The 144,179-nt window shown below is 44.1% G+C and overlaps 1 protein-coding gene across 1 annotated transcript; it reads left to right on the top strand.

Moving 5' to 3' along the window:
* The first annotated feature begins 54,307 nt into the window (after positions 1-54,307).
* LRRN2 (leucine rich repeat neuronal 2) lies at positions 54,308-137,583 on the top strand. Its single transcript, XM_077295054.1, has 2 exons — positions 54,308-54,524; positions 134,433-137,583. Exon 2 carries the CDS (start codon positions 134,592-134,594, stop codon positions 136,698-136,700), a length of 2,109 nt encoding a protein of 702 aa, XP_077151169.1. The 5' UTR covers positions 54,308-54,524; positions 134,433-134,591; the 3' UTR covers positions 136,701-137,583.
* The last annotated feature ends 6,596 nt before the right edge of the window (positions 137,584-144,179 follow it).

The following is a 144,179-nucleotide window of genomic DNA, read 5'->3' as shown; positions in this document are numbered from 1 at the left end:
GGTTTTCCCAGATCTTTATCTTCCTTTGGAATAACCACTATAATGGCCTCCCTCATAGAGGCTGGCAGGTACCCTTGACATTTAGCTTCCTCCAGAACCAACTTTAATCTAGGAATCAACACCTCTCCCAAACTTTTATAAATTTCAGCGGGCAACCCATCAGCCCCAGGCGCCTTCCCATTGGCCATGGATTTCAGTGCCCGACTCAGTTCCTCCTCAGTGATAGGGGCTTCCAAGCTCTCCCTATCCACTTCACTCAATGTCGGTAATTCCAGACTCTCCAAGAAAGTCTCTGCATCTCCGACCGACCCCTCGACCCGGGAGAAATATAAGTCCGCATAGAAGTCCGCAAAAACTTTTAAAATCTCAGATGTCTCAGTAACCCCGTTTCCATCAACAGATGCTATTGAATGGACAAATGAGGAACTTCTCTGAGCAGAGGCCACCAACGACAACATATGACCTACCGTCTCTCCCTCCTGATAATAAGTCACCTTTTGAAATTCCTGCTTCCTTTCAGCTTTACACAAAATAATTTTTTCCATTTGATTTTGCGCCATTTTCAATTTCTTCCCAGCCTCAGGAGTTCCTAGTACTACCATCTCATCTTCTGCAATCCTCAACTCATCAACCGCCACCCTCTCTGCCTCCCTCGTCTTCCGCTTACACCTACTAATATCTCTAAATAGTAACCCTCTCAGATACGCCTTCATTGCATCCCAAACAATAATAGCTCCTGTACTCCCTTCATTTAAAGCAAAGAATTCCGTTACCTCCTGTCCTATACATTCCAAATCAATACTATGTAACCAATTAGGATGAATCTTCCATTCTCTCCTGCTTACGGCCTGCGTCCTTAACAATTCAAGCTCTACCTCAACTGGACTGTGATCTGAAAGGGCCCTCGGCAGATATCGCACCTCCCCCACCATTGTATCTAACAGACGATTACCCAGCGCCATATCAATTCTGGACAACGTAGCGTGAGCTGGAGAATAACATGAATACCCTCTCTCTCCAACATGTCTAACTCTTCACAAGTCAATCATACCAATTTCACCGACATAGGTTCCAAATGGTGTCATGTGCCCCCCCGACCTATTTTGGGTGTTCTTATTTTTATCCCAAAAGTCATCACAAATATTATTCAAGTCTCCAATAATTAACAGTCCCCACCGTTCCACTCTTTCCAATACCTCTCTAATCTTCCTGCTTGAATAGGGAGGTGGAATATACATTGCCGCAACACACACCCTCACACCATATAATAAACATTGTATTACCACATATTGACCATCCGCATCCACACATACCTTCACCTCTTCATACTGCACTCCCACCGGTACTAAAATTGACACACCCCGCGAGTACATCGAAAAGGTAGAATGATATCCCTTCTGAATCCATCGTCTATTTAGTACGTCCACCCTCTCCCGTACCAAATGCGTCTCCAACAAGCATATCATAGAAGTCCGTTGGTCTCTTACATACTGTAAACTCGCAGCTCGCCTAGACGTATCCGCCAGACCTCTCACATTCCAGCTAAGTATCTTAAAGCGGCCCCCCATCATGTGACTCATCATTTAAATTTTGGTCATTACACTTGATCATGAGCTGTCTAACTTCCCTCCCCTCCCCTGCCCAAACCCCCCCTCCCCCCCTATCCCCCCCAATACAAAACATTCTAACTCTTTTCAAGAGCGGGGCGCCATCACCCATTGCGAACACTCTTGTTAACGATATCGTCTCAACCCGCCTCCAGCTACTGTTTATAACCAGATTCGGCGCCATTTTCCACAAAATAAAGGATTCCAACTTATATTAAAGTGTAGAAGCAAAGGAACTAAACAATCTTTAAAGTACGCCGCAAACCCTTCCTCCCCCTAACCCAGCAGCCCTTTTAACAATCCCAGGCCTTTTACTTATAAATGCCCATCTCCACCCAGAAACTTTCACATCCCTGTAGCAAATATACCGTCAATCACAGTGCACTTTCCTTTTGACAGTAATATATCTCCCAACCGGATTCCACCCCCACTTTCAATCTCCCTTTCCTTTAAGTCTCTTAGCATTGATATCAATCCACTGGGTAGCGTCCACCGGCGTCTGAAAAAAGTGAACCTTGTCAAACGCGACCACTCTCAGACGTGCTGGAAACATCATGGAGTATTGCACCCCCAGTTCCCTCAGCCGTCTTTTGATACCCGTGAACATCATTCGTTGTTTCTGGACCAGAGCGGAATAGTCAGGATAGATCGCAATTCGTTGACCTTCAACTGTCAAATCCGTCATATCTCTAGCCTTCCTCAGGATAATGTCTCTGTCTCTATAATTAAGAATCCTGGCAATCATGGTGCGAGGGTTCGCTCCAGGGACAGGTGGCTTCGGCGGGATCCTATGAGCTCTCTCCACTGCAAAAACTTTTGTCAACACTGCTTCACCAAAGGTCTCCAGCAGCCAGCTTTCAATATATTCAGTGGGATTCCTCCCCTCAGCTTTTTCAGGGATACCCACTATACGTATGTTATTTCTTCTGGACCTATTCTCCAGATCCTCGTTCTTTGCAGCCAGCTCTGCTATTGCTTGAGTAAACTTCTTCTCAGCTTTTTGCAGCTGCACTATATGATCTTCCGCAGTGCTCACTCTCTCCTCAACTTCCCCCACACGCTTGTCTATCTTCTGCAGGGCAGCGTTTATTTGAGCAGTGTCCCCCTTTACATCCTGTATCTGCTGGGTCAGGGACTGTTTGCAAGATGACACCAGCACAAACACAATGTAGTGAATTTATTCAATCAACTGTAATGCATTCTATAAGAAAGTTGTCAAATAAATTCAACAGTATAATAACTGTACCAATCATCTTATTGTACAACCTGTTATGTGGGAAATATACTGATATCAGGAAAAACTTCTGCTAATAAGAAACTAACAAAACCAAACTGTCTTGCAGCACCGCAGACCAAAGCAGACAAATTAATTTAATTGCTTCTGATCATTTCTCATTCACATTTAACAAAGCGCAGACAGAGCTAAAATGAGGAAGACTAGAGGTTCAATTACTGAGGATAAGTCATTCTTTACACATCAGTAATGAAGTCCTTTCATGCTCCCACCTTCAGTCCCTGGATTAAATTTGATGACTAAATATAGAGCAAGAAAGCTTGCTAGCCTCACAGCATTTAAGGGCTACACTGATAACTCTCATGTAAAAATATGTATTGTAGGAAAGCAGGTAGTAAAATCTTAGATGGAAAGTATGTGTCACCGAGGCGGCTGGCCTCGGTGATGTAGGTCCCGTAAAGAAAGCTCTAGTAACAGCAGGCTACTGAGGTTTTTTTTGTTTGACTGGATTTTGGGTGAGGGATTTAGCAGTGACCAAAGAGTCTGGGTGTAAATTGTCACTCCTATACCTATGATCACCAAGTCGGAAGCCAACGTTTAAGATATCAAGGTAGCAAAATCTTTGTCACCCTCCCAAAAAATAACAGAGTTGTAACACCAGAAAAGGGATATGTTCTTGGAAATACCAGGTCTCACTTGGGTCACTGAGCATGAGGTTCTCACCAAGCCTCATTTTTCAGTCAGTTTGAAGCCCTAAAGCAGGAGTGGGGAATCTTTTTTCTGAGCCATTTGGATATTCATACAATCCTTCAGGGGCCGTATAAATCACGCCCTAACTCCACCCACTAAGTACGTTGTGACACTGGCACTGGTGTTAAGACATACTCTTTCATTGCATGCGCCTCAGCATTCAGTAGTGAACACCGGGTGCAACAGTCCAGTTCTTTTTCTCCTTGGCACAGGTAAGACGCTTCTGGCATTGTCTATTGGTCATGAGTGACTTTACACAAGGAATGCGACACTTGTAGCTCATGTCATGGATACGTCTGTGTGTGTTGGTTCTTGAAGTAATGACTCCAGCAGCAGTCCACTCCTTGTGAATCTCCCCCAAATTTTTGAATGGCCTTTTCTTAACAATCCTTTCAAGCTGCATGTAATAATTATAGGGGATAACTCAGGAGACTCTTTGCGTGGAACAAGACAACTACAGGACACAGTTTTATAAGTGGTAAAGTCTATATTATCACACGGTGATTCAAACAGGTGCAGAGAGAAACTCAAGTCCACAACACTTGGAGTAAATATTAAATGCAGCTTAGCAGTCTATAGGAAACTTCAGAGGAAAATGCAATCACGCAGAAAGTCTATGAAGCACAATTATTGTTGAGGATACTTGACACGAATAAGTCCTTGCTTAGTCCAAAACACAGATAGATATGCTTATAAGGCAGTTCAAATAATATCTTAGCTCAACCAGGGAGGCCTGGGTAATAGTCTCAGGTTCTTGCAGAGCAGCAACAGCTTACATGTCCAGCAAATGCAGATGGAAGTAAACACGAGCAGCAGATGAAGGAGGATTACTGGAACTGGTGTATGCAGCAGGAACTCAACCCCACAGGTTCACAGGAGCAGGTATATAGCCAGGGAGTCACCAGAGGTCAGGAGCTGGATGCAAGGCAGAATACTCTAGCACAGACTAATGGCTGGGGTGGAGTTTTATAGCAGGAAGACACAGTGCACATGAGACCAAAGACGCCATCTTGGAAAAGGGCAGTAATGCACAAAAAGGTAATAAAAAATGTTCAGAGTCCTGACATTACTCCCTCCTTAGAAGTGGCCTCAGGACGATCCTGGACCTGGTTTCTCAGGGAATCTCTGATGAAAGCGAGAAATCTTCTGTTGGGCATTGATGTTTTCCACAGGTTCCCAAGAGTCTTCCTCATGGGGATATCTCTGCCATCTTATCACATATTGGAGCCGATTCCTGCGAATCCTGGAATCAACAATTTCCTCCACCACAAATTGTTCTTGCCCATCAATCACCACAGGCTGCGAAGGTGGCACAACACGTCCCTGGAAGGTATTAGGAGATACAGGCTTTAGTAAAGATACATGAAAAACTGGGTGTACCTTCATAGTCCTTGGCAGCTTCAGCCGACAGGCCACAGAGCTCACAATACCGTTGATCTTGAAAGGGCCAATGAATTTCTGTCCAAGTTTTTGTGAAGGAATGTTTAACTTCAGATTCTTAGTTGCTAACCACACAGAATCTCCTACCTTGAACATGGGTGCAGGTTTACGGAATCTATCAGCCGATCTCTTATAACGTTCTTGAGCTGTGGTCAGGGATTCCTTCAGAACCTCCAGATTTTGCCTCATCGCAGTCAGCCTTTCCTCCACTGCCGGAGCCGGAGAATTAATTGGAGACCTAGGTAAGATACACAGATGATAACCCAGATTGGCAAAGAAAGGTGTAAATTTAGTGGAGGCGCTCTGAGAATTGTTATATGAAAATTCGGCTAACGGCAGCAACTCCAACCAATCATCCTGGAGATGGCTGACATAGCATCTTAGATATTGTTCCAGCATCTGGTTGGTACGCTCAGTCTGACCATTTGTCTGGGGATGGTAAGCGGAAGAGAGACAGACATTAATATTGAGTGCAGAGCAAAATCCCTTCCAGAATCTTGAAGTGAACTGCACTCCACGGTCAGAGATGATCTCATCCAGAACCCCATGCAACCGAAAGACATTCTGTATAACCAAGTTCACTGTATCTTTAGCTGAGGGGAGGCCGGTGCACGGAACAAAATGAGCAGCTTTAGTCAGGCGATCAACTACCACCATGATTGTATTCATGCCCCCCGATGTAGGCAGCTCCACAATAAAGTCCATTGATATAGACCCCCAAGGGCGGGACGGAACAGGTAATGGTTGTAGAAGACCCGTAGGTGCCACATGAGGAGTCTTGTGACGAGCACATACCTCGCAAGAGAGAACAAAGTCCTTGGTATCCTTCAGGCAAGTTGGCCACCAGAAGAATCAGCTCAGGAACTCTTGTGTCTTCTGTACCCCCCTGTGACCAGCCAACTTGGAGTCATGTACCAACTTGAGGATCTGCAGACGGATGACCTCAGGGACGTAGATACGTCGATCTCTGAATCACATGCCACCCTTAAAGACAAGATTAATATCCACAGGTGGGTTGGCCAGAAATACATCACCATCATAGGCCTCCCTTCACTCCTTCCACAAGTCCTGATCATGGATAACTCCGATGAAATTGGCATCAGATAGAATGGTCTTGGACGGGGCTCCAGGTACGGAATCCGCAGCATGGATTCGGGATAAAGCATCAGCCTTCCCATTACAAGAACCTGGACCTTACGAGATTACAAAGTTAAATTGATTTAAAAATAAGTTCCAACGAGCCTGACGAGGAGAAAGACATCTAGCGTTTCTAAGGAACTCTAAATTGCGATGGTCAGTTAGCACTATGATCTGTTGTGCAGCTCCTTGCAGATGATGCTTCCATTCTTTGAAAGCCGCAATAATAGCCAGCAATTCCTTGTCTCCCACGTCGTAATTCTTCTCTGCTGAGGTTAGTCTACGGGAAAAGAAAGCACAAGGATGTAGAAGACCCTTCTCTCCAGTTCTTTGGGAGAGAATAGCCCCCAAAGCATTATCAGAAGCGTCCACCTCCACAATGAAAGAAAGTGTTGGATCTGGGTGTATCAACAGTGGTGCTGATGTGAAACAGATCTTAAGCTGATCAAAAGCTTCTTGAGCCTGTGATGAGCACTTAAAGGGCTTTTCCTTCTTTGTCAAGGAAGTAATGGGACGGACAATATCAGAAAAATTTCGAATGAAGCGTCTGTCGAAATTTCCAAAACCAATAAAACGTTGGACCTCCTTAACGTTCTTGGGTACCGGCCAGTCAAGGATAGCCTGAATCTTACCAGATTCCATGTTCAGCCCCTGGGGAGAGATGATATAACCTAAGAACTGTATCTCAGAACGATGGAACTCGCATTTCTCCGGCTTAATATACAGATGGTTCTCTTTCAGATATCTTAAAACAGTTTTGACATGTTCTTCATGTTCCTGTAGAGAGTCAGAAAAGATTAGTATATCGTCCAAATAGATCACTACAAACTGGTCCAACAAATCTCTGAAAATGTCATTAGCAAGGTGTTGAAACGTTGCAGGGGCGTTACAAAGCCCGAAGGGCATCACAAGAGATTCAAAGTGTCCATACCGGCATCTGAATGCTGTCTTCCACTCATCCCCTGGACGAATACGCACCAAATTATAAGCCCCACGAAGATCCAGTTTAGAGAACACCTTAGCATGGCAGACTCTTTGCAGTAATTCGGGAATCAGAGGCAAAGGGTAACGGTTTTGTACGGTTACCTTATTGGGTTCCCGATAGTCAACACAGGGTCTCAGGGTCCCATCCTTCTTCTTTACAAAAAAGATAGGTGCCCCTGCTGGTGAGGAAAAAGGACGTATGAAGCCTTTGGCCAGATTTTCATCAATATACTCCTTTAAGGCTTGAAGCTCAGGTGCCGCCAAAGGGTATATGTTACCAAAAGGAATAGCTGCCCCAGGAAGCAACTCAATGGGACAGTCATAATGCCTGTGTGGAGGAAGCTGATCTGCATTCTTCTTGTCACAGATGTCAGAGAACTCTTTATATGCTGGAGGTAAAGAAAATACCTGTACATGTGGTTCCGTAGCAGTGGACTCAGGGACAGCTTCTGTTAACGCTGAGTTGCTCCTTGTTGGAAATATAATCTCCTTGGTCTCCCAGTTGATAATTGGGTTCTGAGAACGCAACCAAGGAATGCCTAAAATCACAGGAAAATGAGAAGAAATTAGCAAGAAAGAAAGTTGCTCCTGATGATTAGGCTCCAACAAAATTTCAAGGGGTACGGTCTCCTGATCCACAGGCCCAGAGATTAAAGGTGACCCATCCACTGTTTCCATGGTAATTGGAGAGGCTCTTTGCTGAATTTCAATACCATGTTCCTTGGCAAATGCGATATCCATGAAATTGCCACCTGCACCAGAGTCAATCATAGCTGAACTGGAAATCCACTGTCCTGAACACGGGATCTTAATATGGAGAGAACAGTGAGAGTTATTTTCCTTAAGCTCCTTGGGGGGTGAAGTCATAGAAAGTGAATGGAATACAGCGTTTAAAGGCAGGCTACATTCAGAGATGTCAGATTCATCATCACAGTTGTCATACTCCCCTACTGCTGCTAGCACCTTGTTAGGCCGTCTAGGACACTTAGGAAAATTGATCAAGAAGTGATCAGACTGGCTGCAGTAGAAACATAGACTTTCACGAAGGCGATGCTCCCGGCGCTCATTGATCTCGCGCCTCTGAACGGAATCAATTTGCATGGGCACCTCCACCTCCCGAGATGTTTTACCTGAAGGCTCTTCGGAAGGAAGGGAAAAGTTAGAAATACGGTTATATGCAGCAAACTTCTCCTGCCTACGCTCAGTAAGGCGAATGTCAATGCGCACACAATGCTGTATAAATGTCTCTAACTCTTGTGGTGACTCAGAGTGAGCTAGTTCATCTTTTACAATACTAGACAGACCCCTTTTAAAAATAGGCAATTGTGCATAACTGTCCCAATTGGTATCTACCGCTAATCTCCTGAATTCAGTATCATACTCAATAACAGAACATTTTGCCTGGCGTAAAGACAATAAAGCAGATTCAGCGGTTGCACGGCGATTAGGATCATCAAACATTAATGCCATAGCGGCCAAGAAATCATCTAAGTTATTTAACCGTGGGTCACGAGACTCAATCATCGGATTCGCCCAGGCGAGCGCTCGTGCAGTCAGCAGCATTATTACACACAATACTTTGGATCTATCATTAGGAAAACGGTCAGCATGCACATCAAAATATAGCATACATTGATTTCACAAAGCCACGAAATTTGTCGCGATCACCATTAAATCTGAATGGGGGCAACTTAGGCGGGCTAGCTGGTGGCGGTTGCCCAGAGGGAAAAGTCGCTTGTGCAGCTATTTGCGTGCTTATGTCCTGAAAAGCCCGTCCACACTGGGACTCTATGCCAGCAAGTTTGTTTTCCTGGGCTGCCATGCGGGTGCTTAAGTCCTGCAAAGTCTGTCCAAACACTTGTTGATTGTGTTCAAAGCTTCCAAACTTCTTTTGCTGACCTTCCACATCTTTCTGCAGTGATCTAATTATGGAAAACACCTGCTCTAGTCTGCTTTCTGCAGTCATTGCTCCAGCAGTCTCCTTTTTTTTTAGGCTAGAGTATCCTGTAATAATTATAGGGGATAACTCAGGAGACTCTTTGCATGGAACAAGACAACTACAGGACACAGTTTTATAAGTGGTAAAGTCTATATTATCACACGGTGATTCAAACAGGTGCAGAGAGAAACTCAAGTCCACAACACTTGGAATAAATATTAAATGCAGCTTAGCAGTCTATAGGAAACTTCAGAGGAAAATGCAATCACGCAGAAAGTCTATGAAGCACAATTATTCTTGAGGATACTTGACACGAATAAGTCCTTGCTTAGTCCAAAACACAGATAGATATGCTTATAAGGCAGTTCAAATAATATCTTAGCTCAACCAGGGAGGCCTGGGTAATAGTCTCAGGTTCTTGCAGAGCAGCAACAGCTTACATGTCCAGCAAATGCAGATGGAAGTAAACACGAGCAGCAGATGAAGGAAGATTACTAGAACTGGTGTATGCAGCAGGAACTCAGAGCAGAGTAGCAGGATAACCCCACAGGTTCACAGGAGCAGATATATAGCCAGGGAGTCACCAGAGGTCAGGAGCTGGATGCAAGGCAGAATACTCTAGCACAGACTGAAGGCTGAGGTGGAGTTTTATAGCAGGAAGACACAGTGCACATGAGACCAAAGACGCCATCTTGGAAAAGGGCAGTAATGCACAAAAAGGTAATAAAAAATGTTCAGAGTCCTGACACTGCAGTTATCCCTGTTGCTTGTGCACCTTTTTCTACCACACTTTTTCCTTCCTCTCAACTTTCCATTAATATGCTTGGATACAACACTCTGTTAACAGCCAGCTTCTTTAGTAATGACCTTTTGTGGCTTACCCTCCTTGTGGAGTGTGTCAGTGACTGCCTTCTGGACATCTGTCAAGTCAACAATCTTCCTCATGATTGTGGAGTCTACTGAAACAAACTATGGGACCTTTTTAAACGCTAAGGGAGGCTTTGCGGGTGTTTTTTGTTAATTATTCTAATTTACTGAGCTAATGACTTTTGGGTTTTCATTGGCTGTAAGCCATAATCATCAGCATTAAGAGAAATAAACACTTGAAATAGATCACTCTGTTTGTAATGACTCTACTGTATATAATATACGAGTTTCACTTTTTGTATTGAAGAACTGAAATAAATAAATTTTCTGATGATATTCTAATTTAGTGAGAAGCACTTGTAGTATTCGATTTAAATGGATATATTGAAATTATTAACATAGGAAACTATGCTTGATCAAGTATATATTAAAATGTTGATGTATAAATATAGACATCAAATGGATGTAAAATATGGACACATTGGGTAACAATACGGATGAAAATCATCTGAGTTTTCTAGATGAAAATCGGATGATTTTTCATTCGCTTGTCTGACCACAGTCTAAAGTCTAGATTCCTGCATTAGGGGTTATTCAAATAATAAAAAGTAGTCCCATATCCATGAGATAGGAGATATCTTGCTGAGCATTGGGGGACCAACCTCTGACAATTCTAGAAATTACCGTAGTCTCTGCAGAGCTCTATCTTGAATAAAATGAACATGCACATGCTCAAACTCTGCTCCATTCATTGTCTATGGGACGCCAGAGAAAGCTGAGTACAGGGTATCTATGTATTGAATGATATCACTTAACATGTTTTGATATCTTGTATGTTTTGCTATGTTTTTTTAAGCTTGGTGTTTTTCATTTATGTGAACTGTAATGTTTCAGCTAGCTATTGTGTGAACCTCATTTATTGATCTTTGAATCCACTGTAAAACAACACTATATGGCAAAAATAAATGACCAACACAACTTTATAACCTTGTTAGTCATACGATGGGTGTTTATATACAGTAGGATCCACTTATACAGTGTTAACAACCTCTAGTCTTCTGAGTAAGCATACCACAAGATTGTTTATGTTGGACTAATGGGACTGGCTCACAATCACGTTGCATCTCATGCTAGAGGTGTTCTATGGGTTTGAAGTCAGCACTCTTCATGGGAGTTCCTTCATACCAGACTTGCACAGCCATGTTTTATGGACCTGTAATGTGTGCACTGGGGCACAAACAAAAGAATTTAATCACCATATCTATTACACATACTATACACAAAGTAAATAGAAAAAGGTTTCTCAATGAATGATCGTATCACATAACCTGAGATGTCAAGATGCACAACTCCTATAACCTCACAACTTGTGGTACTTGTGAAATATATGTTTAGTTCATATTTATACCCCTGTGAAAATCCTAACACTAGATGTCCCAGAGAGGGGTCATTTAACATTTCTACCTATGGAACCCAGAGAGCTCGAAATTTCTGGGACTTCTAGTGTTAAGAGCCTCATAAGGATGTGTTACACTTTAGACATCTCAGGTCATGTGACATTATCGTTCATTGAGAAACTTCTCGCCTTTTATTAGGCAGCTGTTTTTGGTACGTTTTGTAAATCCGGTGATCAACCCAACCTATTCGTAGCTCACTCCGTCAGAGAAATGATGCACACATCTTTCCGGTCCTCTACCATACTTTTAACAACTGGTGTCTAATACTTTTTGTCTTTTTTTACGTGTTTGGAATTTGGCTGGATTGACCATGTGATATCCTGGAATTGAAATGTACACTATATATTACTTGTATATATCACTTCCTAGTCATGTGCTTTCTCCAATTATGACCATTGCTCAGTGTTAATGATAACAGCCAAGGGATCCCACGTATATTCCCCCTCAGTTTCCAAGTCATCATCAACCAAGTCTGCCTCAAACCATCTGGACAATTACTCAATTGGCTGACGATTGATGGACGTGACTGCGGATGCTTTAGTTACTAGGCTGGTTATTGGAGATCTCACAGTGAACCTAGAGTATATACGTATCTGGTTCCAATGCATGGAGTATATACAGCTCTGGCAAAAATTAAGAGACCTCTGCAAAATTGTCAGCTTGTCTGATTTTTCTCTTTATAGGCATATTTTTGAGTAAAATGTAAATTGTACTTTTATTCTACAAACTTTTGACAACATGTCTCTGCCATAGATTCTCTCATATGGTCAGACCGCCGTAGATTCTCTCATATGGTCAGACTGCCGTAGATTCTCTCATATGGTTAGACTGCCGTAGATTCTCTCAAAACTGCCATAGATTCTCTCATATGGTCAGACTGCCGTAGATTCCCTCATATGGTCATCAGACTGCCGAAGATCCCTCATATGGTCATCAGACCACCGTAGATTCTCTCATATGGTCAGACTGCCGTAGATTCTCTCATATGGTCATCAGACCACCGTAGATTCTCTCATATGGTCAGACTGCCGTAGATTCTCTCATATGGTCAGACCGCCATAGATTCTCTCATATGGTCAGACCGCGATAGATTCTCCCATATGGTCAGACCGCCGTAGATTCTCTCATATGGTCAGACCGCGATAGATTCTCTCATATGGTCAGACCGAAGTAGATTCTCTCATATGGTCAGACCGGCGTAGATTCTCTCATATGGTCAGACCGCCGTAGATTCTATCATATGGTCAGACCGCTGTAGATTCTCTCATATGGTCAGACCGCGATAGATTCTCTCATATAGTCAGACCGCCGTAGATTCTCTCATATGGTCAGACCGCCGTAGATTCTCTCATATGGTCAGACCGAAGTAGATTCTCTCATATGGTCAGACCGGCGTAGATTCTCTCATATGGTCAGACCGCCGTAGATTCTCTCATATGGTCAGAACGCCGTAGATTCTCTCATATGGTCAGACCGCCGTAGATTCTCTCATATGGTCAGACCACCGTAGATTCTCTCATATGGTCAGACCACCGTAGATTCTCTTATATGGTCAGACCGCCGTAGACTCTCTCATATGGTCAGATCGCCGTAGATTCTCTCATATGGTCAGACCGCCGTAGATTCTCTTATATGGTCAGACCACCGTAGATTCTGTCATCCAAGAGAATCGGGTAGATTATGCAAATGACACTCAGATCAATCTGTGATCAGAGTTTGATCTGAATGTCAGCATAGTGTAGTCGTCCTAAACCAAAAACATTGAACTGTAGTATAAGTTGGTATGCATACAAAAAAGGAGCACTGACCATTAAACAGACAAAACCTAAGACAGAAACAAAATGAACGCATACCATGCTGTAATAAATAAGTAAAGCAATAGTGCATATAAATACTATTGGGCACTTAGTAAATACCGTTTTTGATTTTAAAAAAAGCAGAAAAGCCATCTGCAGTGCCCCAGGGTCCTGGTCATTGCAGTAATATTCTCCTCTAGGGAAGAGTGGTGTTACGTTTGGAGGCAAAGAAGGACAACTGCATCCAGGTATTACAAACATGCAACACATTTCACAGTCCAGGCCACCAGGGGTGCCTTGCTTCTATTTATAAGGTCTCTCCCCACACTTAGGTAAAACTGGTGACCTGTAGGGAAAGTCAGTTAGTTGCTGGCTGAGCTCCGCTCAGTTAGTTGGTCCCTGGCAGGGGTGGGATCCTGTCAGAGAGCAAAGGAGAAGGATACAGAGCTGTGCATGCCCTCAGAGCTGCAGTTCTTAGAAAGAGACATCGAAGGCAGAATTGTATTGCAGCGAGCGTGCAAAGAAGTCGTAGCAAAGGAGTGGATATCAGAAGGGGACCAGCCCTACACAGGCTGCCTCCTTCTGAGGCGCAGAATCCCGGTAGCCGGAACACCGAGGGAGTAACAACCTTTATGATTGCTCCAGAGACCGGCAGGACAGCTAATTTCACGTTACCTGTCCGCCCTACACCCAGGAGGCACGGTGACAACCTTAGAGGCTGGGGCATGATAGAGTCCCTATAAACCGCCTCAAGCCACCAGTCATACGGGTTTGTCCTATCCTATATGGGGGACAGAGAGAGAGACATAACATCTACAACAGTTGTGAGGACCTTATTAGACGCTTAGCAGTAAGGGACTACAACACTGCAGCGCAAAGGAAGGCTACTGATTTCCACCTGCACAAGGGGACTCTGGATTTGCCTCCAAACCGGCCGGACTCTGCCTGCCCTGTGATCTGGTGCCCTGGACTGTGAATGCTGAAGTCTTCAGTAAAGTTAAAGAGGCTGCAACCTTGTGTCCTCGTTCTTCTCTGCGCCTCTCACCATCCATCATCTACACACTGGGAAGCCCTGGGGATACACTTCACCTGTGGTAAGGTATACCATCTAGCTGCCATAACATCACCCCAGCGGACCCCTTAAAGCAGCGTCGGTCACCCTGACCGAATACCAAACGTGGTATCACGAACATTTCCCCTTTAAAGACCTTTCCCTTTTACACGGACGTCCCAGGGCCACGGACTGGGTCAGCCACCGTGACATTCCCCTGTGAACCAAAGGACCCGGTACCGAGTACCCCACGGTCCTATGGGGGCGATCCACATCCCATCAACGTCAAGGTGTACCCAAATTCGGGTTGATCCTTCCTAACCTCTAATATTAAAACCTTACCCTGTGTCATAGTGACATCCTGTGTGAATAAGAGCTGAGCGCGACCGGGTCCCGAACATGGACACACAGCAAATGGGAAGCTATATAAATGAAGAGAGGCCACACACTTAACTTCACTAAATGCAGGATGAGAAAATCAGAGCATACTGTTTGGAGAAGATGGAGAACAACATTTCTCCATTCTGTGAGTCCGTGGAAATCGGACTGCACTCGGATGGCATCCAAGTGCAGTCCGGTGTTTTCCACACACTCATGGACTTGAACGGGTGAGTGGCATCCAATTTCAAAGTGAAATTGCAGCTTGTAGCAATTTTATTCACTGAGATATTCTGATAGTGAAAAAAAATCACGCATCAGCACTGCCTCATGGAATAACATTGGTCTGAGTGAGCCCTTTAGGTAATAGAACAATGATCTTTTAGGCAAACCAAAAGAGCATCTCATCTGATGAACGAGTATTTTGCTCATTCATCAGGTGGTCATCAGCCTGTTTAGTCTGCATGATTATAGGGGATCAGATGTTCATAGGATCGCTCATTCACGATAATGGTGCAGTAGAAATATACCTTAAGAAAACCAATTTTATAATTTTTTATTGTGAACCACTTTTTTCACCTAACCTACTGCACTCAGAAAAGGATCCTGGTCTTCTCTCCCTTCACCCTTTGTGTTGTTTATTAGGTTTGTAAGGTTGTACTGTAAGGCAGTTGATTATGCTGACAATGAATCAACATACAGTATTGCGCTGCCTCTCAAAATATCTTACCAGCATTTTAATTTCCTCATTTATTTTCTAATTAAAGGCAATAAATTATTCATTATTTACCTGCCTGTATTGCGGGATCATGACAGAGCATCCTGGTGCATAACAAGCGAGCAATCATTGTAACACAGACTAGTGCTCTGAAAATAATAATGTAGCTGGTGTCCCTGTAGAAATAAATTGCCATTTCTATCTTACAAACATCTTCGATTGATGAACAATTATAAGCTGCTAAATATTAATTTTATGTTAGGTTTTATATATTAAATGTTATAGTTATTGTTGAATTCCCTTGTGTAATTTCTCATATGTTGCATTACAATTCTAACAGCCAGTGGCGTAACCAAAATCCGATGGGCCCCTGGTGCAAAATTAGGACCTGGGCCCCTATCTGCATGCTGGTGAGATGTATGGTCCCTTGTAGCGTTATGGATGCTATAAAGGCATAAGTGTTTTTGACCTCATATAATGATGTACCCCATTTTTGGCGCGTTCCTGTAAGAATGTCCCCCATCGTAGCAACTTCCTGTAATAATGTCAACCATTCTGGGCCCCTTCCTGGTATAATGTCCCCCATCACGAGCCCCTTCCTGGTATAATGATATCCATCCTGGACCACTTCCTGATATAATGTCCCTCATCCTGGGCGTCTTCCTGGTATAATGTCCCCATCGTGCCCCCTTGCAGGATAAAAGACCCCACTCTGGGTCCCTTCCTATAATAATGTCTCCAATCCTGGCGCCTTCCAGCAATCATGTCCCCCATCCTAGGTCTCTTCCTGGTATAGAATCAAAGAATCTTAGAATGTGACAGTTGGACATCGTGTCCATCCTTGCTGCTCAATGCAGGATTCACTAAACCATCTCAGACAGATGTCTGTCCAGACTCTGTTTGAAGACTTACATTTAAAGAGAACTCACCACCTCTCATAACAGCCTGTTCTACTCATTAATCACATTCATTGTCAAAAAATGTTTTCAAATATCTAATCTGTATCTTCTCCCTTTCAGTTTCTTTCCATTGCTTCTCCTGTTTCCATGCACAAATGAGAATAAGGATGATCCCTCTACACTGTGACATCCCGTCATATATTTGTAGACAGCTATTAATTCTCCTCTTAGCCTTCTTTTTTGTAAGCCAAATATTCCCAGATCCTATAACCCAGTGTTCCCCAACTCCGGTCCTCGAGAGCCACCAACAGGTCATGTTTTCAGGATTTCCTTAGTATTGCACAGGAGATTGAATGCTTGCCTGGCCAGGTGATGCAATTATCACCAGTGCAATACAAAGGAGATCCTGAAACCATGACCTTTTGGTGGCTCTCGAGGACCGGAGTTGGGGAACACTGCAATAACCGTTCCTTGTAGGACATACTTTGCAGTCCGCTCACTATCCTGGTAGCTCTTCTCTGAACTTGCTCCAGTTTCTCAATGTCTTTTTTAAAATGTGATGCCCAGAACTGGAAACAGTATTCCAGGTGAGGCCTGACCGAAGAGGAGTAGAGGATAATTACTTCACGCAATCTAGACTCTATGCTTCTCCTAACACATCTCAGAGTATAATGTCGCCCATCTCGAGTCCTATGCAGTAATAATGTTCTCCGTTCCATTTCAGCACATTTAAAAGAAAACAAAAAAAACAATTCTTCTTACCTTCCTCCACTCCCATGACACATAGTGTCCTTTTCTATAGCATTCAGTTGACTTTGACATTTCTGGCATGATGCATGACGTCACTGTAATGTGGCACCCGTAAAGGGCACGCCGACATTAGTTTTTGGACTCTGATTGGCCAGGGGCATGTATTACAGTGCTGAGTGCTGGCAGGTCTCTGTACCGCAATACATTTCAACCTAATGTGTGCCCTTGGACGCACATCCAGCTGAAGTAGGCGCTGGTATCGGCCTCCTGCATGGGCCCAGTCGCGGTCGCACCCCTACTAAGAACATTGCTTTTAAATAAAGATATGTTATAGCATGGTGTTTTATCTGTCTTTGTGGTGATAATGATGTGTCTTTCTTTAATAGTATATTTGCAACATTTCCTTTTGGATTTGCAGTCAGAAAATTCATGAAGTATTGGCAGCATACTAGATGAGATTTTAAATAATTCTATCCGTATACACATATGGACAGAACTGTTGGTGCGAAAAACCAACATCAGTCTATTACTTGAACAAATAATTTCAATTTCAATTTACTCAATACCAAATAATGAAAATCAGACATTGCTGTTGAATTGTGGATCAACAAAAGCATTTTTTTAAAAAAAGCAAACTAATGAAAATGGCCTGGAAAAAAATGATAACTTAATATTTTGTTGCACAACCTTTTGAGGTAATCACTGGAAACAAACAATTTCAGTAAAGGTACCGTTACACTAAACGACTTACCAACGATCACGACCAGCGATGCGATCGTTGGTAAGTCGTTGTGTGGTCGCTGGGGAGCTGTCACACAGACAGCTCTCTCCAGCGACCAACGATCAGGGGAACGACTTCGGCATCGTTGAAACTGTCTTCAACGATGCCGAAGTCCCCCTGCAGCACCCGGGTAACCAGGGTAAACATCGGGTTACTAAGCGCAGGGCCGCGCTTAGTAACCCGATATTTACCCTGGTTACCATTGTAAAAGTAAAAAAAAACACTACATACTCACCTTCTGATGTCTGTCGCGTCCCCCGGCGTCCGCTTCCCTGCACTGTGTAAGCGCCGGCCCTAAAGCAGAGCGGTGACGTCACCGCTGTGCTCTGCTTTACGGCCGGCCGGCGCTGACACATTCAGTGCAGGGAAGCCACCGGCGGGGGACGTGACAGACATCAGAAGGTGAGTATGTAGTGTTTTTTACTTTTACAATGGTAAACAGGGTAAATATCGGGTTACTAAGCGCGGCCCTGCGCTTAGTAACCCAATGTTTACCCTGGTTACAAGTGAACACATCGCTGGATCGGCGTCACACACACCGATCCAGCGATGACAGCGGGTGATCAGCGACGAAATAAAGTTCTGAACTTCTAGCTCCGACCAACGATATCACAGCGGGATCCAGATCGCTGCTGCGTGTCAAACACAACGAGATCGCTATCCAGGACGCTGCAACGTCACGGATCGTCGTCGTTCTCGCTGCAAAGTCGCTTAGTGTGAAGGTACCTTAACCCTCAATTACATTTTTGCACTTTTTTGTCCACAGGTATTTTGTCCTACTCCTCGTGAGGGAAAATTGCTCCCTCAGGTATGTAGGATACCTTCTCCAGACTGCATGTCTCAACTCCTTCCACAGATGCTCAATAGGATTTAGAACAGAGCTCAGAAAAGCCACTTCAGAATAGTTCAATGCTTTCCTCTTAGCCATTCTTGGATTTTTTGGCTGTGCATTTCGGGTTCATTATCCTGTTGGAGGACCCATGGCCTGCGACTCAGACTAAGCTTCTGACACTGGGCAGCAAACTTCCCTCCAGAATGCCTAGATAATCTTGATCCAAGGGGTAAAGGTGTAACATTTCTCCCTGTGGAGATGGGGAGAGTGACATGTCAAGCATTCCAAAGTGAGGAGACTTTTAAGCCACAATGCTCCTCTGGGAAAAATGCAAATTGTCTCTTCAGAGAGGAAGAGGACCAGAACTCTAGCGTCACCTATTGGAAGTAGAATTTAGATAATCTTGAGATTTCATTGTATCATGCACAGTTTCAAGACACTCTGTCACAAATTCAGTAAAGCAGCCTCAAAATGTAACCGAGCCTCCTCCATGTTTCATATTGGGTTCAATTTTATTTTCTTTGTATGCTTTATTTTTGCATCTGTGAACATAAAGCTGATGAGAGTTGCAAAAAACCTCCAGTTTCGTCTCATCTGTCCAAATTACATTTTCATTACATGGAGCTTTCTTGCTTTCAAAATACATTTTGCCAAATTTCAGTCTCGCTCTTTTATGATCTGCTTTCGACAGTGGTCTCCTCCTTGGTTGTCTTTCATGAAATCCAGTTTGGCCAAGACAGTGACGGATGGTGCAATCTGACACTGATGTAACTTGACCTTGGAGTTCACCTCTAATCTCTTTAGAAGTTGTTCTGGGCTCTTTGCTAACCATTTCTATTATCTGTCTCTTCAATTTGTCATTAATCTTTATTTTGCAGCCACATCCATGGAGGATGTCTACAATACCGCAGACCTTAAAATTCTGAATAATACTAACTGGAACATTCATCTTTTTGCAGATGGTCATATACATAGCGTTTACCTTTAACATGTTTGACTAAAATTTTCATGTTCATTGTGGTATACACCATGATACCAAACAGTAAAATTACTACTTTTCACTCTTTAAATAGACTGATTGATTACAAGTTTGTAGACACTTGTGATGATAACTACAGGACATCCCTTAGTTTAATATGTCCCTATAGTCAAATTATATTTAATGTTTTCTAAGGGTACCGTCATTTTCGTCCAGGCCATTTTCATGAGTTTGGGTTTTTTGTTCTTTCATCGAAGCTGCATACGAAACGCGCGTTGGGGTACTGGGCAGTGTGGTTTAGCTCAATGGCATATGGTGGGTATAGGTCATTTTGTTATATGCTCTCATTGGCTTGTCTGATTATATAATGGTAATATTTCTGGCCCTATCACTCTTTATGTTATGAGACTTGCTCTAATATTGGATATACAGTATATGGGTTATATTGTATTAGCTCCTTATGTACTGATCGCTATGACATATTTTCCTATGCCTTCACATTGCGGTTATATGGAATTTTAATATGCTAAATACTATTGTGTCCACAGTGCCCAATTTGTCCTTTTATGTGGGCTTTATGGAGTTTTTCAATGGGTTTTTGCTATAATGAACTGCTTATAATAAAGGTTAATATATTTTTGACAATTTTTGTACTTTAATTATTATTTTGCTTGTTAGTAGTTATTCAATCATGTAAGCGTTTCTATGTATGTCTTTGTGGAACCGATACTCACACAAAGATCTTTGTCAGATGGGCTGGGTATGCAATCCTCTCACCACCACGGACTCCAGTGTCCGGTCTCTTTGCGCTTTCTCTTGCGGTAGGCCCAATCGCAGTACCAGACCCCAGTCTCTCTCCTCATGACCTTTCTTTCCCTTCAGTGTCTCACACTCAACTCACTAACCCCGCCTCCAGACCAGAATTTATAGGGAAGCTACCCTGAAACAGGGTTTAGTGCTTCCCCTTCTGGACTGGAGTTAGGAGGGTGTTGAATGTTTGTATTACCTGCCAAGTGCATCCCTTCTTACCTCCAGGCATGACATCACCCCCTCCCCCCATGAGGTGGGCAATGTCATTGTGGCAACCGGACTCCTGGGGTGCCACATATGATTCCCATGTTGTCGGACAAGACACTCCCCATCTGAAATCTTTAGATTTCACGATAATCCAATCTTGACACCATGTTAATCAATCATATCCACCATCATTCTAGAAGCCCAAAAGACAAAAAAGAAACACACATACATGCAATAATAAGACTACAAACAATTGTAAAGTCCGAATATGTGGTTGGTGGCCTATAGTCTTCAACAATTGGATAGTCCAAGTTCAAGTTAGAAACCCAACTTCGGATTGGGGAAGCTACAACTTGGAAACACTTCCACCAACCCAACAATCCAAATGATGACTGTTCCAAATTCTAATACACCTGGTAGTATGTAGAGATATTCACCCCGCCGTAACCTGCATCCAGTAGTACTTTAAGTTCATATGTGATGCCTTCTCTGGAGATGTGAGTGAAACAAGCAACAACCTGCACTACAGATGTGACAGAAGACCAGCTCGAGTGGAGCCCAAAGTGATGAGACTTCAGCTTCAATCTTGGTACCACTGATGTGCAGCAAGAAGCAATGGCCGGCCTGATCTCCCTGTTGGACTTCAATTCCACCAGCTTATAGGCACTGCTGGCAAGAATCCTTGTATAAGAAACTTGGAGGTGACGGCCAAATATCACAAAGCCTAGATGCAGCTGTGAGACTTGTTTCTCAGTCAGCTGGGTTGAGGCCAGTAGAGATCTGATGCCTGTTATACAAACATAGTAGTAAAAATGGGGACAAAGGATCTAACTAGGAAGAAACTGCACAAACCCCACTTGGTTCCTGTACAGACTATAGTATCCAGTAACGCAGGTAAAACTAGAGAAGACAACTCGGACCTGGCTCCCTAAAGCTCGGAAGGGAAGGAGCGTCATTTGGAATGCAGACTTAGATGGATTGGTCTGCAGGCGTCACATTGCGTTTGCAGAGCCCCTAATGTACCTAAACAGTAGAAACCCCCCACAAGTGACCCCATATTGGAAACTAGACCCCCCAAGGAACTTATCTAGATGTGTTGTGAGAACTTTGAACCCCCAAGTGTTTCACTACAGTTTATAACGCAGAGCCGTGAAAATAAAAAATCCTTTTTTTTCCACAAAAATTATTTTTTAGCCCCCAGTTTTGTATTTTCCCTAGGGTAACAGGAGAAATTGGACCCAAAAAGTTGTTGTCCAATGTGTCCTGAGTACGCTGATACCCCATATGTTGGGGTAAACCCCTGTTTGGGCGCACTGGAGAGCTCGGAAGGGAAGGAGCACTGTTTTACTTTTTCAACGCAGAATTGGCTGGAATTGAGATCGGATGCCATGTCACGTTTGGAGAGCCCCTGATGTGCCTAAACAGTGAAAAACCCCAATTACAACTGAAACCCTAATCCAAACACATCCCTAACCCTAATCCCAAAGGTAACCCTAACCACACCCCTAACCCTGACACACCCCTAACTCTAATCCCAACCCTAATCCCAACCGTAAATGTAATCCAAACCCTAACCCTAACTTTAGCCCCAACCCTAACTGTAGCCTTAACCCTAGCCCTAACCCTAGCCCTAACCCTAACCTTAACCCTAGCCCTAACCCTAGCCCTAACCCTAGCCCTAACCCTAACCCTAGTCCTAACCCTATCCCTAACCCTAGCCCTAACCCTAGCTCTAACCCTAGCCCTAACCCTAACCCTAATGGGAAAATGGAAATAAATACATTTTTTTAATTTTTTAATTTTTCGCTAACTAAGGGGGTGATGAAGGGGGGTTTGATTTACTTTTATAGTGGGTTTTTTAGCTGATTTTTATGATTGGCAGCCGTTACACACTGAAAGATGCTTTTTATTGCAAAAAATATTTTTTGCGTTACCACATTTTAAGAGCTATAATTTTTCCATATTTTGGTCCACAGAGTCATGTGAGGTCTTGTTTTTTGCGGGACGAGTTGACGTTTTTATTTGTAACATTTTCGGGCACCTGACATTTTTTGATTGCTTTTTATTCCGATGTTTGTGAGGCAGAATGACCAAAAACCAGCTATTCATGAATTTCTTTTGGGGGAGGCGTTTATACCATTCTGCGTTTGGTAAAATGGATAAAGCAGTTTTATTCTTCGGGTCAGTACGATTACAGCGATACCTCATTTATATCATTTTTTTATGTTTTGGTGCTTTTATACGATAAAAACTATTTTATAGAAAAAATAATTATTTTTGCATCGTTTTATTCTGAGGACCATAACTTTTTTCTTTTTTCTTTGATGACGCTGTATGGTGGCTCGTTTTTTGCGGGACAAGATGACGTTTTCAGCGGTACCATGGTTATTTATATACGTCTTTTTGATCGCGTGTTATTCCACTTTTTATTTGGCGGTATGATAATAAAGCGTTGTTGTTTGCCTCGTTTTTTTTTTTGGTTTTTTTTTTACTATGTTCACTGAAGGGGTTAACTAGTGGGACAGTTTTATAGGTTGGGTCGCTACGGACGCGGCGATACTAAATATGTGTACTTTTATTTTTTTTTTTTTTTATTTAGATAATGAAATGTATTTATAGGAACAATATATATATTTTCACCTGGATACAAATGTTATGCTACCCTGATTCACAAATTTACCTATATCTCTATATGATAATAAACTGGGAAGTTTGGTTAATGAATAATGAGATTCTTTTTTTTCTGTATAGAGTGAGTCAAGTGAATTATGCCAAGTACTGCCCTTACAGTGGGGATGGGGGCCCAAATCTGCACAGGGGCCCACCGGGGAATTCCGCTGTTGCCCTGTGGGCCAGTCTGAGCCTGTATGCAACCCCCAACCTCTGAGAAACTAGCGCTCTTCTTGTCACCCCCTCTATCACTGATCATCTCCTTAAGGCCTCTTTCACACTAGCGTCGTATGACGCACGTCGCAATGCGTCGTTTTGGAGAAAAATAGCTTGCAGGATGCGTTTTTTCTCCATAGACTAACATTAGCGATGCATTGCGACGCATTGCCACACGTCACAACTGTCGTGCGACGGTTGCGTCGTGTTGCGTCAGACAGTCGGCACAAAAAAGTTGCATGTAACGTTTTTTGGTGCGTCGTGTCCAGCATTTCCGACCGCGCATACACGGCCGGAACTCCGCCCCCTCCTCCCCGGAGCTCACAATGGGGCAGCGGATGCGTTGAAAAACTGCATCCACTGCCCCCGTTGTGCGGCGCTTTCACAGTATGCGTCGGTACGTCGCCACGTCGCATTGCGACGTGCGTCGTATGACGCTAGTGTGAAAGTAGCCTAAAGGGAATCTGTCACCCCCAAAATCGAGGTTGAGTTAAGCCCACCGGCATCATGGGCTTATCTACAGCATTCTGTAATGCTGTAGATGAGCCCCCGATGTATCCTAAAAGATGAGAAAAAGAGGTTATATTATACTCACCTGGGCGATCCGGTGGGCGTTGAGGTCCGATCCGGGGCCTCCCATCTTCATAGGATGACGTCCTCCTCTGGTCTTCACGCTGCGGCTCCGGCGCAGGCATACTTTATCTGCCCTGTTGAGGGCAGAGCAAAGTACTGCAATGCGCTTGTGCTGGGAAAGGTCAGAGAGGCCCGACGCCTGCGCACTGCAGTACTTTGCTCTGCCCTCAACAGGGCAGACAAAGTACATCTGCGCCGGAGCCGCAGCGTGAAGACCAGAAGAAGACGTCATCTGATGAAGATGGGAGGCGCCAGACCGGGACCGCCCCTGGGTGAGTATAATCTAACCTCTATTTCTCATCTTTCAGGATACATCGGGGGCTTATCTACAGCATTCCAGAATGCTGTAGATAAGCCCCTGATGCTGGTGGGCTTAGCTCACCCACGATTTTGGGGGTGACAGGTTCCCTTTTACTGTGTCCTGATAAATCTATTAGCAGCCGCACAATGGACAACTAGTGACCTCGCTGCACATTCTCTGTTGATCACCGGCTCTGGAGTACTTATACTAATTAATCCAGGGAACTTTCCATGCATAATACCAGTTTAGTGTAGCACATCGGTTTGTAAGTAGTGGTAGCACGTCTGTTTGGGAGATCATGCCGTTCTTGTAAATCTCCATGATACCATCTTCATCTTCTGCTCTCTTTTCAGTTTCATGTGTAATATAAGCATTAAACTGATTTTAAAGAGCAAAAAATGCATTTACAACGGCGCCTGTAGAGGCATTTTGAGACCTCTTTTGGGAGCCCAATCTGGAAATCATGTAATCGCTAGATCCAATAAAAGCATCAGAATTTAATAAATAGCATCCATTGAAAGCTGTATAGATCGATGGCAAAAGAGAACACGGAAGTGATGTTTCTCTTCGAGTTCCTCAGCTTTATCTGACAGCTTGGGACTCAACTTGCTACTGCTAGATTGCAGTAGCTTTAAGCCTACATAATAATAAAAAGGTACTGGATTAAAGCCAATCGGCAACTGTCGTAAATTTAATGTGCTTGGTCATTATGAGGTTAAGATCAATGATCAAATGCTAGAAGCATTTAAAGAAGCACTCCAGCTGATTTAAGTTTTCCTTATATAGTGCAGCATAGGCTACTATTAAAAGTTAATTTAGAGATTTTTAAGTATTCCTTCCTTGTGTACAGTATATCTGTGCCATGAATGGGTTGTCTGCCATGTTGATTTCTTCTTGCCCCATTTATATGGTTTTTACTAATGAAGACTTCATTTCCTGTGTTGCCAGAATCTCATTTATATCAATGACATAATGTAATATATATAGCAGCATCTTCAAACGTATTAGAACAGGGCCATCTCTACTATTGTCTAGCATCCTCTCTTCTTTTTACAACAGTCTGTAAACATCTGGGATGTGAGAAGACTAGTTACTGGAATTTGGGGAAGGAATACTGTCCTATAAGGAGATGGGCATATTACCCAATGTTCCCCCCTTGAAGAAGTGTAAAGTACTGGGCCACAGGCCTTTCAAGGGAGGACGACATGACTGGGTTGAGGGGGCCTATAGGGAGCTGTTTATGGTGATATGGGCAGTGTGTTAAGGGTTAAGGGATTTGAATAATAATAGGGCCAGGATAGGGCTCTGAGGAGTAGGAGGGTTTTGGAGGTGGAGTTAAGGGGATTAATATAAAAGGGGTGGCCATGTTAGTTGGGCAACCATTTAAGGGGCCACCAGTACAGCTGAAACAAGCTACAAGCACTGTACCTTGTCGATGGAGGTCGAGACGATCCCTCAGCAATTGAGGGAAGCTGCGGATTCCAGGGGCGCAGGCTGGCTGCAGGCATCCATCCAGGGCCTATTGCAAGGAGGGCAGGCTGGGCACCCTCAGGCCCAACGTGAAGGACAACGGCCTCGGAAAACCAGGCCTCTGGAGCACCTCAGTCCTAAGGCTACCCCTCAGGTCCGGCGCCATGTAAGGAGCCCCTCAAGGGACCCTCCGGCAGGGGCCATGTGCCGAAGGCCGAGGGCGTGCTGTTCCAGAGCCAGGAGGAATCCAGCAACATGGCGGGACCTGCAGCAGGGGGAGGTGTCGGCCTCCCCCTCAACAAGTACTGCGCTGGCGGGCGAGGATTCTGGACTGGGTATGGCGAGAGCTCAGCCAGGAACGGGTCCGTTCGGCAGCAGCAGGAGGCTCAGACGTCGGTATGGGGCCTGCAGTGCAGGCGCCTTCATTGGGGACCCTCAAGGTTGCTCTGCCCACTCACCAGCAGAGGCATTGGAGCAGGGTCCAGGCTCAGGTGCACCAGGGGCTCCCCATGAACAGGCCTCTGCTCAGCGACATGCTGGAACACGATGGGGGCAGGCGGTACAGGCCGCAAGACACGGAGTGGCCGGTGAGTGGCGGCATGATGGCTCTGCCCACTCATCGGCTGCTGCCGAAATTCTAAATAATAGCGGGCAATGCTGTGCTGTAACAGTGACAGCAGAGGGGAGGGGGAGTAGAGAGAGACAGCTGCATAGGGATCTCCCAGGGATAGGGGTTGGGAATAATTTGGCATTATGGGGGGAGGGAGATGGGAGATATGATCACCAAGGGCAGTGGCCAGCTGGCCCAGTCATCACAGGCACACAGAGTGCGTCACGAACGAAGGAGCAGCACACTTAAAGATGACTCAGCGGACCATGGAGGCCTGTTATCCAGATCATTGGCAGCTGGGACATGGGCACATTATACCTGGGCATGGAGTATGTGGGAAGATTGGAAGGCAAAGTTGGGGGGGAATTGGGGGAGGAGAGCAGATTATTATTGTTACTTGGGCACTACTGGGAGGCAGGTGGTCGGTCCCAAAACCTAGTACCTTTTTGTCAGGTTTAGCTTTCGGTTTTAAATTCAGGGGGTTACAGGATTTGACAAAGTCATTTTTGGTTCATCAAGTGGTGAACGGTTGGAAAAAAGGTTGGAAGGTGTTGGGCGGGAGACGTCCAGGGCCTTATGAGGTGTTGATAATTTTGGGTGACCAATTAGGGGAAGTCTGTTCCTCACATGGGGAGGTAGTTCTTTTCAAGTTAGCTTTTTCATTAGCATTTTTTGGGGCTTTTCAATTAGGGGAATTGGTTAGTCCTTCTAGATCTTGGAAAGGGGGGCTTCTTAGACAGGATGTGGATATGTATGGGGACAGGTTAGTGATATTTATTCGGTCTTCTAAGAAGGATACGGAGGGGAAAGGTTGTAGGGTAGTACTTTTTGAGGTGAAAGGTTCACCTTTGTGCCCATTGAAGTGCATGAAGAATTTTTTAAAGGGTAGGGGACCTGGGAATGATCCGATGTTGGTACATGAAGACGGTTCATTTTTGTCACGTTTCCAATTTGTGACGATATTTAAGCGGTGCTTGGAAGAGGGGACATTTCAGCAAACCACTACAGCGGGCATTCATTCCATATTTGAGCAGCTACGGAGGCAGCCAGGAGGGGTTTAGAGGATGAAATGGTAAAGAGGATTGGTCGCTGGGAATCTGTGAGATTCTGTTCGTATGTATGCCCGTCTTTGGTATAAGTTTGTGAACTTGCGTACAATGGTTTGAATTTATTTGGTTATTGTGTTTTTGTTTTTCATTTCAGAGCCGAGACAGCTACTTGCATGGATTTTGGGTCATTCCTTTGTCTTTTGGGCGGCCCTGAGGGCGGTGATTCCTTCGGACAGGCGACAGCTGGGTGTGCCAAGGACTCTAGCAGTATTGAGGTGGATCGGAAAGCGGGGGATGGTGTGGAATAAATTGTTGCCTGAATTTCAGAGATTCGTTCGACTGGACCGGGTGCCAGACGTGTTAGTAATACACTTAGGTGGGAACGATTTGGGAAAATGGCCATGCAGGGATTTAATTAAGGACATCAAGCTTGACATGTTACGGTTATGATCCATGTTTCCCAGGCTGTTGGTAGTGTGGTCGGACATCATCCCTAGGAAGGTTTGGTATGGGGCCAGGTCAGTGCAGGGTATAAATAGAGCCAGGATCAAATTAAATAGAGTGGTATTCCGCTTTATGGTGAGGAATGTGGCAGTTGTGGTGCGCCATGTGGATCTGGAATCGGGCAAAGGGGATTTTTGGAGGAAGGATGGAATTTATTTGAATGTGATTGGGCTGGACATGTGGTGTTTAGCAGTTCAGGAGGGCATTGAGGAAAAACTTGAATGTGTGGAGGGACATAAATGTTTGAGGGGGTCAGAACATTTATGTTGGTGGCGTGGGGGGAGGTCCTCAAAGTTTGTGGTGCCAGTTAAATGGCGGTACAGAGGGGGGATCTCAAGAGGTCCTGGACTCCCTCATAGGTGGACTAAGTGGACGGGAACGTGATGGTCACAAGGAAAGGATAAAATGGAATCCGTGGTTATTAGTGGCGGATACTGGCAGGTCGAGTCTTTTGGCGTCTCTGAGCTGGTGTTTAGCGGCTAGAGGCAGGACTCGGCCTGGTGCCAAGGTTGGATATTGACCTGAGGCTGTCATAATTTGGGGTTCCGAGGACCGTCCCCCCTTTGTGAAAATTTTTAAAAATGTTATGTTAAATGTTGATAAAAGGCTGCTGTGACCAATTTATCCAAAAAATGAATGATGAGTCAATATTCATGGGATATGGAATTAGAGTTGGTGGGATGAATTGGTATGGAGGATTTTGAAAAGGGGTGAAGCTCACGGGAATCACGAATACCCAATTTACATTATATGTGTAATGATTGATGTGGATCCACGGGCTCGGCTTACCTTAGCAGGGTGTGACAAAGCTACTATCTGGTGTTAACTAATGCCTCTGGTGGTGAGGTTAGGCATGGCCGCAGTTAGTTGTCAGGTGCCACTTCTGGAAAGTCCCTGGAAATACGGCAGCTGACTGAAGAGGCATGGGTACGTGATACAGAGGGCAAAGATAAGACGTGGTCAGATGATCTAAGGTCAGGACAGGCAGCACAGGATCAGGAACAGAGAGAACAGGCTGGACGGGTAAACAGGCAAGTTCGTTAACGGGAGGCTGAATACAGTGAGTGGGGCGGCATGAGAGTACACGCTAGTTGCCTCAGTGACAATATGTTGTGTAATGTGAATTATGGTTTATGTTAATGATGTGAGTTGTTTCACTGTAGGGAAAGTAAGAATTAATTATTGGGACTAGCCCAGAGTGGTAGGGGTCAGGCTGAAGGGACAAGAGACAGTCCCTGTCAGGAGGTTAGAAAGGGAACAGACTGTGTAGAAAGAAGACCTAAGGTCTGATGTGAGCAGTGCCTCATGATGTTTGTGTTCCTAAAGAGAGAGTAGATGGTGTCATACCTTCAGTACTAAGTTTCATTGTTGAGTTTGTTTGCAGTACACAGGATCACTCTGGTGACTAGCTTTTTGTCCCTCTGCTTGCTCTGTAGTGGTGCATTGTGGGAAAAAGGAGCTCATTACCTCACAGACTGGTGTTCAGAAGGCACCCACCATTTTATTCCCCTTAGTGATAGCATCGCTGTTAAGAAGGATTACGTGTCACCAGATACATAAGCATACCTCCCAAATTTTGAAAAGGGGAAAGAGGGCCAAAGTTTGCGGCGCGCAACGCATGCAGCGGCAAATTTTAGGCCACGCCTCTGACCACACCCATTCATAACTAGTCACACCCATATCCACGTCCCAACCACACCCATTTAGCACTGCTGATCACACTGTTTCATAAAGAATAATTATAAACAAAAAAATATGGCCACACAGTGCTCCATACTGTATAATGGCCACACATGATGTTCAATACAGTATAATGGGCACACAGTGCTCCATACTGTAGAATGGCCCCACAATGCTCCATACTGTATAATGGCCCCACATGATGCTCCATACTGTATAATGGCCACACATGATGCTCCATACTGTATAATGGCCCCACATGACGCTCCATACTGTATAATGACCACACATGATGCTCCATACTGTATAATGGCCCCACATGACGCTCCATACTGTATATTGGCCGCACATGATGCTCCATACAGTATAATGGCCCCACATGATGCTCCATACAGTATAATTACCCCACATGATGCTCCATACTGTATATTGGCCGCACATGATGCTCCATTGTTATGATCCTTAGTGGTTGAGGATCACAAAATACTCCAGCTAAGTAACAAAACATAGGACAAGCTTTAGGGAGGTGGTAAACTGGACTGACCGCAAATCTGAACCTATCCAACACACTAGAGGTAGCCGGTGAACGTGACTAAAATCCTAGACGTCTCGAGCCAGCCTGAGGAACTAACTACCCCTAGAGAGAAAGAAAGACCTCACTTGCCTCCAGAGAAATAATCCCCAAAGATATAGAAGCCCCCAACAAATAATAACGGTGAGGTAAGAGGAAGGCACATACACAGGGGTGAAAGAAGATTCAGCAAATGAGGCCCACTAATACTAGATAGCAGAAAATAGAAAAGGGATCTGTGCGGTCAGTAAAAAACCCTTACAAAATATCCACACTGAGATTTCAAGAACCCCCGCACCAACTAACGGTGTGGGGGGAGAAACTCAGTCCCCTAGAGCAACCAGCAAGCGAGGAAATCACATTTTAGCAAGCTGGACAAGAAACATGATGAATGCTGATAATCAAAAAATAAACAAATAAAAATTTAGCTTGTCTTGGAGAGACTGGGAGCAAGGTAGTCACAAGGAATCTGAAGAGCACTGAATACATTGAGAGCAGGCAAGGAACTGAGTATCCAGGTGAGCTAAATAGGAAACCAACCAAGGATAATGAACCAGCTGATGCTGCCAACCTGCAGAAAGACAACACTACACAGTACCGCTTGTGACCACTAGAGGGAGCCCAAAAATAAAGTTCACAACAGTACCCCCCCCTTGAGGAGGGGTCACCGAACCCTCATCAAGACCCCCAGGGCGATCAGGATGAGCCGCGTGGAAGGCACGAACAAAATCGGCCGCATGAACATCAGAGGTGACAACCCAGGAATTATCCTCCTGACCATAGCCCTTCCACTTAACCAAATACTGAAGCCTCCGTCTAGAGATACGAGAATCCAAAATCTTCTCCACCACGTACTCCAATTCACCCTCGACCAGCACCGGAGCAGGAGGCTCAACAGAAGGAACCACAGGTACCACATACCTCCGCAACAAAGACCTATGGAACACATTATGAATGGCAAACGATGCTGGGAGATCCAAACGAAAAGACACCGGGTTAAGGATTTCCAAGATCTTATAAGGACCGATGAAGCGAGGCTTGAATTTAGGAGAAGAGACCTTCATAGGAACATACCGAGAAGACAGCCACACCAAATCCCCAACATGAAGTCGGGGACCCACACCGCGGCGGCGGGTGGCAAAGCGCTGAGCCTTCTCCTGTGACAACCTCAAATTGTCCACCACATGGTTCCAAATCTGCTGCAACCTATCCACCACAGAATCCACCCCAGGACAGTCAGAAGACTCAACCTGACCCGAGGAAAAACGAGGATGGAAACCAGAATTGCAGAAAAAAGGCGAAACCAAAGTAGCAGAACTAGCCCGATTATTAAGGGCAAACTCGGCCAATGGCAAAAAAGTCACCCAATCATCCTGATCAGCAGAAACAAAACATCTCAAATAAGTTTCCAACGTCTGATTAGTTCGCTCGGTTTGGCCATTAGTCTGAGGATGGAAGGCCGACGAAAAAGACAAATCAATGCCCATCTTAGCACAAAAAGTCCGCCAAAACCTGGACACAAACTGGGATCCTCTATCAGACACAATATTTTCAGGAATGCCGTGCAAGCGAACCACATTCTGAAAAAATAGAGGAACCAAATCGGAGGAAGAAGGCAACTTAGGCAAGGGCACCAAATGGACCATCTTGGAAAAACGATCACACACCACCCAGATGACAGACATTTTCTGAGATACTGGAAGATCCAAAATAAAATCCATGGAAATGTGCGTCCAAGGCCTTTTCGGAATAGGCAAAGGCAAAAGCAAACCGCTGGCACGAGAACAGCAAGGCTTTGCCCGAGCACAAATCCCACAAGACTGCACAAAGGAACGCACATCCCGCGACAAGGAAGGCCACCAGAAGGACCTAGCCACCAAATCTCTGGTACCAAAAATCCCAGGATGACCCGCCAACACCGAAGAATAAACCTCGGAAATAACTCTGCTGGTCCATCTATCCGGGACAAACAGTCTCTCTGGTGGACAATGGTCAGGTCTATCCGCCTGAAATTTCTGCAGCACTCGTCGCAAATCTGGGGAAATGGCAGACAAAATCACTCCCTCTCTGAGAATACCAGCCGGCTCAGAAACTCCCGGAGAGTCAGGCACAAAACTCCTAGAAAGTGCATCAGCTTTCACGTTCTTCGAACCAGGCAGGTATGAGACCACGAAGTTGAAACGGGAGAAAAACAACGACCAATGAGCCTGTCTAGGATTCAGGCGCTTGGCAGATTCAAGGTAAATCAGATTTTTTGTGATCAGTCAAGACCACCACACGATGTTTAGCTCCTTCGAGCCAATGTCGCCACTCCTCAAATGCCCACTTCATAGCCAACAACTCCCGATTACCAACATCATAATTCCGCTTGGCAGGCGAAAACTTTCTTGAAAAGAAAGCACATGGCTTCATCACAGAGCCATCAGAGCTTCTCTGCGACAAAACAGCCCCTGCTCCAATCTCAGAAGCATCAACCTCGACCTGGAAGGGGAGAGAGACATCTGGCTGACATAAGACTGGAGCTGAAGAAAACCGATGCTTCAGCTCCCGAAAGGCCTCCACGGCCGCAGGAGACCAATTAGTCACATCAGAACCCTTCTTGGTCAAATCCGTCAAAGGTTTAACCACGCTAGAAAAATTAGCGATGAAACGACGGTAAAAATTAGCAAAACCCACGAACTTCTGAAGACTCTTAACAGACGTGGGCTGAGTCCAGTCATGAATAGCCTGGACCTTGACTGGGTCCATCTCCACAGTAGAAGGAGAAAAAATAAAACCCAAAAAGGAGACCTTCTGTACTCCGAAGAGGCATTTTGAGCCCTTCACAAATAAAGCATTAGCACGCAGGACCTGAAACACCATCCTGACCTGCTTCACATGGGACTCCCAATCATCAGAAAAGACCAAAATGTCATCCAGATAAACAATCATAAATTTATCCAGATATTCTCGGAAGATGTCATGCATGAAGGACTGAAACACAGAAGGAGCATTAGAGAGTCCAAAAGGCATCACCAAGTACTCAAAATGGCCTTCAGGCGTATTAAATGCTGTTTTCCATTCATCTCCCTGCTTAATGCGCACAAGGTTATACGCACCACGGAGATCTATCTTGGTGAACCAACTGGCACCCTTAATCCGAGCAAACAAATCAGACAATAGTGGTAAAGGATACTGAAATTTGACTGTGATTTTATTCAGAAGACGATAATCTATACAAGGTCTCAAAGAACCGTCCTTCTTGGCCACAAAAAAAAATCCTGCACCAAGAGGGGAAGAGGATGGGCGAATATGTCCCTTCTCCAAAGACTCCTTTATATAACTCCGCATCGCGGCATGCTCTGGTATAGACAGATTAAAAAGTCATCCCTTAGGGAATTTACTACCAGGAATTAAATTTATAGCACAGTCACAATCCCTATGAGGGGGCAGGGCACTGGACCTGGGTTCATCAAATACATCCTGGTAGTCAGACAAAAACTCAGGGACCTCAGGAGTGGAAGAAGCAATAGACACCAACGGAGCATCGCCATGAATTCCCTGACAACCCCAACTTGACACAGACATAGCTTTCCAATCTAAAACTGGATTATGAGCCTGCAGCCATGGCAGACCCAAAACGACAACATCATGCAAATTATGCAGAACAAGAAAGCGAATCACCTCCTGATGTACGGGAGTCATGCACATGGTCATTTGCGTCCAATACTGAGGCTTATTCTCAGCCAATGGCGTAGCATCAATTCCCCTCAGAGGAATAGGAAATTCCAAAGGCTCCAGGACAAAACCACAGCGCCTGGCAAACAACAAATCCATCAGATTCAGGGCAGCACCCGAATCCACAAAAGCCATAACCGGGTAGGACGACAAAGAACAAATCAAAGTAACAGACAAAATAAATTTAGGCTGCATGGTACCAATGGTGACAGGTTTAGCGATTTTTTTTTTAAGCGTTTAGAGCATGCTGAGATAACATGAGTAGAATCACCACAGTAAAAGCACAACCCATTTTGACGTCTATGACTTTGTCGCTCAATTCTGGTCAGAGTTCGGTCACATTCCATAGACTCAGGTCTCTGTTCAGAAAATACCGCCAAAGGATGAGCAGATTTGCGCTCCCGCAAACGCCGATCAACCTGAATGGCTAAAGCCATAGAATCACTCAGACTTGTAGGGGTGGGAAACCCCACCATAACATTCTTAACGGCCTCAGAAAGACCTTCTCTGAAATTTGCAGCCAGGGCACACTCATTCCATTGAGTAAGCACCGACCATTTCCGAAATTTTTGACAATACACCTCTGCTTCATCCTGACCTTGAGAGATAGCCAGTAACGCTTTTTCTGCCTGATTCTCAAGATTAGGCTCCTCATAAAGCAGTCCAAGAGCCAGAAAAAATGCATCTACATTAAGCAATGCAGGATCTCCTGGCGCCAGAGAGAAAGCCCAATCTTGAGGGTCGCCACGCAACAAGGAGATAACAATTTTAACTTGCTGAGCGGAATCACCAGAGGAACGAGGTCTCAGAGATAGAAATAACTTACAATTATTCTTAAAATTTAGAAACCTAGATCTATCTCCAGAAAACAACTCAGGAATGGGTATCTTTGGTTCTGACATAGGGCTATGAATAACAAAATCCTGAATACTTTGCACCCGTGCAGTAAGATGATCCACACTAGAAGTCAGAGTCTGAACATTCATGTCTGCAGCTGAGCTCAAAACCACCCAGAGTTCAAGGGGATGAAAGAAGCTAAACAGACTGCAGCAAAGGAAAAGCGGGAGGAAAAAAAAAAAAATGTACTCAGGTCTTCTTTTTATCCCACTTCTGCGATGCATTAAACACTTTTTGGCCTGCTCATACTGTATAATGGCCCCACATGACGCTCCATACTGTATAATGACCACACATGATGCTCCATACTGTATAATGGCCCCACATGACGCTCCATACTGTATATTGGCCGCACATGATGCTCCATACAGTATAATGGCCCCACATGATGCTCCATACAGTATAATTACCCCACATGATGCTCCATACTGTATATTGGCCGCACATGATGCTCCATTGTTATGATCCTTAGTGGTTGAGGATCACAAAATACTCCAGCTAAGTAACAAAACATAGGACAAGCTTTAGGGAGGTGGTAAACTGGACTGACCGCAAATCTGAACCCATCCAACACACTAGAGGTAGCCGGTGAACGTGACTAAAATCCTAGACGTCTCGAGCCAGCCTGGGGAACTAACTACCCCTAGAGAGAAAGAAAGACCTCACTTGCCTCCAGAGAAATAATCCCCAAAGATATAGAAGCCCCCAACAAATAATAACGGTGAGGTAAGAGGAAGGCACATACACAGGGGTGAAAGCAGATTCAGCAAATGAGGCCCACTAATACTAGATAGCAGAAAATAGAAAAGGGATCTGTGCGGTCAGTAAAAAACCCTTACAAAATATCCACACTGAGATTTCAAGAACCCCCGCACCAACTAACGGTGTGGGGGGAGAAACTCAGTCCCCTAGAGCAACCAGCAAGCGAGGAAATCACATTTTAGCAAGCTGGACAAGAAACATGATGAATGCTGATAATCAAAAAATAAACAAACAAAAACTTAGCTTGTCTTGGAGAGACTGGGAGCAAGGTAGTCACAAGGAATCTGAAGAGCACTGAATACATTGAGAGCAGGCAAGGAACTGAGTATCCAGGTGAGCTAAATAGGAAACCAACCAAGGATAACGAACCAGCTGATGCTGCCAACCTGCAGAAAGACAACACTACACAGTACCGCTTGTGACCACTAGAGGGAGCCCAAAAATAGAGTTCACAACACTCCATACAGTATAATGACCCCACATAATGCTCCATACTGTATAATGACCCCACATGATGTTCCATACTGTGTAATGGCCCCACATGATGTTCCATACTGTATAATGACCACATATGATGCTCCATACTGTATAATGACTGCACATGATGCTCCATACTGTATAATGACCGCACATGATGCTCCATACTGTATATTGGCTGTACATGATGCTCCATACTGTATATTGGCCGCACATGATACTTCGTACCATATAATGGCCACACATAGCTACTCCTACACACGCGGCTGCGCTCCATTCACTTTGCACACACGGCTCCGCTCCGTACACACGCACTCCAAACACCTCGTACACACATGCAGCTCCGATCCGTACACCTCGTACACATTTAGCTCCTCTCCATACACCTCATACACACACGGCTCCGCTCCATACACCTCATACACACACTGCTCTGCTCCATACATCTCATACACATTCAGCTCCGCTCCATACACCTCGTACACATTCAGCTCCGCTCCATACACCTCATACACATTTAGCTCCGTTCCATACACCTCGTACACTTTTAGCTCCGCACCATCCACCTCATACACACACAGCTCCGCTCCATACACCCCATACACACACGGCTCCGCTCCGTACACCTCGTACACATTCAGCTCCGCTCCATACACCTCATACACACACAGCTCCACTCCATACACCTCGTACACACATGGCTCTGCTACATCCACACTGTAAACACCTCCTGACCTCACACAAGGCAGCTTACTTACCTCATCCAGCAGCACCATTGCAAGCTGGCAACCAGCACAGCCGAGTCCTGCAATCCACGGAGGTCCCAATCATGTGACCCCTGACTCCTCCTTTCCTGTGACCTCATCACAGGTCCTGTGCGCACAGAGCAGGCAGCCAATATGTGGTGTAAGGCTCTGCGGGTGCAGGGATGACCGGCTGATACGTGTCCCCTCTCTCTCCCTCTCTGAACTGTACCGCACACGCACACTGGAAGACTCAGGAACATACGGAGGGGGAAGGGGCATGGCCGAACACAAGGGGGTGTGTGACGGCTGCTTCTCCTGTTGTCTGCGGGAAGCGAGTGTCCCGTGCGGGACAGCGGGGAAAAGCATCAAAACCGGGACAGTCCCGCACAATGAGGGACGGTTGGGAGCTATGCATAAGATTCCCACTCCTGCATTAGTCAGTTGCACTTATGAAACTGGATAGCAGGCAGGTTTAACACGTGGTGTTCATAAACTATTCAGCCATTTGCCTCATGCATTTCTGTGTTACCTCTATAAATGTGCTGATACCTCATTATTTCATTGCTCTTAGTTTCACCAAATGTATTTACCACCGACTGCCTGTCAGACTACGCACGAACGTCAGGGTTAGTGAGAACAGAGCAGTAAAACAGTAGCTATCCAGTCTGTGGGATTCTGAACACCAACTATACAGAGACTTTTTACAGCTACAGCAATCTCTGCAGAGTCAAGTGGAGCAGCCCCCAGACGCAGGACGGCGGGGTACTCGGTACCGGGTCTGTCGGTTCTGAGGATGTCACGGTGGCCCGACCCGGTCCGTGGTCCTGCTAAGGGGCGCCCAATAAAAGGTGTAGGTGGTGGTGTAGGTCGCAGTAAATAACGAGGACACAGGGTTGCAGTCTCTTTACCTCTTTACTGAAGGCTTCGGCATCCGCAATCCAGAGCACTGTTAACAGGGCTGGCTGAGACCGGCCGGTCCGAAGGCACAACTGTTATGGTTCTCAATGGCAAGAGAACATAGCCCAGCAAACGGAAGTACTAGCTCTTGGAAGGATGGAAACTAAACTGACCATGAACTAAACCTGCCGCACAACTAACAGTAGCCGGGTAGCGTTGCCTACGTTTTTTATCCCTAGACGCCCAGCGCCGGCCGGAGGACTAACTAATCCTGGCAGAGGAAAATTTAGTCCTGGCTCACCTCTAGAGAAATTTCCCCGATAGGCAGACAGAGGCCCCCACATATATTGGCGGTGATTTTAGATGAAATGACAAACGTAGTATGAAAATAGGTTTAGCAAAATTGAGGTCCGCTTACTAGATAGCAAGAAGACAGAAAGGGCACTTTCATGGTCAGCTGAAAACCCTATCAAAATACCATCCTGAAATTACTTTAAGACTCTAGTATTAACTCATAACATCAGAGTGGCAATTTCAGATCACAAGAGCTTTCCAGACACAGAAACGAAACTACAGCTGTGAACTGGAACAAAATGCAAAAACAAACGAGGACTAAAGTCCAACTTAACTGGGAGTTGTCTAGCAGCAGGAACATGCACAGAAAGGCTTCTGATTACAATGTTGACCGGCATGGAAGTGACAGAGGAGCAAGGTTAAATAGCGACTCCCACATCCTGATGGAAACAGGTGAACAGAGGGGATGATGCACACCAGTTCAATTCCACCAGTGGCCACCGGGGGAGCCCAAAATCCAATTTCACAACACACATCCAGAGTTCCCTTTGCAGGTGGAAATCAGTGCCTACCTACTAGCGCCTGGGTGTTGTAGCACTTCCCTGCTGAGCACCACGGGATAGTCCTCACAACTGTCGTGTATGTTTCTGTTCTTTCTCTCCGTCCCCCAGATGATATGGATAGGACGCACCCATATGACGGGGTAGGCCTGGAGTTATTCTGGGACCCTAGAGATGCCTCTCTCCCACAATTGCCTCCGTTGTCTTCATTAGGTGATTAAGGTGAGGCAGCCAACCTAAAATTAACTGCCCTGCCGTTGGTTTGAAGTAATACTCAGGAAGATTATTTAGCGTGCACTCGGTCAAATTTAGACGAGGTGCTGGTGCAACGGACCGGGAGGTCCAAGAACACAAATCTAATATATAAAGCTGAATGTGTGTATGTGTGTATGTGTGTATGTGTGTGTGTATGTCCGGGATTGGCATCTGAACCGTCGCAGCTACAGCCACAAAATTTTGCACAGTCACACGTCTGGACCCTGAGAGCGTCACAGGCTATGTTGTGAGGTGAAATTTTAACCCCGCGCTTTCCAATTCACCAAACAATTTTGCCCCTATCTACATAATGGGGAAAAAATGAAAGGAAAAGTGTTGGAGGCAAATTAACAGCTGCCAGATATGAACAAGGGGGACTTAAAGAATAAGAGCGATGGCGCCAAAGAGTATATACTGTACAGTTGCTAAGGTGGGGCCCCGACATGGGATAATCACCACTCCACCACGGGGATATGAACACACACACAAAATGCGCCACACACTACCACGTGCTCGAACACATATACCACCCTCAGCGCACATTTCACCACACATACACCAACCTCGCCACATAAAAGTCGAAACACAAAAGTCGCCGCTCAAAACTCGCCACGCGCAAAACTCTCCACATGCAAAACTCGCCACACGTGCAAAACTCACCTCATGGAAAACTCGCCACACGCAAAACTTGCACACGCAGAAAAATTGCCACATGCACAAAAGTTGCAACACATGCAAAAGTTGCCTCACACAAAACTTGCACATACTCAAAAGGCACCACACATAAAACTCGCCACGCGCAAAACTCGCTATGCGCAAAACTTGCACACAACTTGCTACACTAACCTGTCACATGCAACTCGACACACAAAAAGTTGCTACATGCATGTCGCCACACAAAACTCATCTCACAAAAGTCGCTACATGCATGTCGCCACATGCAACTCAACACACACAACTTGACACACGAAACTCGCCCTAAAACACACACAAGTCTGGTATTATCCTTCAAAAATAAAAATCTGATTAATAAGCAGACAAACTACAAGAGCAACAAATGTACCATATAGGAATCTGGCAGCTGTCAGTCACATGACCAGTCTATTATGTGTATGTGTGAGCTAATATATACTGCTGATTTATCAGGCTGCCAATTTAGCTTACAAATACTGAGGTAAAAATACTGACCAAATAACGTGTGAACGAGGTCTAATACAGGAGGAGATGACATACAGATATATACTATATACAGGAGGAGATGACACACAGGTATATACTATTTACAGGGGAGATGACACACAGGTATATACTATATACAGGAGGAGATGACACACAGATATATACTATATACAGGAGAGATGACACACAGGTATATACTATATAGAGGAGGAGATGACATACAGGTACATACTACATACAGGAGGAGATGACATACAGGTATATACTATATACAGGAGGAGATGACACACAGGTATATACTATATACAGGAGCAGATTACCTACAGGTATATAGTATATACAGGAGGAGATGACATACAGGTATATGCTATGTATAGGAGGAGATGACATACAGGTATATACTATATACAGGAGGAGATGACACACAGATATACACTATATATAGGTGAGATGACACACAGGTATATACTATATACAGGAGGAGATTACATACAGGTATATACTATATATAGGAGATGACATACAGGTATATACTATATACAGGGGAGATGACACACAGCAGGTATATACTATATACAGGGGAGATGACATAGAGGTATATACTATATACAGGAGATGACATACAGGTGTATACTATATATAAGGGAGATGACAAACATGTATATACTGAGGTGAAAATGAGAGGTGTGAGGTGAAAATGAAAAGGTGTGAGTGCAAAATGAAAGGAGTGAGGGAAAATAGTGGAGTGATCGGAAAATGACAGATGTGAGGTCGAAATGACAAGTGTTAGGGGGGAATGAGAGGAGTGAGGGGGAAAATAAGAGGAGTGAGGGGGAAAATGAGAGGTGTGAGGGAGAAAATGAGAGATGTGAGGGGGAAAATGAAAGATGTGATGGGGAAAATGAGAGGCGTGATGGGAAAATAAGAGAAGTGAGGTGCTATAACTAACCACAGATATTTACTATGCCCAGGCAACGCCGGGCTCTTCAGCTAGTAGAATATAAAATTCACCGCACACTCTAGTGTTTTTTTCTGCCAAATTTATATATAACACGAATTACATAATCTGGGAGCATAACAGAATGAGCGAACTTATATACAGAATGCGATATAATAGAAGACGTTTCGGCTCCCCGGAGCCTTTATCACAATCGCTTATTTCTGTAGAACAAGAGGCGAGTAGAAGGGATAGAAATCCCAGTGCTCTAATAGAGTAACTAATAGTGTTGCCTAGCAAGTGGCCCGATATTCCAGGTCTGTGCCTCTTGTTGTGCAAAGCGGCGCTCCCGCGCCTTGCTGTGGTAGGATGTTGCCGATCTCGGGGCACGACCCCTACTGGTTCTATTGCCTTTGTGCTGTCATCTCGTTTCTCACTTCTCCACAATATACTTTGCTTCATGTCCTTTCTTAAGATGCCGCCGCAATGAAGTGCAGGCGCGGCTCCGTAACTATCTGTCCTTTCGCTAGGCCTCTGTCAGGATCCCACCCCTGACAGGGACCCCCCTGAATCTTCCCAAGCAACCTCTTCTCTCACAAGGTGTTACCTGGGCAAAACCCAGTCAGCTTCTCTCTAACTTCCTATCCAACCCCCAGTTTTACCAGAGTGTGAGGAGTGGCCTAATACATAGAACCCTTTGCTCCCCCTGGCAGCTGGAGTGTGAAGTGTAGTGTGTGACTGTGATACCTGGTCAGGTGAACTCCTTTAGTGCCATCAGACGTACCATCACTCCCCTTAGTGGCGGAGCGTCAGTACTGCAATGACCAGGACTCTGGGGCGCTGCACAAGCATTCCCTTAAAAGCACCATGTTCCAAAAATCTTCATATAAAACGAGATCTATAACTTCTATCTCCTCAAAAGCATCGTCTATTAGCAACACTGACACCATTGCCCGCGCAAAAGCTGAAGTCGCCAAAACACAAATAACCTTTGCTAAACAGGAAATGCAACTGTAGATAGAGAAAGCTGATGAAGAGAGAGGTTGCAAATTGAGAAGTTACGTCTCAATGCAGCACATCACTGTACATTAATAAGCTGCCCAATTCGAACTGCAATCCTGAGCCAGCACCTAAACAAGAACACAATATCTCTGGTGAGACAAACAGGATCCAACATGGAACGTGAATCCAAGGCAGTTATAAACGTGAAAGCAACATGCAAGACATCTCTGCTGATGACAACCCTGACACTTACCAGGTAACCAAAGCAGGACCTGGAGAATTTCTTTCCAAAATGTTACTAGAGACTTGGAGTTGCCACACAGAGAAGAAGTAAAATATCTAAGAGAATATTCACGGTATTAAGAAATGGGGTATATAAACTTTTGTTGAGGGTCATTTGGATGTTTTGGGTTGTCATTATGATTTAAAAAGAGAAAACACAGTAGTTTGACAATAAATGGCTTCACCCAACCACTAATCATGTGGTTGATTGATGATTGTAGAAAAAGTTTTGGTGTTAACATCCATATTCTCTGAAAAAAGGCCAAGAAAGCAAAAATTCTGACGGGGTATGTAAACTTTTGAGCACAACTGTATATAGTGAGTCAGCTTTTGATATTGAGACTGAGGCAGTGAGTACTTTTTGAATTACATGTTTAATAAGGAGCGCTCACTGAGTTACCATCTATAGACGACAGTGTCAGGTTTCTAAGATGTATTGCACTTAAGCACTTTAATGGGTGTTGGTGATGGCATGGTGAGATAATTCCTTTCAGGGTCAGGTAGGGTTTACCAACGTGGAGCTGGGGCACCACTACGTTTCCCATAGGGAGCCAACCTCTGCTGCTAGGAAGGGAAACAGAGGATTTACTTCTATTCACTTAGGTGTGATTTCCATCATAACTAATTATGATTTAACCCAAATCTATCTATATATATAATTGTCTAAGGGTTTTTCTGTCTGTCTGTCTGTCTGTCTGTCTGTCCTGGAAATCCCGCGTCTCTGATTGGTCGAGGCCGCCAGGCCTCGACCAATCAGCGACGGGTACAGCATGGCGACGATGTCATAAAGGTTGCCTCGACCAATCAGCGACGGGCACAGTCTGCCGCGAATTCGCCTCGACCAATCAGCGACGGGCACAGTATCGACGTAGATGTCATAATGGTTGCCATGGTGACGATGATGTCATAAAGGTTGCCTCTACCAATCAGTGACGGGCACAGTCTGCCGCGAATTCTGGAATCATCATTGTCCATATACTACGTGGACATGCATATTCTAGAATACCCGATGCGTTAGAATCGGGCCACAATCTAGTTTGATTATAATTACCAATCTCCTGACCGTGTTTTTTTTGCCTACTTACCTGGGGTTTGAATTGTTTGTCAGCCAGTGTGCTGTCTGGTACCACACATTGTCATCTGGACTGGGATGGAATGATGAAGCTTTGGTAGCTGCCTTCTGGGATGGACTATGCGGAAGGATCAAGGATGGGTTGGCTGGACAGGACATCCTGACCTCTTTAGACAAATTAATCTTCCTGGTAATCCGAATCGACCTCCGGTTTCAAGAGCAAAGCAAAGACGTGACTCGTGAGAGGATACTGGCACATCTAGTTCCGCCTTCCAAAAACCACTCTTTTCTCAGCCTGCTGAAACATCCATTATGGCCGAACCCATGTAGGTGGATCGTGTTAGACTGGCAGAGCGGCAGCTAGAGAGTGGTCGTGCCAAGGGAGCATGCTTCGGCTGCAGTAGCACTTTATTCGTGACTTTTCTAAAAGGTCGAAACTCCAAAACCTAGGGCTGGTGGGTGAAGCTTCCCTAGGTGAGAAAGGAGGTTCTTCACCACTGACTTTGAATGTTTCTGTGTCCTGTGGAGGAGTCCGCTTCTACGAAACAGCCTTCCTTGACTCTGGTTAGTCGGGAAATTTTTTATAGCAAGAGATGGTGAATCGGTATCATGTTCCCATCCAATGCCTGCAGAGCCCGCTGACAATGTCATCTGTTGAAGGGAAGGACCTCCCTGAAATTGTTCAAGTCATCACAAATACAGTGGAGCTACAGATTGGAGCACTTCATTCTTAGAAAATTATTTTTTTGTGCTTACTGACATTTTTCAACCCCTTATCTTAGGTCTTCCATTGCTGAGAGCTCAAGAACCTGTGCTAGATTGGAAGTTTGGTGAAGTACTTCAATGGGGAAAGGCATGTCACGAGAAGTGTCTGGTTCCTGTGCCTCCAGCTGGATCGCCAGTTTTGCCATCCTCTCCGGCAGGCGATAATTCCAATCGCCAGTTTCCTAAAGACCTACTGCCTGAAGAACGTATCCTGGATGTGACCAATGTGAAGATCGACCCTGCAGAGGTATCTTCTAGTTCCAGGTGGTCGTGGGATGACAACACCAAGGCACAGGTATCCTCTGAATCACTATTGTCCACTAACCAGGAGAAGGAGTCCCAGTCCATCTCCGTTTCTTCCAAGGGAACAGTTATTCCTGCTGGCTCAAGAGTGACTCTGTAAATTAAGGTTCCCATTTCCAAAGCCGCTCCATTGAAGTCCAATCAGTGAGAGACATTATGGTCAAGAAGAAGGTGGGAGATTTTACCTTTCTGAGATGAGAAGTTGTGGCTTCATCTAGAGTAACCTGAAGAGGAGAAGACATAAAGGGGGGTACTGTAACACTATGCCTGGTGCCCCTTCATGGTGTCCCATTCAGCCACCATGCAGGGACGCCAGTTTACTCAGCGCCCTGGCCTGCGACACAATCCCCAACATGCTCCTGTTACTGCCTCCTTCATCTTCTGTGTATGTGTAGCGCCTCCACCGCCGCAGGGCCGAGGGGTACCCGGTACCGGGCCTGCGAGTCTCTGCTCTGGGGTTGTCACGGTGGCTAGGCCCCGGTCCGCGGCCCTGCCGAGGGGCGCGCAGTGAATAATAGATGTGGATGGGTGGTGGTGGTGCTGTAGTAGTGCGGTGCAGTAAATAACGAGGACACCAGGTTGCAGTCTCTTTACCTCTTTACTGAAGGTCTCTGGGTCCGCAGTCCGGAGTCCAGATAGCCAGGCTGCGCAAGTCCGGCCGGTCCAATGGCACCTCCAGAGTTCTCTTCACAGGTGGAAATCTGTGCCTTCCTTCTAGCGCTATGTGTTGTGGTCCTTCCCTGCTGTGCTTACGAAAAGTCCCCACAACTGTTGTGTCCGTTTCTTAAGTTCCCTCACTCACAACTCAATTAGATGATGTTCTGCTAATTCTCCGTTCCTCCCTGATGTTACGGTTAGAACGGCACCCATTTGACGGGTAGGCTCGGAGCTCTTCCGGGACCCTAGAGTCGCCCCTCTCCACAAGTTGCCCCCCAAGACTGCATAGGTGATTTAGGTGAGACAGCCCGCCTTAGACTGACTGTCCTGCCGCTGTTTAGAGTATTGCTTGAAGCTGAATATTGTAATACTCCCTCGGCGTTCCGGCCGCCGGTTGTGCGCCTCAGTAGAATGTTGCCTCGATCTTACAGCACGACCCCTACTGGTATTCTCCTTGTTGCTTTGATCTCGTTTCTCACTCAGCACAATCTATCTCGCTTCTAATCCCTTCTTGGGCACCGCCGCTATACTGAGCAGGCACGGTCCCGTTGCGTTCTCTCTAGTTGCCAAGCCTCTGTCAGGATCCCACCCCTGACAGAGACCCTACCGAATCTTCTCCTGCAACACCCTCTGCCACAAGGTGTTGCCTGGTTCCAACCCAGTCAGCTTTCTCTCTAACTTCCTGCCTGACCCCCAGTTTTACCAGTTTGTGAGGAGTGGCCTAATGAATAGAACCCTTAGCTCCCCCTGGAGGCCCGGTGGTGAAATGTATTGGTGTCTGTGATACCTGATCAGATGAACTCCTTCAGTGCCATCAGACGTACCATAGCTCCCCTTAGTGGCGGAGCCACAGTACTGCAACGACCAGGACTCTGGGGCGCTGCATATGCCACACTGTGTCTTAGCGGCGTGCCAAGGTCGGGGGTGTGTGCACTCTCCTGTTCTTAAAGGGACAGTGCACACTTGGTAAATGCTCCCAGCAACCGCTGGGAGGCATTTAGTTTAATGTGCATACACCTGCAAGGTGTTTCCCAGCCTATTGCTGGAAGACATGTTATGTAAAAGGCACCCTCCCCTACTGGGAGGTGTCTGAACAACACCTATAGTTCTGTTACATGGTTTGGTGTGCAACTGTGTGTTGCCAGATCCCCCTTCCCTAGTTCATAGTTAGTCCTTGTTCCCTGTGACAACTTCAATGGTGTCCAAATCCCTAAACCGCGTCTGTGGTACCTGTACTCCGTGGCCGCATCAACGGTAACTTTTTGTCACCTTGGGGGCTGAAAACCCATGCTGGAACTGAGAACTTACTTCTGTGGCCGGCCATTCTGCACTGTGTGAATCTGACCCTGTGGCCGCCCTGTCTGCACAGGGAGAACCTTACCCAGTGGCTGTCCTGTCCGTACATTGTGAACTTGTCCCAAGTGGCCGTTCTATCCAAAATTGTCCCAAGAGGCCATCCTGTCTGAACTTGTCCTAAGTGACTGTCTTGTTTTTTCTGAGAATCTGAAGTAGCATCTCTGCCCTTTGAGGTCAGCAGCTACTGCCGAACTTTGGCCTGGAGTGGCACCTGGCAGCTACCTGCCGCACAAGTCTGACCTCACAACTAAAGGCTTAGTCACGCCCCCTCCAGAGAAAAGTCTGGTCTGTGGCACAGTAGGTCAACGAACCATGTGTGCCATCTAGAAGCGTAACAGATCTGCAGGGTGTTTGCTGGTAAAGCAGTCTTAGCCTCCTGATCGGGCCTTTGTCTTACAGCGACCCACTTCCTCAGTTTCACCAGCTCGGGATCAGACTGCTGCAGGTGTATCCACTCATCTCTAGAATGAACTAGAATCTTGGTGAGTTTGGACTCCTTCTCTATACTCTAGAGAGGTTATTACGGCCTCAGCAAACCACTTAAAGTCCATAATCTCGTCACCTTTAAGCTCTTTATCCACATCTTTCTTTGGGCCCACTTGGGTGACTCGAGACAGCACACCTACATGCATATTCTCAGACTTAGAATCGTAGTAGATCCTATACTGATATTTAGACAACATTGTGACCCACCTCTGTTCCAGTGCACCTAGCTTTGCTTTCTCCAGGTGAGCTGGAAGATTGTTATCCATCCACACATGTATTACTGACCCTGACAAATATTCAGCTAATTTTTCTGTCATAGCCCACACCAGTGCCAACAACTCCAGTTTAAACAAACTATACTTGTCCGGGTTCTTTTCAGTCTCTCTCCTAGCAACCAACTGGCATACGCGATCACTCTTTCTCTTCTTTCTTGCACCTGGGCCCAGTATCGTTCCCAACCCATACAGGCTTCCATCAGTGTACAACATGAAGGGCTTAGAAAAATCAGCATAGGCCAAGATGGGAGCATTCTTCAGCCCCATCTTTAATGCCTGGAAACCTTCCTCTTGCCTTGGACCCCACTGAATTGACAGACGCTTGGTTCCGCCTGCCATTCCTCATAACAACTCGTTAAGTGGTGCTGCAATCTTGGCAAAGTCTTTTGTGAATCTTGGGTAGTATCCGGATAGCCCCAGGAACACTCTTAGCTCTCTCAAATTGGTAGGAGTAGATCTCTTCTGCCCTGCAACTACCTTCTCGGTGGTTGGGTATAAACCCACGCTGAAAACAGTGTGTCCCAGATATTCAATTTCACACTTAAACAAGTGACACTTCCAGGGTTTGACTTGTAACCCATGTCTTTGAAGCCACTTCAATACTTGCTCCCCCCGTAAAAGGTGGTCTTCGAACGTAGAGGAATAGATGTTGATGTCATCAAGATATATCAACATTTCTTCAAAGTTCAGATTCCCCAAGCATCTTTCCATCAGAAGTTGGAATGTCCCCGGTACATTTGTCAGCCCAAAAGGCATCCAGTTAAATTAAAATAGGCCCATAGGGAGGACGAAGGTCATCTTTGAACGATCTTCCACGGCCACCGGGACTTACCAGTAGCTGCTGGCCAGGTAAAGAGAGGAGAAGTACTTGGCCTTTCCCAAAGCAGACAGGAATTTTTCAATCCTGGGTAGGGGATAGGAATCTCCAAAGTGCAGGCTTTTAGCCGTCGGTAGTCAACACAGAACCTCAACATACCATCTTTCTTCCGAAGTACCACAATAGGCGCAGCCCAGGGACTATGGCTTTCGCGGATCACTCCATTGCGCAGCATGTGCGACAACAGTTCTGTATAGCCTGGGTATACCCAAAGTTGTCTTCATGTCATGCAAACACTCCTCGGTATCACTGCAGCAGCTGTTCAACTTGTTTTGAGGAGAATTCTTTGAGATTAGCCTCCATTTGCTCCAAGATATGACGTCCGGGTAATGGTTCACTTTTGTCCTTTTGACCACTGAGTGACACTGCCAAGGTCCACAGGTCTCCTCCTGCAGGTGTTAGTTCTATAGCATCAGCTCTGGTGAAATTTTCTGGCATTATCCAAATCTGGGCTACTTCTTGTTGGGGCGCCAAATGCAAACTTGCTCTGCTTAAGTTTATACAACGCATGGGCACACGCCCCTGTCCAGAAATCGCTTCTTCCCCTCTATCTGTTCAATTTGGACATCCACACCTTCTAAAGATACATGAGCCAGTACTGATATATTAAGTACAGTCTGCCCCACTGGCAGCATCACAGTGGCTTCTGAGCGTACCAGAACTTTGGGAAGGCACTAGGAGGAAGCAGGTAACTTCTGGATTTGGCTGACTCGCACAAGCTGTTGGAACACCTTCCTGCTGGCTGGGTCATGAGTGGCATGGATCCAATTGTTTCTGTCTGGGCTGTTGGCCAAGAACTGCCCCACTTCTTTTAACACATTCATCCCCAGGGTTACAATGGACCCGCTTCCTCCAGACCCTTTCACCAGCATTATGCCTTTTTCCACCCAGATCTTTCCTGCACACCCATACAGAGATCCAAACTACTTCAGCCACTGGGATAGGCAGTTGGTTGGCCACCACTAGTCAGATAGTGTTCCTTTCTGGAGCGGGCAACTATGGGAAAGTGAATTTGAAAATATTCTTCAGGCATAGTGGTCACTTGGGACCCTGTGTCCATCAAGCAACGGATGCGCTGTTCACTGAATTCAGAGACAATATCTTCAGAGACTTCCCCTCTCCCCTCTGGGGTTCGGAACTCCATGGTATGGTCCTCCACTGTGGGGCACATTAGTTTAACGCATTCCCCCTTCTCCTCCTTTCTCGTTTTGGACAGTCTCTCGATATATATCCCCTTCCACTGAAGGTCCAGCATTCTGGCACGCATTCCATTGATTGACTGCGGACAAGATATGTTGGGACTGGTGGGAGATGGCTTTCCCACTCTGACCTTCTTACACTTTGGGCTGTGAGAACAGGCGGGAGGACATTAGTGGGGGTCTCCTTGATACTGAACAACTCACCTCGGATATCCCTTATTTCCTGACGCAGCTCCCGAGCCAACTCAGTGTAATGGGACAATGTAGAAAACGGTCAAACGAGCGCAAAGAAAACAAGGACAAGGTAGTAATTTCTTAAGCCCACAACGCATTTCGACGGTAAACCGTCTTCATCAGGTGGCAATTCCACCTGATGAAGACAGTTTACAGTCGAAACGCGTTGTGGGCTTAAGAAATTACTATCTTGTCCTTGTGTTCTTTGTGCTCCTTTGACCGTTTTCTACATTGTCTCAGATACTATCCTCCATTGGAGGTTTACGTCTGGAGCTGCATTGGACCGTTCATTAATTTAAGTTATCTCATTCACCACTTTCCTGGTGCTCCCTAGTGACTGCTACTTTCACTGATTTTTACTCAGTGTAATGACACATGGTGTGTGTTGTGACGGACATACAGATTGTGTCCAGGGAATGAACACTAGGGGGAGTGAATGGGGAGACAGCAGTAACTAACAGAAGTGTATAGCTGCTGCAGAGAGCGAGCTGCATTAACAGGACCTGAGACACGTGATCACAGGGGGAGTGGCTGAAGAAGGAGCTAAGCTCCATGCAAGGGGGAGAGTGGTAAGACAACCTGGGTACAATAGACGGAGGGCAACGCAGTATCCAAGGGCACAGACTAAAGAATGGTCAAATACAAGCCGAAGTCAGAAAAGCCAGACAGGAAGGCAGTAACCAAGGGCACAGACAAAGAGAGCAGTCAGAAAGAAAGCCAGAGATCAGAGCTAGAGAAATAGAGGTACAGAATCAGAGCGCAGACACAAAACGAGGGACAAGCCGGATCTTACTCTAGACAAGCACTCGGGAACAAACGGTATACACAGGTATAGCAAAGTCAGCTGCTCAGCCGAGGACAGAACTGTCACTGACAAACCCACCACAGGAGAGTGGGTTATTATATCCTTCCCCAAACCAAAAGGAGGCCAGCAAAGTTAACTCCATACAGCCCAGGATGGGGAAAGGAATTCCAGTCCAGAGCCATGACACTCAGGCTCCTTCTGTATTGGTCCAGGGGTGGCCACTTTATGGCTCCATACCGCACCCATTAGAACAGGGGCTTCTCATTCTAGGACCCAAGCTTTGGCTCCAACTTCAAGAAACCCATATCTGGATACAGACACTCCTTCAATGAGTCCCACAGTCCAGCAACTAATTTGTCCCACAGCACTTCATCCAATGGACCCAGTGCTCTGAGCCTGTCTTGGGTCTTCTTGGTGATATGGGTTATCACTTCCTACAATGCATTAATATACTGAGCTACAGTGTCACTTTTCCCTTGGACCCGTTGGAACAAATTCATGCGAAGGTGTCCGTAGTATCACTGCGCATGTCCTTTAAGATTTTTGTCACTTTTTCCACAGTGTCATGGTCTCTAGGCGGGTGGAATATGACTGTCTGCCGTGTTTCCCCATCAAGGGTCAAGAGGGCTAGCTCATCTTTAACGAAGGGGGCCACGGGGTGCATGTGCAGCATGCTCTTCAGTCTTTCTACCCAATCCTACAGTGATACATGGCTCCCCGTGAACTTAGGAAGGTTAATGTACATAGCCCTTAGGGGTATATTTCCTCTGGAAGACTCGGTCACTGACTGGTCTGCTTTCTCCTTGTTTCAATGTTGCATACTGCCGACTATGCCAAATGTAATGCAGGGGACCTAATGCAACTCACAGGAGACACGAGGCAGCAGCAGTAAATGAACAATTTAATTATTTCAAATTCAGCAGGAATTTACAGCAATTAAGAAACAGTTAATATTATAAAAAATGCTAATCGACAATGGACCATGCAACAATACAATTGTAATAACAGGGAAAGCTTTTTATTCTATTATACTAATGTTCTCCTTGCAAGAGTGGTATGGGAGCTACCACATTAGTTCTTCCAGAAATCCTGGCCCTAGTGGGGGTCACCGGGATTTCCCTCTAGATAGCAAGTCCTTCGGATAAAGTCTATCAGTGAGCATCCCGTGCACCAACCAGCCCCCTCCCACCTGTTGTCCTAACCCAGGCCAAACCTGGTACCGTACGTTGTTTCTGGAATTGACGGCCCTGCTCACTCGTGCCATTCCTCTGTAACTGCATGCGTGCTCCTCTGATCGTCATCGCCTTGTGAATCTTCGATGCTTGACTGTCGGCTTATGTCTCCTAGGCTTGGGAAGGAAAAGACTGAGTCCCGACGGGTGTGCTCTGACCTCTGGGACTTGACCAGCAAAGGGAGATGGGTCTGGCCTTGACCGATGCTGTCTGAACGCTGGTGCTTGACTGGCGTAGTTCGGTACTCCAGGGCTTGACTGATGTAGTCAAGTCTCTGGGTCTCACTTTTCACTAGGCACTGCTCCTAATAGCCAGTTTCCTACTCCACACAGATGAGGGGTAAATACCCCCAAACAGCTGTCTGTGGATGGATACCATGTTTTGGTATAGGTGGTTTTCCTTTCTTGGATGCTGCCCTTCCCGTGGTTGTTCCTTCCCGGTGAAAGACCTGGCTATTCATTGCTTGCATTGAGAAACACGTGATGGTGTCTCCGCGGCTTTTCTACATGCATTTGCATATTTCCCTTTAGGGATGGGGGCAGTCTTCTGGATCACTGTGTTGAGAAACACGTGATGGTGTCTCTGCGGTGTTGGATGTTTTGATCTCCCTGAGGTCATTCATCCTTATGTTTATAGTCTTTTCACTAGGCACTGCTCCTAATAGCCAGTTTCCTACTCCACACTGATGAGGGGCAAATACCCCGAAACAGCTGTCTGTGGATGGATACCATGTTTTGGCATAGGTGGTTTTCCTTTCTTGGATGCTGCCCTTGCCGTGGTTGTTCCTTCCCGGTGAAAGACCTGGCTATTCATTGCTTGCGTTGAGAAACACGTGATGGTGTCTCCGCGGCTTTTCTACATGCATCAGGGTCTCACCAGACATCGTCTGGACCTTGTCTGGCGATGTCCGGCACCTTGGTGGCGTCTGCTTTCCACTGCGGCCTGTTAAGCTGGCCTCAGCACCGTCTCTGGTCTGCGTCGGCTCTGCTCTTCTCCTTGGCACCACATCCTCCTGACGTTTTGCATGCAGGGCTTTTATATCCAGGAACTCTGTCATGCAAGGGACCTGAATAGGTCCCGCACAGGAACTTGTTCCCCCTGCAACTCAATTGGTGTCAATTGGTTCCACTTGATTTCGTCTGGCCTGTAGATAGCATTCTTTCCTCACTAATGCCACACCACGCAGGGGCTCTTCAGGGGTACCATCGCTTGCTGTTACAAAGTCACAAGCTACCACTAGTAAACAATAACCTGAAGTCACGCCAGTGCATCAATGCTGGGGAAATTAGAGTTAAATAACATTTATTTTGTTACTTTATACCATTTTCTTTTTTGGAAGTTGGATAACCCTTTTATGCCCTGTATGCTGCTTAACAGTCTGAAATGGGAGAGCAACCCTAAGGAGCAAATCAATAGTCTGATAGAATGCTTGTTTTGCAAAAATTGCTTCTAACTACTACTAGCTGTGTATTTTTCCTTTAAGTGTGTACATATATATTCTATTAGACATTTCTTTTCTTTTGAAGGATAGATAGTATACCATGATTTAAATTGTGTTAAGCCAATTTTGAGGCAGTGAAACATGTTCCCCTTATAGCAGCATGCATCTATTCATTTCAGTATGTATGTGCAACCCAGATTTTTGACAACTTGATATTCCCATCAAAAAAAGTTGCATGATGTGTTATCATATTTTTTTGGTTATTTAAGGCCCCATGCACATACTGTATAACGGGCCTTGCTTTTCTACCTCTCCGTTGCAGATCTATGTGCCAATCCAGTGATCAGATCACAATATTTGTGCAGAATGTTTCTGACCCGGCTCCCAGCCGCGGTTCCATCCCATTTTAGAACGCCTAGTAACAACTGTTGTATACTTGCATCAGTTTTGGCATCACTTGTGATCATGGCATCTCACTTATGTTCAATTTCTCTTTAGAGACCCTTTTTCTCATTAGATGACCTCTTTAATCATCTTCCATGCTGAGGACCAGAATATAGTATCCAGAACCTATCACAACTTTCCTTTATTATACTGATCCAGCAGGCCACATGAGCCATCGAGATGATGGTATGCACAGGTGCAAAGCAGAGGGCTGAAAATCCATATGAGGATAATAAATGGTTAGCCTGCTGTCTGTCAATGTCAAGCTTTCTACAGATCTGGTATCATCCCTCACCCACAAATTATCGCTTAGTATCCTAGCAACAGTTTGCACAGAGAGAGGTTGGGGTGAGGGGATTAGGCGGAAACTACCTGCGTATGATTGATGAGAAGGAATATGGAGATTTACCTATGAGTGGTATAACATTTACAAGGCTCTATGGCCTTAGCAACGCTATTTGGATCTTGAGCTGCAGATTTTCGTGAAATAACCGGATGAAAGCAAGGCTTTATTTCTATTTATATGATTTATATTCTACCATAGATAAAATAAACCAGCCGCAATGATAAGAAGGAATAAAATGATCACAGACAGCCTTTTCTGTAGTGTATAGTCATATTTCCAGCTATGCCATCCAAAATCCAAGCCACAGGTTGGCATCAGATGTTTTATGGACATGGACAGATATGCAGTGGTGACTGCTTGCCACTGGTTGGCATTGCCCCCTACCTTTACCCTGCGTTTGTGGGTATGATTGCAAATCAGTGGGCTTGGAGATGGAAGCTGCCCCTCCTCCCATCCTGCTCTCCCCCCTCCATCCCTGCTTCTGCATCCCACTCACATCATCCAGAGAGGAGAGAGAGAGAATACAGTCTGCAGTGCCAAGGAAAAAGGGCAGTGTGGGTGTCACTGGAGGACTGGACTTGGCATCAGGAGATGTAAGGTTGGATGGTGAAAAGCATTTTACCCATCCTCCCAGACATTTGACAGATCATTCCTATGTGAGGAGCAAAAGGTACAGAGTGGCCGCAGCTGCAAAGAGTATCCTAAAGGTAAATATCCTCTACACCAAAAAATATTATTAGATTTGGGACATCACTAACTTACCATCATAAGAAAGTCCATTGGAGAGATCATACAATGTCTTTCTAGCCCCATCCCCTATACTTCCATGTCATATGTGCAAATATACTAGATGTGTCTGCGATCCTCATAGGAAAACATTGTAGCTTTGTTGGAAAGCAAAGCATTAACCTCCATATGAAAAAAATGTGTTTTTTATTCTGGTGTTAAGGGAAACATGTTTTTTTTATAATTCCTTATTTTGTCATCCCCCTTCGTGTAAGAATGCAATTGTCACCAATTTCCCATAGAAAGCCTAGGACTATTCCTGCTCTTATGTATTCACGGCGTCTGTAAGCGCAAAATGTGCATGGAACTGTGAGCTGGTGTCCGGCCAAGATGGCTGGTCACAGGTTATAAGGTATATTTCATCATGTTACTATTGTTATGATGATTACTCTTAATACATTTTTGCCAAGTACGGTAATACATCTTCACATGTCAGTCCTATGCAGAATCCAAAATTTTTACTGTGCAATCATTCTGAATGCATTCGCTTTAAGAAATACACATTAGTGGAAAATCATTTTTTATCTATACATTCATATCTTTTTCCCCGGCCAGTTATTTGATCTAGTCATTTGCCGCTGAATATGCTTGTGTATGTGACATGATGGGGTGCCACATGTTGCAGGCCTCATTCATTCCAAGCTGAATAGTTCACAGGAGCCGCATGAATTTAAAACAGCTAAGAGAATATTCCTAAGATTTCGAAAGATTTCCATTACAGAGATAACAGATTAGTTACTGACCATCGGAAAATAAATAAATACATGTATATATATATATATATATATATATATATATATATATATATATATATATATACATATATATATATATATATATATATATATATATATATATATATTTACACACAATGTGTGTGTTACATACTGATGTGTTAGTGAGTTATATAGTGGTGTGCGTTTTATACAGATATATGATGTATACTGATTTGTGTGTCACATACTTATGTGTGTGTGTTATATATTCCGATTTGTGTATTACATATTGGTGTGTGTGTTACATACTAACGTGTGTGTTATATACTAATTTGTGTATTATATACTGATGTGTGCGTTATATACTGGTGTGTGTGTTAAATACTGATGTGTGTGCGCTATATACTGATGTTTATGTGTTATATACTGATGTTTATGTGTTATATACTGATATATGTGTGTATTATATACTGATGTTTGTATGTTATATACTGATGTTTATATGTGTTATATGCTGATGTTTATGTGTGTTATATACTGATGTGTGTATGTGTGTTATATAGTGATGTTTGTGTATTATGTAGTGATGTTTATGTGTTATATATTGATGTTTGTGTTATATACTGATGTGTGTGTTATATATATATATACTAATGTGTGTGTTATATATTGATGTTTATATGTGTTATTTACTGATGTGTGTGTGTTATATAGTGATGTTTGTGTGTTATATACTGATGTTTGTGTGTTATATACTAATATGTGTGTTATACACTGATGTGTGTGTTATATACTGATGTTTATATGTGTTATATACTGATATACTGTATGTGTGACATATGTTACTATGATATATGTGTGTGTTCTATACTGATGGGTAGTATATACTGATGTTTATATGTGTATATACTGATGTGTGTTATATACTAATGTGTGTTATATACTGATGTGTGTGTTATATACTGATGTTTATGTTTTATATACTGATATATGTGTGTGACATATGTTGCTATGATATATGTGTGTGTGTTCTATACTGATGTGTGGTATATACTGATGTTTATATGTGTATATACTGATGTGTGTTATATACTAACGTGTATGTGTATGTATACATATACATAAATACAAACAACTGTGTATATAGTACTTATCTACTGCTAGACCATGATTATCTCGATGAAAACATATCCATGTATCTTATTTTTGTGTATGTCCGAATATAGCTTCTTTCCCTGTAAAACTGAATCCACGCTTCCTTGTCTCAGAGCAATCTATTCTTATGTCCCATACATTAGATTACAATTGCTTTGACTTTCCTCTCAGGTCACCATATAAGTGACCATACATTCGCTCTTTCAGTCATCCATAACTATTAGGCACACCACCTATTCCCCTATGTGTCTGTATAGGCGATGTACTGGATCTAGCACAAGTGTATCTTCATTCCCACAGTGGTCTGGTGTGTTGGCTTTATGGCAGGCCTCATTTGATGCTTGTTTCTATGGAAACGGCACATTTTCTCTCTGGGATTTGTGTGACAGGTCTGATGGTTCCTCGCTTCAGCGTGAGAAGCGTTCAGCACAAGATGGAGCCACCCTCCTCCTCCATTCTCATGATCAGACCGCTGTGCCTTTTTCTCACTACTAATGTGTCTGCCTCCTCTCTTCATCTGTTTTTATTACTTCTACACTCGCTTTGGCTCATTCCATCCAACACACACATTATCTAAGGGGTAATTTTACCAACATTAAGGGAAAAACAACAGTAATCCAGAAAGCAATGGGAGGTACTGCAGCAGCGAATACTGGGAGCTATGCATTCCATTATGACAGCAATGGAAGGAACGGCAGGTAAATGGCAGGACGCTAACACAGCCACGTCTCATCATTATTTCATCATTTTATAAATGCATAGAAATAATCAACAAATGTCTGTCAGTGTGGGCTGGAATGGAATTGGGCACAGGACGGATGTGACTCACTCCATACAGTCAGGTCTTAGCCACACCTGGCGGGGTCGCCTTACATGAAGCATCCGCTATTGTGCAGAACGGCAGGTGGTTTATTAAAAATCATCTACTAATTGGCCTTTCAGAAAATACAAAGTTGTGAATGGCTCCAAGTTACAGATCAGAGTGAGCGGAAATGTATGATGTAGCACCATCTGGCCCTCAAGCACTGAGCCATGGAAGCCGCCATTTTCACGGGAACATTACTGATATTAAAGTTTTGTTATCTCATTCACACTTTTGTGTTTTGCTTGAAACTTTGCCCATATGGATGTTTTTCTGCGCATTACGTATTTTTCATTGGATACGGTTTATACAACCTATTTCCCCACAGGAGCTATATAGCAGCTGCTTCTCATTTGAAATAGAGTGAAAAATATGGCACCCATGCCAATCACCCTGCCCACAATATGGCGCATAGTACAGTGTCATTGTCAGTGGAGTTTAGTCTTTTCCCAATTAGAAATCGTCCAGGCCTGAATTTGTAAGATAATTTGTTATTTATTGATCATGCTAGCAGGGAGACGGAATAACGGAAGAACAAAGATGTTAGCAAGATCTCCTGTCTGCCTCCATACAACTTCTTCAAGTTTAAATATCAAAACATAAAGGCGTGTCCTAACAAAAACCTTAGCTTGGAAAGGACAGAGATGCAGAGATAAAAATGTAACTGCACATACAGGTGCACCTCACAAAATTAGAAAATCATCAAAAAAGTTAATTTATTTCAGTTCTTCAATACAAAAAGTGAAACTCAAATTTTATATAGAGTCATTACAAACAGAATGATCTATTTCAAGTGTTTATTTCTGTTAATGTTGATGATTATGGCTTACAGCCAATGAAAACCCAAAAGTCATTATCTCAGTAAATTAGAATACTTTATAAGACCAGCTTGAAAAAATGATTTCAAAATCCGAAAAGTTGGCCTACTGAAATGTATGTTCAGTAAATGCGCTCAATACTTGATCGGGGCTCCTTTGGCATCAATTACTGCATCAATGCATGGAGGCGATCAGTCTGTGGCACTACGGAGGTGTTATGGAAGCCCAGGTTGCTTTCATAGTAGCCTTCAGCTCGTCTGCATTGTTGGGTCTGGTGTCTCTCATCTTCCTCTTGACAATACCCCTATGGGATTAAGGTGAGGCAAGTTTGCTGGCCAATCAAGCACAGTGATACTCTTGTTTGTAAACCAGGTATTGGTACTTTTGGCAGTGTAGACAGTTGACAAGTCCTGCTGGAGAATGAAATTTCCATCTCCAAAAAGCTTGTCAGTAGAGGGAAGCATGAAGTGCTCTAAAATGTCCTGGTAGACCAATACCTGGTTTAAAAACAACAGTATCACTGTGCTTGATTGGCCAGCAAACTTGTCTGACCATAACCCCATAGAGAATCTATCGGGTATTGTCAAGAAGATGAGAGACACCAGACCCAACAATGCAGACGAGCTGAAGGCTGCTATCAAAGCAACAAGTGCTTCCATAACCTCTCAGCAGTGACACAGGCTGATCGCTTCCATGCCACGCCGCATTGATGTCAAAGGAGCCTGACCAAGTATTTACTGCCCATACATTTCAGTAGGCCAACATTTCGGATTTTAAAATCATTTTTTCAAGCTGGTGTTATACAGTATTCTAATTTACTGAGATAATGACTTTTGGGTTTTCATTGACTGTAAGCCATAATCATCAACATTAACAGAAATACTTGAAATAGATCACTCTGTGTCTAATGACTCCATATAATATATGAGATTCACTTTTTGTATTGAAGAACTGAAATAAATTAACTTTTTGATGATATTCTAATTTTGTGAGAAGCACCTGTATATTGGTCATATAGCTTGACCGTGCAAGTATCCTGTTATCTACGATACCAGGAAAAGCAAGCAAAGACAACTTTGTTTGTACGTTAGATTAGGAAAACTAGCTAAAAACCACAAAAGTTAACACACGTATCTAGTTTGCACAATACTTCGACTGAATAGTGTGCTAAGTCTAGGTGAAATGTCATACTATACTTAATACATGCTATATTATATATAGCTGTACTACCCGGCTTCGCCCGGGTTAATGACTGCTGTTAGCAAAATAGAATGTGTTAACAAAAATTTATTCTGCACACAAAAACCACAAAACAAATAGATAGAAATGTAATTATTAAAAGGCAAAAACTAAGCTAATAGAAGAATTTCACAACATATATTAGCTTTGTTATACTGAGAATGTCTTTGTTGCCTATATTAACCAATCAGAGCTCAGGTTAATTAACTGTAGCAAAATAGAAGCTGAGCTGTGATTGGTTGCTATTGGCAGCCTGATAAATCCCCAGCCAACAGGAAGCCCTCCCCCCTGGCAGTATATATTAGTTCACACATACACATAATAGACAGGTCATGTGACTGACAGCTGCCGTATTTCCTATATGGTACATTTGTTGCTCTTGTAGTTTGTCTGCTTATTAATCAGATTTTTATTTTTGAAGGACAATACCAGACTTGTGTGTGTTTTAGGGCGAGTTTCATGTGTCAAGTTGTGTGTGTTGAGTTGCGTGTGGCGACATGCATGTAGCGACTTTTGTGAGATGAGTTTTGTGTGGCGACATGCGTGTAGCAACATTTTGTGTGTCGAGTTGCATGTGACAGGTTAGTGTAGCAAGTTGTGTGCAGCAAGATTTGTGCATGGCGAGTTTTGCGCGTGGCGAGTTTTATGTGTGGTGCGTTTTGAGTATGTGCAAGTTTTGTGTGAGGCAACTTTTGCATGTGGTGCAACTTTTGTACATGTGGCAATTTTTCTGTGTGTGCAAGTTTTGCATGAGGTGAGTTTTCCATGAGGTGAGTTTTGCACGTGTGGCGAGTTTTGCGTGAGCCTAGTTTTGCATATGGCGAGTTTTGCATGTAGCGAGTTTTGCGCGTTGCGAGTTTTGAGTGGTGACTTTTGTGTTTCGACTTTTATGTGGCGAGGTTGGTGTGTGTGTGGTGAAATGTGTGCTGAGGGTCGTATATGTGTTCAAGCACGTGGTAGTGTGTGGCGCATTTTGTGTTTCTGTTCATATCCCCGTGTGTGGTGAGTATCCCATGTCGGGGCCCCACCTTAGCAACTGTACGGTATATACTCTTTGTCGCCATCGCTCTCATTCTTTAAGTCCTCATTGTTCACATCTGGCAGCTGTCAATTTTCCTCCAACACTTTTCCCTTCACTTTTTCCCCATTATGTAGATAGGGGCAAAATTGTTTGGTGAATTGGAAAGCGCGGGGTTAAAATTTCACCTCACAACATAGCCTATGACGCTCTCGGGGTCCAGACGTGTGACTGTGCAAAATTTTGTGGCTGTAGCTGCGACGGTGCAGATGCCAATCCCGGACATACACACATACATACATACACACATTCAGCTTTATATATTAGATATACCTGTATGTAATCTCCTGTATATAGTATATACCTGTGTGTCATCTCACCTATATATAGTATATATCTGTGTGTCATCTCCTCCTGTATATAGTATATACCTGTATGTCATCTCCTCCTATACATAGCATATACCTGTATGTCATCTCCGCCTGTATATACTATATACCTGTAGCTAATCTGCTCCTGTATATAGTATATACCTGTGTGTCATCTCCTCCTGTATATAGTATATACCTGTATGTCATCTCCTCCTGTATGTAGTATGTACCTGTATGTCATCTCCTCCTCTATATAGTATATACCTGTGTGTCATCTCTCCTGTATATAGTATATATCTGTGTGTCATCTCCTCCTGTATATAGTATATACCTGTGTGTCATCTCCCCTGTAAATAGTATATACCTGTGTGTCATCTCCTCCTGTATATAGTATATAGCTGTATGTCATCTCCTCCTGTATTAGCCCTCCTTCACACGTTATTTGGTCAGTATTTTTACCTCAGTATTTGTAAGCTAAAATGGCAGCCTGATAAATCCCCAGCCAACAGTAAGCCCACCCCCTGGCAGTATATATTAGCTCACACATACACATAATAGACTGGTCATGTGACTGACAGCTGCCGGATTCCTATATGGTACATTTGTTGCTCTTGTAGTTTGTCTGCTTATTAATCAGATTTTTATTTTTGAAGGATAATACCAGACTTGTGTGTGTTTTAGGGCGAGTTTCGTGTGTCAAGTTGTGTGTGTTGAGTTGCGTGTGGCGACATGCATGTAGGGACTTTTGTGAGATGAGTTTTGTGTGGCGACATGCGTGTAGCAACTTTTTGTGTGTCGAGTTGCATGTGACAGGTTAGTGTAGCAAGTTGTGTGCAGCAAGTTTTGCGCATGGCGAGTTTTGCGCGTGGCGAGTTTTATGTGTGGTGCCTTTTGAGTATGTGCAAGTTTTGTGTGAGGCAACTTTTGCATGTGTTGCAACTTTTGTGCATGTGGCAATTTTTCTGCGTGTGGCAATTTTTCTGCGTGTGCAAGTTTTGCGTGTGGAGAGTTTTGCGCGTGGCGAGTTTTGAGTGGCGACTTTTGTGTTTCTACTTTTATGTGGCGAGGTTGGTGTATGTGTGGTGAAATGTGCGCTGAGGGTGGTATGTGTGTTCGAGCACGTGGTAGTGTGTGGCGCATTTTGTGTGTGTGTTCATATCCCGGTGGTGGTGTGGTGATTATCCCATGTTGGGGCCCCACCTTAGCAACTGTACAGTATATACTCTTTGGCGCCATCGCTGTCATTCTTTAAGTCCCCCTTGTTCACATCTGGCAGCTGTTAATTTGCCTCCAACACTTTTCCTTTCATTTTTTCCCCATTATGTAGATAGGTGCAAAATTGTTTGGTGAATTGGAAAGCGCGGGGTTAAAATTTCACCTCACAACATAGCTTTGACGCTCTCAGGGTCCAGACGTGTGACTGTGCAAAATTTTGTGCCTGTAGCTGCGACGCCTCCAACACTTTTCCTTTCACTTTTTCCCCATTATGTAGATAGGAGCAAAATTGTTTGGTGAATTGGAAAGCGTGGGGTTAAAATTTCACCTCACAACATAGCCTATGACGCTCTCGGGGTCCAGACGTGTGACTGTGCAAAATTTTGTGCCTGTAGCTGCGATGGTTCAGATGCCAATCCCGGACATACATACATACATACATACACACACACACACACATTCAGCTTTATATATTAGATTAGAGAAAGGACATTATTACAATTATTATGACAGTCATATAATGCTCGGTATCACTAAACCTTTTGGACTGATATTCACACATGCATGAATGAGGCCTTATTGATATGAATGTTACTAGCTTATCAGTCAAGATATGATCTGCAAGTTCTAATTATTGGTAGTGCCGCAGCATGGGTTGCTAGCACCAGGGGCAAGACAACTATTTTGCAAATATTTGACATATCATTTTAAAAATAGTTATGCATTAGTGCATTAGTGACAAACGAACATGCTCGGATGAGGTGTTATCTGAGCATGCTCGGATGCTGAGTGTCTTCGGCGTGCTCCAATAATATGTTTGAGTCCCCGCGGCTGCATGTCTCATAGCTGTTCAACAGCCGCAACACATGGAGGGATTGCCTAACAAACAGGCAATCCATGCATGTGTTGCGGGGACTCGAACATACTTTTCAAGCACGCCGAAGACACTCAGCTCCCGAGCATGCTCAGATAACACCTTATCCAAACAAGTGTGCTCATCACTATTATGCATTACTATATATATATTTTTAATTATTTTACCTTTTTTTATTACTTTCTCTTTTTATATAGAACTATTTAATCAACCAAGCCCTAAAACTAACCCTAGACCTATCCCTAATCTTAACTCTGTCAGCTACTCATCCTCCATCATCTCGGCTGCTGCCTATGCAGAGGGTTGTCTTTGTTATCCTACGCCTATGCATAGCGCGGCAGCTGCTGACAAACTTGTCTCACTGCTGCATTCTTATGTAGGAACCGGTGGCAGCATCCAAGATGACAAAGCAGCTGCTGGCTGCTTTACTTGTGGGGGTTACAGGACACCCAGTGGGGACTCCAAAAGCATGCGGCTTTTGACAGCACTGCACAATGAACTGGACAGTGGGGTCGCGGGCTGAAATTTTGCACCTCAATTAGAATTAGCCCCTGTGGTACCACAATGCCACCACACCGATTACTGGTCTGTAAAAACTCAATGTCAAGAGACCTCAAGTGTCAGGTGTCGTGACCTAGGACCTGGGTAATTCTCGAGTTTTGTAAAAGCATTGAAAAGTATTGTGATGCTATCAATAAAAGGAAAAATGGTCAAAGTATCATGCCACACCTCGTTCCTACAGGGATTGGTTATATGAGGACAATCTTAGTTCATTATAAAAAGAGATGACCGAGCATAAAACGGGGCCTTATATAGGTTTCTTCACTGTTATGATCCAAATTTTTCACAGTTATGATCCAACACTCTTCAGTATATATAAAATATGGCATTGTCCAATGCTTCTTGTTAGATATTGAAATATGCAGGCTTAGTGCGCAATCTCAAAAACCTATGCCAACTGTGGCTATTTCTCACTTTTAATCGTAATTGTAGTATATATCAGCATTTAGCTTGTACATCTTGCATGTCTGAGCACCATTTTACAGATCACCAGGTATGGACTGGGACTGACATTCAGCCCTGGCATATAAAATCCCCAGACCCGTGGCCTGCAGGGGTAACTGACGGAGTCAGTGACTTTGTGCTCCATCACATCTCTTAACAGTATGGGTATCTTGAGAACACCGATTCTGATAACAATCTAGCAGACAAGGCAGCCCACGACCAGACAGGCCCTTCTGGCATTTGCCAGAATTGCCAAATGGCCAGTCCGTCCCTCATGACATATAAAATCCAACTGAACAGGACCTTTCAGGGTGTATTAATAATAAATTAATTGTTTACCATTCTAGAAAGCATGTTTCTCCTGGATCATGCCACATTATCACTATGACAGAAAAGAACAATAATTGGTATATAATAGTTGGGACAGCCTACACGATGGATAAAATTGGACCATTTAGTCATAATAATAATAATATAATAATAATTTTTATTTATATAGCGCCAACATATTCCGCAGCGCTTTACAACTTATAGAGGGGACTTGTACAGACAATAGACATTACAGCATAACAGAAATCACAGTTCAAAATAGATACCAGGAGGAATGAGGGCCCTGCTCGCAAGCTTACAAACTATGAGGAAAAGGGGAGACACGAGAGGTGGATGGTAACAATTGCTTTCGTTGTTCGGACCAGCCATAGTGTAAGGCTCGGGTGTTCATGTAAAGCTGCATGAACCAGTTAACAGCCTAAGTATGTAGCAGTACAGACACAGAGTGCTATTAACTGCATAAAGTGTATGAGAACACGATGCAAGGAACCTGATTATGTGTTTTGTTTTTTTTTCTATTTTTAATAGGCCACACAGGGATAGTTAGGTTAATGCGTTGAGGCGGTAGGCCAGTCTGAACAAATGCGTTTTTAGGGTATGCTTAAAACTGTGGGGATTGGGGATTAATCGTATTAACCTAGGTAGTGCATTCCAAAGAATCGGCGCAGCACGTGTAAAGTCTTGGAGACGGGAGTGGGAGGTTCTGATTATTGAGGATGCTAACCTGAGGTCATTAGCGGAGCGGAGGGCACGGGTAGGGCGGTAGACTGAGACCAGAGAGGAGATGTAGGGTGGTGCTGAGCCATGGAGTGCTTTGTGGATGAGGGTAGTAGTTTTGTACTGGATTCTGGAGTGGATGGGTAGCCAGTGTAATGACTGGCACAAGGTAGAGGCATCGGTGTAACGGTTGGTGAGGAATATGATCTTGGCAGCAGCATTCAGGACAGATTGGAGCGGGGAGAGTTTGGTAAGAGGGAGGCCGATTAGTAGAGAGTTACAATAGTCCAGACGGGAATGAATAAGAGAAACAGTAAGAGTTTTTGCAGAGTCAAAAGTAAGAAAAGGGCGAATTCTAGAAATGTTTTTGAGATGCAGATAAGAAGAGCGAGCCAGTGATCGGATGTGGGGGGTGAATGAAAGCTCGGAATCAAGGATGACCCCAAGGGAGCGGGCATGTTGCTTTGGAGTAATGATTGAACCGCACACGGAAATGGCAATGTCAGGCAAAGGTAGGTTAGTAGAGGGAGAGAACACGAGGAGTTCAGTTTTTGACAGGTTCAGTTTCAGATAGAGGGAGGACATGATGTTAGAGACAGCGGTAAGACAATCACTGGTGTGATAAGTCATAACTTACAATTTGTCAACAGACAACAAATTTTATTCCACTCTATCTTGAACCTTAACTTTTAAAGTTAAGGTGACAAATCTTTCCCATGTACTCCTTGTCTAAGAAGGCAAGTATAAAGATTGAGTTGCTTTAGAAAATTGTTGTATTTAAAACTATAATGCCTTTTACCAGGGATGCCTAATAACCATATAACCATATATTAGCTATGCTAATGCCATAAAAAAATATTTCTTGTTAAAGATGCACTCCCATAAAATGTTTTATCCTCTTTATATTGCTATCATCATATTATATAGCGCTGTGCACTTACAATTGCTCACTTTGTTCTTCTACCCAGCTAATTCTTCTCTTTTCTCTGCTCTATGTCGAAACAGGAAGCCTCTTTTCCCTGCATAAATCATTCCCCCTCTTCAACTCCTGACCCAGCTGTTCCCTTCTCCCCCATAGGGACTTTTGCAGTGACTGATGAGTCATACAGGGAAAATTGACCTCCTATTTCTACATAGAACTAGTCAGTTTTTAATCACGATATTAAGTTATAGATCTAATGGAAAAGAGAATTAGCTGGGTAGAAAGTCAAAATGAGCAATTGTAAGTACACAGTGCTATATAATATGATGATTGCAATATGTTAAGAGGCTAAAAATGTTTATGGGAGGAGGAGGTGCTTCTTTAAGTTTTAGTGTGTAGTAGAGTGGGATTCTATTAACAAATGGATGAAACAAATGTTACTTTGGAAAAAAATGCTGATCTGGCCAACAGCTGTAATAAGCTAGCTACCATGGCACTATGTCATTCCACTTCATGCATCCTCTGAGTCAATTTCAGTCATGTGCTAAAGGTTAGTGCATCGGGCAATATGGTGTTCATCTGTCCATAGGGGCCATTGATCCATATGCTGCGTAAATTAGTGCTCATGATTAGAAGCAGAGCTCAGGAAAATAATTAATGTGATTCTGACATTTGCACATATGTCTCAGGTGTAATTCATAATCATTTACTCAGCCTTCCATTTCCAAATATTTGTAGAATAAAAACTGCTTATAGCAGAAATAGCCCTTAAAAGCCAGTAACAGAGGAGTTGACATGTCACTTGACCAGTACATATAATGATAGCATACATTACCATTGAACAATATCTATTTGAGCCAAATAGTCACAGTACTTATGTGATTGAAATAATTTTAATTGAACGAATCACTGGATATCTTTACAGATTTACAGCAAAGGGAGTAACTATAGAGGATGTAGATGAAGAATGTGGACCAAAACCTCGTTTCTTCTAGGGGCCCCAAGACCCTATGTATTGTTGTGTATGTTCACTTACAGCTGAATTCAGAGTTCTGCAGGCTGTCATGCTTTTATATAGTTCTGGGTTATTTCTCCACTGGCATAATGGTAGCACAGAGATTACTCTGATTTCTTGTGAGCTGATAAGACAAGTCTTTACACCAGAAATGCTCATTAATCTGATGTAACAATAATGAGCTTTGAAAAATGCAATGCTCTCAAGATCATTGCATATTAAAGGAGTTGTATAGCCATCATGAGATGACTACAGCACTGGACTACAATATAGGTCGTAACGCAAGACCACTAAATGTAGACTTACTCTCTGCTTATTATGTTGTATGTATAGTACTGTGTAAAAGATCTAGGCAGGTGTGGAAAAAACGCTGCTAAGTAAGAATGCTTAAAAAAATAAAAGAAGGTGATCTGTCAGCAGGTTTTTGCTATGTAATCTGAGGACAGCAAGAGGTAGGGTTTAAAATGCTGAATTCAGCGATGTGTCACTTATCAGGATGTGTGCTGTTGTTTACTTATTATGAAGGTTTTTTCACCAGGACATTATCACTGATGTGACTAGCTGGAAAGTGACACTGGTGTGACTCTGGCCCCAGGGCTGCCACCAGGAATTTCAAGGCCCCATACAGGCAAAATTTTCAGGACCCCTTGAGATTCTGCCCAGGCTCCACCCAGCTCCACCTCCACTCCTCAAATATTCTACAGTCCCTCTGCCCACTCTTGGAAAACCTCCACTTTTGCACCACATCCTCACCAATCACACATTAACAGTTCCCATCGATCACCAGATGACATACATAGCCAGAAACTTTTGTTTTGGCCAGGCCCTACTCTACTTTAACCTATCAAACATTTCTTAACCCCTTTCTGCCATTGGACGTACTATTCCGTCCATGTGGGGTGGGCCCTAATTCCCAAGGACGGAATAGTACGTCCAGCACGATCGGCCACGCTCACGGGGGGAGCGCGGCCGATCGCGGCCGGGTGTCAGCTGCCTATCGCAGCTGACATCCGGCACTATGTGCCAGGAGCGGTCACGGACCGCCCCCGGCACATTAACCCCCCGGCACACCGCGATCAAACATGATCGCAGTGTGCCGGCGGTACAGGGAAGCATCGCGCAGGGTGGGGGCTCCCTGCGGGCTTCCCTGAGACCCCCGGAGCAACGCGATGTGATCGCGTTGCTGCGAGGGTCTCCTACCTCCTATCCCTGCAGGCCCCGGATCCAAAATGGCCGCGGGGCTGCATCCGGGTCCTGCAGGGATTACTTCCGGGTGCCGTGCAGGCTGCAGATGAAAGCTGCAGCCTGCACGGCTGTAAGTGAGATCGGTGATCTGACAGAGTGCTGTGCACACTGTCAAATCACCGATCTGTAATGTCCCCCCCTGGGACAAAGTAAAAAAGTTAAAAAAAAATTTCCCACATGTGTAAAAAAAAAAAAAAAGAAAAAAAAATTCCTAAATAAAGAAAAAATATATATATATTATTCCCATAAATACATTCCTTTATCTAAATAAAAAAAATCAAACAATAAACGTACACATATTTAGTATCACCGTGTCCGTAACGACCCCACCTATAAAACTATATCACTTGTTAACCCCTTCAGTGAACACCGTAAAAAAAAAAAAAAAAAAAAAAAAACGAGGCTAAAAACAACGCTTTATTCTCATACCGCCAAACAAAAAGTAGAATAACACCCGATCAAAAAGACAGATATAAATAACCATGGTACCACTGCAAACGTCATCTTGTCCCACAAAAAACGAGCTGCCATATAGCATCATCAGCGAAAAAATAAAAAAGTTATAGTCCTCAGAATAAAGCGATGCCAAAATAATTATTTTTTCTATAAAATAGTTTTTATCGTATAAAAGCGCCAAAACATAAAAAAATGATAGAAATGAGGTATCTCTGTAATCGTACTGACCCGAAGAATAAAACTGCTTTATCAATTTTACCAAACGCGGAACGGTATAAACGCCTCCCCCAAAAGAAATTCATGAATAGCTGTTTTTTTGTAATTCTGCCTCACAAAAATCGGAATAAAAAGCGATCAAAAAATCTCCCGTGCCCAAGCATGTTAGCAATAAAAACGTCAACTCGTTCCGCAAAAAACAAGACCTCACATGACTCTGTGGACTCAAATATGGAAAAATTATAGCTCTCAAAATGTGGTAACGCAAAAAATATTTTTTGCAATAAAAAGCTTCTTTCAGTGTGTGACAGCTGCCAATCATAAAAATCCGCTAAAAAACCCGCTATAAAAGTAAATCAAACCCCCCTTCATCACCCCCTTAGTTAGGGAAAAATAAAAAAATTTAAAAAATGTATTTATTTCCATTTTACCATTAGGGTTAGGGCTAGGGTTAGGGCTAGGGTTAGGGCTAGGGTTAGGGCTAGGGTTAGGGCTAGGGCTAGGGTTAGGGTTAGGGTTGGGGCTAAGTTTGTATAAACTGTAGTGAAACAATTGGGGGTTCAAACCTCTCACAACACATCTAGATGAGTTCCTTAGGGGGTCTACTTTCCAAAATGATGTCACTTGTGGGGGGTTTCTACTGCTTAGGTACATTAGGGCCTCTGCAAACGCAATGTGACGCCTGCAGACCATTCCATCTAAGTCTGCATTCCAAATGGCGCTCCTTCCCTTCCGGACCCTCCCATGCGCCCAAACGGTGGTTCCCCTCCACATATGGGGTATCAGCGTACTCAAGACAAATTGGACAACAACTTTTGGGGTCCAATTTCTCCTGTTACCCTTGGGAAAATACAAAACTGGGGGCTAAAAAATAATTTTTGGGGGAAAATTTTTTATTTTTATTTTCACGACTATATGTTATAAACTGTAGTGAAACACTTGAGGGTTCAAAACTCTCACAACACATCTAGATGAGTTGCTTAGGGGGTCTACTTTCCAAAATGGTGTCACTTGTGTTTTTTTTTTACTGTTTAGGCACATTAGGGCTCTGCAAACGCAATGTGACGCCTGCAGACCATTCCATCTAAGTCTGCATTCAAAATGGCGCTCCATCCCTTCCGAGCCCTCCCATGCGCCCAAACAGTGGTTCCCCCCCACATATGGGGTATCAGCGTACTCAGGACGAATTGGACAACAACTTTTGGGGTCCAATTTCTCCTGTTACCCTCGGGAAAATACAAAACTGGGGGCTAAAAAATAATTTTTGTGGGAAAAAAATGTTTGTTTTATTTTTACGGCTCTGCAATATAAACTTCTGTGAAGCAGTTGGTGGGTCAAAGTGCTCACTACACCTCTAGATAAGTTCCTTAGGGGGTCTACTTTCCAAAATGGTGTCAATTGTGGGGGGGTTTCAATGTTTAGGCACATCAGTGGCTCTCCAAACGCAACATGGGGTCCCATCTCAATTCCTGTCAATTTTGCAGTGAAAAGTCAAACGGCGCTCCTTCCCTTCCGAGCTCTCCCTTGCGCCCAAACAGTGGTTTACACCCACATATGGGGTATCAGCGTACTCAGAACAAATTGTACAACAACTTTTGGGGTCCAATTTCTTCTCTTACCCTTGGGAAAATAAAAAATTGGGGGCGAAAAGATCATTTTTGTGAAAAAATATGATTTTTTATTTTTACGGTTCTGCATTATAAACTTCTGTGAAGCACTTGGTGAGTCAAAGTGCTCACCACACCTCTAGATAAGCTCCTTAGGGGGTCTACTTTCCAAAATGGTGTCACTTGTGGGGGGTTTCAATGTTTAGGCATATCAGGGGCTCTCCAAACGCAACATGGCGTCCCATCTCAATTCCAGTCAATTTTGCATTGAAAAGTCAAATGGCGCTCCTTCGCTTCCGAGCTCTGTCATGCGCCCAAACAGTGGTTTACCCCCACATATGGGGTATCGGCGTACTCAGGACAAATTGTACAACATCTTTTGGGGTCCATTTTCTCCTGTTACCCTTGGTAAAATAAAACAAATTGGAGCTGAAGTAAATTTTTTGTGAGAAAAATTTAAATTCTCATTTTTATTTAAACATTCCAAAAATTCCTGTGAAACACCTTAAGGGTTAATAAACTTCTTGAATGTGGTTTTGAGCACCTTGAGGGGTGCAGTTTTTAGAATGGTGTCACACTTGGGTATTTTCTATCATATAGACCCCTCAAAATGACTTCAAATGAGATGTGGTCCCTAAAAAAAAAATGGTGTTGTGAAAATGAGAAATTGCTGGTCAAATTTTAACCCTTATAACTCCCTAACAAAAAAAAATTTTGGTTCCAAAATTGTGCTGATGTAAAGTAGACATGTGGGAAATGTTACTTATTAAGTATTTTGTGTGACATATCACTGTGATTTAATTTTTAAAATTTTCGCCAAATTTCCGTTTTTTTCACAAATAAACGCATGTAATATCAAAGAAATTTTACAACTATCATGAAGTACAATATGTCACGAGAAAACAGTGTCAGAGTCACCGGGATCCGTTGAAGCGTTCCAGAGTTATAACCTCATAAAGGGACAGTGGTCAGAATTGTAAAAATTGGCCCGGTCCATAACGTGCAAACCACCATTGGGGGTGAAGGGGTTAAAATATCCTCTTCTCTTCTTAGGTATATTTTTATTTATGTTTTACTTATTTTTCTTTAAGGGAATAAGTCACATAAATTTTTCTAAAATGATCATTAATACCACATACAAAGGACAAATATCGTCACGCCATGGCCAGACTGAATACAAGGAATCAAAACGTACAAGGAACAAATACCCCCACACTATGACCAGATCACATATTACCATCACATAGTAACTGAATACTACCACATACAAGCAGGGTCGGACTGGGGTGTCTGGGGCCCACCAGGGGAATGGACTCTAGGGGCCCACCCTACAGCTATATGCAAATATCTGTCATTATAGTGGAGCATCAGCTGTAAAACACCGGCGGCTGCTGCACATCTACTGTGCGCCCCACTAACTGGGATGTATAATCACGGTAGTTTGCATTAATGGGGTTCTTGGTTAAAACAAATTGTCACCCATCCATGGGCTCCACAGGATAGGTGATCGCTTAGGTCCGACCATTAGAAACTGCACCGATCGGAAGAATGGGGAAATTTTATCCTTGACAGGACACTTTTATCCCTATTTTAAAATGCAGCGGAAGGTGGGATGTCTGACCGCAGCTCCATTCATTCTCTTTGGGACTTCCAGAAAAAAACAAGTGCAGCCACTGAGGGAATGAATGGATCAGTGATCTAGTCGGACACTCCACTCCAGTCTAATGGGGATAAAAAGCTCCACATTTTGCTGAATGGGTCCAAGCAGTCAGACCCCCATCAATCAATACGTTATCACTTATCCTGTGGAGTGGTGATTACTTTTTTCCACAGGAAACCCCTGTAAGTGCATCTCCGCCGCTGTGTACACAGCATGAAAACTCTAATGGAAATAAAGAATCTTCTCCTAATTAATATCAGAGAGAACAAATGACCGCCATACACAACACAATCCACTATACCAAGACCAATATTACCACATACAGGGAAGAAATAGCACCACACCATGACCAGACCTCATAGTGACCGAATCATACTACATACAAGGGACAAATACCGCCACACCATGACCAGATAACATATTACCACCACATAGTGACCGAATAATATGACATATTAGGGCAGCACGGTTCAGAGGTTAGCACTGCAGCCTTGCAGCGCTGGGGTCCTCGGTTCAAATCCCACCAAGGACAACATCTGTAATGTATGTTCTCCCCGTGTTTGCATGGGTTTCCTCCAGGTACTCTGGTTTCCTCCCACATTTACAAAGACATACTGCTAGGGAATCAAGATTGTGAGCCCCATCGGGGACAGTGGCAATAATGTCTGTAAAGCACTGTGAAATTAATAGCGCTAAATAAATGAGTAAAAATAAATATTACCAGCATATAGGTACCAAATGATACCACATACAAGGAGAAATACTGCCACGCCGTGACCAGACCACAAATTACCAACATATAGTGCCCGAATACTACAATATTGATTATGAATACAAACCACAATACTAACAACACTGTTATTACCACCAGTGACAATATACACAGTACCTCTGTATATAGTGTCAGTGTACAGGTAATACAGGGATCAACGGTGACATTATACACAGGAGCTCTGTATATAGTGTCAGTGTACACATAATACAGTGATCACCAGTGACATTATACACAGGAGCTCTGTATATGGTGTATGGTGTACAGGTTATACAGTGATCACCAAAGACATTATACACAGGATCTCTGTACATAGTATACAGTATATAGTGTAAGTGTACAAGCAATACACTGACTCACCGGTGACATCTGTAGTTGAAGTCTTTTTTCTTCATCCAGTGCAGACCGCCATTACTTCTTCCAGCAAAGACTCGTCTCTGCAGAAAATAACACAGTTTAGCTATAGCTGATCGCTTCCAGAGCACATTCTCCACTATTTTCCTCGACTTCTATACTATTTCAGATGAAGAAAAAAAAGACTTAGTGCCACCCTGCACAGTAGCAGGACCAATTTTTGTTCTCCCCATGGAAGACAGTAAGCTCAAAAGTAAATTACAGCAGTAATAATGTCCCCTGATTGGCCCCTACAGTAATTATGTCCCCACTTGCCACCATAAACCAAAAATGTATGTTCCTCATCCTGACCACAATACAGTAATTATGTCACCCCTTTATTTAATAAGGTGCCAGATCCTTGGCCCCTTTATTTAATGTCTCCATCTTGGACGCCAATGCCCACCTTAATAAGGTCCCTATCCTGGGTCCCTTCCAGTAATAATGTCCTCATCCTGGGCCCCTTTATTTAATGCAACCTTCCTGGGCCCCTATGTCCGTCCCTATGGCCACTACCTTGCCCAACTACAGAGGGGGGGATTCATCTCACCTTCTTGCGCTCCCCGCATCTTCTTGTGGCTTCATATTCAGCGTGGTCGTTACAATGGCTGCCAACTGCAGCTGTGACAGGGCGCTCTGCTCTGTGACAGGCCGCACGGTGACGTCACATAGCAGTAACATTGAAAGGCCGCCGGCCTATCAAAGGCTGCAGGAGTCATTTAACAAAACTGCTATGTGACTTCAACACATGGCCTGTCACAGCTGCAGAGCGCCCTGTCATAGCTGCAGCCAGCATTCATCTTGATGTGCGTTGTTGCCAGTGTCGGCTCCAGGTTTTCATGGACCTCAGGCGAAAGAGTATCAGTGGGCCCCTTTAACACATGCCACGATTCCTGATGCACAGATAAAAAAACAGATATAGTACAATATATAGGCACCACACAGTGCGCCATACAGTATTATGGTCAACACATAGTGCTCCATACAATATTACGGGCACCTCATAGTCCTCCATACAGTATTATGGGCAACCACATAGTCCACCATACAGTATTATGGGCAACCACATAGTCCTCCATACAGTATTATTGGCCCCATATAATGCTCCTCCATACAGTATTATGGGCACCTCATAGTCCTCCATAAAGTATTATGGCCAACCACATAGTCCGCCATACAGTATTATTGGCCCCATATAATGCTCCTCCATACAGTATTATTGGCCCCATATAATGCTCCTCCATACAGTATTATTGGCCCCATATAATGCTCCTCCATACAGTATTATGGGCACCTCATAGTCCTATATACAGTATTATTGCCAACCACATAGTCCACCATACAGTATTATTGGCCCCATATAATGCTCCTCCATACAGTATTATTGGCCCCATATAATGCTCCTTCATATAGTATTATGGGCACCTCATAGTCCTCCATACAGTATTATGGCCAACCACATAGTCCTCCATAAAGTATTATGGGTCCCATATATTGCTCCTCCATACAGCACATCATGGGCCCCCTGCTCCTACATAAAGATTGTGGGCCCCGTGCTTCTCCACACAGTATTATGCCCCCCAGCTCCTCCACACAGTATTATGGGACCCCATTCCTCCACACAGTATTATGCCCCCCCACTCCTCCATACAGTATTATGGGACCCCGCTCCTCCATACAGTATTATGCATCCCGCTCCTCCATACAGTATTATGGGACCCCCCGCTCCTTCACACAGTACTATGCCCCCCCGCTCCTCCATACAGTATCATGGGAGCCCACTCCTCCACACAATATTATGCCCCCCGCTCCTCCACATAGTGTTATGGGCCCCCCGCTCCTCCACACAGTATTATGCCCTCCCAGCTCCTCCACACAGTATTATGGGACGCCGCTCCTCCACACAGTATTATGCCCCCCACTCCTCCATACAGTATTATGGGTCCCCTGCTCCTCCACACAGTATTATGCCCCCCACTCCTCCATACAGTATTATGAGTCCCCTGCTCCTCCACACAGTATTATGGGCCCCCCGCTCCTCCACACAGTATTACGCCCCCCAGCTCCTCCACACAGTATTACGCCCCCCAGCTCCTCCATACAGTATTATGGGCCCCCGCTCCTCCACACAGTATTATGCCCCCCAACTCCTCCACACAGTATTATGCCCCCCCACACAGTATTATGCCCCCCCCCCCCGCTCATCCATACATTACTATGGGTCCCATTCATAAAGAAAAAAAAAAAGTAAAATCCTCACCTCTCCCGTTCCCACCGCAGGTCCGGTGCACTCAGCGTCTCTCCGGCTCTGCAGTGCTCAGGACAGAGAGGCTGAGCGTGCAGTGATGACGTCATTGCACCCTCTGCCCTGAGATGTCGCAGAGTCAGAGGGCGCTGAAGACACTGCAGCTGCCGCCGGAACGAGGAGAGGTGAGTATTAGAAGGGGGGCCCAATGCCAGCGCTGGCACTGGGGGGGGCTGTGGCGGCGGTTGGCGCCGCCACGAGATTTAAAGGGCCCGCGTCCCTTTTTTTTTTCCCTTCCTCCTCCTCGCACTTCACCGGTGTCCCGGTGGGCCAGTCCGACCCTGCATACGAGGAACAAATACCGCCATACCATAACCAGACCACATATTACCACCACATAGTGATCGAATACTACAATACTGATAATTAAAAAACAATACTAATATTACCATAAGTGCCATTATACACAGTAGCTCTGTATTTAGCATCAGTGTACAGGTAATACAGTGATAACCAGTGACATTATACACAAAAGCTGTTTACATAATATACAGTACCGTACATAGTGTCAGTCTACAGGTAACACAATGAGTCACTGGTGATGTCTCTAGTTTGAAGTGCTTCATCTTTGCTTTGCTTTTTCATTTAGCACAGACCTCCATCACTTCCAGCCAGGACTCGTCTCTGCAGGAAATAACACAATTAGGTAAAGCACCGCTTCCAGAGCACATTCTCCACTTTTTCCCTTTCTTCTACACTACACTGAATATAGACGTGCACCCACCATTAATATATAATTAGTTATTATGCAACCCACCATTCCAAATATAAATTGTAATCTACCACTGTGCCCCCACTAACTATAAATAGCCACTTTCCCCATCTAATAAATATATAAATTAATTAGCACCTGTACTCTTTCCCCAATTCAATACTAGTTACATTTCTGCATCCTCAATGCCCCCCCACTCTATACGCTCCACAATTCATTATATTTACATGCCCCTTCCTCCCCAATTCATTATGTCATGTCTGCCCACTACCACCCTCAATTCATTATCAACTGCTTTTCCCCACATTCAATACATCATTTACTCTCCCCCACCCTCAATTTATCATTATTTGCTGCCCCACACCCAATTCATCATTTACTGTCCCCCGTCCCTCAGTCTCACTACATCATCATTTACAGCCCACCCTCAAAATTCATCATTATTTGTCCTCCCCTCAGCTTCCAAGTAATCATTTGCTCTCCCCACCCCCCACCTTCAATTCATCATTTGCTCTCTCCACCCTCATCTTTAATTCACCCCGCCTTCGATTCAATTGCTGTCCCCACCCTGAATTCATCATTTGCAGTCCCCCATTTCCCCCTCACTTCATTTCATTTGCAATCCCCCACCCTCAGTACATCATGTGCAGTCCCCCTCACTTCAATATTTCCAGTCGCCCTCACTTCATAATTTTCAGTCCCCCTCCCCTCACTTTCTAAGTTCATCATTTGCAGTCCCCTTCCTCTCCTCAATTCGTGATATCCAATCCCCCTCCCGCTTGACTTCATCATTGGCAGTCCCCCTCACTTCATCATTTGCAGTCCCCCCTCATTTCATTATTTGCAGTCCCCTCTCACGACATTATTTGCAGTCCCCTCTCATTTCATCATCGTGTACATGCCATCACCTGACCAAACATCCAGAGAAGGCGGAGGAAGCTTGAGCTGCGCAGCCGTTCAGGCTAGACAGCCATGGAGCTCCAGTAAAGCTTCCAGAGCTGAGGTGTGTGGCGCACAGCACTTTATTACACCCTGAGGCCCAGTGAGAAGCACAAGAGGAGGGCCCTATAGAGCAGTAAGGGCAGTAACGCCCTGATTGTGGCCCTATCCGCCCCCTCCTATGATAAGCAGCTCACTGTCTATAGAGTATGTACATACAGAGCCTGGTGTGGCCGGGGTTAGCTTCCTCAGTTTTACTTTATGCTACATCTAAGAACTCTGATTGTGTCATAATTGCTGCACCCAGTAAACTAAGTGATACATCACTGGAATCATGATCTCTTTTCCTACAATACGCTGCTCTCAGATGAGGTATTAAAAAATGATGACAGTTTCCCTTTAATGGTTTATTTTTTTCAACTAACAAAATGTAAAGTGAATGATCAAAAACAGATATCTAAATAAATCAACATTTGGTGTGACCAATCTTTCCTTGAAAACAAAATCAAAGCATCAATTATTTTAGGTCCACTTGCACAGAGTTTTTGAACAAACTCAGCAGGGGGTCGGTTCTAAACATCTTGGAGAACTAATCACAGATCTTTTGTGGATGTCGCTATTCCCAAATTCTTCTGTCTTGTCATGTAATCACAGACTCCATGGTGTTAAGATCTGGGCTTTGTGGGGGACACATCATCAATTACAGGACTCATTGTTCTCCTTTATGCTGAACATAGTTCTCAATGACATTGGCTGAATGTTTGTGGTTGTTGTCCTGCTGCAGAATAAATTTGCAGCCAATCAAATGTCTCCTTAATGGTAATGCATAATGGTTAAGTATTTCTCAGCATTGAGGATACCATTAATCCTGATTAACTCTTCAACTTTTATTTGCTGAAATGAAGCCACAAACTTGCAAGAATCCTTCACTTTTGCCTGCAGACACTCATTATTGTTCCACTTTCCAGCCCTCAAGCAAACATACTTCCTTCTGGTACAGCCAAATTTTTCACATTTTGGATCACATACGTCTGCCCTGGCCAGAGTCCCAGGCAATTCTGGAGGGAAGCAGCAGCTTCCCTTCACCTTGTAGCTGCAAGTCCAGTCCATATCTGCTAACTGCTTCTGTCCCTGCCTCTATTAAGTACATTACAGATATGGCAGACACAGTACATTAAAGGGGAACACCATAACAACATATATTACATTAACACAGTAACACTTATAATACAGTGCATGGGGGGTCATATGAAAGGAGGGGAGGGTGCAACTGAGAGGACCGGCCAACCCCTTACACATTTACACATCTCTCTTTAAACCACTCAAGTGTTGCCTTAACAGTATGCTTTGGATCATTGTTTTGTTGGAAGGTGAACCTTAGTCCCAGTCTCAAAGCACTGACAGTCTGAAACAGGTTTTACTCAAGAATATCCCTGTATTTCGCAACATCCATCTTCCCCTTGATTTGGACCATTCTTCCTGTCCCTGCTGCCAAAAAACAACCCCACAATATGATGCTGCCACGTTTCACTGTGGGGATGGTGTTCTTAGAGTGATGAGTTTTGTTTGTTTGACGCCAGATATAGCATTTATCTTGGTGGCCAAAACTAATAATTTTGGTCTCATCTGACCACAGAAACTTCCTCCATACATTTGGAAAGTCTTTCACATGTATTTTAGCAAACTCAAAACGAGTCTTTCAATTTATTTTTTGTTTAAGTAAAGGCTTTTTCTGTCCACTCTTCTATAAAGGCCACCTCTATGGAGTGAACGGCTTATTGTGGTCGTATGGACAGATACTCCAGTTTCTGCTTGAAAACTCTGCAGCTCCTTCGGGGTTATCTTTCCTCTATGTGTTTTCTCTCTGATCTTGCCCGGGATGATAGTTTTGTTGGGCGACCCTCTTGGCAGGTTTGTTGTAGTACCATGTTGTTTCAGTTTGATAATACAGTGCCTTGCAAAAGTATTCGGCCTCCTGGAACTTTTCAACCTTTTCCCACATATCATGCTTCAAACATAAAGATTGTAGATTGTGAGCCTTCACGGGCAGGGTCCTCTCTCCTCCTGTACCAGTTATGACTTGTATTGTTTAAGATTATTGTACTTGTTTTTATTATGTATACCCCTCCTCACATGTAAAGCGCCATGGAATAAATGGCGCTATAACAATAAATAATAATATTAATAATAATAATAATAATAATACCAAATGTAAATTTTTGGTGAAGAATCAACAACAAGTGGAACACAATTGTGAAGTTGAATGAAATTTATTGGTTATTTAAACTTTCAAACAAGCAGAAGACTGATCAGAAATGCAGCCAAGAGACCCATGATCACTCTGGATGAACTGCTGAGATCTACAGCTGAGGTGGGACAGTCTGTCCATAGGACAGCAATCAGCAGTCGTACACTGCAAAAAATCTGGCCTTTATGGAAGAGTGGCAAGAAGAAAGCCATTTCTAAAAGATATCGCTAAATAGTTTTGTTTCAAGTTTGCAACAAGCCACCTGGGAGACACACCAAACATGTGGAAGAAGGTGCTCTGGTCAAATGAAACCAAAATCAAACTTTTTGGCAACAATGCCAAACGATATGTTTGGCGTAAAGGCAACACAGCTCATCACCCTAAACACACCATCCCCACTGTCAAACATGGTGGTGGCAGCATCATGGTTTGGGCCTGCTTTTCTTCAGGGACAGGGAAGATGGTTAACATTGATGGGAAGATGGATGGAGCCAAATAAAGGACCATTCTTGAGGAAAACATGTTGGAGTCTGCAAAAGACCTGAGACTGGGACAGAGATTTGTCTACCAACAAGACAATGATCCCAAACATAAACCAAAATCTACAATGGAATGGCTCACAAATAAACGTATCCAGGTGTTAGAATGGCCAAGTCAAAGTCCAGACCTCAATCCAATCGAGAATCTGTGGAAAGAGCTGAAAACTGCTGTTCACAAACGATCTCCATCAAACCTCACTGAGCTCAAGCTGTTTGCCAAGGAAGAATGGGCAAGAATTTCAGTCTCTCGATGTACAAAATTGATAGAGACATACCCCAAGCGACTTGCAGCTGTAATCGCAGCAACAGGTGGCGCAACAAAGTATTAAGTTAAAGGGGACGAATAATATTGCACGCCCCGCTTTTCAGTTTTTGAATTTCCACAAACATTTTAAATAACCAATAAATTTCGTTCAACTTCACAATTGTGTTCCACTTGTTGTTGATTCTTCACCAAAAATTTACATTTGGTATCTTTATGTTTGAAGCATGATATGTGGGAAAAGGTTGAAAAATACCAGGGGGCTGAATACTTTCGCAAGGCACTGTAATGTATTTGATGGTGCTCTTGGGGATCATCAAGGATTGGGATATTTTTTTTTATTTTCCAACCCTGACTTGTACTTGTCAACAACTTTGTACCTGACTTGTTTGGGATCTCCTTGGTCTTCATGGTGCTGTTGGGTTAGTGTTGCCTCTTGCTTAATGGTGTTCAATGGCCTTTCAGAAAAAGTGTGTATATACTGACAGACCATGTGACACTTAGATTGCACACAGGTTGACTTCCTTTCACAAAGCCTATCACTTATGAAGGTAAGCCTATATTTTCCTCACTTCATCAACTTAGACTATTTAGTGCTGATGAATCAGACACACACAAATCAAATACAAAAATGTTTAAACACAGGTTGTAATGTAACAAAATAGGTAAAAAGCCAATGGAGTGAATACTTTTGCAATCCACTGTATGTCTGTGTATATATATGTATTTCTGCATATACATGTATGCATGTATATTGTAAGAACAATATATGGGCTCTTTTCAATCTAATAGCTCATTATCAGGGCTTGTTCACACCACTGTACTATCGTTCCCAGTGTCATCCAATAAAACATTGGATCGCACTCGGACCAATGTTATTCTAATGGACCATGCACATGTCCAATTTTTTTTCCTCAGACAGAGTTGCTTTGAGGAAAAACAAATTGCTACACGTCTCAGTTTAAACCCATATTCAAATGGCACTTGGCCATACAAGTCAATAAAGACATGGAAATAATTGGACTGAACTCGGACAAAATCAGAGTGCAGTCTGACTGCTGCACCGTGACACAATGGAGAAATTTTGTCTTCAGTTTCCAGTAACCTTGCTCACCAACCTGTCTGCGGTTTCCAGTATCGCTACCTACTTTCCTGTGGTGTTCATATCGCAACCTGCATGCAGTTTTCAGGGCGTCTTCCTGGCTATCTGTGGATTCCATAGTATTCATGCTTTCTAGATTCTGCTACTTGTCCCTGATCTTCCAATACCTTTTCTACATGTCCGCCTGCGATTTTCAAGACTTTTTCCTGGCTGTGTGCAGCGTTCATGGTTCTAAACTTTCATGTTGGTAGGAAATTCTGTCTGCTACCTGTGATTTCCTGGACATTCCCCACCTGCAGGCAGATTCCAGCATCCTGCTTGCTTGCCTGTGGTCTTCTGGATGTCTGCCACCAGTTTCCAGTATTCTGACTGCTTGCCTGTGGTCTCCTGGACATCTCCCACTTGCCAGCGTTTTCCAACATCCCGCCTGCTTGCCTGTGATCTCTTGGATGTCTCCCACCTGCCAGCAGTTTCCAGCATCTTGCTTGCTTGCCTGCGGTCTCCTTGATATTTCCAGCTTGCCTGCAGTTTCCAGCATTCCAACTGCTTTTCTGTGGTTTCTAGGACTTTATTAAAGATTTTTAGCTTGCCCCTAAGTGCCTGCCTCTGGCTCCTAGTGACTCTGCTTTCTGTTGTCCACATGCTAAACCTGTCTACTGCACTGACACCTGTGTGCCCACCCAGTCCTTTGGCTGCTTTGGTCTACAAGGATGTGGCCCATGGGTAGCACTTTGCCCAGGTCTGATATACGTATGTAGCTGTACACCCATCTATGTATTATAGATCTGACTTACTGAAATGGATGTATTCCTTTTCAGCTAAAAGTACACCTTAAAATTGCTAAGATGAGTATTTTTACCCCTCTGTAAAATATGTAGTGTGATCTCTGGCAGAGTGTATCCTATGGAAAAGTGGTGGCACCGGCAGTCATACCCTCAGTAACTTATGTCCCTTTAAAAAAAACAATAAAAAATTGTCTCATCCCATATGACCTCTACACCCAATCAGGCTGTGTGGGCCACTTGGAAAGCCAGGTTGCCACAGAAGGCCGTAATACACCAAGAAACACTGCTGGGACCTAATAAATTGGTTGTATAAGCAAGTATCATGTTTTTATTTATTTTTTTATTCAAAGCACCACTTCAGCATTTTTGTGTTTTTTTTCAGCGCTGGAGAGGTGCTACTAATGTAAGGTTCCTGACTGTAGACTTACACTTACCTGCCATCTTACAATCGCAATTGCTAACTGGACAGAAGTTAGAAGTAAGGGTCAAAAGTGCTCAGTGCAAATCTATGAGAACCAGAATGAGGCTATCATAAGACTTGCATTGTAAAGTGCCCTCCGGCTCACCCAGCAAACACTGGAGCAATCCGGCAGGTCACAAACCGCTGGAGACCGATGGGAGCGGTGGTGATAGAATGTGAAGATGGTGGTGGGTAGGTAGGAGAGTAGGGCCAGGGAACTTAGATTAGAAGCACCACTCCTGCACTGCAATAACAAAAAAAAACCTCTAAAGTAGTGCATTAAGAGGAGAAATATATACATACAATATTTATACATACAAATGTAGAACAATTAACTTTACAAATCAATATGTAGAATTCTGCCATGTTGCAGATAAGTGACAATGAGAGAAAAAAGCACACGAGTCACATCACCCCTCCCCCCACAACCGCCAGCATGTCATTCCACGTCAGTGACATTATCCCCCTTCATCACGCAGACCCTCAACATGCAGCACCATGCGAGTGACACCATTCCCCTCCCTGCACAACCCCACAGCATACAGCTTCATGCAGCACCCCATCATGAAGAATCATCCCACTCCTCAAACAGGACCCCAGCATGCAACATCATCCATCATCCCCATCTCCACACAGCCCCCCCGGCATGCAGTATCATCCCCATCTCTACACAGCCCCCCCGGCATACAGTATAATCCTCTTCTTGGCACTTCCCCCCCAGCATGAAGCATTATCACTTCTTTGCACAGCTGCCCAGCACGCAGCACCATACCCTTCCCCGAACAGCCCTCCATAGCATGCAGCATCACCCTCTTCTCCGTACAGCCCTCTACCACGCAGCCCCACTCATGTACCATCAACCTCTTTCCTGTGAACGGTCCCCACCCCAATAAGCAGCCTCATACAAGTACCAGCAGCCCTCCAACATGCAGTCCCATGTATTAATATCATCCATCTTTCTTTAACCCCAAAATATATCCTCACTCACACTTAATTCCATGAATAAAAAGAACCCCCCTCATTCCCATGTCCACACAGCTCCATAGTTCAGCCCCTCAGTCCTCACAAGTTCTGGTCTCCATGAGTTTTCCCATCTCCAGTAGCCACTGCCGGATGCTGATCCCTGGTCTCAGCTCTTCACTGCAGGAGGAGGCCAAGTCCCCTCATGGGACATCATCTCCCTCTCTTCAACTCCACTGCTGCGACCTCTCTACCTTTCCCAGCTCACACTAGCTACCGAGCTGTTATGTGTGATGAAACAACACCCACAGCTCAATCAGGGTGAGTGGCCGCAGTGAGTGTTTGGGTCACATGTTTATGATGCAACGTCAACTTCCAGAGCCCGGAAGTTGACGTGACATCACAGGATATGAGCACAGGCTGCATCTGGGGTCATGTGATTGGCACTGAGAGTGGAAGGATAGCGCCAGTCAGTGGCAACAATGAGAAAAAGAAGAAATACAATAAATTCTTGTTTGACTGATTTAAATTGATTTCAAGAATATAGAATTTAGTGGGCAGCCTCCTTAAGAACTATTTTCAGCATAAAGAAAAACAAGGAGGCATCAAAGGGATGAAATGGCCGCACAGAGAACTGATCTCAAAATCTCTGACTGGGATTACATGAAGAGACAGACGTATTTGCACAAGCCTACATCAATATAGCTGTGGTTCTTCAGCCTCCCTGCCAAGTTCCTTCAAAAGCTGTGTGAAAGAGCACTTGGAAGATTTGATGTGATGAAGATGTCTTGAAGACAAAGGGTGGTCTGACCAATTATTGATTTGATTTAGATTTCTCTTTAAGGAAGAGAAAGCCAATATAGAGGAAATAAGTGCAGGATATAAGCTGAGCTTATATAGGAGCTAATAAAGACACCAGCACCCTGGAGACACACAGATTTCCCATCGTTACATAGATAGCATGTTGAAAAAATAGGCATTTGTATGTCATGTTCAACCAAGAGATGGGAAAAGATAAATGGAATGGAGTATAGGTACAACCATAATACATGATCCAGTTTGCTATTTTGCTGATTTTTCTTTCTTTATCCCAAGTGTCAATCCGCTATCAACATTTACAAAGAATTTTGCACACTTAGATAAGTAGTTATTTTATCTTCTTCTTCAAAAAGCATCTAAGCCCTTTTTTTAAACCATTATTAAGTGTTCCTACTGTGATCACAATCTGAAGTCGACTGTTCAATAGATTAATAGTTCTCATGGTAAAGAATGCTTGTTTCTTCTAGAGATTTAACTTTTTTTTGTCCAGATAAAGGAAGTGTCATCTATTCTTTTGAGTGAGTTTTATTTGATATAACTTTTGACCATATTTTCAATAGTCCATTTATATACTTGTACAAGTTAATTATTTCCCCCTTAGATGAGTAATTTGAAAACTAAATATGGTAAATCTTAATATCTAAGATTCTCCATGCCCAATAGATGTGTTGTGGCTCTTCTTTGTACTTTCTCTAAGTCTGAAGCATCTTATTCTACGAACTGATGCTCAGAATTTAACTAATATTCCAGAAGAGGCCAAACTAAAGCTTTGCAAAATGGTAGTATTACGTCCCTGTCCCGCTAGTCGATGCCTCATTTAATACACGACAATATCCTGCTGGTCTTAGATTGAAATTGTATTGTGTTATTTAGCCTGTGATGCATACGTACACCCAGATTCTTCTCCCCAAGTGACTCTCCTAGTTTTACTCTTACTAGAACATATGATTCCTGAATATTAGTTGTACTTAGATTCATAACTTCATTTTTCCCCACATTGAACCTCATCTGTTATGTAGATGCCCAAACACTCAGTTTGATCAAGTCAGCTTGTTATTTCTGAACATCTACCCAGATTTCGATCCAATGACAAATCTTACTTTCTAACCTTGTAAAGACATTAATTTACCCATTAGGTGTCTATGGGGGAAAGTGTCAAACATCTTTGCAAAGTCCAAGAACACTACAAACAAAGCTGTCCCTTTTCTCCAGGCTTCTACTCTCTTCATAAAAACTATCAGGGTAGTTTGATAACTTCTGTCCTTACTAATACCATGCTGGCGTTCACTTCTAATATTATTTTCTATCTAGGGCTTTGTAAGGCCTTTAAACATTTTTCCTTTAATGTATGTTAAGCTTAATGGTCTATAATCACCAAGAAAGACCTGGAGCCCTTTTTAAAAATGGGCACCCCATTAGCCCTGTCCCAGTCGTTGAGCAATACTTCAGCCGAGTTCCTTAAAAACTCTTGGGTTCTACCCTTGTGATCCCTGTGCCTGGTTCACATTGATTTTATTTAGCTTGGAGCCATCTGTGTGTATTAGTTCCCATATTAAGATTGGAATTGACTATATTATTCACTCTCTCTTCATTGAAATAGGTAAAGAACCCATTTAGCAATTCTATCTTCTCTTGATCCTCAGTGACCAACTCCTTATTGTCATTATTTAGGCACCCACTTGTGTGGAACTTGTATTTATATATTTAAAGATTACCTTGGGATTTCTCTTCCATTCCCTTGGGTACCTGCTATCATTTTATATTTCACCTGATCTGATTCATTTTTTGCAGATTATATTGAGCTTTGTAGTTTTTAAAGGCTAGATAGAACTGACTAGTCATATTTAGTCATTTATATATTTTAAATGCCTTTGTCATTAAAGGAAAACTGTCATTAGGTTTTTGCCAACTAATCTGAGAACAGCATAATGTAGAAACAGACACTAATTCCATTGATGTGTCACTTACTGGGCTGTCTAGTGTAGCTTTGATAAAATCATTATTTTATCAGTGGGAGATTATCATTAGAAGACTAATAAACCTGCAGTCCTTCATATTCATGAGTTCTGTTTAACCCCGCCCCATCACTGATTGACAGCTTTCTGCCTATATACAATGCAGTGGTATTGGCGGGTTATACAAGGTTTAACATTTAGAGAACTTCTAGATCTGAAGCAGAGAAAACAGAGATTTTGTCAAAATGACAGCAAGCAGCCCAGAATTTGATACATCGCTGGAATCAGGATCTCTGCCCCTACATTATACTGCTCTCAGATGGGTTAGCAAAAATCTGTTGACAGATTCCCTTTAATGAGCTTTGTAACAGTCGGTGTAAGCAATATGGGGTTTAATTTTTGTCATCTATACATGTTGCCTATAGGAATACATTTTTTAATTACGGTATTTAACAAAGGAGAGAAGGAGAGCATAGAAAAGCAATCAACACAACATAATACTCCAATCTTTTCAACAGCATTGAAAAATATAAAGAAAATATAGAGAAATATGGCCACATGATCATTTTTTTAGTGTAGGTGCAAAAACAGCTAGGACTTTGATACAACAGCCAAGAATTGGTGGCCGGGAGGTAATGATTGAATGTTCGATGTAATGAACATTCTGTGTGTAACATATTCTCTGAGCACTTGATGCCCAAACCTTTTTATTTATTGTCTTTATTACTAATTCTATGTTAATAAGAATAGAAAATTTATGCAAATCATTTGCGAGTGATTAGTTCATTTCATGATGACAGAACACACAGACCAAAGATTGGTAATTACCGTCTGAACAAGTAGAACAAGTGAACCCATAATTTCTGTGGCAGGGAGGTGTTTATGTCTGATAGCAGCTGGCAGTTTTCGGGTCCATGTGCTGGCATTAGGACCGCGATAGGTTAAATTCCTGATGATGGTGCTTTGACCAAAGAATGGATGGAACTGTGAGACCTTTTTGTTGCTGTGCAGTTGGAACTTGGCAATCGCAGCCTTTCGGCAGTGTAAGGGAGAACAAGTCTGACTGTAATAAATGGCCTGTGGTGCTGATAACATCATTAGGACATGAACCAATAAGCTCCTGATGACGGCACCCGGACCAGTGGCTGTTGGTTACGGCCATATCTTGGCATCTCTTAAAGCCAGAATTGCCACAGGAAGGGCAATTGTAAATATACCGCAGCTCAGGAAGGGGTTAAAAGAGAATCGCGTAATTTGCCATTCCATTATATATTGGTGATAATTAAATAACATCCAACCACCATTGTCTCCTGCGAAAGAGTTAAAATAAAAAAAAACAATATTCCTCACCTTTCCACAGAGAAGATGATAATCCATTTGTCTCACGACGGGTCCAGCTGTGCTACATCTACATGGCAGGCTGCATGATGCTGCAATACAGCCTGTCATCCAGCAGAGACACTGAGCTGCGTGTGCTCAGTGTCTCCCTGTGAACTCCTATTACCTATCTGACGGCACCACGAGCGTGATAAAGTTCTCATGCTTGTGATGCCGTCAGAAAGGTCCTGGGAATTCACAGCCAATTAACTCATTTCACCTATGTGACGTCAGCACAAGACATTTTTTTTCAGAAAAATATTTTTTTATTAATTAAATACCTGTACAGTAAGCTGCATACACAATGCACTAATTGTATATGTCACTGACATCTATATATCTATTTTATGTGTATTTACTGTAGGTGATCCATCTATTCTGTTTTGTCGGCTCCTGCTGTATTTTACTGTTCATGGCTGCTGAATTGTCGGCTTTTATTCTACCAATCAGGGACATCTTTATATCTATCTATTCTATGTGTATAGATCTATTCTATTCTAACCTGTCACGCTATGATTTTACTGTACGCGGCAGATGAATCTATCTGTCTATTATATATACACTGCTCAAAAAAATAAAGGGAACACTCATATAACACATCCTAGATCTGAATGAATGAAATATTCTCATTGAATACTTTGTTCTGTACAAAGTTGAATGTGCTGACAACAAAATCACACAACAATCATCAATGGAAATCAAATTTATTAACCAATGGAGGTCTGGATTTGGAACAATACTCAAAATCAAAGTGGAAAATCAAATTACAGGCTTATCCAACTTCAGTGGAATTGCTTCAAAACAAGGAAATGATGCTCAGTAGTGTGTGTGTGGCCTCCACGTGCCTGTATGACCTCCATACAATGCCTGGGCATGCTCCTGATGAGGCGGAGGATGGTCTCCTGAGGGATCTCCTCCCAGACCTGGACTAAAGCATCCGCCAACTCCTGGACAGTCTGCGGTGCAATGTGACGTTGGCAGATGGAGCGAGACATGATGTCCCAGATGTGTTCAATCGGATTCAGGTCTGGGGAATGGGCGGTCCAGTCCATAGCTTCAAAGCCTTCATCTTGCAGAAACTGCTGACACAATCCAGCCACATGAGGTCTGGCATTGTCCTGCATTAGGAGGAACCCAAGGCCAACCGCACCAGTATATGGTGTTAAAAGGGGTCTGAGGATCTCATCTTGGTACCTAATGGCAGTCAGGCTACCTCTGGCGAGCACATGGAGGGCTGTGTGGCCCTCCAAAGAAATGCTACCCCACACCATTACTGACCCACAACCAAACTGGTCTGGCGTCTCCAGACTCTGTCACGTCTGTCACATGTGCTCAGTGTGAACCTGCTTTCATCTGTGAAGAACACAGGGTGCCAGTAGCGAATTTGCCAATCCTGGTGTTCTGTGGCAAATGCCAAGCGTTCTGCATGGTGTTGGGCTGTGAGCACAACCCCATCTGTGGACGTCAGGCACTCAGACCATCCTCATGGAGTCGGTTTCTAAACATTTGTGCAGACCCATGCGCATTTGTGGCCTGCTGGAGGTCACTTTGCAGCGCTCTGGCAGTGCTCCTCCTGTTCCTCCTTGCACAAAGGCTGAGGTAGCAGTCCTGCTGCTGGGTTGTTGCCCTCCTATGGCCCCCTCCACGTCTCCTGGTGTACTGGCCTGACTCCTGGTAGCGCCTCCAGCCTCTGGACACTATGCTGACAGACACAGCAAACCTTCTTGCCCCCAGCTCGCATTGATGTGCCATCCTGGATGAGCTGCACTACTGAGCCACTTGTGTGGGTTGTAGAGTCCGTCTCATGCTACCACGAGTGTGAAAGCACAACCAACATTCAAAAGTGACCAAAACATCAGCCAGAAAGCATTGGTACTGAGATGTGGTCTGTGGTCCCACCTGTAGAACCACTCCTTTATTGAGGATGTCTTGATAATTGCCAATAATTTCCATCTGTTGTCTATTCCATTTACACAACAGCATGTGAAATTGATTGTCAAACAGTGTTGCTTCCTAAGAGGACAGTTTGTTTTCACAGAAGTTTGATTTACAGTACTTGGAGTAATATTCTGTTGTTTAAGTGTTCCCTCTATTTTTTGAGCAGTGTATATACCGTATATATATATATATATATATATATATATATATATATATATAATGTGTGTGTGCGTGTGTTTTGAAAGATATTTCCTTTGAAAATGATGTGTAAATGACAGAATTGCTCTATGTAAAAGCTCATGTTAAAATCGCATTGCATTCGGATGTAAATCGGATGATAGATGTGAAAAATTGTTTTGTACTCGCATGAAAAACACATGACACTTGCATTACACTCTTCCGACTTTTAAAATTGCTAGCGTGACACCAGCCTTATAGTGGAGTATCGACTGTAAAACACAGGAGACTCCTGCTCATTTACTGTACGCCACCATAACTGGGATGTACAATTACGGTAGGTTGCATTAAAGAGCTTCCTTGGTTGAAACAGATTATCACTGATCCATGGGTTCCACAGGATAGGTGATCGGTGGGATCCAACCTTTGGAAAATTCACCGATAGGAAGAATGGGGAAGTTTTATGTCTGACAGGGCAGTTTTATAGCCACTTTATAATAGAGCAGCAATTGGGATTTCTGAACGCAGCCACATTCATTCTCTTTGGGGCTTCAAGAAAAAACAAGAGTAGCACCCACAGCTACTGAGGGAATGAATAGATCAGTGTCTGAGTTGTACATGCAGCTCCAGTCTAAGGCTGCCGTCACACTAGCAGTATTTGGTCAGTATTTTACATCAGTATCTGTAAGCCAAAACCAGGAGTGGGTGATAAATACAGAAGCGGTGATGTGTTTCTGTTATACTTTTCCTAAAATTGTTCCACTCCTGGTTTTGGCTTACAAATACTGATGTAAAATACTGACCAAATACTGCTAGTGTGATGCAGCCTCATGGCGATATAAGTTCCATATTCTGTCACTTGGTGCGGGTCCCAGCAGTTAGACCCCCACCAATCAATAAGTTATCACTTAGGCTGCCGTCACACTAGCAGTATTTGGTCAGTATTTTACATCAGTATTTGTAAGCCAAAACCAGGAGTGGGTGATAAATGCAGAAGTGGTGCATATGTTTCTATTATACTTTTCCTCTAATTGTTCCACTCCTGGTTTTGGCTTATAAATACTGATGTAAAATACTGACCAAATACTGCTAGTGTGACGGCAGCCTCATCCTGTGAAGAGGTGATTACTTTTTTTCACCGTACAACCCCTGTAAGCAGTGCTGCCACCAGGAATTTCAGGGCCCCATAATGTCAAAATTTTCGGGCCCCATTGAGACTTTTCCATTTCTGCACTACATCCTCACCATTCACACATTAACAGTTTCCATCGAACACCAGATCACCTACAGTGCCTTTCGAAAGTATTCGGCCCCCTTTAACTTTTCAACCTTTTCCCACATATCATGCTTCAAACGTAAATATACCAAATGTAAATTTTTGGTGAAGAATCAGCAACAAGTGGAACACAATTGTGAAGTTGAACAAAATGTATTGGTTATTTTAAATTTTTGTGGAAATTCAAAAACTGAAAAGTGGGTCGTGGCCTCCTTTATTTAAAAATGTGTCCCATCTTGGGCCCTTTTGTCCCTTGTCCAGCTTGCAACCCATATGTCAATCCTGGCCCCCATATGTCAATCCTGGTCACCATATGTCCATCCTGGCCCCCATATGTCCCTTGTCCATCCTGGCTCCCATATGTCCATCCTGGCCCCAATTTTGCCCATCCTTGCCCCCAGCTGTGAGGCATATTTATTTTATATATGTATATATTTTCATATAAAAATATATACATATTTTTCAAGCATACCTAAGGCTACTGTCACACTTGCGTCGGTACGGGTCCGTCTCTATGCGTCAGGCCGACATACCGACGCACGTTGTGAAATTTGTGCACGATGTGGGCAGCGGATGCAGTTTTTCAACGCATCCGCTGCCCATTCTGCAGACCGGGGAGGAGTGGGTGGAGTTTCAGCCGCGCATGCAAGGTAGAAAATGGCGGACGCGACGGACAAAAAAACGTTACATTGAACTTTTTTTGTGACGACGGTCTGCCAAAACACGAGTGATCCGTCGCACGACGGACGCGACGTGTGGCCATCCTTTGCGATCCGTCGCTAATACAAGTCTAGGGGCAAAAAACGCATACTGCAAGCACATTTGCAGGATCCGTTTTTTGCCCAAAACAACGGATTGCGACGGATTGCTAAAAACACAAGTTTGAAAGTAGCCTAAGGCCGGTTTCACACGTCAGTGGCTCCGGTACGTGAGGTGACAGTTTCCTCACGTACCGGAGCCACTGACACACGTAGACACATTAAAATCAATGCATCTGTGCAGATGTCATTGATTTTTTGCGGACCGTGTCTCCGAAATACCACTAAAAAAATGGATTATTCATATCTTCTTTACAGCAAACGCTGCTGCACAGAAGATATGAATCGCGGCTTCAGCACGATGCAGGGGACAGCGCTAAACTTTAGCGCTGTCTCTCCTGCACGGTCCGTGTGGTACACAGGCGGCACACGGCTGCCGCACGTGTGCCACACGGATGGCCTACGTGAGCTCACAGACACACGGACACGGATAACTCCGGTACCGATTTTTTCCGGTACCGGAATTATCTGGACGTGTGAGACTGGCCTAAGACACTTTGTTAGCACACGAGCATGCTAGGATAACACCTTATCCCAGCATGTTAGCTCATCACTAATTATAACATGTAGATCGGTGTGTATCTGACTGTTGAGACTCACCACCAATTCCAAGAACAGAGCGCTACAAAATGGAGCATCCGTGCCACCATCCCACTCACATACCTCCCAACCGTCCCGGATCCCGCGGGACTGTTCTGATTTTGACAGTCAGCCCCGGGATCCCGGTGTAACAGGCCAAAGTAACCCCGTCCCAGATTAACCCCGGGTATAATTTGGCCTAGGCCAGAGTATACCCCGGGGTATAAACTGGCCTAGGCCAAACTATACCCAGGCATAAAATGGCCTAGGCCAAACTATACCCCGGGGTGTAAAATAGCCTAGGCCAAACTATACCCCTCCAGGCCACATTATACCCCCCAGGGTTAAAGTGGCCTAGGCTACATTTAACCCTGGGTATATTTTGGCCTAGGCCAAACTATACCTAAGGATGTAAAACAGCCTAGGCCAAACTATAACAGGCCACACTATACCCTCAGGCCAGACTATAGCCTTTTACTGGTTGCTATGGGATTTTACATGGCCACTTTATCCTAGCAACGCCCTGGATACGGTTGGAAAAGGGGTTTATCTACCTTGGGGGCACCCTCACAGCACTGCGGGGAAGCCGGGGAACCCTTTTACTGGTTGCTATGGGATTTTACATGACCAATTTATCCTAGCAACGCCTTGTATACGCTTGGAAAAGGGGTTAATCTACCTTGGGGGCACCCTCACAGCACTGCGGGGTGGGTGGGGATCCCTTTTACTGGTTGCTATGGGATTTTACATGGCCACTTTATCCTAGCAACGCCCTGGATACGGTTGGAAAAGGGGTTTATCTACCTTGGGGGCACCCTCACAGCACTGCGGGGAAGCCGGGGAACCCTTTTACTGGTTGCTATGGGATTTTACATGACCAATTTATCCTAGCAACGCCTTGTATACGCTTGGAAAAGGGGTTAATCTACCTTGGGGGCACCCTCACAGCACTGCGGGGTGGGTGGGGATCCCTTTTACTGGTTGCTATGGGATTTTACATGGCCACTTTATCCTAGCAACGCCCTGGATACGGTTGGAAAAGGGGTTTATCTACCTTGGGGGCACCCTCACAGCACTGCGGGGAAGCCGGGGAACCCTTTTACTGGTTGCTATGGGATTTTACATGACCAATTTATCCTAGCAACGCCTTGTATACGCTTGGAAAAGGGGTTAATCTACCTTGGGGGCACCCTCACAGCACTGCGGGGTGGGTGGGGATCCCTTTTACTGGTTGCTATGGGATTTTACATGGCCACTTTATCCTAGCAACGCCCTGGATACGGTTGGAAAAGGGGTTTATCTACCTTGGGGGCACCCTCACAGCACTGCGGGGAAGCCGGGGAACCCTTTTACTGGTTGCTATGGGATTTTACATGACCAATTTATCCTAGCAACGCCTTGTATACGCTTGGAAAAGGGGTTAATCTACCTTGGGGGCACCCTCACAGCACTGCGGGGTGGGTGGGGATCCCTTTTACTGGTTGCTATGGGATTTTACATGGCCACTTTATCCTAGCAACGCCCTGGATACGGTTGGAAAAGGGGTTTATCTACCTTGGGGGCACCCTCACAGCACTGCGGGGAAGCCGGGGAACCCTTTTACTGGTTGCTATGGGATTTTACATGACCAATTTATCCTAGCAACGCCTTGTATACGCTTGGAAAAGGGGTTAATCTACCTTGGGGGCACCCTCACAGCACTGCGGGGTGGGTGGGGATCCCTTTTACTGGTTGCTATGGGATTTTACATGGCCACTTTATCCTAGCAACGCCTTGGATACGCTTGGAAAAGGGGCTTATCTACCTTGGGGGCACTGTCGCAGCATTGCATGGAGGCTGGGGAACTCTTTTCCTGGTTGCTAAGCGATTTCAAATGATCAATCTAAGGTACTTACACCATGTAAAACCCTATAGCAAGCAGGGTGCCCCCAAGGTAGATAAACCCCTTTTCCAAGCATATACAAGGCATTGCTAGGATAAAGTGGTCATGTAAAATCCCATAGCAACCAGTAAAAGGGTTCCTCGGTGTAACAGGCCAAAGTAACCCTGTCCCAGATTAACCCCGGGTATAATTTGGTCTATGCCAGAGTATACCCGGGCATAAACTGGCCTAGGCCAAACTATACCCCGGGGTGTAAAATAGCCTAGGCCAAACTATACCCCTCCAGGCCAGATTATGTAACTAATCTGGGGTTAAAGTTGCCTAGCCCAATTTATACCTCTCAGCTCATATTATACCCCAATGAAATCATTTGCATTGAGTGATATACACAAGAATTACTTAATGCTTCAACATTTTATTGAGAAACCAAACTGACAATTCTTAAAGAGTACCTCCCACTATACAAAACTTTTGCCCATGGCAAAAGTAGTTGTAAAGGGGGGTATTTGTAATGCATATGCATTACAAATACCCCCCCATTTTATAGTTACCTTAGGGGGGCTGCCCGATTACCCCCCCTCGCTAACCGCCGCTGCCCGTCTCCTGGTAGACGGGGTCCCCCTCCTGCCGCTAGGTGGCGCTGCCTCTCCATGCGCCGACGTCACAGCCAGGCGCCATAGAGGAGAGCGGCACCTGGCTAGTGCCGTTGGAGCTTGTAGAAGCAGAGCCAGCACCACCTAGCGGTGGGAGGGGGGGCAATAATTTCTCATTAGCTATAAGTCACTTATCATGCAATGCAATTATCTGGGGCAACAAATCGCCCAACAGTCATTCTGTGTATTATGACATTTAGTCTAGCATGTCCTTGCTACCAAATTAACGTTTAAAGCTAAACACTGATAACAACATTGAAATGATCGTGCTTATTTTCAAGATACAGTGCATGTTCAGTTGTTGACTGCAGATTGAAGCTTGCAGGATATGTCAACCAATCCATGGAGTCACCGACGTTTGTGTAGATTATTATGTCGCAACTCAACAGATTCGCCGTGGTCATGATCTCTGCATCAGTTGCCCAGACTCCATCACGAGAGATTCCAGAGATGTTCACATATTCATTCACATTTTGGTTCAAGTAGTCCTGTAGTTTTTTTGTCAAGTCAGTTTTCATATGGTGGATGACTTTATCTCTGAGAAGGGAATGGTTGTCCTCTGTTCCTGTCAAGATGTAGCTGATGGCCCGGAAGAAGCAGTTTCCATCACCTTTGGTTTTATATGTACGCCGTGGTTGTTCAAGGTCTCGTCTGCATCCACATTATACAACCTTACTAAACGTAAGTGGCTTTGCTGTTTGTCTAAACTGGGACTTGGCATTTGCACGTTTCTCAGGAGGTAGATCGTAGGTATACTGAGGGTACCTTTGTTCTGTTGCAGTGTAGAATCTCAAAAGCTGGTCATACAATTGATCTTCCATGGTTGTCAAAATTGGAAAAGATTTGGTGTCATAGAGAGCAGAGAGGTGTCATAGAGAACATACAAAACAAGTTATCATTAACTATGCACTGACAGGACAGCGCCATCTACTGTCAGTTCAGATCTGCACACTTTTCAACAAATAAGCAATAGGGTGAGAAAAACAGTGAAGTGATAACATTATGGCCTAGAGAAATACTATAAAAACTATTTTATACCCCCTGGTATAAAGTTTATCCCCCGGGGGTATACTATGGCCTAAGTCAGCTTTTGAATTTTTGTGCTGTTTCCTTCCTCAGTAAAAGGGTTCCCCGGCTTCCCCGCAGTGCTGCGAGGGTGCCCCCATGGTAGATAAACCCATTTTTTAAGCGTATCCAAGGCGTTGCTAGGATAGAATGGCCATGTAAAATCCCATAGCAACCAGTAAAAGGGTTCCCCACCCACCCCGCAGTGCTGTGAGGGTGCCCCCAAGGTAGATTAACCCCTTTTCCAAGCGTATACAAGGCGTTGCTAGGATAAATTGGTCATGTAAAATCCCATAGCAACCAGTAAAAGGGTTCCCCGGCTTCCCCGCAGTGCTGTGAGGGTGCCCCCAAGGTAGATAAACCCCTTTTCCAAGCGTATACAAGCCGTTGCTAGGATAAAGTGGTCATGTAAAATCCCATAGCAACCACCTAAGGGGTTAACCACCTATCCTTAAGTGCTGCGAGAGTGCCCCCAAGGTAGATAAACCCCTTTTTCAAGCGTATTCAAGGCGTTGCTAGGATAGAGTGATCATGTAAAATCCCATAGCAACCAGTAAAAGGTTTCCCCACCCACCCGCAGTGCTGCAATGGTGCCCCCAAGATAGATAAACCCCTTTTCCAAGCGTATCCAAGGTGTTGCTAGGATAGAGTGATCATGCTATATCCCATAGCAACCAGTAAAGGGGTTCCCCACCCACCCCTCAGTGCTCGTCAGTGCCCCCTAGGTATACAAAGCCCTTTTCCAAGCATATCCAAGGCGCCAAGACAACGAGCTGGCACGAGCAGGGCTGAAGATTTCATGTCACATGTGACTATAGGGAGGGGGTGGGGCTTAGAAAGGGAGATCCCTGGCGTCACCAGAGGTGGAGGAGCTTGAAAAGGAGCAGTGCCCGATGGGAGGGGGAGCTGTGACCTAGAAGAATGAGCAGCTTTCCCTCAGCTTACCCTGGGGGGTATAATCTGGCCTGGAGGGGTATACTTTGGCCTAGGCTATTTTATACCCCGGGGTATAGTTTGGCCTAGGCCAAAGTATACCCGGGGTATAATCTAGCCTAGGCCACTTTAACCCCGGGTATAGTCTGGCCTGGGGGTATAATCTGGCCTGTTACACCGGGCGGGACACTAATGTCCCGCACTAAGTGCCTAGGGCGGGGACAATGCAGGGGGCAGCACCTGAGTAGCTTAGGTTTGTGGCTGTTTTATTTTTCTTATACATGCTGGGACTCCTCCCGACCGATCCCGCCCCCCCGCCCCCTGTGTGTGCGGCGCTGCGCTGCCACGCTGAGGCAGAGAGCCAGCAGCGATCAAGATGAGAGGTCAGCGACTCACTTCCTCCTGTGTGTGCACGGAGCTCCGGCTTCTCCTGCTCTTAGCTGCTATCCCGGCAGAGAAGGAGAGACGGGGGAGGTGCCGGGACAGTGCAGAGCTGTGAGCAGCCAGAGAAACTGAAGAGCTGCACATGGACATCAGCCGCCCCTGCAACACAGAGGAGATTGTGTGTGTGTGTGATGTGTGTGATGCTGCATGTGTGTGTGTGTGTGTGAGATGTGTGTGTGTCTGATGCTGCATGTGTGTGTCATTGTGTGTGTGTGATGCTGCATTTGTGTGTGTGTCATGTGTGTATGAGGTATCTGGTGTGTGTGATGGCTGGGTGTGTGTGTGATGGCTGGGTGTGTGTGTGATGGCTGGGTGTGTGTGTGATGGCTGGGTGTGTGTGTGTGTGATGGCTGTGTGTGTGTGTGTGATGGCTGGGTGTGTGTGTGTGTGTGACGGCTGTGTGTGTGTGTATGATGGCTGCGTGTGTGTGTGTGTGTGATGGCTGCGTGTGTGTGATGGCTGCGTGTGTGTGTGTGATGACTGCGTGTGTGTGTGATGACTGCGTGTGTGTGTGATGGCTGTGTGTGTGTGTGATGGCTGCGTATGTGATGCATTTGTGTCAAAGCTGCATGTGTATGTGAGCTGCGTTTGTGATGCTGCGTGTGTATGTGTGATACTGTGTGTGTGATGCTGCATGTGTGTGAGCTGCATGCGTGTGTGAGCTGTGTGTGAGCCGTGTGTGAGAGCTGTGTGCATGTGTGTGAGCGTGTGTGTGAGCTGCATGCCTGTATGTCATTATACAGTATGGAGAACTGTGGCCATTATACAGTATGGAGCATCATGTGCGGTCATTATACAGTATGCAGCATCATGTGCGGTCATTATACAGTATGAAGCATCATGTGCAGCCAGCATACAGTATGGAGCATCATGTGTGGTCATCATACAGTATGGAGCATCATGTGCGGTCATTATACAGTATGGAGCATCATGTGCAGTCATTATACAGTATGGAGCATCATGTGCGGCCATTATACGGTATGGAGCATCATGTGCAGTCATTATACAGTATGGAGCATCATGTGCGGCCATTATACGGTATGCATGCCGTCATTATACAGTATGGAACGTCATGTGTGTTCATTATACAGTATGGAGCGTCATGTGTGGCCATTATACAGTATGGAGCGTCATGTGTGGCCATTATACAGTATGGAGCATCATGTGCAGTCATTATACAATATGGAGCATCATGTGCAGCCAGTATACAGTATGGAGCATCATGTGCGGTCATTATACATATGGAGCATCATGTGCGGTCATTATACAGTATGGAGCATCATGTGTGGCCATTATACAGTATAGAGCATCATGTGTGGCCATTATACAGTATGGAGCGTCATGTGTGGCCATTATACAGTATGGGGCATCATGTGTGGTCATTATACGGTATGGAGCGTCATGTGTGGTCATTATATGGTATGGAGCGTCATGTGTGGCCATTATACAGTATGGAGCGTCATGTGTGGCCATTATACAGTATGGGGCATCATGTGCGGTCATTATACAGTATGGAGCATCATGTGCGGTCATTATACAGTATGGAGCATCATGTGTGGCCATTATACAGTATGGAGCATCATGTGTGGCCATTATACAGTATGGAGCGTCATGTGTGGCCATTATACAGTATGGGGCATCATGTGTGGTCATTATACGGTATGGAGCGTCATGTGTGGCCATTATACGGTATGGAGCGTCATGTGTGGCCATTATACAGTATGGAGCGTCATGTGTGGCCATTATACAGTATGGGGCATCATGTGCGGTCATTATACAGTATGGAGCATCATGTGCGGTCATTATACAGTATGGAGCATCATGTGTGGCCATTATACAGTATGGAGCATCATGTGCGGTCATTATACAGTATGGAGCATCATGTGTGGCCATTATACAGTATGGAGCATCATGTGTGGCCATTATACAGTATGGAGCGTCATGTGTGGCCATTATACAGTATGGAGCATCATGTACGGTCATTATACAGTATGGAGCATCATGTGCAGTCATTATACAGTATGGAGCATCATGTGCGGCCATTATACGGTATGCATGCCGTCATTATACAGTATGGAGCGTCATGTGTGTTCATTATACAGTATGGAGCGTCATGTGTGGCCATTATACAGTATGGAGCGTCATGTGTGGCCATTATACAGTATGGGGCATCATGTGCGGTCATTATACAGTATGGAGCATCATGCGCAGTCATTATACAGTATGGAGCATCATGTGCGGCCATTATACAGTATGGAGCATCATGTGCAGTCATTATACAATATGGAGCATCATGTGCAGCCAGTATACAGTATGGAGCGTCATGTGTGGCCATTATACAGTATGGGGCATAATGTGCGGTCATTATACAGTATGGAGCATCATGTGCGGTCATTATACAGTATGGAGCATCATGTGTGGCCATTATACAGTATGGAGCATCATGTGCGGTCATTATACAGTATGGAGCATCATGTGTGGCCATTATACAGTATGGAGCATCATGTGTGGCCATTATACAGTATGGAGCGTCATGTGTGGCCATTATACAGTATGGAGCATCATGTACGGTCATTATACAGTATGGAGCATCATGTGTGGCCATATTTTTTCGTTTATAACTATTGTATATGAAACAGTGTGATCAGCAGTGCTAAATGGGTGTGGTTGGGACGTGGATATGGGTGTGACTAATTATGAATGGGTGTGGTCAGAGGCGTGGCCTAAAATTTGCCGCGACGCGCTTCGCGCGCCACAAACATTGTCCCTCTTTCCCATCTTCAAAAGTTGGGAGGTATGCACTCAGTCTCTATGGGACTGCTGGAAAAAATGTGAACACTGTACCACATTTCAGAGTCCTTTTCTTAGGATTGTTAGGGGGTCCACGGTTGGACCTCCACCAAACCGCAGGTCAAAATTTTTTAATTAAGTTTAGAAGTTGTTAAAAGAAATCCACAAATTGAATAATGTATATCTAGGAATAGCTAAATGATTTACGAAAGTGCCTTTATTTAGCTTTATTCAGCCTAGCTCCCTCTTGGCTTATATTGTAATCCTAGTACATCTGTACTTCACAATGTGCGATCTCTAGATAGTCCTTCCATATTTTACCTTGCTAAGACTACTTCATATTTGTTATTTCCCCCTCCTTTTCCTTTATACAATGTTCATTTATTTTCTACCTAGCTTTTTTTCCTTGCCAACTCTTCTCTTCTGATACTGTCTTCTTAGAACATACATATTTGGTCGGTGATACTCCTTCCCCCCTCATTGCTGGGTATTAAGTGCTGATGCTGACACTGCAGGGGTTATAAATTATGCTTCAATCTAGAGAAGGAGGTGGCTTCTCATGCAGATGCCTCTTTCTCTCTCACAAGACAATACAATTGTAAAGGCTTCCACACTAGCAGATTACGCCAGGCTGATTTTATAGCCTGGACTGTGGTAGACTTCAGAGCTTTGAGTATGTGTTCAGAAAATATGCAACTTGGAACTCTGCAATTTATTTTCCATGAATTTATTGGTAGATTATTTAAAAATCTTTTAGATATTTTTTTTTAGAAGTGCAGAAAAAAACAGAAATTATGTACACATTATTGCGATTACCGGCCTACATTTTCTGAATCTGCAGCAGTATTTTGTGGTCCTGCTCCGTTTTTATTCAAACTTCTACTCAACTAATAAATTATTCCAATATTTCTGGTATTTCCTGTATTCAGAATAAAATCCCCCGTTCTGGTCTCTCCACAGTTGAGCAATCGCTAAGCATTTTCTAGTCTGATGTGATAATCATAGGTGACAGTGCGGCTTTGTAGAGATGAGTTTCATGTTATTGAATGGGCATAACTATAGCCATAATCGTGGGCTGAGGTGGGTCGCCAACCGTCTGTAAGTTTATGGACAGTCCGTAAAAACCCAGCGCTTTTATCTGCTGTCCGTTGGGTCCGGCATTAAAAAGCACCATCCGTGATTTTTTTTCACTTTTCTTCCGATGTTTGCACTGTGCATGCGCTAAAGAGGCTGCTATGTGCAGTACAAACGGGACCTTAGCAGAAGAATAATGACGCTTGCGCGAGGAGAGATAATAATAATCTTTATTTTTATATAGTGCCAACATATTCTGCAGCGCTTTACAGTTTTCACATATTATCATCGCTGTCCCCATTGGAGCTCACAATCTAAATTCCCTATCAGTATGTTTTTGGAGTGTGGGAGGAAACCGGAGAACCCGGAGGAAACCCACGCAAACACTGGGAGAACATACACACTCCTTGCAGATGTTGTCCTCAGTTGGATTTGAAACCAGGACTCTGGCAGTGCAAGGCTGCAGTGCTTACCACTGAGCCACCGTGCTGGCCAAATAATGAGCCAATCATCGCGAAGCGCGCCGGGACATTTGAATCTTTTGCCTTTAGTGTCGGAGCCTCCACGTTGCGTTTTTTGTGTTTCTGCCGCAGCGGAAATGCTTAAAAACGCTTAAAAAATGCATTGCCATGCAATCCTATGTGATTCCACAGTTGCGGTGCCCATGCTGTGGATTTTCCCGCTGTGGAATCACATAGTGGTAAAATCCGCAGCATGTTCATTAGTTCTGTGGAATCGCGGCGATTGCACCGCCATAGGATTGCATTTAAACGCTCACTTTACGCATGTGGCTATGCCCACCCTGCGTAAAGTGAGACTCTCCTCCAGGCCCTGGGATCCATATTCATGTATAAAAAAAAAATTAAAATAAAAAATAAGGATATACTTATCTTCTGATGTCTCCCGCAGTCCTCCCGCCTCTCAGCGGTGCACGCGGCGGCTTCCGTTCCCAGGGATGCATTGCGTGAATCACCTGAGATGACTATGGCGGTCACGCGACCGTGACGTCACAAAGGTCTTTCGCGCAAAGCATCCCTGAGGAACGGAAGCCGCCGCGTGCACCGCTCAGGAGATCTCGGGCCACCGGAAGGTGAAAATAACAATATACAGTATATATATTTTTTATTATTATTTTTAACATTCTATCTTTTACTATTGATGCTGCATAGGCAGCATCAATAGTAAAAAGTTGGTCACACTTGTCAAGCACTATGCTTGTGTGACCAACCTGTCAATCACTTTTCCAAGCAATGCTTCAAATTGCTTGGAAAATGCTAAAAACGCTTGCAAAATTCTTGTGTTTTGAGGGAAAACACATGCGAATTCCGCATGTGTTTTGCCAGCGGCAGGGAGTTGCGGAAATGATGCCGACATTTCTGCATCATTTCTGCAATGTGGGCACATTGCCTAACTCTGCGTATCTGTCTTCCGCTCCGGTTTCCGGCTCATACACGGCACCATACTGTATACACAGGTCCACAATATTCTGTATTACAGTATGTATGTATATGCTATGTATATAGTGTGGATCTGTGTGTACAGTATAGTGCTGTATATGCACTATAAGCAGACAGAATCCTCTACATTACACAGTATACAGTATATGCAGCCAGCATCCTCTATATAATATATACGCAGCCAGCATGCTCTATATCAGAGGTGTCAAACTGCATTCCTCGAGGGCCGCAAACAGGTCATGTTTTCAGGATTTCCTTGTATTGCACAGGTGATAATTTAATCACCTGCACAGAATGATTCCAGCACCTTGTGGAATGCTAAGGAAATCCTGAAAACATGACCTGTTTGCGGCCCTCGAGGAATGCAGTTTGACACCCCTGCTCTATATTATACAGTATGTATGCAGCTATCCTGTCTTGCATACCTGATGTAATTCTCAGTATCTATATTAGTCTGTATATACACGCTGCACAGTACCACTTCTCTTGCCCTGTATATATACACTGCACAGTACCACTTCTCCTGCCCTGTATATATACACTGCACAGTACCACTTCTCCTGTATATATATACACTGCACAGTAGCACTCCTCCTGGCCTGTACAGTATATATACACTGCACAGTATCACTCCTCCTGTCCTGTATATATACACTGCACAGTACCACTTCTCCTGTCCTGTATATATACACTGCACAGTACCACTTCTCCTGCCCTGTATACATAACACTGTACAGTACCACTCCTCCTGCCCTGTATATATACACTGTACAGTACCACTCCTCCTGTCCTGTATATATACACTGCACAGTATCACTTCTCCTGTCCTGTATATATACACTGCACAGTACCACTCCTCCTGTCCTGTATATATACACTGCACAGTACCACTCCTCCTGTCCTATATATACACTGCACAGTACCACTCCTCCTGTCCTATATATACACTGCACAGTACCACTCCTCCTGTCCTGTATATATACACTGCACAGTACCACTCCTCCTGTCCTGTATATATACACTGCACAGTACCACTCCTCCTGTCCTATATATACACTGCACAGTACCACTCCTCCTGTCCTGTATATATACACTGCACAGTATCACTTCTCCTGTCCTGTATATATACACTCCACAGTACCACTCCTCCTGTCCTGTATATATACACTGCACAGTACCACTCCTCCTGTCCTGTATATATACACTGCACAGTACCACTCCTCCTGTCCTGTATATATACACTGCACAGTACCACTCCTCCTGTCCTGTATATATACACTGCACAGTACCACTTCTCTTGCCCTGTATATATACACTGCACAGTACCACTTCTCCTGCCCTGTATATATACACTGAACAGTACCACTTCTCCTGTATATATATACACTGCACAGTACCACTCCTCCTGTCCTGTATATATACACTGCACAGTACCACTCCTCCTGTCCTGTATATATACACTGCACAGTACCACTCCTCCTGTCCTGTATATACACACTGCACAGTACCACGTCTCCTGTCATATATACTCTGTGTGCAGAATTATTAGGCAAGTTGTAATTTAGAGGATTATTTTTATTATTGATCAACAACTATGTTCTCAATCAACCCAAAAGACTCACAAATATCAAAGCTTAATATTTTTGGAAGTTGGAGTGGTTTTTTTTTTAGATTTGGCTATCTTAGGGGGATATCTGTTTGTGCAGGTAACTATTACTGTGCAAAATTATTAGGCAACTTAATAAAAACCAAATATATTCCCATCTCACGTGTTTATTTTCACCAGGTAAACCAATATAACTGCACAAAATTTAGAAATAAACATTTCTGACAAAACCCAAAAAATTAGTGACCAATATAGCCACCTTTCTTTATGATGACACTCAACAGCCTTCCATCCAGAGATTCTGTCAGTTGCTTGATCTGTTTACGATCAACATTGTGTGCAGCAGCCACCACAGCCTCCCAGACACTGTTCCGAGAGGTGTACTGTTTTCCCTCCCTGTAGATCTCACATTTTATGAGGGACCACAGGTTCTCTATGGGGTTCAGATCAAGTAAATAAGGGGGCCATGTCATTATTTTTTCTTCTTTGAGACCCTTACTGGCTAGCCACGCTGTGGAGTAGTTGAAGGCATGTGATGGAGCATTGTCCTGCAAGAAAATCATGTTTTTCTTGAACGATACCAACTTCTTCCTGTACCACTGCTTGAAGAAGTTGTCTTTCAGAAACTGGCAGTAGGTCTGGGAGTTGAGCTTCCCTCCATCCTCAACCCGAAAAGGTCCCACAAGTTCATCTTTGATGATACCAGCCCATACCAGTACCCCACGTCCACCTTGCTGGTGTCTGAGTAGGAGTGGAGCTCTCTGCTCTTTACTGATCCAGCCTCTGGCCCATCCATCTGGCCCATCAAGAGTTCAAGAGTCACTCTCATTTCATCAGTCCATAAAACCTTTGAAAAGTCAGTCTTAAGATATTTTTTGGCCCAGTCTTGACGTTTTATCTTATGTTTCTTGTTGAAAGGAGGTCGTTTTAAAGCCTTCCTTACCTTGGCCATGTCACTGAGCATCACACACCTTGTGCTTTTTGTTACTCCAGTAACGTTGCAGCTCTGAAATATGGCAAAACTGGTGGCAAATGACATCTTGGCAGCTTCACGCTTGATTTTCCTCAATTCATGGGCAGTTATTTTGCGCCTTTTGTGCCCAACACGCTTCTTGCGACCCTGTTGGCTATTTGCCATGAAACGCTTGATTGTTTGGTGATCACGCTTCAAAAGTTTGGCAATTTCAAGACTGCTGCATCCCTCTGCAAGACATCTCACAATTTTGGACTTTTCAGAGCCTGTCAAATCTCTCTTCTGACCCATTTTGCCAAAGAAAAGGAAGTTGCCTAATAATTAAGCACACCTTATATAGGGTTTTGATGTCATTAGACAACACCCCTCTTCATTACAGATATGCACATCACCTGATTTGCTTAATTGGTATTTGGCTCTCAAGCCTGAACAGCTTGGAGTAGGACAACATGTATAAAAAGTATCATGTGATCAAAATACAACTTGCCTAATAATTCTGCACACAGTGTATATACACTACACAGTACCACTCCTCCTGTCCTGTATATACACTGCACAGTACCACTCCTCCTGTCCTGTATATACAGTGCCTTGCGAAAGTATTCGGCTCCCTGGAACTTTTCAACCTTTTCCCACATATCATGCTTCACACACAAAGATACCAAATGTAAATTTTTGGTGAAGAATCAACAGCAAGTGGAACACAATTGTGAAGTTCAACGAAATTTATTGGTTATTTAAAATTTTTGTGGAAAACCAAAAACTGAAAAGTGGGGCGTGCAATATTATTCGGCCTCTTTATTTTCAGTGCAGCAAACTCACTCCAGAAGTTCATTGTGGATCTCTGAATGATCCAATGTTGTCCTAAATGCCTAATGATGATAAATATAATCCACCTGTGTGTAATCAAGTCTCCGTATAAATGCACCTGCTCTGTGATAGCCTCAGGGTTCTGTTTGAAGCACAGAGTGCATCATGAAGACCAAGGAACCCAACAGGCAGGTCCGTGATACTGTTGTGGAGAAGTTTAAAGCCAGATTTGGATACAAAATGATTTCCAAAACTTTAAACATCCGAGGGAGCACTGTGCAAGCAATCATATTGAAATGGAAGGAGTATCATACCACTGCAAATCTACCAAGACCCGGCCGTCCCTCTAAACTTTCATCTCAAACAAGGAGAAGACTGATCAGAGATGCAGCCAAGAGGCCCATGATCACTCTGGATGAACTGCAGAGATCTACAGCTGAGGTGGGACAGTCTGTCCATAGGAAAACAATCAGTCGTACACTGCACAAATCTGGCCTTTATGGAAGAGTGGCAAGAAGAATGCCATTTCTCTTATATCCATAAAAAGTGTCATTTAAAGTTTGCAACAAGCCACCTGGGAGACACACCAAACATGTGGAAGAAGGTGCTCTGGTCAGATGGAACCAAAATCGAACATGGCAACAATGCCAAACGATATGTTTGGCGTAAAGGCAACGCAGATCATCACCATGAACACACCATCCCCACTGTCAAACATGGTGGTGGCAGCATCATGGTTTGGGCCTGCTTTTCTTTAGCAGGGACAAGGAAGATAGTTAAAATTGATGGGAAGATGGATGGAGCCAAATACAGGACCATTCTTGAAGAAAACCTGTTGGAGTCTGCAAAAGACCTGAGACTGGGACTGAGATTTGTCTTCCAACAAGACAATGATCCCAAACATAAAGCAAAATCTACAATGGAATGGTTCACAAATAAACGTATCCAGGTGTTAGAATGGCCAAGTCAAAGTCCAGACCTCAATCCAATCGAGAATCTGTGGAAAGAGCGGAAAACTGCTGTTCACAAACGATCTCCATCAAACCTCACTGAGCTCGAGGTGTTTGCCAAGGAACAATGGGCAAGAATTTCAGTCTCTCGATGTACAAAACTGATAGAGACATACCCCAAGCGACTTGCAGCTGTAATCGCAGCAAAAGGTGGTGCAACAAAGTATTAAATTAAAGAGGCCGAATAATATTGCACGCTCCACTTTTCGAATTTCCACAAAAATTTTAAATAACCAATAAATTTCGTTCAACTTCACAATTGTGTTCCACTTGTTGTTGATTCTTCACCAAAAATGTACATTTGGTATCTTTATGTTTGAAGCACGATATGTGGGAAAAGGTTGAAAAGTTCCAGGGGGCTGAATACTTTCGCAAGGCACTGTACACTGCACAGTACTACTTCTCCTGTCCTGTATATATACACTGCACAGTACCACGTCTCCTGTCCTGTATATATACACTGCACAGTACCAGGTCTCCTGTCCTGTATATACAGTATACACTGCACAGTACCACGTCTCCTGTCCTGTATATATACACTGCACAGTACCACGTCTCCTGTCCTGTATATACACTATACACTGCACAGTTCCACTTCTCCTGTCCTGCATATATACACTGCACAGTAGCACTCCTCCTCTCCTGTATACTAGTTGTAATTCTCAGTGTATCTGTATTATTCTGTATATATACTCTGCACAGTACAATTTCTCCTGTCCTGTATATTGGGTGTAGTTCTCAATATCTGTATCATTCTGTATACAGTATATACACTGCACTGTACCACTTGTCCAGAAACCACCAGAGACTAGACGGAGGTGGACATGACTTGGGGATGGGTGGACCGAGAACTCCTGCAGCTTTTGTTTGTATTGCAGTGTAGATTTTAAACAGGAGTGTTATTGCTTTAAGAGGAAGGAGTTTAGATGTTTGTGCCTGGTGTATTACTGTGAGGAGGGTGGGCCTTATATAGGGGAGGCAACTCTGGCTCTCCCTCTTTATCTCACAGGATGGACTGGAGGAAACATGTCTGCAGTTTCAGGGAGTATAATACTGGGGTTATCACCTCACATTATAGCTGATAGGAGCACATTCACCTCACACATCAGCTCCTACATCATATATAGGATACATTTTACCTCAGAAATTCATGTAGCCTCCATGTTCCCTCATGTGTACCTCCCTGCAGACATGGCTGATATACTACTCCACACTCGTCATGTATTAGTGTAGTATCAGCTCTAAGGCTACGTTCACATTTGCGGTCAGCGCCGCAGCGTCGGGCGCCGCAGCGGCGCCGCATGCGTCATGCGCCCCTATATTTAACATGGGGGCGCATGGACATGCGTTGTGCTGCGTTTTGCGCCGCATGGCCGCAAGCGTTGGACACAAGAAACGCTTCAAGTTGCATTTTTTTTGCGTCCAACTTTCGGTCAAAAAGGACGCATGCGGCGCAAAACGCAGCGTTTTAGCGTGCGTTTTGCCGCGTTTTTGTTTGCGTTGTGCGCTGCGGCGCCGACGCTGCGGCGCACAACGCAAATGTGAACGTAGCCTTACATCTTATTTGGGAGCAATATTACCTCAGAGATTCATGTAGCTGCCATGTTCCTTCATGGGTCTGTTACAAGTTGCCTCACACACTGCAGAGACAGCTCCTGTGTGACCTCCTTACAGACATGGCTGTTGTATCACATTTCTGCTGTATTATACAGAGTCTTCATGAGTTTTGGGTATCTGTATGATGGGTCAGAGAATTGACACATACAGTGTCTGCTATTGCTAGCGTGGAGCTGGGCAGTTACAGGGACTAGTCACTGGTGAGAGGGAGCAGTAATGGGATGATGTATATATACACCATATGTACAGGTCCTTCTCAAAAAATTAGCATATAGTGTTAAATTTCATTATTTACCATAATGTAATGATTACAATTAAACTTTCATATATTATAGATTCATTATCCACCAACTGAAATTTGTCAGGTCTTTTATTGTTTTAATATTGATGATTTTGGCCTACAACTCCTGATAACCCAAAAAACCTGTCTCAATAAATTAGCATATCAAGAAAAGGTTCTCTAAACGACCTATTACCCTAATCTTCTGAATCAACTAATTAACTCTAAACACATGCGAAAGATACCTGAGGCTTTTAAAAACTCCCTGCCTGGTTCATTACTCAAAACCCCCATCATGGGTAAGACTAGCGACCTGACAGATGTCAAGAAGGCCATCATTGACACCCTCAAGCAAGAGGGTAAGACCCAGAAAGAAATTTCTCAACAAATAGGCTGTTCCCAGAGTGCTGTATCAAGGCACCTCAATGGTAAGTCTGTTGGAAGGAAACAATGTGGCAGAAAACGCTGTACAACGAGAAGAGGTGACCGGACCCTGAGGAAGATTGTGGAGAAGGACCGATTCCAGACCTTGGGGAACCTGAGGAAGCAGTGGACTGAGTCTGGTGTGGAAACATCCAGAGCCACCGTGCACAGGCGTGTGCAGGAAATGGGCTACAGGTGCCGCATTCCCCAGGTAAAGCCACTTTTGAACCATAAACAGCGGCAGAAGCGCCTGACCTGGGCTACAGAGAAGCAGCACTGGACTGTTGCTAAGTGGTCCCAAGTACTTTTTTCTGATGAAAGCAAATTTTGCATGTCATTCGGAAATCAAGGTGCCAGAGTCTGGAGGAAGACTGGGGAGAAGGAAATGCCAAAATGCCTGAAGTCCAGTGTCAAGTACCCAGTCAGTGATGGTGTGGGGTGCCATGTCAGCTGCTGGTGTTGGTCCACTGTGTTTCATCAAGGGCAGGGTCAATGCAGCTAGCTATCAGGAGATTTTGGAGCACTTCATGCTTCCTGGCACCTGCTCACAGTGCCAAAACCACTGGTAAATGGTTTACTGACCATGGTATTACTGTGCTCAATTGGCCTGCCAACTCTCCTGACCTGAACCCCATAGAGAATCTGTGGGATATTGTGAAGAGAAAGTTGAGAGACGCAAGACCCAACACTCTGGATGAGCTTAAGGCCGCTATTGAAGCATCCTGGGCCTCCATAACATCTCAGCAGTGTCACAGGCTGATTGCCTCCATGCCACGCCGCATTGAAGCAGTCATTTCTGCCAAAGGATTCCCGACCAAGTATTGAGTGCATAACTGAACATTATTATTTGATGGTTTTTTTGTTTGTTATTAAAAAACACTTTTATTTGATTGGACGGTTGAAATATGCTAATTTATTGAGACAGGTTTTTTGGGTTATCAGGAGTTGTAGGCCAAAATCATCAGTATTAAAACAATAAAAGACCTGACAAATTTCAGTTGGTGGATAATGAATCTATAATATATGAAAGTTTAATTGTAATCATTACATTATGGTAAATAATGAAATTTAACACTATATGCTAATTTTTTGAGAAGGACCTGTATATGATGGTAAGAGGCTGCACTTCATGTCTGTGCATTGCATGCTGCTGTGTGCTGATCCCCCCTTCCCATTTATGTAGTCTGTTGACCTGTATGTGACCTCGTCTCTGCTACAGTACAGTCTGATGATGCTGGGTGATAACCAGGTTACTCTCACTATATATATGTGATATATGAGCAAAGGCTCCATCTCTGCTACAGTACAGTCTGATGATGCTGGGTGTACAGATCCAGCATAACAGGTTACTCTCACTATATATATGTGATATATGAGTAAAGGCTCCATCTCTGCTACAGTACAGTCTGATGATGCTGGGTGTACAGATCCAGCATAACAGGTTACTCTCTCTATAAATATGTGATCTATGAGTAAAGGCTCCATCTCTGCTACAGTACAGTCTGATGATGCTGGGTGTACAGATCCAGCATAACAGGTTACTCTCTCTATAAATATGTGATCTATGAGTAAAGGCTCCATCTCTGCTACAGTACAGTCTGATGATGCTGGGTGTACAGATCCAGCATAACAGGTTACTCTCACTATCTATATGTGATATATGAGTAAAGGCTCCATCTCTGCTACAGTACAGTCTGATGATGCTAGGTGTACAGATCCAGCATAACAGGTTACTCTCACTATATATATGTGATATATGAGTAAAGGCTCCATCTCTGCGCAGCATGCTTATCATGTATACAGACTTTGAGTACATGTTAGATCCTGGGTCTCTGGGTTATTTTCCTTGCTGCACATATAATCTGTTCATGACTTCCAAATCCGTGCTTTATTTCTGGAGATATGGCAGCCTTTAGTCCTATTACGTTGCGTGCTGTCCTGCCTGATATATCCACCCCCTTTTTCTGTATATTGTCCCCTTCATATCTTTGCAGGATCGGGTTATACCCACTGAGAGCTTATTTATCTTACCTAAGATGGTGGATAGCACAAGCCTGAGTGCATTACCTGGAGCCTTAAGGTACCGTCACATTTAGCGACGCTGCAGCGATCTAGACAACGATGCCGAAGTCCCTGAGTAACCAGGGTAAACATCGGGTTACTAAGCGCAGGGCTGCGCTTAGTAACCCGATGTTTACCCTGGTTACCAGTGAAGACATCGCTGAACCGGCGTCACACACGCCGACTCAGCGATGTCAGCGGGTGATCCAGCGACTAAATAAGGTGCTGGCCTTCTAGCTCCGACCAACGATGTCACAGCAGGATCCTGATCGCTGCTGCGTGTGAAACACAACGATATCGCTATCCAGGACGCTGCAACGTCACGGATCGCTAGCGATATCGTTGATAAGTTGTTCAGTGTGAAGATACCTTTACTATATATATTTTATCAGGTGTCAATAATTATTCGGGGAGTAATTCAGCACATGGGGTGGTGAGTGGGGCACTAATAATGCAGCATATGGCAGGCAGTGAGTGGGCACTAATAACTCAGCACATGGCGGGCAGTGAGTGGGCACTCCTAGTGTGATGCTGCACCTTGCTCTGGAGAACACATCATGGGCCCAGTTTTCAGCCCTGTCTATTGTATGTAGGTGGCGTGACTGACTGGGGACACAGACCTTGCAGTTTTCTGCACATACACTTATGGCTGCAGGCAGCTTATACTAGACCTACATACATATATTTTCCTACGATGTATGTGTAGCTGGTGATTAGAGAGCCTGTCTGTAACTGCTGTAGAGGAGCAGGAGGCTTCTCCTTTATTGTTACAGCATATAACACAGCATTGCCCATCATCGAATGTATCTGACCTTATGATGGGACATTTTCCAGTATCAACCTGTAATATACCTTTGTTGTAAACTTACATGGTGTTTTCATCTTCACGTATCCCACATCTTGTGCAGTTGGGGGGGGGGGGTCCTTGAAGTTGGTTATAAATTGGTCTGGGGGATCCATTGGGATATGGATTCCTCTTTTTGGAATTTAATTTGGTTCTTGATCTGGTGAATGGTAGAGGGGATTTTCAGCAAGGGTTTGTTGAATCCTCAGGAAGTTCAAGTGAACATTGGAACCCTGTGGTTGTGATGCTCCCGAGCTAGTGGCCTAACGGCTGGGAGTGATTGGTACATTTTATGTTCACTTTTTGTTTGGTAATCACCAGATCTTATGAGCTTCAATGACTCCTCCCAGCATGTTAATGTTCTTTATGCTTTGATGTTTTATTGTATTCTGTTTTAATTCTTATATTGTCCCCTTCATATATTTGCAGGAATGGTGTATACCCACCGAGTGCTTAATTTTATATTACCTAAGATTGTGGATAGCACAGACTGAGTGGATTACCTGGAGCTGGGCAGTTGGGGGGGGGTCCTTGAAGTTGGTTACAAATTGGTCTGGGGGATCCATTGGGATATGGATTCCGCCTTTTGGTATTAAGTATGGTTCTGGATCTGGTGCAATGTGGAGGGGAGTTTCGGCAAGGGTTTGTCGGATCCTCAGGAAGTTCAAGTCAACATTGGAACCCTGTGGTTATGGTGCTCCCGAGCCAGTGGGGTAACGGCTGAGAGTAATTGGTACATTTTATGTTCATTTTATGTTTGGTAAGCGCCAGATCATATGAGCTTCAAGGACTCCTCCCAGCGAGCTAAGTTTATTTATGCTTTGTTGGGTTATTGTATGTTTGTTTTAACCCCTTCGTGACATGCGCCGTACTAGTACTGTGCTGCCGGCACTGCATTTTTGCCAGCAGCAGTACTTGTACGGCGCACCTATCACCGCGGTCTCACGCTGAGCGCCGCGGTGATCGGGTGCGGGTGTCAGCTGTATATGACAGCTGACACCCCGCAGCAATGCCCACGATCGGCGCTAGCGCAGATCGCGGGCATTTAACCCCTCTGATGCCGCTGTCAGTAGTGACAGAGGCATAGAGGGGGATCGCGCAGGGACGGGGGCTCCCTGCGCTCTCCCACCGGAGCAACGCGATGAGATCACGTTGCTCCGGTGATCCGGAAGGAGTCCCCGGATCCAAGATGGCCGCGGGACTCCTTCCGGGTCATGAAATGCCCTGGCTAGCCGGCGCCTGCTGAATGTTACTGAGAGCAGGCGCCGGAAAGCCACCTACACTTGCCTGTCAGATCGTTGATCTGACAGAGTGCTATGCACACTGTCAGATCAACGATCTGATGTAATACAGTGATGTCCCACCCTGGGACAATAGTAGAAAGTAAAAAAAAAAAAAAATAGAATGTATAAAAAAAAAAAAAAAAATCCCCAAATAAAGGAAAAAAAAAACATTTCCCAGTAAATCCATTTATTTATGTAAATTAAAAAAAAAACAATAAAAGTACACATATTTGGTATCGCCGCGTCCGTAACGACCCGCTCTATAAAACTATCCCACTAGTTAACCCCTTCAGTGAACACCGCAAAAAAAAAAAAAAAAAGGCAAAAAACAACGCTTTATTATCATACAGGCGAACAAAAAGTGGAATAACACGCGATCAAACGGACGGATCAGACGGATATAAATAACCATGGTACCGCTGAAAACGTCATCTTGTCCCACAAAAAAAAAGCCGCCATACAGCATCATCAGCAGAAAAATAAAAAAGTTATAGCTCTCAGAATAAAGCGATGCAAAAACAATTATTTTTTTATATAAAATAGTTTTTATTGTGTAAAAGCGCCAAAACATACAAAAATTATATAAATGAGGTATCGCTGTAATCGTACTGACCTGAAGAATAATGCTGCTTTATCAATTTTACCACACGTGGAACGCTATAAACGCCCCCCCTAAAAGAATTTCAGGAATTGCTGGTTTTTGTTCATTCCGCCTCCCAAAAATCGGAATAAAAAGCGATCAAAAAATGTCACGTGCCCGAAAATGTTACCAATAAAAACATCAACTCGTCCCGCAAAAAACAAGATCTCACATGACTCTGTGGGCAAAAATATGGATAAATTATAGCTCTCAAAATGTGGTGATGCAAAAACTATTTTTTCCAATAAAAAGCATCTTTTAGTGTGTGACGGCTGCCAATCATAAAAATCCGCCAAAAAAAACGCTATAAAAGTAAATCAAACCCCCCTTCATCACCCCCTTAGTTAGGGAAAAATAATAAAATTTTAAAAAATGTATTTATTTCCATTTTCCCATTAGGGTTAGGGTTAGGGCTAGGGTTAGGGTTGGGGTTAGGGCTAGGGTTAGGGCAGGGGTTAGGGTTGGGGTTAGGGTTTCAGTTAGAATTGGGGGGTTTCCACTGTTTAGGCACATCAGGGGCTCTCCAAACGCGACATGGCGTCTGATCTCAATTCCAGCCAATTCTGCTTTGAACAAGTAAAACAGTGCTCCTTCCCTTCCGAGCTCTGCCATGCGCCAAACAGTGGTTCCCCCCCATATACGGGGTATCAGCGTACTCCGCACAAATTGGACAACAACTTTTGTGGTCCAATTTCTCCTGTTACCCTTGGGAAAAAAAAATGTGGGGGCTAAAATATCATTTTCGTGGAAAAAAAAATATTTTTTATTTTCACGGCTCCGCGTTATAAACTGTAGTGAAACACTTGTTGGTTCAAAGTTCTCACAACACATCTAGATAAGTTCCTTGGAGGGTCTAGTTTCCAATATGGGGTCACTTGTGGGGAGTTTCTACTGTTTAGGTACATCAGGGACTCTGCAAATGCAACATGACGCCTGCAGACCAATCCATCTAAGTCTGCATTTCAAACGGCGCTCCTTCCCTTCCGAGCTCTGCCGTGCGCCCAAACAGTGGTTCCCTCCCATATATGGGGTATCAGCGTACTCAGCACAAATTGGACAACAACTTTTGTGGTCCAATTTCTCCTGTTACCCTTGGGAAAAAAAATGTGGGGGCTAAAATATCATTTTCGTGGAAAAAAAAAATATTTTTTATTTTCACGGCTCTGCGTTATAAACTGTAGTGAAACACTTGTTGGTTCAAAGTTCTCACAACACATCTAGATAAGTTCCTTGGGGGGTTTAGTTTCCAATATGGGGTCACTTGTGGGGGGTTTCTACTGTTTAGGTACATCAGGGACTCTGCAAATGCAACATGACGCCTGCAGACCAATCCATTTAAGTCTGCATTTCAAACGGCGCTCCTTCCCTTCCGAGCTCTGCCGTGCGCCCAAACAGTGGTTCCCCCCCATATATGGGGTATCAGCGTATTCAGCATAAATTGGACAACAACTTTTGTGGTCCAATTTCTCCTGTTACCCTTGGGGAAAAAAATGTGGGGGCTAAAATATTATTTTCGTGGAAAAAAAAATATTTTTTATTTTTACGGCTCTGCGTTATAAACTGTAGTGAAACACTTGTTGGTTCAAAGTTCTCACAACACATCTAGATAAGTTCCTTGGGGGGGTCTAGTTTCCAATATGGGGTCACTTGTGGGGGTTTCTACTGTTTAGGTACATCAGGGACTCTGCAAATGCAACATGACGCCTGCAGACCAATCCATCTAAATCTGCATTTCAAACGGCGCTCTGTCATGATTCCCAATGGCAAGGAAACATCAGAACACAAAAATAACGGACGAGCTCTGGGTGATGGAATCTCGAGCTGACCGTGAGCTAAATCTACCACACAACTAATAGTAGCCAGGGAGCATACCTACGACTTCCTAAATGCCACGCGCCAGCCGGAGGACTAACTACGCCTGGTAGAGGAAGGAACAGACCTGGCTTACCTCTAGGGAAATACCCCAAAAGATGATAGCAGCCCCCCACATGTAATAACGGTGAGTTAAGAGGAAAAGACATACACAGTATGAAAGTAGATTTAGCAAAGAGAGGTCCACTTACTAGATAGCAGAAGGATACAAAAGAGGACTTCACGGTCAACTGAAAACCCTTTCAAAAAACCATCCTGAAATTACTTTAAGACTCCTGTGTCAACTCATGACACAGGAGTGGCAATTTCAGCCCGCAAGAGCTTCCAGCTACAGAGAATAACAAAAACTGCAAACTGGACAAAAGATACAAAACAAAAGGACAAAGTCCACTTAGCTGATCAGCAGACTAGTAGCAGGAACATGCAACCGAAGGCTCTGGTTACAATGATGACCGGCAAGGAAATGACTGGAGAGCAAGGCTAAATAGGAAACTCCCAAACACTGATGGGAGCAGGTGAACTGAGACAGCAAAGCACACACAAGTCACCAGTACCACCAGCAACCACCAGGGGAGCCCAAAAAGCGGATTCACAACAGCGCTCCTTCCCTTCCGAGCTCTGCCGTGCGCCCAAACAGTGGTTTCCCCCCATGTATGGGGTATCAGCGTACTCAGGACAAATTGGACAATAACTTTTGTGGTCCAATTTCTCCTGTTACCCTTGGGGAAAAAAAATTGCGGGCTAAAACATAATTTTGTGGAAAGAAAAAATGATTTTTTAATTTTCACGGCGCTACATTCTAAACTTTAGTGAAACAATTGGGGGTTAAAAGTGCTCACCACACATCTAGATAAGTTCCATAGGGGGTCTTCTTTCCAAAATGGGGTCACTTGTGGGGGGTTTCTACTGTTTAGGCACGTCAGGGGCTCTCCAAACGCGACATGGTTTCCGATCTCAATTCCAGCCAATTTTGCATTGAAAAGTCAATTGGCGCTCCTTCCCTTCCGAGCTCTGCCATGTGCCCAAACATTGGTTTACCCCAACATGTGGGGTATCAGCGTACTCAGGACAAATTGCACAACAACTTTTGGGGTCCAATTTATCCTGTTACCCTTGGAAAAATAAAAAATATGGGGCGAAAAGATCATTTTTTGTGAAAATTAATATGAATTTTTTTTTATGGCTCTACATTATAAACTTCTGTGAAGCACTTGGAGGTTCAAAGTGCTCACCACACATCTAGATAAGTTCCTTAGGGGGTCTACTTTCCAAAATGGTGTCACTTGTGGGGGTTTCCACTGTTTAGGCACGTCAGGGGCTCTCCAATCGCGACATGAGTTCCGATCTCAATTCCAGCAAATCTTGCATTGAAAAGTCAAATGGCGCTCCTTCCCTTCCGAGCTCTGCCATGTGCCCAAACATTGGTTTACTCCAACATGTGGGGTATCGGCGTACTCAGGACAAATTGTACAACGACTTTTGTGGTCCAATTTCTCCTGTTACCCTTGGTAAGATAAAACAAATTGGATCTGAAGTAAAAATTTTGTGAAAAAAAAGTTAAATGTTCAATTTTTTTTAAACATTCCAAAAATTCCTGTGAAGCACCTGAAGGGTTAATAAAATTTTTGAATGTGGTTTTGAGTACCTTGAGGGGTGCAGTTTTTAGAATGGTGTCACTTTTGTGTATTTTCTGTCATATAGACCCCTCAAAGTTACTTCAAGTGTGAGGTGGTCCGTGAAAAAAATGGTTTTGCAAATTTTGTTGCAAAAATGAGAAATCGCTGGTCAACTTTTAACCTTTATAACTCCCTAACAAAAAAAATTATGTTTCCAAAATTGTGCTGATGTAAAGCAGACATGTGGGAAATGTTGTTTATTAACTATATTATGTGATATAACTCTCTAATTTAAGGGCATAAAAACAAAAAATTTGAAAATTGCTAAATTTTCATAATTTTCGACAAATTTCTGTTTTTTTCACAAATAAATGCAAGACATATCGAAGAAGTTTTACCACTATCATAAAGTACAATATGTCACGAGAAAACAATGTCAGAATCACCAGGATCCGTTGAAGCGTTTCAGAGTTATGACCTCATAAAGTGACAGTGGTCAGAATTGTAAAAATTGGCCCTGTCACTTAGGTGAAAACAGGCTTCGGGGTGAAGGGGTTAATAAAGGTGTGTATAAAAAAAAAAAGCACTTATTTGTTTCTTTTTTAGTGGGTCCTTGAGGCTAATTATAATTTGGTCAGTAGGGGTAACCATCTCAGGTATGGACCCTCTGTTTAGGGGGGTATTCATCATAGTATGACCCCTTGTGTGGAGGAGTAAACATCTCGGGTATGGCCCCTGGATGGAGGGGTGTACATCATAGTATGACCCCCTGGTATGGAGGGGTAACCATTTTTAGCATGGCCCCCTGGTGTGGAGGAGTGACCATCGCGGTGGCCCCCTGGTCTCCAGAAGCATTTATATCTTACAAGACCCTGATAGGGTAAAGTCCCTGTGGTCATGGCAATCATATTTTACATGCCTACAAATTAAATTGGGTCCTATGAGCTAGGAACAATAGCTGGAACAAAGCAAAACAAAAAACGTAGGCATGCATTTCAATACAATCTGTAGCTTCAAGGACGCTCTCTTTTCATGTGACTTGAGAATGCTGAGGCATAGATTTTGACTGTTTATATTGACCAACTCCTGTTTCTTTCAAGGTTGTCGTCTGGACAATGCAGTAATATGAGGCATTAAACTGAAGTGCAAGGTACCTAATATGGGTGCCCTGGAGTCAGTGGGAGTGACTAAGGGAAAAGTAATAAAGTGCATCCCGATGCCCTTGAGCCAGTGGGAGCGGCTAAGGGTGAAGTAATCAAGCGCATTAACACGAAGGGCAATGTGCCTCTTCCCAATGCCTTTGTCCCAGTTGGAGAGGATTAATGGTATATGGTATCAAGTGCCTGTAAAGCAATTAACAATGGCGTGGCAAGGTTATTAATCATGCCTTTGTAGACATTTCTGCTATAGGCTTATTTCATTTACTATGTCCAAATATTACAGACATTATTTAAATTATTTAATGATCGGTTATACTGTCGATATTATATTGTGTATGGCTTTTAATTACTCCTTGTTTATAGTATCTTTCTCTTTATATATACTCATCACTTTTTGGGTAGTAATAGTAAGTGGGTTTAAGAATTGGTTACTGCATCCCAGCTACTGTATGTAATGGTGGTTTCTAGAACTAAAATCTGTGAATTGGTGAGTTATTAGAGCTGGCTACAATACATGCGGTATACTAGTTTTTGGGGCATGACAGCTGTCATTATACAGGTAGTCAGACTGTGGCTACCCCTTTATTATGGTTTAGTTTCCGCATTCCCCCTTATAGGATACTCATTGCAGGATGTTTAGCGGCTGTTATTTTGCTGTAGTTACTGTATTATTGATCATAATGTGGTAGTGTTGCATTGTTAAAATTAATCTGTTGTAGCCCTGGAATTTTGTTACTCATATGCACAGTCTTTCCATAGCAAGCAGAACTGGTTGATGACTTTATTAGGCATGGGTGATGGGGGTCGAGTCCATTCAAGGTGTCAAATGGCCTCGCTGGTGGCGATTTAGGAGTCAGGTGGAAGTTTCAGACAAGTTAAGGTGGACTCATTTTAACTAATAGAGGATGTAAAACCTCATGGTGGTGAGCAGGCTCGGCTTTGGTGGCCAGCCTCAAGGACGTTGAAATGGTAACATCAATCAGGGGCGGGCACAGTGGTTAAGCACAGGAGTGAGGATAATAGTGTCATTGGTGCCCTGAAAGTTTACTGGCTCTGCTTGAATGGCAAGCCAGTGCGTGCAGCCCCTTTATGGCTGTCTGTCCTGGTGCTGTATGTCAGACAGCTGGGGATATCGCAGTACTTGTGAATCCCAATGTACTAGCACTCCACCTGACTCCTACTGTGATTATTTAATCCTGTGATTTGAATAAAAGCTGTGGCCATTTTGACAACCAAAATAATGTGTTTTGTGTATTTATTTTAGTACCTAGGTTTACAGTAGTTATGGTGGTTTTAAGATGGAGTGGGGTCCATCCCATATCCAAAAGTCATGCACTGGATACTGGGTGTCATTCTCAGTATCTGTATTATTCTGTATGTCCATTGCACAGTACAACATTTTCTGCCCTGGATACTGGGTGTAATTCTCAGTATCTGTATTATTCTGTATATATACACTGCACATTGGCATTTCTATCCTTTATGCTGGGTGTAATTCTCAATGTGATCTTAGTATTATTTTGGACAGCTCGGTGGGTGTAGTTTTATCAGTGGGTGTGGTTTTATCAAGGGGGTGTGGTTTTATTAAGGGGAGTGGTTATTATTAGTGATGAGCGAATATACTCGTTACTTGAGATTTCCCGAGCACGCTCGGGGGTCCTCCGAGTATTTCTTAGTGCTCGGAGATTTAGTTTTTCTTGCCGCAGCTAAATGATTTACATCTGTTAGCCAGCATAAGTACATGTGGGGGTTGCCTGGTTGCTAGGGAATCCCCACATGTACTTATGCTGGCTAACAGATGTAAATCATTCAGCTGCAGCAAGAAAAACTAAATCTCCGAGCACTAATAAACACTCGGAGGACACCCGAGCGAGCTCAAGAAATCTCGAGTAACGAGTATATTCGCTCATCACTAGTAAATATCCTTAAAAAAATGGACCACACGTGAATTTTGGTCCAGTTGTCCAGGAAAACTTGAATAGTAGGTTGGCAGCCCTGGGGCCACCTAATTTTTTTCTGGAGGTTGGATGATCAGTGTTATGATACTACTGTCAATCTCTTAAGTTGCTGCTTGCTAATGTCTACCCATGGATACCTTTTTGTATTTTTATATATACAATTCTGTACTGATTCATATTCTAACATCTTTGCAGTGGTTGCAGCACCATCTTTTGAAGCTGAGCTTCAAAGCCCCTTTTAGATATAAATTCAAATTCTATCTTAATAACTACCAGCAGCTGCCAATAGAAATGTTTACTACTTACCGTATATACTCGTGTATAATCTGATCCAAGCATAAGCCGAGGCACCTTATTTGGCCTCAAAAAACTGGGAAAACTTATTGACTCGAGTATAAGCCAGGTATGCATTCCCTAATCCCTATTCTGGTATGCATGGTTCCTCATCCCCATCCTCGTCTGCATGACTCCTTATTTCCATCCTTGTATGCATGGTTCCTCATCCCCATCCTTGTCTGCATGACTCCTTATTTCCATCCTTGTATGCATGGTTCCTCATCCCCATCCTTGTATGCATGACTCCTTATTCCCATCCTTGTCTGCATGGTTCCTCATCCCCATCCTTGTATCTATGGCCCCCATGAGAAAAGCATAAAAAATAACCATCCTATGTAACTTCCTTGCGCACCCTCGCAGCATCTCGTTCCAATGCCAGCAGCTCCTGGGAGTGGAGAGAGGTGAATATTTATTACCTTAATGAGCGGGCACCAGTGATAGCTATGCAGCTGCTTTGAAGCTGGCGACTGCTGCTGACACTGTGCGCGTGCTAGAAGAGAAATGAATGTTCACTGCAAGTGCAGTGAATATTAATTTATTTTTAGCAGCAGGCACAGGCTTTAGCCGCAGCAGCTGGCTTCTGCCTCCTGTCATCTGCTGGTCCCCCTCCCCCACCGTTTTATGGGACAATGACTCATGTATAAGCCAAGGAGGGCATTTTCAACACAAAATGTGCTGAAAAACTCAGCTTATACACAAGTATATATGGTACATCAAAGGGGTATTCTTGTCTCTTGAGCAGCTCACAGTTCTGCAGTCTCCTTACTTCCTTATTGCGTGGGTTTTTTCTACCTGAAACACATTAGCATTATGACTTTTTTACTATGTGCATATTCTCTGAACTTTTTTATCCCATATGGTTAAAGGCTAAGTTGTAACTATTTTTCTTTAGTGTTCGAGAACATCCATTTTGGACCACTGAGATTTGGATGTACAGTCGGGGAATAAATTTATATCATTTATACAATGTGATTTTATTGATTTTATTTTTGATATTCTATCTCTCAATGCTAAAATTAACCTACCCTTAAAATTATAGACTGTTCATGTCTTTGTCAGTGGGCAAACTTACAAAATCAGCAAGGGATCAAATACTTATTTTCCCCACTGTATTTGGACCATTGAGATTTTGACACGTGTTCACTACAGCAAAGAAAACAAAGACATCCAGGTATTACCAGTATAGTAATGGAGCGCCCCCACGTCAGGGCAATGGGGTACTCGGTACCGGGTCCTTCGGTTCGGGGGATGTCACGGTGGCCTGACCCGGTCCATGGCCCTTTAAGGGGCGTAGAATTAAAGGTGTAGTTTGTATAAGGTTCGTGATGCCACCTGTGGTATTCGGCCAGGGTGACCGACGCTACTTAGGGGTCCGCTGGGGTGATGGAATGGCAGCTAGATGGTATACCTTCCCACAGGTGAAGTGTATCCCCAGGGCTTCCCAGAGGTGTAGATGGTGATGGTGTAAGGCGCAGTGAATAACGAGGACACAAATGGTGCAGTCTCTTTACCTTTTACTGAAGACTTCAGCATCCACAGTCCAGGGTACAGATCACAGGGCAGGCAGAGTCCAGCCGGTCCGAAGGCAAATCCAGAGTTCCCTTATCCAGGTGGAAATCAGTAGCCTTCCTACTAGTGCCTGGGTGTTGTAGTACCTCCCTGCTGAGCAACTCGGGATAATCCTCACAACCTTTGTAGATGTTCTAGATGTTATTTCTTCATCTCTGTCCCCCAGATGGTATGGATAGGACAAACCCGTATGACTGATGGCCTGAGGCTTGTTTATAGGGACCCTAGAGACGCCCCGACCCCCACAATTTGCCACTGTGTCTTCATAGGTATTTAGGTCGGGCAGCCAACTTGGAATTGACTGTCCTGCCGGTCTCTGAAGTAATGCGTAGAGTCAATTACTCCCTCGGTGTTCCGGCCACCGGCTACGCGCCTCAGAAGGAGGCAGCCTATTTCAGGGCAGAACTCCTCCCGGTGTTTTCTCCTTGTGCTGTGACTTCGTTTCTCACTCTCCACAATACAATTCCTTTCTTGTCCTTTCTTAGGATGCTGCCACACGTGGGGAAGGTGCAGCTCCGTGTCTTTCTGTCTCGTGCTAGGCCTCTGCCAGGATCCCACCCCTGACAGGGACCCTCTGTCTGCAGCTCAGATGTTCCTCCTTTCCTCCTGTCTGCCTGACAGGTGTTGCTTGGGCCGAGCCCAGTCAGCTTTTCCCTAACTTCCTATCCAACCCACCAGTTTTACCCTTCTGTGAGGAGTGCCCTAATAGATAGGAGCAAGGCTCCCCCTGGTGGACTGGAGTGTGAAGTGTAGTGTGTATTTTGTGATACCTGGTAAGGTGAACTCCTTTAGTGCCATCAGACGTAATATCACTCCCCCTGGTGGAAGAATGACATTACTGCAACGACCAGGACTCTGGGGCGCTGAACTAACACTAGAGCAGATGGGATATATCACGAGTAATTGTCTTTTTTTTTCTCTGATTCACTCATTTTAAAAAAGAAAATCCTTGACAATACCTCTAAACTGGATATAAGCCTTAAATGGATTGTCCAGTAAAAATAATTTGTTACCTATCCAGTAAATACATGATAACTTACTAATCAGTGTGATCTGAGCACTGGGTCCTGCACCAATCGGCAGAAAGTGCAATTGTTAACTCATCGGGGCACATTTATCAACATTACAAAATTAAGCCGCAGGTCGGATGCCTAACCTCCATTCCACTTTTTCTCTATGGGGCTGCCAGAAAAAGCTGAGTGTAGCCCTTGACAGCCCCATAGGGAATGAATGAAGTGACGGTCAAGGATGTGCAAAAAAAATCTCCATACTAATGGAAATACTAGTGCCCAATTGGGGATTAAAGTTCCCTGTTCTGCCTATCAGTGTGGGTCCCAGCAATCAGAAACTCAGCAATAAGACATTCACCAATCAATCAGTTATCATTTATCCTGTGGCTAGGTTATAGCTTGTTTTCACCGGACAACCCCATTAAGGCAGAAATGTAACCCACTCCCATTAGTGATGACTGCAAGTATAGCACCACTATATAAAATATATTTTTTAACTAAAAACAACATGATAATAAAAGGCGAGCCCAAATGGTTATAGTGCCGATAATGTTTGAAAAGCGCTGTGGAGTTAATGGCGCTAAATAAGAGAGTAAAATAAATAAAGAAGTGTGAGATCCAGTCCTTGGCTTTCATTATTTAGTCCATGTTCAAATTTCTATCATGTTTGTGTGGGATAAATAAAATTAGTCGAGGGCAGGTTACGAGTATCCAGGACCCTGGGCAGTTTATATGAGCCACTCACCCCCAGTCACCACTCTACTCCATGCCAATGATGGGTAGTTTGATGCCACTCATGGATGGCTTGGTTATCAAGACTACCACACTACTGATGGGTGGCTTGGTCTTACAGTGAGACTAATAGCTGCCCCTCACACACACTTTTATGACTGACGCTCTGCACAATTGTTGATGGTGGTAATTTCCAGATAATGAAAAAGTCCATTTTTATAGATAGTCAATGATAACTTGAAAATTCCTACTCTAAAAATTCGGTAGAAGACCCAATGATGGGATATATTACCATAACGCTGCTTAGACCGAGAGTATGTCACCATTACCTATGCTCCAGACTAGACCTCTTTGGGTATGAGATACAAGACCCAAAGGCACAACACCACAGCCCTTATCATAGCTCCCAACCATCCCAGATTCAGCTGGACTGTCCTGGCAACTCATTGGTTTGTCCCGGTTTCTATACGCACCTCGGCGGAGGCGGGGCCACTTCTCTCTGCTCAGTGCATAAATTAAATTTAATGTATTCACTTCTCAGCCTTCAGGTCTCACTTTGCTATGTTTGCAGGCAGCAGCTTCAGCTACCAGCCACAATTCAATGTTAAACATAGAGGAGATTTCGGTAATATTGACCAGTATTGCAGGGTGTGAACCCAGTAGCAGATATATGTACATTGTATATGAGTCGCCCCGCCTGGGCAGTGGGGTACTCAGTACTGGGTCCTGAGTTCACAGGGGGAAGTCACGGTGGCGACCCAGTCCGTGGCCCTGGGCACCCATGTAAAAGGGAAAGGTCTTTAAAGGGAATAAAGTTTATGTTCCTGACGCCACCTGTGGTATTCGGTCAGTGGGGACCGACGCTGCTTTAAGGGGTCCTCTGGGGTGATGTTATGGCAGCTAGATGGTATAACTTCCCACAGGTGAAGTGTATCCCCAGGGCTCCTGGTGTGTAGATGGAAGATGGTGAATGGCGCAGCAAGGAATGAGGAGACAAGTTTGCAGTCTCTTTACCTTGTTTACTGAAGACTTCAGGCAGCCACCGTCCAGGGCACCAGATCATGGCTTGGAGGCAAGTTAGGAGTCCCCTTTTCCAGGTGGAAATCAAAGCCTTCCTCTAGCGCCGTGGTGTTGTAGTCCCTTACTGCCTATGGCTTCAGATATGCCTCACAGATGTTCTCTCTCTGTCTCCCGTATACGATAGGACATAACCCATATGACTGGTGACTTGAGTCTGTTTATAGGGACTCTAGCACGCCCCGGGCTCTAAAGGTGTCACCGTGTCTCCTGGGTATTAAGGCGGACAGGTAACTTGAAGTTCAGCTGTCCTGCCGGTCTCTGATGTAAGTTGTAGAGGCCCTTACAACCTCGGTGTTCTAGCTACCGGTCTCTGCGCCTCAGAGTCTCCCACTGGAATCCCCTCCTGTGTTTCGCTCTCCTACAAGCTCACTGCAATATATTTGGCTTTCTGTAAAGGTACCTTCACACTAAGCGACTTTGCAGCGAGAACGATGACGATCTGTGACGTGAGGTCACCGCTGTGCTCTCCTTTACGGCCGGCCGGCGTTGACACATTCAGTGCAGGGAAGTCGCCAGCGGGGGACGTGACAGACATCAGAAGGTGAGTATGTAGTGGTTTTTTTTACTTTTACAATGGTAACCAGGGTAAATATCGGGTTACTAAGCGCGGCCCTGCACTTAGTAACCCGATGTTTACCCTGGTTGCCCGGGTGCTGCAGGGGGACTTTGGCATCGTTGAAGACAGTTTCAACGATGCCGAAGTCGTTCCCCTGGTCGTTGGTCGCTGGAGAGAGCTGTCTGTGTGACAGCTCCCCAGCGACCACACAGCGGCTTACCAACGATCGCATCGCTGGTTCGTGATTGTTGGTAAGTCGTTTAGTGTAACGGTACCTTAAGGCTAGGTTCACATTGCGTTATGGCTGTACGTTAAACGGACTACGTTACACCGCGGCATAACGCGGTGTAACATAGTCCGTTGACGCCGCCATTGAAAGCAATGTCGGACGCATCGCTAGCGCACGCCCACAATGGGCGTGCGCTAGGCGATGTGCCATCATTGAGTGACGGACCCGAGACACGGGCTGCAGCGTTTCCGGGTCCATCACTGCTAGCGCAGATGGAGCTAGCAGATGCTCCATCTGCGCTAGCGCTGTGCCAAAGTCGGCACTTGCGTTAGTGCAGTCCGTTAGCGTATGTGCTGAACAGTCTGCACTAAACGCAATGTGAACCTAGCCTTAGTCTCTTTCCAGGAGCTGCAGCACTGTGGCTACACAGCTCCGTAAACCCTCCTTTGCCTCAGACTGATCCAGTCTGTTTCCTGGCAAGAACTGTTCTCCCTCTTTCCCTCCAAAACTACCATATATATGGGGAGTCACCTAGTAAATAGGATCAAAAGCTCCCCCTGGTGGCCTGGAGTGTGAATGTGTTGCATGCTTGTGTTTACCTGGTGACAGTTATCCCTTCTTGCCCCTAAACGTAACATCACCTCCCCGTGAGGGAAGCAATGCTACTGTGATGACCAGGACCCTGGGGCGCCACATATGCAGCAGTGTACTTCTTTGTGCTTGTATACTAAGGTGAAAAAAGTCAGATTTGTGTTCCTATGAATCTAAAATAAAATAAAAAATTGTACTCTAGAGGAAGAATAAAAGTTTTTTTCTTCCTATAAAATTACTGCAAAATAGTGTAAAACACTTAACATATTTTTATTTTTAATGCGCTTTTAAAAAAATAATGAATAACACAAATCAGCAAATAACATGGACATATTTGGTGTCTCTGTAATCACAGAACACAACAATCATCTAAAGGGAGTGGTAAATGGTGTAAAAAATGGCGATTGATATTTTTTCTTTATTAAACCCATAAAAAAATATTGATAATGTAACTCTGAGGCCATATTCATATGTAGCATAAATGCTAGTTTTTCTCTACTGCTTTTTTCCTGCATATTTTCTGCAGCTTTCTGCAACACACAACACAATAACAATCTTCTCTGAATATTGCGTGTTTGCTGCTTTTCATTTATGCATTTTCCTCCTTATTTGATGTCAATTTTGTGCAGATATGAAGCAGAGATTTTAATGCTTTTTTATTACTACAGAAAAGTTTTGATTCTGCACTTAAAAATGCAAGGCCGTTTTTTTTTTCATGTGGTTTTTTTTTTCTTTTTCAGAAGCCTATAAAAAACTGCCCCAGTGGCGCCTGGAGAGCTAAGATTTCATGAAATCACATCCACTTTGCTTAGACATTGAGACGGTGTTCACATGTACTGTAGGTCTAAAAAATGCAGCAATAATTAGAGAAGATTTTTATTGTGGAGCTTGGTGTGGATTCTGCATAAAACAAAAAACACAGTATTTCTGCAACGTGTGATCACGACCTTACAGACATAAAAGCCGAATGTCATATAGTGAAGCTACATACAGATTAGAAAGTTCTGGTGTCTTTGAAGGTGAATGAAGGGACAAAAATAAATCCACAGGTCTCAACTAGAGATGAGCAGGACGCACAGATGACGGTGCCGGTGTAACAGGCCAGATTATACCCCCAGGCCAGACTATACCCGGGGTTAAAGTGGCCTAGGCTAGATTATACCCCGGGTATACTTTGGCCTAGGCCAAACTATACCCCGGGGTATAAAATAGCCTAGGCCAAAGTATACCCCTCCAGGCCAGATTATACCCCCCAGGGTAAGCTGAGGGAAAGCTGCTCATTCTTCTAGGTCACAGCTCCCCCTCCCATCGGGCACTGCTCCTTTTCAAGCTCCTCCACCTCTGGTGACGCCAGGGATCTCCCTTTCTAAGCCCCACCCCCTCCCTATAGTCACATGTGACATGAAATCTTCAGCCCTGCTCGTGCCAGCTCGTTGTCTTGGCGCCTTGGATATGCTTGGAAAAGGGCTTTGTATACCTAGGGGGCACTGACGAGCACTGAGGGGTGGGTGGGGAACCCCTTTACTGGTTGCTATGGGATATAGCATGATCACTCTATCCTAGCAACACCTTGGATACGCTTGGAAAAGGGGTTTATCTATCTTGGGGGCACCATTGCAGCACTGCGGGTGGGTGGGGAAACCTTTTACTGGTTGCTATGGGATTTTACATGATCACTCTATCCTAGCAACGCCTTGAATACGCTTGAAAAAGGGGTTTATCTACCTTGGGGGCACTCTCGCAGCACTTAAGGATAGGTGGTTAACCCCTTAGGTGGTTGCTATGGGATTTTACATGACCACTTTATCCTAGCAACGGCTTGTATACGCTTGGAAAAGGGGTTTATCTACCTTGGGGGCACCCTTGCAGCACTGTGGGGAAGCCGGGGAACCCTTTTACTGGTTGCTATGGGATTTTACATGACCAATTTATCCTAGCAACGCCTTGTATACGCTTGGAAAAGGGGTTAATCTACCTTGGGGGCACCCTCACAGCACTGCGGGGTGGGTGGGGAACCCTTTTACTGGTTGCTATGGGATTTTACATGGCCATTCTATCCTAGCAACGCCTTGGATACGCTTAAAAAATGGGTTTATCTACCATGGGGGCACCCTCGCAGCACTGCGGGGAAGCCGGGGAACCCTTTTACTGAGGAAGGAAACAGCACAAAAATTCAAAAGCTGACTTAGGCCATAGTATACCCCCGGGGGATAAACTTTATACCAGGGGGTATAAAATAGTTTTTATAGTATTTCTCTAGGCCATAATGTTATCACTTCACTGTTTTTCTCACCCTATTGCTTATTTGTTGAAAAGTGTGCAGATCTGAACTGACAGTAGATGGCGCTGTCCTGTCAGTGCATAGTTAATGATAACTTGTTTTGTATGTTCTCTATGACACCTCTCTGCTCTCTATGACACCAAATCTTTTCCAATTTTGACAACCATGGAAGATCAATTGTATGACCAGCTTTTGAGATTCTACACTGCAACAGAACAAAGGTACCCTCAGTATACCTACGATCTACCTCCTGAGAAACGTGCAAATGCCAAGTCCCAGTTTAGACAAACAGCAAAGCCATATCGAGCCCAAGGAGGAATTGTTTATCATAGGGAAAAGGAGGTTCTTACTAAAAGTCGACTGCCAAATATCCTGAAGGCCTGTCATGACAACCCAATATCTGGGGGCCATTTTGGCAGAGATAAAACTTTAGCCAAAATCTCTGACCGGTTTTACTGGAAGGGAATGAAAAATGACGTTCACCAGTATGTGAAAGCCTGTCAAAAATGTTTTGTTATAAATCCCAAAATCACAAAGGAAGCTCCACCACTCAACAGTATATCAGTGCCTGGAAAAGTATGGAGCTTAGTTGGGATTGATATGATTGGCCCTCTTCAGGAAACATCAAATGGCAACAAATATATAGTTGCTGCCACTGATCATTTCTCCAAATGGACTGAAGCAACAGCTGTCCCAGATAAGAGTGCCAAGTCAGTGGCAAATTTTTTGTACTCCGTTATCTGTCGCCTTGGCTGTATGGAGACTCTGATTAGCGACCAGGGACGAGAGTTTGTAAACTCGATCATTGACAACCTGATGGAACATTTTCAAACAGATCACCGTATTTCATCTGCATACCACCCACAAACAAATGGCCAGCGGGAACGTGATAATCGGACACTTAAAGAAGCTCTTAGTAAGCTTGTCAATGACCAAGGAAACAACTGGGATCAATTCATCCCTGGTGTTCTGTTTGCCTATCACACATCTGTGCATGCTTCAACCAAGGTTACTCCATTTGAGGTCATGTATGGACGGAAGGCCAAGCTTCCCATGGACCTTAATCCCTCAAAAGATGATACGGTGGATCCCATGCCCATTTCAGATCATGCCACCCCTGATGTGCTAAATACACTGTCAAGCATTCTTAAAAAGCTGCACTCAGACGTCAGTACCAACATCCACTCTGCTCAAGAACACCAGAAGTGTGCCTTTGATCGCCGACACAAAAGCAACAAAGAAATCACTGCTGGTACCATAGTTTATATCAAGAATCAGCGCCGTATTCAACGCATAGGTTCAAAGATGGAACCACGCTGGATTGGACCTTATTTAGTTGTGGAATCCTTGACCAAGGGACGAGTAAAACTTAAGAACAACAAAACTGGCAAGATATTAAGCAACACATACCACACCAGCAACCTAAAGATTTACCAGGATAAAGAGGCTTCTCCACCATCCGATGATGATTATTCCAGTGACTCTGCCACACAGAAAAATAAGCAAACTAAGGCTTTCAACCTACTACCAAGTTCAAGAAGGAAGTATCTTAGCACCACTCTTGGCCTTACGTTTAGTAAGGTTGTATACTGTGGATGCAGACGAGACCTTGAACATCCACGGCGTACATATAAAACCAAAGGTGATGGAAACTGCTTCTTCCGGGCCATCAGCTACATCTTGACAGGAACAGAGGACAACCATTCCCTTCTCAGAGATAAAGTCATCCACCATATGAAAACTGACTTGACAAAAAAACTACAGGACTACTTGAACCAAAATGTGAATGAATATGTGAACATCTCTGGAATCTCTCGTGATGGAGTCTGGGCAACTGATGCAGAGATCATGACCACGGCGAATCTGTTGAGTTGCGACATAATAATCTACACAAACGTCGGTGACTCCATGGATTGGTTGACATATCCTGCAAGCTTCAATCTGCAGTCAACAACTGAACATGCACTGTATCTTGAAAATAAGCACGATCATTTCAATGTTGTTATCAGTGTTTAGCTTTAAACGTTAATTTGGTAGCAAGGACATGCTAGACTAAATGTCATAATACACAGAATGACTGTTGGGCGATTTGTTGCCCCAGATAATTGCATTGCATGATAAGTGACTTATAGCTAATGAGAAATTATTGCCCCCCCTCCCACCGCTAGGTGGTGCTGGCTCTGCTTCTACAAGCTCCAACGGCACTAGCCAGGTGCCGCTCTCCTCTATGGCGCCTGGCTGTGACGTCGGCGCATGGAGAGGCAGCGCCACCTAGCGGCAGGAGGGGGACCCCGTCTACCAGGAGACGGGCAGCGGCGGTTAGCGAGGGGGGGTAATCGGGCAGCCCCCCTAAGGTAACTATAAAATGGGGGGGTATTTGTAATGCATATGCATTACAAATACCCCCCTTTACAACTACTTTTGCCATGGGCAAAAGTTTTGTATAGTGGGAGGTACTCTTTAAGAATTGTCAGTTTGGTTTCTCAATAAAATGTTGAAGCATTAAGTAATTCTTGTGTATATCACTCAATGCAAATGATTTCATTGGGGTATAATATGAGCTGAGAGGTATAAATTGGGCTAGGCAACTTTAACCCCAGATTAGTTACATAATCTGGCCTGGAGGGGTATAGTTTGGCCTAGGCTATTTTACACCCCGGGGTATAGTTTGGCCTAGGCCAGTTTATGCCCGGGTATACTCTGGCATAGACCAAATTATACCCGGGGTTAATCTGGGACAGGGTTACTTTGGCCTGTTACACCGAGGAACCCTTTTACTGGTTGCTATGGGATTTTACATGACCACTTTATCCTAGCAATGCCTTGTATATGCTTGGAAAAGGGGTTTATCTACCTTGGGGGCACCCTGCTTGCTATAGGGTTTTACATGGTGTAAGTACCTTAGATTGATCATTTGAAATCGCTTAGCAACCAGGAAAAGAGTTCCCCAGCCTCCATGCAATGCTGCGACAGTGCCCCCAAGGTAGATAAGCCCCTTTTCCAAGCGTATCCAAGGCGTTGCTAGGATAAAGTGGCCATGTAAAATCCCATAGCAACCAGTAAAAGGGATCCCCACCCACCCCGCAGTGCTGTGAGGGTGCCCCCAAGGTAGATTAACCCCTTTTCCAAGCATATACAAGGCGTTGCTAGGATAAATTGGTCATGTAAAATCCCATAGCAACCAGTAAAAGGGTTCCCCGGCTTCCCCGCAGTGCTGTGAGGGTGCCCCCAAGGTAGATAAACCCCTTTTCCAACCGTATCCAGGGCGTTGCTAGGATAAAGTGGCCATGTAAAATCCCATAGCAACCAGTAAAAGGGATCCCCACCCACCCCGCAGTGCTGTGAGGGTGCCCCCAAGGTAGATTAACCCCTTTTCCAAGCGTATACAAGGCGTTGCTAGGATAAATTGGTCATGTAAAATCCCATAGCAACCAGTAAAAGGGTTCCCCGGCTTCCCCGCAGTGCTGTGAGGGTGCCCCCAAGGTAGATAAACCCCTTTTCCAACCGTATCCAGAGCGTTGCTAGGATAAAGTGGCCATGTAAAATCCCATAGCAACCAGTAAAAGGGATCCCCACCCACCCCGCAGTGCTGTGAGGGTGCCCCCAAGGTAGATTAACCCCTTTTCCAAGCGTATACAAGGCGTTGCTAGGATAAATTGGTCATGTAAAATCCCATAGCAACCAGTAAAAGGGTTCCCCGGCTTCCCCGCAGTGCTGTGAGGGTGCCCCCAAGGTAGATAAACCCCTTTTCCAACCGTATCCAGGGCGTTGCTAGGATAAAGTGGCCATGTAAAATCCCATAGCAACCAGTAAAAGGCTATAGTCTGGCCTGAGGGTATAGTGTGGCCTGTTATAGTTTGGCCTAGGCTGTTTTACATCCTTAGGTATAGTTTGGCCTAGGCCAAAATATACCCAGGGTTAAATGTAGCCTAGGCCACTTTAACCCTGGGGGGTATAATGTGGCCTGGAGGGGTATAGTTTGGCCTAGGCTATTTTACACCCCGGGGTATAGTTTGGCCTAGGCCATTTTATGCCTGGGTATAGTTTGGCCTAGGCCAGTTTATACCCCGGGGTATACTCTGGCCTAGGCCAAATTATACCCGGGGTTAATCTGGGACGGGGTTACTTTGGCCTGTTACACCGGTACTGGCTAATAAAAAGCCACGCCGGGGACGCCGGAAGGTACGAGATTTGTGGTCTCCATCCAGCTGACAGGTACCATTGACCTGAACGCTGGACCAGAGACCCATGAATTGATCATTTGTCCCTCTTTTTTAGACTGCCGTCACACTAGCAGTATTTGGTCAGTATTTTACATCAGTATCTGTAAGCCAAAACCAGGAGTGGGTGATAAATACAGAAGTGGTGACGTGTTTCTATTATACTTTTCCTCTAATTGTTCCACTCCTGGTTTTGTCTTACAAATACTGATGTAAAATACTGACCAAATACTCCTAGTGTGACGGCAGCCTTAGTTTAAAATGTGATTTTGTTAAACTGTTCACATCTATGATGAATTTCTTTGAGAATATTTTGTTATTTACACAGGGGTTATTTTTCTGGTGCTATTTATCACCACTGTGGAGTATGTCACTAATGGATAATTGGATGGACATTTAAAACCTAAGGATGTGGGGACATTCAGTTAGAATAATCTAGAAGCAGAAATAATCTATCAGCATTATACATTTTGTATAAAGCAGCAAATAAATAATAAACCCTTATTTCAGCCATTTCCAGACCTCACAAACTCCTTTTTCTCTCAGCACTTTCCTTTTGAGGCCAGCACCATATCGGGCCAAAGTGAACGTGTCTAATACTTGCTGGTCCATCACCATGGTGACAAGCAAGAGGCTCTCCGCAAAGAGAAGGGCCATGGAAGAAAAGGCTCAGCTTGTGGGGGCGATGCACAGGGAAGAGGAGATGGAGAACACAAAAAAAAAACACTAGGGAAGGAGGGAGATAGAAGAGGGGAAAACACATGAAAGTAAAGAGGTGTGTGAATAGGCAACAGGCAGGTGGTGAAAAAAGTGACCATTGCCAAGAGAAAAGATGGTCAGTAATGTAACAAATCATACAATGTGCTGAATCTGATTTCTGCATGTGCAGCTCTAACAACCATCTCTTGTTTCCACAGATCTTATCAAATGTTGGATTGTCTAAATGATGCTTTTACTATCAAGAGGAAGACCCCAGCAGCTTGGTGTTCATGGGTGGTCCTAGCTGGCACTCAAGTATTCCGGATGCATCTGCTGCCTCACTTTCTGTAAACAAATTTAATTTGTACGCTTGATCTATGTGGAAAATGAATTTTGATTATCCTTCTCCTGGCTGCAGGATGAGACTTCTTGTGGTCAAATTGATCCTCTTTTGGGCATCTGCAGTTCTAGCAGGCATCCCTGCTGTGCCTTGGAAGGTGCAGTGTCCATCACAGTGTGTCTGTCAGATACGCCCCTGGTACACTCCAAGGTCAGCTTATAGAGAAGCCAATACTGTGGACTGCAATGATCTTTTTGACACTGCTGTTCCAAATTCACTACCAGCAGGAACTCATACGCTTCTCCTGCAGAGCAACAACATTGCACGTCTGGAGCAAGAAGAATTAGGTTACTTGGAAAACCTGACAGAACTGGATTTGTCTCAGAATAGTTTCTCCCATATTAGAGACTTTAATGCTAGGCACCTACCGAAACTTGTAAGCCTCCACCTTGAAGAAAACCAATTGGAAAACTTGCCAGACCATAGCTTTTCTGGACTTGAGAGTCTTGAAGAATTATACTTAAATCACAATCAGTTGAATTACATATCTCCCCAAGCATTTTCTGGTCTGCAACGTTTACTTCGTCTTCATCTGAACTCAAACCTACTGTCCAGACTGAATAACCAATGGTTTAAAGAAATGCCATCCCTTGAAGTATTGATGGTTGGTGGCAACAAGGTTAGTTCAATACTAGACCTGAATTTTAAGGCCCTTTCCAATTTGCGGAGTCTTGTTCTGGCAGGTATGGCGTTGAAGGACATATCAGACTTTGCATTGGAGGGATTACTTAATTTGGAAAGTCTTAGCTTGTATGATAACAGGTTAATCAGAGTACCAAAAGGTGCTTTGCAGAGGGTGCCAAGCCTGAAGTTTTTGGATTTGAACAAAAATCCACTCAGTAGAATCCAACAAAAAGACTTTGAAAATATGGATCAGTTAAAGGAACTTGGATTAAACAGCATGGAAGAGCTGGTATCTATTGATGAGCTAGCATTAGTGAACCTGCCAGAACTGACCAAGTTAGAAGTCACTAACAATCCTAAGCTTTCTTTCATCCATCCCAGAGCTTTCCAGAAACTGCCACGCATGGAAACACTAATGCTGAACAACAATGCTCTGAGCTCTTTACACAGAGAAACTGTAGAGTCACTGCCAAACTTGCAGGAAATTGCTATGCATGGAAATCCTCTGAGATGTGATTGTGTTATCCGCTGGGTCAATGCCACAGCCTCACATGTCCGTTTTATGGAACCTCAATCAACACTATGTGCTGAGCCACCAGAATTAAGGCGCACACAGCTAAGATTAGTCCCTTTTCGTGAGATGAGTGACAGGTGTCTTCCCCTTATTCCAGTACCCAGTTTTTCACCCCGTGTTCGGGCATCAAGTGGACAAAGCATAACCTTACACTGCCGAGCACTTGCAGAGCCAGAGCCACAAATATATTGGGTCACCCCTTCTGGAGAGAGGCTGGGAGTGTCTGCAGACTGGGGAGGTTATAAAGTACAAGAAGAAGGAACACTTGAAATACAGGTGGTGTCATCCGCTCATGCTGGTGTATATACCTGTGTAGCACAGAATTTGGTTGGAGCAGATTACAAGAGTGTTCACCTCATGGTCAACCAACTATACCCAGCTAGAGATGATCCTGTCCAACTTCACGTTGGAGAAGTAGGTGAGCGTCATTTACTGCTGTCTTGGGTCCCACCTCTTAATGCACTTGGATGCAGCCTGCGCTGGAGTTGCCTAACACCTGGTGCCAGTGTGGAACGTGCAAGGCTTCCTGTTGGCCTGAACTCCTACAATGTCACAAGACTGCTTCCAGGAGAAGAATGCAGGGTGTGCCTACGTGTTTCCATTCTTGGGGGCAGAGTGAGAACAGCTTGTGCTAGTGCCAGGACTAGGGAAACTGGCACAGGTTACAAACATAGAGGACAAAAAGCATTAACTGCACTAGCTTTCTGCTCATTACTGGTCGTGATTGGATTACTTGCCCGATATCGTCCAGGTGGCAGATCAGACCCTTCCTCACCATGGTCTCTCTCTGGCAGAGTTATTCACCCTCCAGTTATATACCAATGGAACCAGAATAAAAAAGAAGACCTTTTGTCAGGCATTAATGTGCCAGCTACTCCTCTGTGCTAATGAACTTTTGCCTAAGTTGTTTCGGAGACTTTCCCACATAGACTTTGGAGAGTAGTGCCTTGGAAGGGATCTAAAAGTGAGAGAATGCCTTAAAGAACACAGGCAGACAGCAAAAGAGACAAAGTTGACACGTGGGCACTAAGATGTTTGTAGAAAAAAAGTGCAGACTAATACTCAAGAACATTTATGTACCAAGAAACCTGAAAACCCAGTGTACACTCACACAGATGTGTAGCTGCACAAGTGAAGGAAGAATCAATGTACACCTGCAAAGAATAAAATATGTAATATAAAAATTAAGAAAACAAACACACACAAACATTTTACAAGCATGGAAGGACACGCTCAGTAGATACAACAGATATCACTCTTGCAGCTAATACACATATTGCATTTTTGTAAAAGAAAGCAGAATCCTAACATCTTGTTAAATCACAAAATGATACAAAAGGTGTATAGTTATGTAAATGCTACACAATGCTGTGAATCAATTGCTGTGCGGATACATACCCTTGAACTTCCAGCACATTCTTGGACTCCTGAAGCATCAGGGCCACCAAACACTGGGTTATCATTTTGCTAGTTTTCTATGACTGGAGTACAAACGGTCTTACTATAGCCGATGCAGAACTACTGAAAATTGTTTGAAGAAAAAAAACAGTAAAAACCTTCATTTCAAAAGCAAGGCAGTGCCCCACCTTTCAAATCCATTTGATTCCAAGAAATGGTGATGGTTTAGGGTCACCTTGGCTTTAACGGTCACTGGATCGGAAAGGAATCTTGGACTTTATAATCAAAGGCAACAAGACTCCTCTTTAAATCCTTTCCCAACAAATATGTACAATCGTGATTGTTATAATAAAGCTCTAAGCAGCAAAAATAACTGGACTGCTGTGTTTGAAATATTGCCGGTGTACTTATTATGCAGTAAAAAGAATGGTTCATAGAATTTGATTTCTAACAGGGTAAGACAGTAAGGCTGTGTTCCCACAATGAGTTTTTGACTTCGCATACTTTCTCTTACAGTTCCAGTGGAGTGGATGGGATTTATAGAAATCTCCTGCCCGCTATTTTTTTACTCAGGGTAAACTGACTTGCGGCACGTTTCAAATCTGCAACAGGTCAATTTCACGCAGAGTTTTATCAACTTACTAGATGCAGAAAATTTGCAGGTAAAAAAACGCAAGTGCGATTTTAATGTATTTCCACCTTGGAAAGGCATGAAAAACACCTGTAATCCACACATGAATGTCTCAAAGCCAAATACCAAGAAGTATCAAAAACTTGACATACCAAAAAGACAAAACCGTAGTGGCAAAACCACAATAAAAAAAACATGTAAAAACACTCAGAAAAACAATGAAAAAACGCACATAACCTAATTTACTTAATAGGTGCAGAAATGGTCCAGAAAATCTGAAACATAAAAAAAAAACTCATCGTGGGAACGTATCTTTAAAATTTGTAATTTGCGTTCTCAGAAAAGTTATTTTATTACTATAATAAAGACAAATATAAAAAGTGTAAACTTCATTGAGAACCTGAAAATTCAGTTTTGACTATGGATTACTCTAAGCTACTAAATATTTTTGCTTATGAACCTTGTTTCCTACAGAATACATCAGGGTCTACCAGTCAGATATTTGGAACTTTTCAGACCCATACTGATAAATAATCAGGGCTTCCTATGAATATTACATCACCTCAATTATCTTTATTAGGGTGCATAGACACAACTGTATTTTATGGACCATGTGACATCCACAATGCCTGGCCCGATCACCTGATCATTGGTCTCCCAACTTGAGCTAACAGCAGCATAAGTATATATGAGGCTGATAGTTGAGGTCAGAAGACCGCCAAATGGTATGGGCATTGTGGCCCAAACATGGACCGTAAAAACTAGTTGTGTGAATACACTCTTATCCTGATGATGAATACAAATTCTAGGATACACAAATGGTTTATTGCCACCTCTTCTCCACACCACCCAGGAAGGAATCCATCTGGCAGCACAATTGGGCTTCCTAACTTCATTCGACTACCCACCAGTAAAATAAAGCAATACTTAAGTGTATAGCCCTTTTTCCACAATTTAAAAATAACATAATGATCTTGCACAAAGTGGCAAAAGATTGTCCAGTTTCTGCCAAATATACTATAATACGGTACTTAAGACACATTAAGATGTCTGTGCAAATTAGTCTGAGATCAGATCGCAGTGCACGGACTGGGGGTCTCCCAACCTGAGCATGACAGCTTCATAGAAATATATGAGTTGTCAGGCTTGGGTCGGTAGATCCATGGCCAGTCCGTGCATTGCAGTACGATTTCAGAAGAATTTGCACTGACGTCTGAATGCACCCTTAAAGGAACCTATCATTTTCATAAACTTTTAGATATGAGTTTAATCTGCAGATTAATAGAGTTACAATGCTGTCCAGTCACTGTACTGAACGTGCGGCTACTGACAGAAAATTAACTTTATTCCTCCCAAGAGCCTCAGGCTTTCAGTCGTAGAGGTGCGTCTACAGTCACCGCTCAGTACACCGCGAGAGGCTGATGTAACCACGCCTTGGCACTGACAGCCAGCTCAGCAGTACATCAGAAGCTGGTGGTCAGTCGCTGTCGGAATGTGGTTTGAGCTGCCACTCACTATGTACTGAACAGTAACTGAAGCTGCACCTCTATGACTGAAAGCTGGAGGCTGCCGTTAGGAATTAAGTTTATTTCCTCTCAGCAATCATTTTTTCAGTGCAGCAGCCGCACAGCTATAGAACAACCTGTAGATTAAAAACATCTCTGAAGGTTAATTGTGCTTTTTATGCAGCATAAATGAACATCATTCTTGACTGTGCAAAGATTGCTCAGTACACGTTGTTTACTTTGGTCTAATTGTAGAAACAGGCATTCAAACACCCTCCGATTGGCTGTCGTATCATGTCGCTGGTCGGTCTTTGTAAACGGACCTTTATAGTCCTAAAAACCCAACAGTTTACATTTCTGGCAGCCAATAGTCTGTTGCCCATTTACACCGCCTTTTAGAGTGGCTCTGCTGAATTACAATTACAATTCCTACCTACTGTAAAAAAAAAATTAAACACTTTGTGGGTATAGCAACTTAAATACGTTGTTGTGGAGACACAGTGGTTAGTGGGTGCCTTTGTTCGCTAGCCGAAACCGAATAGACCAGGGAATGGATCATCCCACCGAACACCTGCTCTCCTTTCCCCGTGGGCATAACACTACTATGACAACACAGGGTGAGGGTAAAACAGTGTGGCAATGATTTATTGAACCCCAAAACAGAACAGTCCCAGCACATTACCCAAGATGGTGCACAATAACAGAGTCTCACTCTTCCGCTGACTCACCGGGATAAGAGCAGCTGTGATTTCAGAGCTTCCAGGGCCGACTACTCCACCTGTGGCACGCACACAGAGAGGAGGTAATGACAAGCGTAATATTATAGTATATTAGCTTTTTATAGTTAACAAATGTCCTTCAAGTCAGCATTCACAGGTAAAGGGGAAGAATGGTGATGAGACCAACTCGCATTGTTTCATTATGCAATCGGTTTGCATAGATTTCCTCCTCTTTTTTTGCAAGTCAACAATCTAGCTGGCCTGGACAATGCGTAATCAGCAAATTAGCAAACATCACTAGTCATCCAGCATAACAGCACAATATGTTACATCAAATGTCAACTTACAAGTCAATATTACAGGCTTATAAGAACAAAAGTCTGTTTTCTTGACCAACCAGAAAGAAACACAAATTCAAAAGTCAACCTATAGATAACACTCTATTCCTCCTGGCTTGCAAAAAATAGACGTCTGGTTTATTAAGATAAAATGGTGTCATCACGGTTGTGCTATAACCATTTTAATGGACAGGTCAGCAAGCCCAGAGGAATGTGAGCAAATCTGAATACAGTTCTCTGGCACATACAGTCATGACCAAAAGTGTTGACACCCTACAGTATAACGGGCCGAATGTCATGCTCCTCCATACAGTATTATGGGCCCCATGTAATGCTCCTCCACACAGTATTATGGGCCCCATGTAATGCTCCTCCATACAGTATTATGAGCCACATGTAATGCTACTCCATACAGTATTATGGGCCCCATGTAATGCTCCTCCATACAGTATTATGGGCCCCTTATAATGCTCCTCCATACGGTATTATGGGCCCCATATAATGGTCCTCCATATGGTATTATGGGCTCCATGTAATGCTTCTCCATACAGTATTATGGGCCCCATGTAATGCTCCTCCATACAGTATTATGAGCCACATGTAATGCTCCTCCATACAGTATTATGAGCCACATGTAATGCTCCTCCATACAGTATCATGGGCCCCATGTAATGCTCCTCCATACAGTATCATGGGCCCCATGTAATGCTTCTCCATACAGTATTATGGGCCCCATATAATGCTAGTCCATACAGTAGTATGGGCCCCATGCCCCTCCATACAGTATTATGGGCCCCATATAATGCTCCTCCATACAGTATTATGGGCCCCATATAATGCTCCTCTGTACAGTATTATGAGCCACATAAAGCTCCTCCATACAGTATTATGGGCCCTTTGCTCCTCCATACAATATTATGGGCCCCATGTAATTCTCCTCCATACAGTATTATGGTCCCCATATAATGCTCCTCCATACAGTATAATTGGCCCATGCTCCTCCATACAGTATTATGGGCCCCATATAATGCTCTTCCATACAGGATTGTTAGCCCCATGCTCATCCATACAGTATTATGAGCCCCATATAATTCTCCTCCATACAGTGTTATGGGCCCCATACTCCATAATACTGTATTATGGGCCCCATGTAATGCTAGTCCGTACAGTATTATGGGCCTCATATCATGCTCCTCCATACAGTATAATGGGCCCCATGCACCTCCATACAGTATTATGGGCCCCATGTAATGCTCCTCCATACAGTATTATGGGCCCCATATAATGCTCCTCCATACAGTATTATGGGCCCAATGCTCCTCCATACAGTATTATGGGCCCCATGCTCCTCTATACTGTATTATGGGCCCCATGTAATGCTCCTCCATACAGTATCATGTGCCCCATGTAATGCTTCTCCAAGCAGTATTACGGGCCCCATGTAATTCTCCATACAGTATTATCGGTCCCATGTAATGCTCCCCCATACAGTATTATGGGCCCCATATAAAGCTAGTCCATACAGTATTATGGGCCCCATATAATACTCATCCATACAGTATTATGGGCTCCATATAATACTCATCCATACAGTATTATGGGCCACATGTAATGCTCCTCCATACAGTATTATGGGCCCCATATGCTAGTCCATACAGTATTATGGGCCCCCTACATAATGCTCCTCCACACAGTATTATGGGCCCCATATAATGCTCCTCCATATAGTATTATGGGCCCCATATGATGCTCCTCCATACAGTATTTTGGGCCCCATGTAATGCTCCTCCATACAGTATTATGGGCCCCATGTAATGCTTCTCCATACAGTATTATGGGCCCCATATACTGCTCCTCAACACAGTATTATGGGCCCCATATAATGCTCCTCCATATAGTATTATGGGCCCCATATGATGCTCCTCCATACAGTATTTTGCGCGCCATGTAATGCTCCTCCATACAGTATTATGGGCCCCATATATTGCTCCTCCATGCAGTATTAGGGGCCTCATGCTCCTCCGTACAGTATGATGGGCCCCATAAAATGCTCCTCCATACAGTATTATGGGCCCCATATAATGCTCCTCCATACAGTATTATGGGCCCCATGCTCCTCCATACGGTATTATGGGCACAAAATAATGCTGCTCCATGAAGTATTATAGGCCCCATGTAATGCTTCTCCATACAGTATGAGGGGCCCAATGTAATGCTTCTCCATACAGTATTATGGGCCCCATGTAATTCTCCTCTATACAGTATTATGTTCCCCATGTAATGCTCCTCCATAAAGTATTATGGGCTCCATATAATGCTCCTCCATACAGTATTATGGGCCCCATATAATGCTCCTCCATACAATATTATGGGTCCCATGTATTGCTCCTCCATACAGTATTATGGGCCCCATGTATTGCTCCTCCATACAGTATTATGGGCCCCATGCTCCTCCGCACAGTATGACGGGCCCTATAAAATGCTCCTCCATACAGTATTATGGGCCCCATATAATGCTCCTCCATACAGTATTATGGGCCCCATGTAATGCTTCTCCATACAGTATTATGGGCCCCATGTATTGCTCCTCCATACAGTATTATGGGCTCCATATAATGCTACTCCATACAGTATTATGGGTCTCATATCATGCTCCTCCATACAGTATTATGGGCCCATATAATGCTCCTCCATACAGTATTATGGGCCCCATATAATGCTCCTCCATGCAGTATTATGGGTCCCATATAATGCTCCTCCATACAGTATTATGAGCCACATATAATGCTCCTCCATACAGTATTATGGGCCCCATGCTCCTCCATTCAACATTATGGGCCCCATGTAATGCTCCTCCATACAGTATTATGAGCCAAATGTAATGCTACTCCATACAGTATTATGGGCCCCAAGAAATGCTCCTCCATACAGTATTATGGGCCCCATATAATGCTCCTCAATACGGTATTATGGGCCCCATATAATGCTCCTCCATACGGTATTATGGGCCCCATGTAATGCTCTCCATACAGTATTATGGGCCCCATGTAATGCTCTCCATACAGTATTATGGGCCCCATGTAATGCTCCTCCATACAGTATCATGGGCCCCATGCTCCTCCATACAGTATTATGGGCCCCCTAAAATACTCCTCCATACAGTATTATGGGCCCCATGCTTCTCCATACAGCATTATGGGCCCAATGTAATGCTTCTCCATACAGTAGCATGGGCCCTATGTAATGCTCCTCCATACAGTATTATGGGCCCCATATAATGCCCTTCCATACAGTATTATGGGCCCCATGCTTCTCCATACTGTATTATGGGCCCCATGTAATGCTTCTCCATACAGTATTATGGGCCCCATATATTGCTAGTCCATACAGTATTATGGGCCCCATATCATGCTCCTCCATACATTATTATGGGCCCATATAGTGCTCCTCCATACAGTATAATGGGCCCTATGCACCTCCATATAGTATTATTGGCCCCATGTAATGCTCCTCCATACAGTATTATGGGCCCCATGTAATGCTACTTCATACAGTATTATAGTCCCTATATAATGCTCCTCCATACAGTATTATGGGCCCAATGCTCCTCCATACAGTATTATGGGCCCTATATTATGCTCCTCCATACAGTATTATGGGCCCCATATAATTCTCCTCCGTACAGTATTATGAGACACATAATGCTCCTCCATACAGTATTATGGGCCCTATGCTCCTCCTTACAATATTATGGGCCCCATGTAATTCTCCTCCAT

The sequence above is a fragment of the Ranitomeya variabilis genome, chromosome 3 (assembly GCF_051348905.1).
Source record: "Ranitomeya variabilis isolate aRanVar5 chromosome 3, aRanVar5.hap1, whole genome shotgun sequence".
Lineage (NCBI taxonomy): Eukaryota > Metazoa > Chordata > Amphibia > Anura > Dendrobatidae > Ranitomeya > Ranitomeya variabilis.
This window is presented reverse-complemented; position numbering and strand designations above follow the sequence as displayed.

Excerpts from the sequence above, each read along its gene's own strand:
- LRRN2 (XM_077295054.1), top strand. The coding sequence starts at position 134,592 with ATGTGGAAAATGAATTTTGATTATCCTTCTCCTGGCTGCAGGATGAGA.